Genomic DNA, 113,834 nt, shown 5'->3' on the forward strand with positions numbered 1-113,834 from the left:
ATTATTTTACTCCACAGTAAGATGTGAAAAACTGCAAATGTTGACAGTTGATAGGAATTGAAAGAGGATTACCAAAATCTATGATGCAACACACCCCAAAATCCCAGATAAATATGGCTTCATCTGCTTGCATAAAATATTATTCTTAGAAGATGGTAGATTGTTGGGCTTGTTTTTCCTCTGCTTTGTTCTCCACTTGTCTTAACGAAAAATAGGTTTTCCTTACATATTCTTATATTTTTATTACATCTTATGTTTTTATTTTTGATACCACAACAATGCAAAAATCATTCAAATGTAAAAAAAAAAAAAAACTGGAAAGAATCTGATGAAACACATTTGGTTATTGCAAATGATGGTCTTCCTCTTTGTTGGTCATACTACAAGCTGTGGCTCTTGTCTGAATAGGCTTGGAAGTTAGTGTCACAGAATGCTCTCTGCATAAACGCTGTTCCTCAGTTAAAGAAAATCCAACTAATTCTGCAGCACCTCAAAAATAATTATCACCAGAGAACCAGTGAGAATGCACCAGCTGTACAAAATTGTGTATGAAAGCAAGGCTGCAGCTTCCTTTACCAATACAGAAGCATTTCATTTTCCAGCTTGCTTTGCTAAATGAAGGCATCACTATGGCTAATTATTTTTGAAAAACTGGCAGATGATCTTTTCTGTCAAACTTTGTTTTCCTCCCAGATATCCAGATTGGTATTAATATTAAATATTCAAATATACCAGCAGTCAGTGAGCTGGTATACTGGCTGATGACTGGATATATAGAGTTTCTTATTCTTCATGTATTGTCACATCACCAGCATAAACTTCAATATATTTCATTGGTATTTTATGTGACGGACCAGCTAAATGTTCTGCAAAGTTGAAATCTTTGGGGAATGGGGGAGGGCTAATTAAACATCAGAACAGTGTGAGATATTTATTCTGCCCCCAACTTGAGCAAATTCAAAATCAAATTTGAATATTTATCAGATAATTCCAGAATAAGGCAAAAATACAGATCAGAGCTGGGTCCAGGATGAAATAGCATATATGCACATTATTTTTTGAGAATTTTCTCAATGCTTTCAAAATACTCTGGGAAAATCCCTTTTTTGTTCTTTTTTTTCATTTTTCTTTTTACTTAAAATGACTTTAAAGAAAATGAGTTGAAAGCAATGTAGCTTTTCATCAGCAGACAATCGGAAGACGTACAAATGAAAATTCTATCATTATGTACCTTTATCACCAGCGCAGTTCAATGACTGATTTAGAAAGAAAAGAAAGCAATAATCCTGCCTCTGGGTGCACGAGGCAACCTGTCACAATATCTGCTGTTAAAAGATGTGCCAAACATCCATTGTGTCCTTGAATAGGAAATTACGTTGGAGTGTTTCATGATGCAACATGCAGTTGCAGTCACTATCATTTTCTCCACAATGGAGAGCAAAACAAGCCAGCAGAACAAAACAAAGGCAAAGCACCTCTTGGCGAAGCAGTCACAAGACTTTGAAGTTATCTAACATTTCTTCAGAGAGACCGACTTTGATGTTCAGAAAACTCCTCTTGAACAGTAACATATTCCCCTGGAAATAATTGTCAAAAATGTTCGTGAGCACCCTGACTGCCCTGAAGGCAGTATAGATTTGAACTGTTGTTATTCTTTGTTCAAAATGTTCTGCCCCCCTTTAAGCTCTTGTTTGGAATTATAAGGTTTTTATAGGCTTGTTGAGTTGAGAAATTCATATTTTAAAAAAAAAAAGAAAAAATAAAACTCTCATCTGTGATCAGAAACAAACATCTTTGTAGTTTTGTTATTTTGTTCAAGTGAATAAATCAGGAACAATCTTTTGGTGGACCAAAATGATGTGGATCATGCATGTCGACAGAAACTGTCGACAGAAACATGTACGAGACTTTCCAGGTGTTAAACAATTTTTAACACTTGGTCCAGTATATATACATATATATATATATATATATATATATATATATATATATATATATATATATATATATATATATATATATGACAAACACGTTTTGATATGGCATTTTTTTGCTGTGCACAGACACCTCATGCTGTGATAGTAACATAATAATTGATGTATTTGGTATTTTTTATTTTTTGTTTGTTTTTGTGGCACTATTGGCCTTTATTCATTAGTCTCTGGACATGAAGCAATAAAAGACCCACGGATGGGAAAACAAAACTGTAGACTCTGCATATGGTGTACCTGCTCTAGCACTGAGCAATGTGGCGCCCCCCATGAACTAATTTCAAACTATCCTAAGTATGAAAAAAGGTCAAAAGTACCAAAGGTTACAATAGAACTCAAAGATTGTTCTTTGTTTCATTTTACTAAAACATATTTAGTTCCTATGTTGTTATGGGAGTAACGCGTTTCAGAACAACAACATGTTGACTTTGCTGCCAATATCTCCAGCAGTGCTCTTAACTAAAGCTAACTGTTGAATGGAGGTCCTTCTAAAATTTTATAACAATTAGAGCAATGTTTTGGTGAGTAAAAACTTTGAGGAGTTGATTAACAAGTTGTTTATTGAATTATTACTCAGTTTACCATATATAAATGTGGACTAAGCCTGTTATCCAAATCAATTCAGAGAAAACACACATGCTTGTTTTTTTTTGCACAAAGGGAACTGATCACTTGACATCCATCCATCCCCTATACCTGAGTGTTCATGGTTACATTTTATCTGTTCATATCTCATATGTCTTTGCACTGTTTGTGCTGAAACACTGTGGGAGTGGTACATAGGGTATTGACAGTCGATTGCTCTTTCCTGCATCAGTGACAAGGGAGAGCACAGGGACGATCTAGTTAAGTGTTTATTAAAGCGGCACTTGCAGTTGGCTCAAAAAATTGGCAGGTCATTTTGAAATTGCTATGTTTTAAGGGGCAAAGCTAGGATTTGTCTAAGTGTACTTTGCATTCTTGATCAAAAGTAATCTCCTATTTATTAGCGAACCAATGACAGCGACATTCAATAAAAAGCACCGTGTGGGTATCACACTGGAAAAGTTCCAGCCCACTAAATATTAACGTGACAGAGTTTGACCAAGCCACATGGCATTTGGGTTTGAAGTTTTTCTTCTTTTCCTTTTTCATTTATAAGTAAATAAGCAGAAACTAGCTCTTGTTTGTAGTACTAAGAATTCACTTTTAGGGGTTTCTGTTTGAAACAAAGAATAACTTCATCTAATCATTTTGGCTATTACATAACTTTATAAAAGTCTTGTGTGTGTTTAACAACAAAATCTGTTTGAAATACCACTAAATGAAACCCAAGTGTCAATACTGGTACCTTTAGCACAGCTTAAGAACCATTGCTCCTTTGCAGTTCTTGTTATGTTATTGAGTATACAACAGTGACATTATTAAGACACTCAGAAAAGGGTTTATGTTTCATCAGTTTTTGAATTAGCATTCATATAACACTGTTTTGCCACCTGGCTGGAGGACAGGCTGAGGAGCCTCTGCCTTCTCCTTCTGATTGACTGTGTAACAACCTGTTTGGCCGTAATGTGGTAAAGTGAAACATAATACCTTTGTAGCAGCCTAAGATCAATGACTCACGCAATATTTGCTGTGCAGCGTCTTCTCAGCATGCATGGCCTGTTGTAGCTGTTTTTACTTTTCCATTATGCATGCTGGTTGGTGCTGCGGGACATGTTTTTTCTCCTTCGTTTTCGGCCGCTCTTTGACTCATCATGTTGCACAGAATTGCGTGAGCCAACTTTGACCCTTGATATTTTTTTAAAAGAGCCCACAAAAAAAAAAGAATAAAAAGCTTTTTCTCCAGTCTTCTGTACTTTATTTCTGTGTGTGTATTTTTTTCCAAGTGCGTTGTAATGACCAGTCTGGACCAGATCGGCTTGATCTAATACACCAGAGTCGTGCCCTGGCAGTCAAACTTCCTTTCTGCGTAAAGCTTTTTCTATACCATTTGTGTGTGTGCAAGCAGTCTAGAGCAGCATTGCAGCATTGCTGACAAAATAGTTACCTGTCTCACCCCAGAACGCGCCGACACAGACACACGTTTCCTTTCTTTTTGTGGATTCCAAGCCAGTCTTCTCTGGCTCCTTTGTTCCCTACTCTAGGCTGGGCTCACATCCTCTCTGCTCTCTGTAAGCCTGCTCCGCTCTGTCATCAGGATTACAGGCTGTGCTGTAGCAGATTAATGACTGACATCTCTACACTCCTCTCAGCATTGCAAGGCACACACGGAGTTACCAGGACACAGCAGCCTGTGCTGCGATGGAGAGAGGAACAACTGCGGGGGAGATAATGCATTGTGTTGGTCTGGGAACAATATGTTAGCAGTGAGATTCGACCCAATTTTGTGTGGGCGTGCGCGTGTGTGTGCACGTGTGCCCTATTGTGTTGCTTATTTTGAAGCCGCGGTACGTGCAGCTAGAGCTTTCCAACCTCCACACCTTGGTGCAGCACAGCAGGTTAGAGTTAAGTAGGTGAACCAGGCCTTTGTTGAGACAAGCTTAGATTGATGCATGGGTGTGTGGGTGTGTGTGTGTGTGGGGGGGGGGGGGGGGGGGGGGTGCGTATATTCACATGTGTGGTCACGCAGGGATGTGTACTCCAGCCTTGTGAGCCCTGAAAAATGACAAACAAGAAACTTATAAGTCCCAGGATCACAAACTTCTGCCTTAAATGCACGCCTGAAACCTCTTTCCTGTCCAATAGCTTTTTTTTTTTTTTTGCCAAGACAGAACATTTAGCTTTTTATCTATTTGTTTAAGTCAGGGAGAAAAAGTGACAGCAGTGCAAGCAGGCAAACAAACCGAAAGCGAGCGCTTTGCAAAGTTTTGAATTAAATTAGGATTTCATACCACCTCAGAGCCTTTGAGAAGCAGCTTATGTGTGTCATGAATTACTAAGTAGCAATATTTGGGGCTTCTCACTGCCATCAAACAGCTGAGGCTTAATTTCCTGAGATTTGCCCTGGAGTGTCCATGAAAGTGGGCTGTCTGAGCTGCAATCTGAGGAATGAAAAGCCTCTTTCGCTTAAATTATGTCAAGAAATCTTCCTGGAAATCATAATTAGACTTAAAATTAATAAGTATGATCAAACATACATTTATATTTCAATGGGTTGTACTTAAATGAGGACTAAAAAGGAGATATGATGAATGACTAATGTCTCACAAACCATTCAAGTGTTTTAGAAAAGAATAATCTGAGCCTTTGCTCGTGTAAGCAGTTAGCTACAATGGAACAAGAGGTCATATTTGACTTTAAGTAACACATCACTTGTTCTCATGTTCTTATAAAACACTTTGTGTTGTTATCAGAATCTTTCATTAAATGACTTTGCTACCAACTAAAGACGAAGGTGCAAGAAAGTGAACAGGTGAAACCATGGGAACCCCTCAAGACTCTTTTCATCGGTTCATTCAATGCTTTCTGAGTATGATCTGATATTTACAACCAATGTAGGGTGTAGAATTTGACATAGACATAACTGTCTGTTTTTCTTCCCTAAATTTAAGAATCGACAGACCATATGGGGACGGAAATGTAATGCTCCATCAGTACCTCCAAATGGAGCAAAATTAATCAAAAAGTAGGTCAGGCTGCCAATAATTGAAACATTCAAAATTTGAGTATGAGTGAATCTTTGTCAGTGCATTTCCATGCCTTACTATATGGTATAATGTTATTGGATAATTGTCGTTTGAGGAAAACTTGAATCAGTTCTGTAGCTCTGGGGCACATCTGTGATTTATATGACAGCTTATATGACATAAAGCTGTTGACATGTTTAAAAAAAACCTGCAGCTGATAATGAAACAACAGTGTCAAATGTGTAATAGACCATTGCAACAACTTGACTGACCAAAAGCGCAAGTGAGATAAAAGTTGAAGATAAGAAAGTCAGCTTTATCTAATTTCTAATCTGATAAATTATTTATTAAAGTAGGTTTTATTTATGACAAGAAAACTTTATGTTCCATGTTGTAAAATATGTGCACTGTGCAGGATAAAAGAAAAAAAAAATACATGTTTAAAGACAAAAAACAAGACTTGATGTCCTCAAAAAAGTCTCCTACATTGCTTTAAGCAAAAACAAATGTTTGTGTAAAACACCAGCATATATGGCAGCTTAAAAGTTAACATACATGACAGCATGTAATCAAGTTCACAGTGCAATTATTTGAATCAGTTTAGGTGAGCTTATGACAAGATGATGTGTTGTATCCTCTCAGAGTATATCAAGTTTTTCAGCTATTGATTATTAGAAAGTGATACGTGTGTTTATCTGAAGCGTGCCGCTGTTCCTATCATGATATTTAGGACTTTAGTTTTGTATTTTGCTGCATTTTAGTATTTTAAATGTACTTATATTCTGCTCTTTGTTCCCTTTGTCTTCTGTCAGACATTTCTTCTTTCTCCTCCGTTCAAATTCACTTACTTGTGTTCGCTCATAGCTGCACTCACTTTCTAATCAGCCACCTGCTCCTTGTTTAATCAACTCTTCAACCTAAATACCTCTGTTAGTCAGCTCTTGGTAAGATCTTCCTTTTATTCCAAGATTCCTCCTTGTATCTTTAATTTGAACATCTGTTTTTAGTAAAGTTGCTTATTTTCACCTGCATTCCTCCTCTGCATTTTTATGCCAGTAAATGACAGTTCTGTTTAAACCTTGATTTTGGATTAAAATGATGTATATTCATACTGTTCATCTACGGTATTTATGAGTGGAGGCTGCTGATCATTGTGGCCTTCCAATTCTAAAAACTCTCTATACAGATTTGCTTAAATACGTTAGTAGCATTTAACTTAGTTCAGAAGCCATTACACAAATTGCTGAAAAATATTTTTCATTAAAGTAGCTGTTTTTCAATGGTTAAAATAAAAATAAAAACATGATTTGTTTTAAAGCAGTAAACATTTTGGTTATTTTCACTTTTGTCATTAACTTTCATGTTTTCCTTGTTTGTTTGTTTTTTCTGAGTGAATGACCACACATCCACCAAGCAGCTGTGGTAAAATACTTTTATAGAGCATTAATCCATATCTGAAATAAAGCATCCAAGCAGCTCTGATACATACAGAACTCAATTCACCATTTTTATCAATTCACATATACTTTCTTTGTAAGTATGTGGGATTTTGTTTTTGTATGTACATGTAGACACATGTAATATTTCATCAGTTACAGTATAATGAAAGTTTTAAATCGGGTCATAATAATTTCTTTTAAATGTCACTTGATATAAAAGCTGGTGTGCTGACCCTCATTAGTCCATAAAAGAAAAATATCAGTCTCTTTCTCCCCTTCCCCATAAATTCTACTAATTTAATCTTTAATAAATATGCTCTCTTATCTGCTGTATTGCCCCTTTCTCCCCATACCTGGATAGTATATATTCTCTTTATGTCGCCTAATAGCTTCCTGACAATGAGTTATATGGCAGACTAAACTTTTGCATTTCCTTGAGTTCAGCATTTTTTCCCATCCTGCACCTGGATCAAATTTGTAAGTGCTGAAGATGCATTAAAAAAACAACATGTGCAGTCTAGTGAAATCATTTCCATCATGTCTAACAGAAAAAGATTAAAAACTGTTTCTCCCTCATAGTGATTTGTTTGCATCTTAATCCTCCTGGTAGTTTCACAGTTTTCTTTACCCCCCCCCCCAAATTTTTTTACTTATTTATTTTTTGTAAAGAAGCGTGTGCAGTGCATTACAGTAACAAAATGTCTTTTTTGTTTCTTTTTTCCCCCCATCCCCTGACGCTCAGAGGAACCAAAAGCACTTCTTCCGGTTCTTCTTGGTGGAGGCAGGGGGTCGCATTAGTTGTGGAGAGTCTTGCTGTTGAGGTGTTGTGGCCTGGGAGGTGGGAGTCTGTGGTGAGCCCTCTGGAGGGTCACCCACCTTCCAAGTTCTTACCACCTGCCCTTCTTGCAGACGGAAATCGTGCTCCACACTGAAAAGAGGATTTAAAAAAAAAAAAGAGTTAAATATCAGCATTTCTCTCTGTTGGTCACATGAAGCCGATAGAAAAAAAATAAATAAAAACATTAAAATAATCTTCTATAAACTTCCCCAGGATCAATTATACCTTAGAATTACAATTTTATATGGAAATGTGTTTCAAAAAATGCATACAGACAATGAAAAAAATTACATTGTTACTCAATGTCGCATATTTAGAAAACACTTATCCAAGAAAATTAAAATCCCTCTCTGAGTCTCTCCCTTTGGGGTTGATGCACTTTTCTATGCTTCCAATTTGTGTGAAAATATCTCTCTTCAAAAATAACTTACAGTACTGTAGAAGCATGTGTTTACAGCAATAGTTTATTATACACTATATTTCTCATGGGTTTTTGTGTTCAATCTCTAAAGGATTCATAGCTTGGTGCAGATTTTTTAATACATCTCATTTTTTGTCCTTGCGAACATTTCTCCAAGTCTTGTTTCTGTTTTGTATAGCTCTTTGAAATGAACCTCTGCTTGAAAAACAACACTTAAGTAATTCTGAGTGGTGCTGAGTCATGATGCACAATGGAAAGTTTTTGTATTAGTGAGGTTCACCATAATCAGGAAACTACTTCTGAAGAAGAGTTGGGAAGAGTAAAATCTTTCAGGTTGCCTTTCGGTGTACATACAATACACATCCATTGGCACCAGTGGTAAAGATGTGTACAAATTCGAAAACAAATCCTTTTATCGAAGTAACAATCTGTCATTGAAAAAAAAAAGTGAAAATATAACCTTAACTTTAAGTGCATTTATTCAGTGTGTAAAAAGAAACCAGGTTTAATTTTTAATTAAAAATAATAATAAAATTTAAAGGCACCATTGCCACAATTAGTGGGACCCCTATTGTCACCAATCCCCTTTTTGGATAGTTCTTAGTCATCTCATGCAACATTTCACAAGGCTGTAGAGAACAGAAGGATCTTTGACCATTTCTCCTAGTTGAGCCTTTCTTGATCCTTACCACCTCTTCTAAATTAGTGGATGAGACTGACATGGCCATGACAGGTTTTATGTTTAAGCCATTTCTGTGTAGATTTGGCCGTATATTTCGGATTAATATTCTAACAATGTAATAACTCCTCATTTCCATTTCTTTTAAAATTAAAACATTCTTGGTTTCTCTGGATTGATATTTAAAATAAATCTCATGTAGTTACAAACATGCTATGCCGTGATCTAACAGGTTTCTAGAGATCTGTGGAAGAGAAATAGTCAAACAGCATCCCACCTAGCAGTATAAACCTTTTTGTTGTAAACAAGAATCTAGTGATCTTTTGGAATAATGAATGAAGTTGGTGACACATCTCGACGGGGGACAACAAGCTAATGTAGCGCCCTATCAATAACTTACTCACTGTTGACGATAAAGCAACAGCGATAAACATCAATCTCAAACTCCAGGGGGTCTTTGTCTGTGTGTCTAGGTGAGGTGGTTTTAGTTACTGAAAAGCTAAAACTTTTCAATCTCATTTGACTAAGTTAGAATATCGGTACCTACCATCATAACTTTAGATTTGTAATGGTAAGGCAGAAATAACTTTCCACCTGCATGCATTCCAGACTTTGTGAGCCCAAAGTCCCAATCTATAGGATAGCTCACCAACACTAATCTTTGTTTTATTTTTCTGTAATTTTTTTTTTAACCGGAAAAAGATTTTTTTATGGACACTGTGATGTCAAGATGCCACACTTATGCATTTCTCTAAAAGAAGAAATTTTTTTTCTCTCTACTTTGCCACTTAACAGTTTTTGGTGGATAGAAAAATGTGGATCATCCTCCAGTCATGTTTGACCAAGTTTCACTTTTAAAAAACACCTTAATAATTTTTCAAATTTGAAATATTGACAGGTTTTAGACAGTGGCCTCATCCTCGTAGTTATTTTCTGATTTATGAAAATCAACAAAATCTCTTCCAATGTAGAACTGTGCATGAAGTGAATATGAGTGTCTGGTCTGACTATGTTGTACTGTGTTTCTCATGCATGGCATGTCAAATCACCTTGTAACTCACAGAAACAAGCATTTCTTCATGTGTGATTTTACAATGTTAAAAATGAAATGTGAGTCTTTTCATACATCTAGTCAAAACAAACAAAATATCATGAAATAATAATGAAATCTATAAAATGTATTAATGACAATGCATGCAAGTTTCCCAAGATTGCATACTCTGCAAGTTTTTTCTTCACAGGCACAAAAAAAACAGCACATAAAGAGAGACCGCTGTGACATTCAGAAGTGTCTGGCACAATTTCACCTACTTTCAAGGTGTAAGGAGTGGGACACCTTGGATATCTACTTGAAACAAAAGCCTTTTTTGAAAATCTAATTGAATCCGGATTCACCCCACCTCTAACCCTGCTTGCAAAATTCAGAAGACATGCTGGGTATCCTGAGGAAACCCGTTCGCTCTTTAAAATTGGGTGATGAGTCCCGCCCGTAGCTATGGTTGGGACACAACTCCAAATTGCTTTGATGTAAAGAGCAGATACTCGTTTAGAGAAAGGGAACAGAAATTAGGTTATTTTAATGTTTTCCAAGTCATGCGGGGCTGAAAACAAAAGTAAAAAGAACATAGCCCATAACCAAACATCTTCTCAAAGAGGAGTAACAAAAGCTTATAAAAAAAAAAAACCTGAAGTGCATAGAAAAACCTTTGGGATCAACCAATAACCATTGGGTAAACGTCTTATATTTAATGCATTCTGCCCCAATCCTAGTTTGTTAAAGTGCATTTCATATTTTCCTTATATTTCCTCAGTTCTGTGAGGTTTTTTTTAGAAATAAAGCACAAAAATGTGTCTACATGAAGCAGTTCCTAACTGATGTAAAGCTGACTGTTCAGCCGTATATCTTTCAATTGTAAGATAAACTGATATGTTTTAAAACCATATTGGTTTAAAAAGGAACCAAAACAATTTCCACTGCTGGTTCAAAAAAAGATTGAACTCATTTTTGCCCAGAATCACATCTATTTATTCTAAGAATCTGGAATTGCAAATAGATGAGTGAGGTTACTGCTTTAAAACCTTTTTCGACATCAAGTTCTCAGAAGGGTTGAAATCTGGACTCTTCAATACATGAATGAAAATGAAGTGTATTATACTCCCAGCAGTCTTCATTTACAGTTTAGGGCTGATCATTTCTGCGTAAAACACATTTATATTGGTCAAATCTTGGAAAATACAAAAGGAAGACATTGATTTCTGAATAATTTAGAGCGTTTTAAAACCTTGCTTTTTTTTCCCCAACTGCATTTCTATTTCGTAACACTTTTTGAAACTTATGTCTGCTTGAAAAACAACACAAATAATTGTGAGTGGAGCCGAGTCATGCTGGACAATGGAGAGTTCTCATATTAGAAAAGTTCACCTTGATCAAGAAGCCTATTCTGAAGAAGATGTGGAAAAGAGCATGGAGTCATGTCATAGCTGAGATGCATGAGTGTTGCTTTTTCCGTATGTTCCTTATAACGTGTGTGTTTGTGTGTATTGGAATATAATTCCAAGTTTTTCTAATTTTTTCCGATGAAGGAAATGTATGTGTTTATACTGAAGTGCACCAAATGTTGTTTGTTAGAAAGTTTGCTGCTTTTCAATAGAAACAGTTTCATTTGTCACTATCCCAGTTTATTTGCTTAATTTACTGTTTGGTCCTTTTAAAAGAAAACACACTTTCTTTACGTCTCTTTTTTAAATTAAATAATTGAGGTCACAAGAGCAGTCAACTTTATTTTAATTTTTTAGGAAATGGATTTTTGCCGAACCTAAAGGGAAACAATCATTCTTTGTCTAGTCTGAAAAGTTTGAGATCCACTGTTTTAGGAAAACAATTTTTTTTCAATCTTGATCTGAGGTTAAATATTGATCTTTTAATTGGATTGTTTTAGGATTTTAAAGCTGTCTAATCTAGTTTTTTTGTTCTTCTGGCTAATGATTACTACGCTACGTCACCTCTTTATTTATTTTTTTGTTCTGCATCAGGCAATTAGTGAGTATTTAACTCATTATTGATAGTTGCATGTTTGCTTGACAAAGACAAATTTTGCAATCCATTCAATACTGAGTTGCATCACTTTTCAAAGGGTGAGATGGATCCTCAAGTGGGGAAAACCAGTGAAAGACACTGATGAATCCACATCTGGTACCTTCTACAGTCCATAATAAAGACTTTGAAGAAGAAAATCAAGTGGAGAGAGGCTGAATATCATCGACTAGTTCCAACAGCAGAGATTCTGGGGTTGCAGTCGACGCAGACACCAAAAGAACAAGTCAGCAAGGTGCACTGATAGTCACGTGGCACCATAGCTTTGGGGCTTCACTGACAAAATGAGATGTGAGCTCTGATGCGCTGCCTTGGAAGCCATCAGTAAAAGGTAAGCAATAATAAACGAATGCATCTGCAACACAGGAAGAGAAAAATATCAGCTTGCTGACTTAGTTTTGCCAGCAGTTACATGTTTAGTAAGCATTCCCCCTATTAATGGATTCTTCTTTCCTCTTTTCCTTTTTTATTCACTTTTCTTCCCTGCTATTTTTGCTTATTATGCAGTGGCCTAGTTAGCTGGTGTTTCTCATCACAGCGCAGATGCTGGAAATAAAGAGGACTCCCTCGGCAACGATACAAGGGAAAAAATGTTGCAGAGGAAGCAACGAGGACGGAGCTCAGAAGTAGGAACTGAAGTTTTTAAAGCTAGAACAATGAGGACGTTCACATTCACATCCATCTCGCTCCACAACTCCCACACCCGCAGTCACTCAACCACTTTACTACGGATGCCCACTGCTACTCTAATGCACAGCAAACCTAATGAAACCTCGAACTTCAGAGAGCGGCACGATACGAGCAGAGTGGATGTGGACAAAGTAAACAGTGGGAAAGTGTGTGGGTTCAAAGAGCAGTGGAGAGGATTTCTTCCCTTTGCAATATTTACAGCAGGTGAGGGGAGTGGGGGGCAGGGAGGAGAGACGTTCAGCTAAACTCCAGTCTGGCAGTCAGGACTCCTTCACAGTGGAAAAAATAAAAAATCCTCCAAAGCTGTGTCAAACGAGGGAACAGTGTGTGGGAAAACAAGTCATGGAAGTTATCTGTGGGGTTGTGCTGCAATGAAATAACCCAAATAAATAAAATATACCATTCTGTCATCTTCACTGCCACTCTATATGTGCCTCTACACACCCCGGCTCCCTGAAGATCTCCTCTGTGACTCGTCCCCAGCCTCTACTGTGTTCTCTCTTTGTGAAAATGAATAGCCTCGGACCATGGTAATGTGTGATCAAGGCACAGGGGCTCCGCGGGGTCTGAGGGTGTGGGGGTGCTTCCTACCCTCAGCCAGAACTATCTACTCACTGAGTTCACAAACTGTGGCAGGCAGGAAGCTGTGAACCTTACATAGGTCTCCCCACTGCTCCTCTTTAGAGCGCTGCTCACATCTCTGATTTTTTTGCTCCGGGCTTTCCACAAACTCAAGTCCTGCCTGCGGGCAAGTTAGCTGTGCAAATCATGCAACCTGGTATTTTAGATGCAGACGTACCATGATCCAAAACATAAACAGCATTCATCCAAAGGGCATATAACAGTAATGTTTAACATTAATGAATGAAACAAAGGAATTTTTTTAAATGAATTTCTTTTTCAGTATATATATATATATATATATATATATATATATATATATATATACACTGGAATATACTTTTTTCTTTCTTTTTTAAGAATTAAACATTTAATGGGACGTCTTAATACTTTCACATGACTAGAGATTGCTCAGCCAAAATGTAAATAATTTATATTTGAGATTAACTTAGATAGATCATGAGAATGAATGGTTTATGAGTCTTAATCTCTCTCTTTAACAGCTTAGTGTTGCTGCACATTCAAGATCTTTGGCAAACAGAATATGTCACCAGCTTTTAGCTCCTGATTGGTTAGACCGACCTTTCATCAGTGTTTGGTAATACTCAACACTGTTATGTAAGCTAGCTTCTTATTTTTCGTTTGTAAAGCTAGCTCAAATGGGAGGATTATGCAAGATTCAAGGTAAAGAACACAGAAAAAAAAATGCAACATTACATGTGAATCTCAGAATCCATCTTTTTTTAGTTGAAAGAAACTTCCTTTTATATGCTCTAGAGGTTGCATAACCCTGAATAAATTAAAAATAAAATGTTCTTTATGGATATATTATCAGGAGTTATATGTTTGTTTTTTTTGTTTTTTTAAAACATGTAACTTATATTTGGATTTTGGCATTTAGGCACACCAGCTGGAACAGATGAACATAAGTAGTTGGAATAAATCTGATCAAACATAATCAACACCAAACATTATACTTTAAAGTGCTTCATTGGACTTGAGTTAATTAACTTTTCCAAGACACCTTCTCTCTAATATTCATAAATATGCCACTTGAGTTATAATATTATCTCATTATTCTGGCTGTTTTTCAGACCTTAAAAAAACTGTGTGGGAGATTTAGCCATAAAATTTAGCCATAAAACTTTCTGACTTAGTTTGTTTTTTTCTTTCTTCACTTCTCTGGTCATTATATCTTTACTCAATCATTAACATGGAAGCAAATTCACCCACATCCTGGATCATTTGTGACTTCCTGTGTGCTGGTATATTTCTCTTCACAAACCTAATAATAATCTCATTTATTCTCATGCCCTTGCTCCTTCGTCTATCAACTCCTCTGCTATTCTGCAATTCCTGGGGATGTGCACACCTCCAACCAAGCTGTCAATTTGGCAAACTATTTTTCAATTTTTTTTTTTTTTACAAGCCTCAATGAATTAAAATCAGCTTTAAGAGAAGTTGTGCACAGAGACTCTGAGCGAAATACATGAAATGTGATGGTAATGATTGTGGTTGCAACAACAGTTTTGTCAATTCATTGTTTTTCATGGTTCGTAAAATGATAAGTTGTAATTAGAAATTTTACTAACTGGTAATTGGGATAGAAAAGGTTCAATCTTTGCATTATCCCTCAGTCACTTTCCTAAACTCAAGTAAATGCTGCCAATTCATCAAATGTATTAAGAGGTTGTTTGGCTGAAAACATGTAGACTCCATACATGAATATTGGTCACGCAAGGACTTGCTCTATTGTTTCTGTGCTCTGACACAAATCTGCATTTGAGTATAAAAATTAAAGTGAGTCCAAAGTCAACCCTCATTAGCTGAAGTTTGTTGCTATTCAAGTCAATGGCATGCTACCTTTTTCCTACCGAGTGTCCTTACCTTGTTCATTTTAGTCTATCCTTGGAGATTTAAAACACAAGCCTCGATCTGGTTGCAGTTGTTCAGTTTGGGAGACAGTGACCTTGCCCAGGAGCTTTACAGCGGCACATCTCAACAGGGGCTTGAATCAGCAGATTTGTGGCTATGCCACACTATGAAATTCAAGGTTGTTTGTTTATTGTCATTCAGTTAATTAAAGGTAAACAAACAAGCGAGAGAATTAGCTTCACCGTTTGAGATGAACAACTTTACGTTAGCGGTTGAATTTGTATCGGCGAAGCTGCTGCTTGTGTTGGTTTGTCACTGTGCAGCCGGCAGAAAATATACGATACCTGCAGCACACTGCACTTTGTGTAAATTAGGATGTTAGAAAAAGTCAGAATGGATTTGGGCTACTGTTTGACTAGATGAAAATGATATTTTAAAACTGTATTTCAGACACAGTAACCGGGCAGGGCCTCATCTCTTTTTTATACTTCCATCCATAAAACATTCATTCAGCGGCACCAGCAGGAGATCATCATTTCTCCTCCGTCTCTCATTCTATGAAGAGAGAGTTTCAGCTGAAACATAGTAGGGCAGAGGCAATCAACATGAAATATCTTTCCAATTTTCTCTTCCACCATATAGGCTGAACATCCTTGGGGAAAAAAGAGCTTTGCATCTCCTCAGAAGAGCTTTCAGTCTCTGTTAGGATCCGTGACTGTAGATCATGACATGTTTTTACTCTCTGAAATTCCATACCCTGCTTACATCCTAACACTCAAATTATTTGTTCCCTCCTCATACTTTTGCATTAGAAAACTAGCCACAGAAAACAAAGTTGAAGCGTTAGGGTTTAATAATGAGTTATTCGCCAGTGATGGAGTCTCCTTGAGCAAGATGCAAGAGTCAGACTGCTTCTAATTCGCTTATCAGATTGTACTGACTTAAAGAATGCATTGGATAAAATGAGGAAATGTATTCTACTGGAGCAAATCGTCACCAAACAGGCTGAGATTCTCTCTAACTGATGTCCTTTCCCTGGCCTTATTTTTCCACATTTAATCTCTTTGCTGATATTCTGCAATTTAAAATCACAACGTTCCAAGGTGGAATTGTCTTTGGCGTTGCATGTAAACTTATTTTATTTAATTTATTTTTTCAGGCAAACCTTGTAGAAAGATTCCCGCATAATCACATCCTAACATATTCCAAAATCATCTCTCTATAAGTTTGGAAGGCATCCTTACCACATCCCCAATCCACAACAACTTGCTTCTTTCAATCCAAAGCAACTCTGAATCTACCAGTGTTTTTTTTTTGGTTTGAGGCATTCAGTTTCTCCCAGGATACCTTTTTATTTTCTAAAAGGTCATGCATGTTTCTGCTTTGCTCTATTAAAGGCTAACACAGATAAAGACAAAAAAGAATTTCAGAAAGGCTAATTGAAAGAAAATAATTAACTTGACATGCATGTTTCTGACCGATAGAGAAAGTTGGGAGTGTGAATGGTGAGGCCGTGGTGCAATGCTTATTTCCTTCATACTCTCCCAACTCTCTTTCTTGTTTCTGCGGATGAGCTGCTTCCTGACAGGCAGCGAGTAAGATGATAAAAATCATTTCTGACATGAGGTCAGTAATCCCCAGTTCTCCAAATGGAGGCATCTTCTGTTTACTGCTCTTCTACCTCTATATCACCCACCATATGTCTACTGACCCAGCTGTCACACTTCTGAAATTTACCTGCATTTATCCAAATGACAACAAGTCTACATGGGGCTGTAAGCTCAACCTGAAGGTAAATTTACTGCAGGTATATTTGCTGGAGACTTTTGGGACAGTAGTAACTCTCTATAGGAACGCATTTACTACGAACTCCTTCATGTCCAGCAGCAGCCAAGCCACCAAATTTAGCGTCCAGGGTAAAGTCTTTAAATGTGAAGTGAGAGTCTAACATCAACTCTAAACTCAAACAAAGGATTTGCTTCTAACAGAGAAAGCGTGGCCTACCACAAGAGCTTTTAATTTAGACATTGTAAAATGCAGTGATTAAATCATTCGCACATCCATTATGGTCTCGTTTGGAACAGCAACGCAGCAAGACTGAAAGACACTGCCGCGTATTTAAAGGAGAGCTTTATCTATGCAGAAAAAAAGCATAGAAGGCAGGAAAAATCATTGATGACCTCCAACATGCAGGATTCAAATGTTCATGGCAGTTTCCAATATGACAGGAATATAACTTTTTTAACATGTTAAAAAATGTCGATAGTCTACAAAAGCAACTGGAATGATATTTTCACCAGGTGTCTGTAACATCCCCAGAAATCTGCATGTGCAGAGATACCAAAACTAATAGGTCCATAAATTAGGACATGCTAAATACAGTGGAACAATAAAGAGAAGAGGAAAATAATCATAAGGGTTCTCTAAAATTCATGAACTACTCACAGGAAGAGAAAGAGGTGGAATTAGCAAGTGCTATTGTTTCAAAGTAAATAAATGTGTTCAGCCATGCCATGTGTGCATGGTCACCACAAAGGACATTACTGCAGAAGAAGAAGAAGCCAGGTGAAACTTGTTTAAAGTTTCCTCTGAAACATTTGGGCCAGCCAATGAATTGGTAGTTATTGAATAAAACAATATCAGGCAGGCTTTAGCATTTAAACACCGAATTTAAATCACAGGAATAGCCTGCTGAGGACTGACTTCATCCGATTATCCACTGGATCCTGACTGAAGATGGACGGACGAACGGACGCACGGATGTGATGAAATACATCTCGTGATGACAGCCTCAAGAAGCTAATATAAACTTTCGTTAATTAAGTTGTTATCCTGAAGAATTACATCACATCTAAAGATCATGAGATAATTAAAGCAGCATCTCAAACATGACACCCAGTCAGCATAACAAAGTTTTGTTGAAACACCATCAATCCCTGTGTACCCACCGAGTTATCAGATGAGTTTTCATCGAGCTCAAAGGGCCGTAATTTATCAAGCTCAAAGGGCCCAGAAAGAAATCTAATTAAACATCTGAAGATAGAGGACTTCACAAACATGATAGTGGACTCCGGCAAGTAGCACCAGAGATGGATTTCCATGATAGACTGAGAACAGCTTGGCTGGAAGACACCGTGGAGCTGAGGTTGATTTCATTACATTTCTTCTCATCCGTACGAGTAAATGACGCAAACCGCTGTTTGCTTAAAAAGACGAGACGAAGGACCTGAAAGGTTTGAGATCAAAGAAAATCCCCCGCTTTGTAAATAAGCAGGTCAAGAAAGGAATGCTAAGGAAGCCGAGCATAAGGACTGAGGAAGAAAAGGCAGATGTAGGCCAGCAGCTTACAGCCCATTCAGAGTACCTGCACTGGCTGGAGGACCGACCTGCTCCTGCATTTCAGCGCTCAGTCTCTTGTGTCATCTGGAGAGCTCACATGACGAAAAAAAGGAAACGGGTGGAGGAGGGGTGTACAAAGTGCATAAATGAGACAAGATTGCATACTCTGAACAAGAAGCCAGGGGGGAGCCTCGCAGTCGTGAGCATCCAGGGTCTGTTGAAAGGGATAAAAAAAGCCTGTTTGCTATGAATTCCCTTTCATGACTTGTTTACTTTAGGAGGTGGCTGAGCTCACATGCTGCTATTGTCTAAATGCCTTTGTCGGGGGCTGCTGTGTGCATCTGATTATCTAACGTGGCGTTTTAGTAGAAACAGTAGCTGAGACAGATATGCAAGGACAATGTCACGCTCTTGTAAGAGTTACCATGAGCTTGTTCAAATATTTTTCTCATTTTCTTTGGATGTGCCTGCATGTGCATCACCTGTCAGAATCATGGTCTGCTCACATTCTGGCTTACTTTCAATCCCGACTGCCTCAGATAAAGGCAGCTAGTGACACTTGAGATTTAGAGAACAAATCTCAGTTCAGTCTAGTCTTGTTTGCCATAAAAGTGCAACAAATTTATTGATGGAACCTGATTTAATGTCGTGTTTTGACTGTTGATTCTATGTTGCATTGTGTTTCTGTGTTTGATATGATGTAAAGCACTTTGAAATGCTTTGCTGCTGAAATGTGCTCTACAAATAAAATTTGATTGATTGATTGATTAATTGATTGATTGAACAAACCTGCAAGAAAGAAAACTGAATCTGGAAGACTGAAAACTATTCTAGTGAAAAACGCATTGAATGGTCGGTGTGACTTGACAAAAAACTATACAAATTTAATTTATTTACCACTTCAGTCTTTAATTAATAATGATGAGGGGGAAAAATAAGTTATTTAAATATAAAGTGACTTTTTAATGCAACATAAACTATTGATTTATTGGTTTTTAAATGCCACTTGAAACATAAAGTGCTGACTTCCATCTGTGATTTATTAGCGAATACTTTGAGAAGGGGCGCTTTAACAGTAAATCTTTTCCATGTCCACAGTTTGCAGACACAGCACTGTTTCTGGACTGCTGAGCAGGAAACTTTGAACCAGGATGGTTAATCAAGCCTTCTTTTGTGTGTGAAGAATCCCAGCACAAGTAATTTTGTTACAGTTGTGTTTGGTGTAAATCTCAAAACTACCACACGGTATTTTCAGTGCAGGAGAGAAAAAAAAAAGTGTGGATTTTTGTTGACTTTTAATGAGAAAAACATTTACTTTTGAGCTCCTCTGGGGCTGCTGCAACCCAAATTTAGCTCAGCATATGTGTCGAGGTGTGCTTCCCCAGTCTGTCCCAACATTCTAGCCAGGATTTTCCCTCGGCAACCGCCCACAATCGATATTCACCCAGAGCTCAGCAATCGGGCAAAACAAAAGAACTGCACACCTTCCCTGTTTATTGCAAAAGTTGATTCACTGTATATTGTTTTTTTTTTGTTTTTGTTTTTTTAGAATATTGCGATGTCGAAGCAAAGGAGCAGCAAGTCAGCTGAAGTGAATTAGAAAAAAAAAAGCAAAAGGTGCTGGCTGGCTGCACACAGCGAGGTATTGAGTGATGGCTGCTGGAGCGGAAGGCTCTGACGGATGAGTGGCTGTTGAGGAGATGTGACAGAAAGAGGTGTGATGGCATGATGGCAGTTTGCCACCTGAAAAAAAAAAAACAACTACAAGATAGCATCAATCATTCCCATTTCCTTCTAGGACCACTGATGAGCATAGACTAACACACTGGGGCTCTCCTCACTGTTTTCTGTGAATGAGTATGTGTGCCACAAAGTTAAAGGGCTACTGTGAGTTAGGTTACCAGGGAGCCACTGCATAGGTATGGAAGGAGTGAGGGTTTTAGGAACCTGATTTCAAGTCTGTTACATGCAATATTTACTCTAGATATTATGATGCATCTTATGAAAATCCCGCAAAACTATAAGCAAGCTGCAACAACAAAGCTGACCTTTTTAAACCCACAAGAGACGGAATTTTGAGACGCACTGATAATATATGAGAGTCAGGAGCAAATACATATTATAGGGTAAAATTAGAGATCCGTGTTATGATGCTTTATATAAGCAACTAGCAAAGCTCTGGAGATGATAAAGACTTCATAATACCATGAAAAGATTTCTTTAAACAACCAGCACCTGCCTTTCTTAAGGCCTGGGAACTCATAATGTCCAGCTGCTGAACTGGACAATGTGCAATGATACTTACTATAGTCTAAACTAAAAGCAGTGCCAAAATATATATTCTACTCTAAGATTTTTAAAATTAATGAAATAAAAAACTGTATTTTAACTTTGTACTGGTTAATGATTCCAAAGTCGGAGAAAAAAACAAGCTGGTTTCAGATTTGGATAAAAATCCCAACTCAAATATAGCGTTGTAACTCTCAACACCTAAACTTTGATGATGTTTACCCAGACCAATGAAAGGGCTACTACAGTTTAAGTAACATTCACCCATTCTCCAGGACAGGCAATCTGTAAGAAATGTAGAGTTCTGTGTTTTGCCCAAAGACACTTCAACACGAGGCAGGAAGTGACTTTCCAAACAAAAACTTCATGCCTTCATGAAATGCTGGTGCATTTCTTTGAAAACAATTTCATTTCACTGCAAAATAAAATGGGACGAAGAAGTATGCACTTTTACTGCTACTTAATCGACAGAAGCACTACTCAAATGTTTCAGCAATAACATTACTTAATTTTATTCCATGCTATGCAGAAAATCAATCTCTAATGAAGAATTATTTAACACTGATACACTTATTGATGAGGATTCTTCAGGTTGGTTGAAAACAATGTACTGTGAGTTACTTTCTGATCAATTCGGCTCAAGTTTATTCAGCCACTCATTGAGTGTGTACATTAAATTGAACATTAATCTCCCCATAATTAAGTACATCAAAATCAATATGACATATTCTGCCCTGATGCAGTACAGTCCAGAATTTTACACCCCTTTATCTTACTGCACAGACACTATTAAACTACGGCACATCAAAGCACCATATGCTCTATTGTATTAGAGCACAATATGTGCTCTAATACAGGACAAAATAAGAAACAATGCAACACAAGCTATGTTGGGTTATACTAGAACAGTAGTTCCCAAAGATTTCCTGGGACCCCTACGGATTACAATAAAATCCCCCCCAAAAAAGAAAAAAAAATCAACTGGGCACACACATCGTTCCACCAGACATAAACCTATACACATATTTTGTTTTCAAACTCCACTGAAGTTTATTTCACACTTCAGGTTGCAACAAAACAAACTACAAACCATGTTTGCAGTGAAACACTTTTGTGTAACTGTTTTTTTTTGGGGGGGGGGGTTTCATTCGTCCATACCGCTGCCTGTGCCCCCCCTGCAATGGTACTGTGCCTCCCCTAGGGAGCGCGCCCCACACTTTGGGAACCACTGTACTAGAAGAAGATATGCAAGGCAGTAAAAAGGATTTCAAAAGTAGATTCTTTCTAGAAACCTACTCTGTATTGATTTCGTTTTACTTCCCGGAAATTCAAAAGTGTTAACTGGCCTGGGACGCATTACTTACTGATGCATTATTCCTTAATAAATTCAGGAGCCCTCAGTTTTTGGACCTCTATTGCAGCGTAAGGCAGCAGACGCTATTAGTAAGTTGAAAAGAAATCTCAGGTTCGGATTCAGCATTTAATATCCCATTTATTGATCGCCTCTGATAATGACAGAGGCTCAGCGCCAAGCAGGAGGAGATTGAGAGTGGCTGCATGGTGAATGAGCTTCGGGGATCTAATTTAGCCGTGAATGTGATTCGAGTGTGATTAGTATTTATATGACACATCATCCACATTAGGCACTGCTTTCCTGTTCCACATGCCACTCTTGATCTTCCTCTCCCCTCCCTGTTCAGAAGACAAGGCACAACCGTGATAGGAACCATCTGGCTCTCCGCTGCTGGCACGAGTTCGGCTCAGTGATTATTGCCAAACAGCATGAACAAGGGTTTTCACTCTCCCTCGCTCCTTGGTGTGTCTCCCTCTTCTTCTGTTTCACACCCAGCACTATTTCTCTCGTCGCCTAAGCAAAAACAAACTCACGTGTCGATGAACACAAATTTGTGGGGACGTACAATAATTTAGTGGTTACCCATCTCCGCTAAAGCATCTTGTTTTTAATGTATGAACGGCCTAGGCTGTTTTCTTCCTTGCAGTTACTGAGTCAGGAAAAGTACGACCCGAATAATCCTCTTTAGTTCTTCTTTCTTATTTTCTTGCCATGGAAATCTATTGCTGCTGCTGGCTGATCCTTTCCTCTCTGTAGTTTCATATGAATAGGAGTGATGCCTACAATGTACTTTCTGCTCTTCCCCTGCGAGACGCCTGTTGCTCCACGGCTCAGCCCTGTAGTAAAGATGGATTACTCCACAAGAACTGCGTGCCCTGCCCTTTACGTATTTCTCACACACCAGTTCTCCATTATCAGCTTCATCCGCAGGGGGAAGCAAGGAGAGGGGAGAAATGTGCATGCACAGACACATGGGTACACGCATGGAAGCTGCAACACTCGAATCCACACAGGTCTGAAAGCTTTGACAGGGTTGTTAACAGAGGGTCGGAGTCACGAATCTGACAAATCTTTTTTTTTTTTCCAGGGAGGCATAGATCTCTTGAATCCAGCTAAAGTGAAAACACAATGGCAATTATTTTTCTTTGTCTGTCTTGTCGTTAGTCTGTATTTAACTCCATCCTTCTCTGCTAATATGTGGATAAAGAAAAAAAAACTGCATATCGATTTGTCAGTTAAGGACAACCTTGGTTAGAAAGCATTTATGAAAAACATTTTGAAATCCAGGCAGTAAAGAAAAAAAAAATGTCTGACAGAAAAGAACTAAAGGGACTTGACCTCAGATTTCAGTAGATTTATTAAATTGTAACTGAGTTGTTTTTTTGCTGCTACCAGCATCAAAGATGCACACTGGAATACATTAAACATTTAGCACAATAATTTGGTAGCAATTTAAAACTAAGTGGTGAGCAGAAAGCAGTGGGATAGCTGTTTCTAGACAGCTATTTAACAATTAATTAATACAATGTAATTAATTTAGAAATCTAGGTGTGGTAACCATACTGAAATGCTTGCCAAAAAATAATTAAAGAGGAAAACTCAAAGACAAAATAAGAAAAATGAAAGGAGGAAGAAAAACTATTCTCTTGTACTATTGCAATGGTTGCGTAACATTTTGGAACAGGTAACCTGCCTGGCAATTATAAAATGGCCTATTTAGTGCAGCATTTTTGGAAGAAAACTGGTAAAATGATACAGTGGGGGAAAAATATATATTATTGGACTTGTAAATGGGTCTTTCGTGGGGTTTTCCACATGAATTTCACACCAAATATTGGAACCAAGCAAAGTATTCCACATAAACAAGCAAATAAGTTCATACAGTATGTGTAATGAATAAGCTGACAGAGAAATAGGACTGGTCAATCTTGATAAAATCTATATTTTTAAGAAAAGCCTTTGTTGCTAATGCCGGCTTCAAGACATTTCTTGTGTGAAGAAATTTGACTCATGTAATGCTCAGGCCCACTGGGCCATTTTTCAAGGTGCTGAGAGTCACTTCATTGTACTGTAATATCCAGCTAATTCCATAGATTTTCAATTGCATTTAAGTTGGGTGATTGACTGGGTCGTGGTAGCAATTTAATTTTTGATCTCAGACATTTTCTGGGGCTCTGTGCTTGCTATCATGTAAGTTATGAAAAGTCCCGCCTTGTTTCCTCTGCAATAGATGAGGACAATGTTGAGAAATGTTCTTTGAGATTTCTCCATTCATGTTTCCTTCAGCCATGAGGCCTGTCAGTGCTGTGTCTTGAAAGAGAGTACTTGCACAGTGCCGGTCCTCTTTGAAATTTGGTACGTGCAATGAAACACACTGAAGAGATTACTTTTGGTCCCAACCCAGCTAGGTTGTATCTTCCTAGCATTTCGTTGGCTTGTCCAATAATTCTGAAACAAACCTTAAGCAAGGTTTAACATGCCTTTTCTTCTGCAGTGGAGTGTTGTGTAGTGAATAGCTATAGATCCCATGGTGGGTGATGCTAGTAGTTTTTTGCAGATCTTTGTGAGCACTCTTTGGCTTTTGGACAACACTTCTGAATATTCCTCTGTGACAAATATTGTGACAAGCTCCTGGATGTCACCACTTCACAATAACCTGATTTTCTTTTCACTTTTGAATTACGGGGCCCAACGAGGCTCGCTGGAATGTTCAAATGTTTGAAAATATTCCTGTAACCACAGCTATCTGTGTTGCAGCAACTTGTTTGCAAAGGTCTTGAGAGAGACATTTTCTTTTATCCAATATGAGATGCTTCTTGTGCAATAGCTTGGTAATGAGAAACCTTTTCATACACCATTAATGAGTACTAAAGTAGCTGAAAATAATTACTGATGGGTACAAGGCTTGCTTTATACATGTTGGGAGATTTTAAGTGGTTTGTCTTGATTTATTTGTAAGAATTAATTTACCTACTTATGATGTTAATTGCCCTGCGACAGACTGGCGACCTGTCCAGGGTGTACCCCGCCTCTCGCCCGGAACGTAGCTGGAGATGGGCACCAGCAACCCTCCCGACCCCATTAGGGACAAGGGTGAACAGAAAATGGATGGATGGATGGATGGATGATGTTAATTTTATCTCAAAAGGCTCATTAGGAATATATTTACTTAGAAAAAACATTGAAGTCTTCAATCCTTATTTTTCTGTAGTAAATATTATTATTTAAAAGTCATAATGCTAAACTGAATGTAGCTTGCAGAGGTCAATTATTAGTCCTGGCAGAGGTCAAAACTAATAAGTATTATATAATAGTACTGAGACATTCCTACTGTTCAAAGGTGATGTTTTGGAAATGTGATATTTGTTAATTTGACCAGTCACAGGTCTGTGATTATACATTAAGGCTACAAAGAAAAGACCCTGCTGAATTTATAAATAATAAAACAGATTACTAACCAAACATGCTTCTTTGTATTAAGAAGTCTAAAAATAATCCGAGAATACAAGTATGTAGATACACCACAGGTAAAATTAGACACTTCAACAATTTTCTCAGTTAAAATGTTGGACTATAATTCACCCCAGATGTCAGCAACAACCTAAGTAATGTACGCATACAGAAGTAAGAAATTAAATTTATTTACAAATGAAGCTATATTTAAAAATTCTAAATGACATGGAGAAAACACTGAACACATGAGGAAAACGGCGTGCAAAAGACACGGAAAGCCAAGAAACCAGCTGAAATATGTCACTATTTAGAAATAATTTCTGGTGCTATCTACAAATTAATATTGGTTAGTTTGGTATTAACTAATGATCTATTTAAAGGTTTCTAATTAGAAAAGTATTGCACACAGTAGCAGGTGCAATACTACTGTGCATCGGTAAAAGCAAAGAGACCTTCACTAAGAAGTGTTGCTAAACATATTAACATCAATTGACGCCCAAAGTTACAATAATACTGCAACTTACTCCAAAAACCTTAAGCTAAAAGTCCCTCTTACAGCATATGATGGAGGGAGGCTTCTTGTCAGCACAGGATGAATGAGTAGAGAAATACAACAGGAAATTCTTGATAAAGATCCAAAGATGAAACAAAGTGAAGACAATAGTCTGAAACACACAGCCAAGGAGACTCTTAATTGGTTTCAGAGAAGGAACATGAAACTGCCAAAACAGCCCATTTCATCCCTTGAATAAAACCCATGAAAATATGTGCAAAGGACTAGAGATCTGAGTGCACAGTAAAAAAAAAAAAAAGGAAAATCTTTAAGATTTAACAACCATTTGTAGAAGGTATACCTAAGCAGTGCATGTGCCAAATTTCTCCATATAGGATACATTTTGACATTGCCACAACAAAAGGTATGCTTCTTCACAAAGTATTTAGGAGGTTTATTTGAAAGTGTTCAAATATTTATTCCTTGTCAATCCCTTTTTACCCACATTTGAATAAAACATGACCCTATATCTCGCTTTGAATGAAATGACTGACTGATATTGTCATTCTGCCGATTCTTATACAATCAGAAATTATAATATAAAAGAGGAGTAACAATTTTGTGACTCCAATTAATAGTTGTTCCATATTGTTGTCTAAAAGTAACATACTGTCAAAACCTTGAAACACTAATACCTCCACCATACGTAATTTTCCTTTTTCATAATATCTGAATAGTTTTAGTGTATTAAAGTATTTTGTTTCACCAGGTAGCAAAAAAAGCTTTTTTAACATGGCTATAGACTCTTCTGAACAAAATCAACACAATTCCGAACAAGATCATAAACTGATTCAGCATGCTTGCGATTTTTATGCAACAGAGTCATGGCAAAATGAGGTAGAAGTGAATAAAACATTAAGACAGACATTAAAAATATCTAAAAGTTACATTGTTCCGGTGGTTTCCATTGCTAAAAGCAGAGAGGAGCTGCACAGCTAATGTCACTCCACTGTATCTCAGTTTTTGTTTCTGCAAAACTGCCACTGCCGCACACAAAACTAAGTTTTCTAAATGTCCACTTTACAGCCTTTTACAGCAGTTTTATGTGAACTCATAAAAACTTGAAGTGTACAATTGTTTCAGTCCAGATGGACACAATGTGCATAACCCAGCATGGCCTTTAAATTACTGCTCAGTCGAAGCAATGATTTGCCAACACCAAAACAAAAGAGACACACACACTTCCTACATTTGTCAGACATTGTGTGTATGTTAAGGCCTTTTTTATATTCCTAGGTACAAGGTTTAATCATTCTGCCAATATATCATCAGGTTACTAAGCAGCAATGGCTGAAATACCGAGATAAATCGAGAAGAGAAACACGTACATTTGACAGTTTTTAACTAAGCTTCATCAGATTTAGAATTACGTTCAGAGGAGTTTTGTGGTTGTGTGGTCCAATTAAAAATACAACATCAAATACAACAGACTAACCCAACTCAAAACTAACCACAAATCAACACATCCATATTCAGATGTTAGAATAATTGCTTAAAATCTTGTCTAACCTAATCACTGCTTATATCATTGCAAATCATACATATTAAATTCATGCAATGTTAACATAAAGCCATAACACAATTTCAGAAATTATGAAAGGATGGTTTTGAAAGGTGCACAAAGTCACAGCTGGTTTTTGGTCTTGGATTGTAAATGTTCATGAACTTGAGAGGATGCAGGCAAGGGGATTTTTTCCAATGCATTGCTGAGCATGCACAACGGTTTTAACACGGCTCAGCTATCTGTGGGGAGTGCAATCAGAGGGAATCTAAAATCTGTGAGGGTTTGTGTTTCCTCCTCAGTCCCTCTTCATATAAAAGTACTAAGCTTGGAATTCTCCTTGACAACGGATAGAGTGCATTTTGAATTTAAATTGGACTAGAGCTTGGAGAGCACACACTTCTTAATCTCCCAGCACCCAGTGTGTGCACAATTTGGGGGGGTGTCTATGTGTTAAAGCTAGGTATTTAACAAAGTAGTCACATCTGTTTGCAATAAGCATAATAATAATGTGTTTCTTTATTTTATGCTCTTTCTTTTTTATGTATGGAGAACATCAATCTCCAAACAAGCGAGAAAGAATGGGTTTCCTTGTTAGATGAAACTTACAAATACTTTTTGCACTTTTTTGCCCACTACAAAAGCGGGCAAAAAAAAGGAAAATTTTCTGTTTTTTTAAGGAGCAAATAGAAAGCACTGTACTTGTGATTTCAGACACCGAATGCAGAAATAGAGCTGCCATATTCTAAGAGGTCTTTTTGTAAATCACTTCCGCTCTTTTACACAAACACTTAAGCGCTGTCACTGAAAAAATGCTACATTATTTTCACAATGCCATGCCCATTTTATGCCTTTGCTTCTCACATACTGATGCACTCTTTCCCTTTCATTTTTAAGAACTGTGTATAAGAGTTCATTTGATATTCTCTTCAGCTGGGTTCTCTTTCTTCTCTTATGATAATGCATGAGAATTGTCAATGTTTAATGAAAGACTGGAGGCTAGATACCGGCTGAAGAAATATCCTCACTATGGAACACGAGAGGTTCAATCTATAATTTTCTTACAAATTATAGATGAAAAATTTCAGAGAGCTCAGATAAATGTGCTCACAGTGAGGCCTAATTTATTTTTTTGAGCGATTTCTACTCATTTGAATACTAGCTGTCAAGAGTAAACAGCAGAGAAACATACTGGGTGAAGAAAGGCAACCAGAACCGTGAGCGACTGCCAAAGCAAACTTTTCCCGCTCACCTCCACATTCACCCCTCTTTTCCTGCTGCTTCCATACGCAGCCTAAAGCTGCTAGTTTGCACCATTTCTCCTCATCCCCATTTAGGCGTGAAATGTATTTCTATTCACAGCAGTGAAAAAAGAGAGAAGAGGAGGGAGAGCAAAGGAAGTGACACAAGCAATCTAATGGAAAAACCGCCTCTGTCTGATGTCTGTAAAATTGCATATTCCTCTGGATAAAAACCAGGACAACAAGAAGCTGTCTGTGGCTACGGGACAGTCTTAGAACCATGTGGGGAATACTTGAATTAGACTTCTGTGCACTTATGGGCCATGTGAGAAAAGAGGAATCAGAACTGGTGAACCCTGAGTTGAAGGATGTGTCATTACTTGCCTTAAATAACGACAACAAAAATAACAAAGTCTTATTTAAAGGAGGTGATAAATGCATGGTTATGTTTAAACAAAACCAGAAAAAGCTGATGTTATTGGTCAAACTAAAAAAAATAATCTGAAAATTTAGAGAATATTTAAGGCATGCTTTGGACAAAAAGTTAAATTATATTAAAATAATATCCAATAAAGAGCACTGTGTAATAATGATTATGTCAATCAGCTGTCAACATCATTATTTGTTATAGGATATATCCAAATAGAAATGTTCAAATCTTTACATAAAGTCACGTTTTACACCTACATCATCCTCCAAAGTCATCAAGACATCAGAGAGTGAGAAAAATCCCCCAACTCCACACTGAGAAAATTTTGTACTTAACCAAATCAACGTTTGGGTTGACTGAATTGATCAACTGCAAAAAGAAAAAAGAAAAGGAAAAGATTTTGCCTTCACTAATTTCTTTTGTTTTGGATGCTTTTTGTTACAAACCCATTAAGACAAGAATAAAAGTAATTGCAAACAAAAATACAAATAAATTATTAAGGGAAGTAGCACTCCAAACAAACCTGGTCCAATATGAAAAGTAAGTACAATGTAAATATGATAAGTGGTTGTTTAGTGGCAACAAAAGCCATCAAGCTCTTGTTTCAATGGTCGGTGTTTTATATCGATTTGGGGGTACTTAATTCTCTTCTTTGCTGAATTGTTTTAATTTATCTTCAAAGGATTTTTTGAGTATGAACATCCTGATTAAGATCATAGCCTCTTGATTGGACTCAAGTTCGGTCTTGGACAAGGCAGCACTTTTGAGATGTTTGAGATGTTCAGAGGTCGATTTGATGGGATGTTTTGGATTGTTGTCCTGGTGCACACCACACATATTCCTGACTTCAAGGTTACAGACTAATAGTCATATATTCTTCTTAAGGATTTTTTGCTGGAGAGCATAATTCAAAGTTTCATTAATTAGGGGAAGTTGTCCAAGTCTTGGAGCAGCAAAACAGCCCCAGATCACCACACTTTCACCACCATTTATTACACAGTGGGTGAGATGTTCTTTATATAAAATGTTACTTTTTCACCTGATGGTGTAACTTTCCAAAAATGTCAACTTTTGTCTTGTGATTCGAGAGAATAGTTTTCCAAATGTCAGTGGAATCATCAAGATCTTTTTTTTTTTTGTTTTTGTTTGATGACCTAAAATATTCAAGTGTGAAGAAAAAAAATAAAAACAAAAATTGTTTGTCGTACAGCATAAAGCAATGATGCTTCCGATTATAAGGTAAGTCTTTTTAATCATTAAGATAAATTAAAAACCGCTTAAGAGAAAAAGAAAGACATTTTAGCACTTCTACCTAAATTTATTCTGTAGCACGTTCACACATTTTGTCAGAGCAGAATCGTTCATCACTCAGAATAAAAAGCAAACATTTGCAAACGAAGACACCAGGGACTGAGGTGCAGAACATGGAAGGTCTACTTGGAGAGGATTCAAGAAAGTTTGAATCAGACAAAAACCAGAACACAGATCATCCCACAGTCAAAAGGAATATACTTCATTAATTGAAAAAATAAATAAATACTATAATTGTTCAGTAATTTCATCTCAGTAACATTGAGACAGTTTCTCATTTGGAGCAGCACAAATCTAATTCCTTTTCTTTCTCAGAACATGTCCTTCCACCTCTATGACTACATTTTGTAGCTCAATCCCCATCAGACTTCTAAGAGCAGCTGAGGAATACATGCTGATTTTTCACTAAAAACTACACTGCAGCTCCCCTCTGTGTCACAAAGGAAGACATCGCTGCATCACGGTCTCAGTACACTACAGTGCAGAAACATGTCTTCTAAATTTTGCAGAGAAAGTTGTCTGCCAATATCTCTAAACATAAACTTTGGTCTTCTCTGTATTTTTTTATAGTTTAACTTTAAAGAAACTGAGGATGTTCTAATGTAAATTTTGCCACACTCTGAACGGCACACAGTCAAAGTAAACACCCAAAGGTTGGGTGTTCAATTCCAGTGTCGTACAGCACATTTTATATATCCTTGGAAAATGCATCCATCCTCTCTGTACTGTTGTGTGAATGCGTAAAACTTGAAAATTGCTTTTCAGAGGCTTCTCAGAGCCTGAGAAAGCAATATCAGTCAGATTTTCAAAGCTGGTGGAGACACACTTTAAAATATTTGCAGCAAAAGGTTTTTATTCAGTTCTATTTGTTGATGTAGTTCAATTTACAACAAATGTCATCTCAAGGCACTTTACCAATAGAAGTAAATTCAATCCAATTACACTGACAGAATCCAAATCAGTTACGCATATTACAAATTATGAAACAATGCAGGCAACGTGAGAGTGGGATTCAAGTTGGTTAAAAGTTTTCCTACAGCAATCATTCGTCCTGGACGACCTTGTTGTGACGGTGGACTGTAGCGTACATGATATCTTTGACTTTGAAGCAGTCTCCCAGACTGAGAATGCATGTAGCGACGTGTGGAAAAAAAGGTGTTTTAAAAAGTGCTGACTGAGTGGGGCTGAATGCAGAATAACACGAAGACATGTTTGCACTTCTGAAGGTTTTGAAAATATAAATTATTTCCCTTCCGTTTTGCAGTTATTCCACTATGTCTTGTTCCATTACATAAAGTCTCAATAAAATGGACTGAGGTTATGGCTCAGAAAACGTGGAAACGTTCAAGTAGTCTGAATTTCGTTGAAACGCATTGTTTTACAACAGAATGAGGCTATAAAGAGGAGCTCATGTTTAATATAATGAATCTAAGGAGGTAGATGTCAAAACACAAATTTTATGAGGTTATTATGGTTGCCTGGATTACAACTGGGGTGTCATTGGCAGGATGGACGGACGGACAGATGGACGGAATACACGGATGGAATATTTTGTACCGGAGAGTGTGATAGCGTAAAAGTTTGAACAATACATGTGGACCATCCTACTTTTCCTTTGCATGACGCTTTGGGATAGCACCTTTTAATGTAGAATATGAATCTTAAATACCATCTGAAAGACGTTTTTACAGTGTCTGTGTAATCATCCAAAGATTCCTGCTTAATGATTGTAATCTATCAAGAAATGTCAAAGAGTGAACCTTCATCCACACAGAGCCTAGAAAGACATGTCTCCAGTTCATCTTCAACACCATTATTACTTTTTAAAATCTTTTAAAGCCACAGCAATTCATTTTTAATGTGAATGAATATTTCACAGAGCTCTAGAGTTACAAAAGGACAGAGTGGGAGACTCCAGATGATATAAGAGATGTGTGCTACAGACACAGAAAGCTATAGCACTGAGTCCAATGTCTGTTCTTATATCCAGTTTGCAGCGTTACCACCTTACACTATGGTCTTAAATGCTACGCCGTGTCAGTAAGGATAAGAGCTATGAAGCACTCATAATTAGTTTGTGAAGAACTGTAATTTCTGCCCCAAAGTGTTATTTTAAATCTCTCCAACTGGATCTATCTAAAGCTTTCATTCTAAAGGTGTTAAGAGACTCCAGCTGCAATCACCCACCTGCACTGCATCAATGCACCTGACGTGCTGTACATATAGGTATCACTGATGCAACGAGGAATAAAAATGAAAAGAATAAAGAGAAAACAGTATTAGCGGGAAATGAGGCCACAGATAACAGTCAGTAAGCAGGGATGAGGGAAGAATGCTTCCTCAGCAGCCTTTTTTTTCTCTTTTCCTCAATTATCTGCTGCTCACTGAAGACGATGATGGATCGCATTTGAAGGGGGTGTGCGGAGGGGAACTCTTAGTGGACTTGAAGCTTAGCTGAAACCGTATGGTCAAGAGAGCCATTAATCCATCTCAGAGTGGCGACCCATCGAACTCCGCCGGCAAAATGCGTGATCGAGCTATAGACGGAGCAGTTGCACAGATAAAGCAGCAGAGTACAGATCTGATTAGGCTCCTGTCTCTGCACACTCCACGGGGATTAAACACAACAGCTCCTTGTTAGACCTCCCCACTTTGTTCCGTATGCTACGTTTGCTGTAAGTGAAAAAATATACCAGGGAGTACAAATCATCATTCCCCTCACTACTTCACACCCCTGCATGGACTCAGAATGTGATTCACATATTAATATGCAGCTAATTTACTATTGGTGCTAGTTAAATAACACTGGATACATTATGTATTATTCCTCCTTTAGCATCAGAACTTGATACCAATAAAACACTTATTTATAAGTCCTGGTTAGGTACAAACTGTTACACTCTTGCTGGTATCTGCATTTGCATGCCTAAAGTGTCATTTGCATTTTTACATAAGCTTTGCCCAGAACAATGTCCTGAGTAATAGAGAACAAAGCTCTGTGTGCAATCCCACAGTGGCACAGCATCAGTTCTTATTTAATATTCAACGATTGGAATTTATATTTAAAAGAAAAAAAGGCGTATTCTTTACTAAATGAAGCAGACATTTGATGTTTGAACTTATCAATCTCTCACAGTGATGTGAGGGAGTTTTGGGCCACTCTGCTAAACAGACATTTGTTTAAGCACACCTCTCTTAAGATTGCTGTGCAGCATCTCAGCCTTTTGAAGCTATTTTGCCTTAGAATTGCTGCCGTATTTGGGATTGTTATGTTCATAACCTGGTTTGGGATGCGGTTAAGCTGTAATGCTGTTGGCCTTGTATGTGACTCTGCACTGCTTAACAGCAAAGTAAGTTTGGTCAAACATGTCGCTGTGTGTGATCCACACACAGCGACAAGTCCTGTTAGCCATTCAGGATAAAAACACAGGAGTGGGGGCTTTTTCAAAGAAGGACATGTAACTGAACTTGACATGTAAACTAACAAGGCACCTTCCTCACAATAAAGCACAGTGTTGGGAGTAGAATGGAATGGAGATGGTATTCTTCAAAAGGAAAATAAGATGGACTAATTTAAATACATGGCCCTGAAAGAAATAATGGACGTCTGAGTTGAGACAGAAGAGTTAAGACAATGACTTTAAACTCACAGCCAGAGCTAGAATTCATGTGTTACAGTCCTCTTAAGGCCAGACCTAAATTCAATCCAGAATCTTTGGCAAGAGTTCACAAACACTCTCCATCCAGTGTGATGGAATTGCAACACACATAGTTGTGCAATTATACATTACTATGTGTTGATCTATGAAATAAAATCACCTTGCAGTTTAAAGTTGTAAAATAACAAAACATGAAACAGTTCAAGCAGTATCAGTACTTCAACTGATACTGCTTGCAGCAAATAGTGTCTAAAGCTTTGCTGTTTGTCATGGAAGTTAGATTTCAAAGAGCCTTTTAATTGATAGAATCTGCCTTGTCAGATTCTCAGGCATTACCATCAGTCATTCTTACCAGGCTACACCTTATCTCCAGATATTCCTCTCCAGCTGTCCGATTCTGTCTTTTTTTTCTTAACTAAACTGAACTCAAATCCCTGCGAGGCTGTGGAGGAAGAGTATATCGTTTTCTCTCTCGAAACAGGAAAGCCCTTCACTCAAACACAAGTGAAATGTGTTGACATGATTGAGAGATAATACTGCTTTTGACCACAAAAGAATCTGACTTAAAAAGTTGTGCAGTTTAAGAATGAGTACCAAAAAAGCCTCTTTTGGGAGGGAAAAAAAATGGGTAAAGTAAGCACACATGCTTATCTTTCAAAAAAGTAATATTCAGACATATCAACATGAATTTGTATTTAGATTCTCAATAAATCGCTCCCTTATGAGGCTCCCCTCCCCCGGCTTTCTTTTTGTCTCATTCCCTTTCAAAACTTCTGATCTTTTTTCCCCAGATCTTTTGAGCCATTTATATATTTTCCCACTTTTCCACTCTTATTCTCAGACACCTTCTTTCTTGTCTTCTGCCACTCTTCCTTTCGTCATGTCTTATTTGAGGATTGTTTTCAAACACAGTGAAAATAAATTACAGAGAATAAAGACTAATATATTACTTTAACTGAATCATTTATGTGGTGTACTATAACCAAACTTCAGCGGAAATTTCGGGCATTTTTTGTTGGTTTTTTTTAGGTTGAAGATATTTTGTAGCTATGGGGAAAGCCTTCTTAGCTGTGCATAATAATGAATAATACATTTGTGATTATCTGAGCACACAGTCTAAAGTGTGTACTTGTCATTTTTCTCAACAGCAGTGCACCATTACAAAGACAGATGATTAGTGTTGACTTGATAATTGAGATATGCTTTTCAGATTTATGAGATAACCAACACCTCAAAGCTGTTTACATCATAGTTTTAATAATCAGAGAAGTGCTTTGTTGTTGCATCTCAATAAGTTAAAAATATTTAAGAAGGAATATAATTACATCTTTAAAAATGAAACAACATGCATTACAGATTATGTCTCAGAATAAAACTGTATCGCAATAACAGCAAGACAGATAAAAGTATTTTTATTATAGACAATAGATCTTTAAAGGGGTGTTTGGTATTTTTGACAATGTGTGCAGGTGCAGAGAGTCCTGTTCACAAAGGAAGTCTCTCTTTGTATAGCGTGTGCATGAAAAAGGTTTCAATATTTGAACTGAGTTACTGAAATGAATTAGCTTTGCTGTGATGTTCTATTTATTAGGAGATATCTGTACCAACAAGTTTCGCCACTCTCCTGTTGAAATATCTATTTATTCCATCAGATTTTTTTTTTCCTTTCAACTACTCACATCTAAAAGTTTTCCGTTTCAAAGCTTTTCACAGTTTTCATTTGCCCTTTTTATGGCCTTGTGCAAAGTGCTGTTTAAATGTGGGGAGCAGAATGATTTATACAACTGTGTCAGAATGTGTGTGTGCGTATATTTGATACGTTGTAAGGCCCATGTTTACGACAAACACTAGGACCCATTGTTTATGGGATCCAAAGCCTGGGCCCCATACAAAGAAGTGATGTTTTGGGGTTAGGGCTTATGACTAAGGTGTGAAATGAGTTTAGGTAGAAATGGTTAGATATCATAAATGTAGGGGTTACACTATAGAAATGAATGAAAAATGAATGGAAGTCAAAGTTCCTGTGAAGATAGAAAATATGCGTGCAGGCCTGGGTGTGTGTGTGTATGCAAGAAAGGAAATGAAATGGGGGGGAAAAAATATGTATTTGCTGTTGTTCAGCTAATTAAATTTAAGCCATGAGGATGTTAGCTATATGTTATAATGTATAGATGCAGCAAAGTTTTGGTGACAAGTGGCCATTCTTGTGAGAGCTGCACCCAGCTGTGCTGTCACACGGTGAAGAACAACAATCCTCCCAAGCCATAAAACAACCTCTAGATCTGATGTGATTCAAAATGACAGCATGATGCACGCATAAATGTGCACTGAGAGAAACTCTGTGCTCTCAGCATTTAGAAGAAGAAGGAAAGACAATGATAAAGCTGAGGAAATTCACACATGCTCAGGTCAAACATACCTGTAGATGATGCAGGCGCAGTCTCTGCAGGTCCCACAGTTCTCAATGTCCTGCCCCGTTCTGTAGGAATGTCTTCTGTTGAAAAGCACACAGATGACATATCAGGGGTACCAGGGGCATGTGTTGCTGCATGTTTATTTGTGTAACCCTTCTGATACGTCAAGTTACCTCACTGAGCAGCATTTCTGGCACAAGGATCTCAGAGTACGCCAGTCTTCTTCCTGAAATCATCCCTGATCATTTTTTAATGAACTACACCCCCTCCAACAAGCTCCCTCAGTTATGTAAACCATGACTCGCAGTGTCACTCAGGGCATAAAATAATGCTTAGAAGGTGAAAGTCAAGTTTGCATGCATACAAACTAGAGTGGAGTTCTAATACTAGAATGGGCAAAATGAGACAAAGGAGCTGTCAGTCACATGCCTGGAAGTACAATCTCTGCATTAAAGTTGACATAATATTGTGGGATATTCTGTCTGGATGCAGTTTTAGCCAGATATTTACATACAATGTTTGAAAAACCCTTTTCATTTCTCATGGTCTGACATTACACTGTTTTGAGTCAGTTGGGATTGCTGATATTATTTCTATTTACTCAATCCTAGAAGAAAAAGAAATCATTTTTTAATATTATTTATTTACTTAGTCAAAATTCTGAAATTGACATAAACTTCTGTTTTTTTGTCTATTTCGTAGAGTGATATTTTAAACTGTATGACTCGCACACACCTTTTCAGCTTTCCCTACAAATGTTTCTATTACATTGAGATTTGGACTTTCTGATAGCCTTCCCCAAACATTCAACTTCTTGTCTTTACGCCATTCTCAGACCTATTTGATAGTTCATTGTCCATTTAGAAAACATACGTGCCTAAGCTTGAGAATCCTAATTGATGTCTTGAGGTGTTGCTTGTAATGTCCACTCTGTTTTTTGCTTGTGATTCTATCGATATTGTAAACTGCACCAGGCTCTCCTGCAACAAAACACCCAATACTGTCACCCCCATACGTCTCAACCGAGATGGTGTCCTGAGGCCTACACGTTTCTCCCTTTGCAACAAGCGTCATTATGGCCAAACACTTCACTTTTAGTATCATCAGACCACAGGACATGTCTTAAAAATTAAACATCTTTATCACTGTGTCGAGTTCTAAACTGTGATCTGTCGCTTTTGTTGATTTTTGGGGTAATGGCTTCTTTTTAATCTCTGCAAACATTCCTGAGCAGTATGATGAACAGTTTGATCAAGTCTTCAGGAAAAGGGACACATCTAAACGTTGCAGGACTGTGGCCCTCGAGGACTGGAGTTTGAGACAACTAAATTAACCAATTAGAAGTCTACAAAGCCTTTGCATCATCATCTGGACTTTCCAAAACAGTTAGAGGTCAAATAGTCTTGGTATATGTAAATCCCTGATTTTAATTAAAGTTATGAGCAATTCCCTAAAATGTATGGCATCTATCATATAGAGATAATTTAGGAAAGCCAAACTGACTTAAGAAATAACAGACTTACAATGATTTAATGTCAGATTGCAAGACATAAAATGTGGTTTTTTATATATATAGGACATGTAAGCATCTGATTTCAGCTGTACCACTAAAAACTTTCTATGGATTCATAGACCAGCACCCATTTCCATATCGTTTCCTGTCCAAGAATGTTCCCACATCATATACTTACTATTTTGGTGCGATAAAGCGAGAGAAATTACTAAGCTGCTTACAACGCAGGAAGCAGATTAATTAAGTCTTGATGGGAACAGTAAAGGGTTTACACTAAGAGGCTTGGAACATCTGAAACCACCAACATGACGGCAGCTAAATGTTGATTTCTATCAAACCTTGCATGCTGCACACATGCATGAAGCTGCTTCAAATAGATGCAACTGAGCCCCCTAGACATTTCCTGTAGTCTGACGTGACATAAATTCTTTGACATGCAGATAATTTAAGCTTGAATGGCTGATATGAGACATCATAAAAATAGCTACACATTAGTATTCAATGTGGTATTTCTTCATCACTTTTCTTCACAAACCTAGATGTTTTACCTTGCTGTATTTCTCTTTCTAAACAAACTTACATTGTGTTCCATCCACTTATTCTTGTACTCACAATGGGTACAGCATAGAAATGAAATATAAATAGGGGAATTGTATCCCAGAAAACCATCAATTTGTAAGAGTTACCTCACATGACGCAGGAAGTTTATTACTGCCGACTTGTGTATGTACTTTTTGGTGAAGTATATTTTGCCTTCAAAGAACCACTTTTTGCACCAGTAGATAATACATGAGATAACAAGCCAATGCCTTAGTGTAAAGTTAAGCATACATTACTTTCCTTCGTGGAGTCTGAACTTTGAAAAGAAATATATTGTTTTATTAAAACTATGAACTCCTAGGCTAGAATCTGACATTTACCTTTAAAGTCATACTTTCTACTATCATACCACTTCTTTTTTAGGACACCATCTTTTCTTTGGGTCAAAGGGAATTCTGGATGGTATAGAGTAGAAGATGGCCTTTTTACACCACTCTTGGCCCTGAGCTAAGATGTCGAGCCAGGGCAACATTTACAGCTCTGTTGGCCTGAGGGTTTCAGTCATTATGTATTTACGGCTTCAAATTCTGGATCACTCCCTTTCTGGCCCAGGGCTTTTATGTTGCTTTAAAAGTCAAACGAGTTCATTTCTCATGCCTTAATTTAACCCTGGGTGACAGGGTTGAACTATCACTAACACCTGTGGATTATTCAGCACCTGAAGCATGCCGTTATAACCACTCCTATTTCTGAGAACTCAAGAAAATGTAGGCCACAGAAGTAAAGTTTCGACCTCCCAGACTTAGAATTGTTCAGTCCAAATCATGAACATTGATATCACAAACATTAGAATTTTGGGGTAAAAATAGGACAAAGGGGAACACATATCGAGAATACCACAGTGCATCTCTTTAAATGAGAGGTGTCAGCTGTGTTTTTTATAATATGTAGAAGCCCCAATGCACCATGTAGAAGCAACCAATGTGGGTAGCTTAATAGAAAAATAATACACATAATTTTTTTTGTGGGTTTTCTTATGCCACAGATGAGAGTTGCCCCTTATAGTAACTTCACAGTATTGCATTGTCCTACTCACCCATCTCTCTCTGCTTCCTTTTTCTCAAGGTCTTGAATGACATCCAGCAGGACCTTAATCGTATTCTGGCTTGTCTCCAGGACGCCCTCCAGACTGTGAAGCTGGTTCTGCAAGCTACGAATATCATGCAGGGGTCCATTGGGACTCAGGAGCTTTTCCGTCACCCGTGATGGGTCCAGTTTACACCTGGCCCCAGACATCAACCCTCCAAGAATTTCCTGAACCTGTCTTAAAGTGTCAGCTTTTGTGGGACTCAGCGGCCCAGTTGCAGGCTGACCCCCAGAGGCAGAGCAGCCCCTGGCACCAGAGCAGCCCTGCTGGTTAGGTGGCAGCGAGTGTTGGCTGTTTGGTGTGTTGGGCCTGACGCTGGCTCCTGAGCAGAGCATTTTGTGTAGCACCCCAAGCTGAGCCTGGGCTGAGCTAAGACAGCTGGGCTTAAAACAGGCCTTGGCAGGGGAGGAGGTAGAGGAGCGCCTCTCTCCCTTCATCACAGCAACTGGCGGAGTTTGAGCTCTGTGCTTCAGAGAACTGGGTCTCCCACAGAACTTGGGTGAGTCTGTACACTTCATATCCATTGTATCCTCCTTTTTCTCTTCCCTCTCAATACCTTTTTCATTGGCCTTGCTCTCTGTCCTAAGCATGGGTGTTAGGGCTGTGGCAACTGCAGGTTCACTTCCTTTTTTCCGTGGTGTGTAGGGAGGAGGTGGTGGAGGAGGAGGTGGAAGTCGAATGCCCCTCTTATCCTGAGCATTATAGGGGGCTTGAGAAGGGGGAGTGTATGGTGGTGCAGCACGAAATTTTGAAGAGTACAAAGGAACAGCTTTAGTTGGAGTCCCACAAGCTTGAGCATTCTGAAGAGTGGACACATATGCTTTCACAATTGGAGGTGGAGAAGTGCACGATTCAAGTCTAGGGACAGGGGAGGGATAAAGGGTTATCCCAGTGCTGGCAGGGGGGTTGTTTTGCACTGTTTGGTACGGTATGTTACAATGAGATACTGTTTGTATAACAGTGGTGTAAGAAGGTGATGTTTGATTAATCTGGGGTGTGTGGGGTCCACCTGGATGAGTACTGGTGTAATATGATATGGATGTGCAAGACAGGGCAGTCTGAGTCACAATTGTACAGGGTGTGAGGTTTGTGAGTGATACATTATTTGTTGGACCTGATGGTGGTTGTTGATGTCTTACATTTGGGACAGCATTGGGCTGTTTGTTAGGTTCACAAGATGTTAAAATGGTGCTTACATTTGGAGTAGGGGTGGAACAGGTTAAGGAAGAGGATGATATTGATACTGGGGATATGCAGTTATATGATGAGGACTGAGGGGCAGTAAAGGAAGGACTAGAGCAAGCAGCAGTTTTGCTGGGTGGTGTTGGTGGAGACAAAACAGTATAATAAGGAATAGGGCTTTGGGCAGCAGAAGGTGCAGGAGTGGAGGAAAAAGGTAGGATGTTTGGTGGAGGATTAGTGACACTTTCTGGCTTAGTAGGAGATGAAGAAGCTGCCTTATAGCCTTTTTCAGTGATTTGTAGTGGTGCATTTGCCGGTGTTGGAGGAGAAGTACAGTAAGGCACAGTAGAAATTTTGGTGGTGGGAGGGTTTTCAGCTCCAGAAGCAGACACTTGTATGTCAGAATGTAAGCTGGGTGATGCAACTAAAGGTGGAGAGGCAACAGAGCTACAAGTTGGCAATTGTGTAGTGCAAGGTTTATGATTTGGGGAAGATGGACATGGAGAGTTTGCTTGTTTTTGAGGGGTACACTGCTCAACATTTTGAGGTAGGGTTTGACAAGAATTAGTGGTTTGAATTTGTGTTGAGCAGTGTTCGTCACTCAAATTTAGAGACTGATGTTTACGTTCATTTTGACTTTGGGTGGTGCAATGCTTTGAAGCTGGAGGTGAAGATGGACCCTCAGTTTGAACTTCAGTTGTACACAGTTTGGTATTTGTAGGAGGAGGCGATCGAGGGGGGCTTTCAGTTTGTGTGGGAGTGGTGCAGAAGTGCACTTCTTTTCCAGGATCACTTGTTGTCCGGCTTAGGCGCTTTCTCCTCCTTACTACTGAAGGAGTGCTACTTCCCTGGCGCTTGGGACCATCTCGGCAAGATACTGAAGAACTGTGACACAGATCACTATTGTGAAGAACTGAAGGTGGACAGCTGTGTCTGGATGGTTTTACCATAACACCTGACTTAATTTCTGTCTTTGATACTTTAGATCTTCGTTCTACCACAGTTTTATCCCCACAGCTCAGAGGTCTAATCTGATCTTTGGACCCAAGCAGCACATGGTTGTGGCTAAGGTACTCATCTTGAGAGTCATGCTCATCATCTCCATCCACACCAACTGAGTCCCCAGTGCTTTGGCTACGTGCATGGGTGGATGAGAGAGACTGAGGTTTTTTGAGGCATGGTGAAGTCTGAATGGCTGTGCTGGTGCTTGTACTGGGTCTTCGTGTCATTGGTAAAGTTAGAGAGTTAGACTGTGGTGGCACCCAACATCTGCGTGTAGGACCAGGTGTTAGTGGATGAGGTGGGGCTCGTGCTAAAAAAGCAGCCACCTTTTCTATTGTACTTGCCATATCCCCACGCACAGCCCCCACCACAGAGGTTTGACCAAGTAGGCCCTCAGTGTGTGGTCTGTCTGTCCATGGCTGAGTGGACATGGTGTTGTGTTTCCGGAGAGGATGTGGGCTGTCACGGTCCTTGGCAGTCCGTTGACGGGTGTTATTTTCCCCTGTTGCACTGTTGCCACTACTGCTACTGCCATCCTCAAGGTCTTTGAAGCGAACCTGATGGGTGCGGTTGCGACGGCGCTTGAGGCGACTTTCAATATCTGGTGAGTCTCGATTAAGCAGCACAGAGCGTACAGTCATTGTTCCAGGCAGTTTGTCCGCCAAGGTGCTCTTGCCGTTGCTTTGGCCTGTGAGCAAGTGATTAGGCTCCTTGCTCACCATTTCTCTGGCCACTCTGTTTCTTCCCCAACATTCACAGGCAGTTTGCCGTTTTAAAGGCCTTTTTGTTCATGTGTCAACAAGGAAAGTACGTTTTTCATTACTGTTTTGCTATAGTATTAAATGCATGTGAGAGCTATGTACTTTATTGATGAGTCCCATTTTCCTCATAAAACCGAACAAAGTTCGGTCAACTCCTGCAAAGCTTAGTCCATTTGTAGAATAATTGTCCTTAAGAAGAATTACTACAATGTCCACAGGTAAAGGTAAACCAACATCATAGACAGTAAAAAGGGTGTGTCAGATCACTGTGACCAATGCTAAGTTCTACAGCAACTGTGATATTTTACCTTCACTTCTACAAAAATATGACATATTAAGATAAATTAGAGAAAAGCAGCATCAAATTTTGTTAAAGTGAACATGTCCATGCTTTTATATGTCCTTTAAATATGTGCACATTTTCCTTTACTCCCATTTCTCCTAATTTCCCCTTGCAAATATCATGATGAGGCCAAAAAGGCTTGCAATGCCAATGGGCAGAGAGTCAGGGAATATAGCCTGTTCATCCTTAGGTTTGCATACTTGGCAGTCCCTTCTTGTACTCATGTTTTGTCCCCAGTAGCCTATGTATGGGATGGTCTTCGGAGGGTCTTCCCATAACGAGCTGCCTTTTGAAACTTATGTCGTCAAGACTGCTTTGTCTGTTTCGTTGATTTCACTTTCTGTATTTTAGTTGTGGAGTCAAAGTGTCATTCTCCCATGGCTGAAGATGGTGCTAGCTCCTACAGAAAAGTACACAAAAAGGGGAAAAAAGAAGAGACTGTAGTTGTTTACAAATGCATATCTGTTTAAGCAGTTGTTTGAGATAGGATGACATAAGGTATGCAGCTATTTTGAAATGAATAAGGGTACAGTCCACACAGTGGGAGGAAGAAGAATACATTAGTTAGGAGAAACGACTGAAGAGTTGGAGGTGGACGACTACAAGCAGCAGAGAAATAAACGCCCCAAACAAGTGAAAAGGGATTGTAATTAAGGCCTATTCATATTGGCTGAAGGGGATACTTATATTTTATGTCTATTTGATTTTCTCTGTATCATTAGAAATTGTTAAACATGGCGTTGCTGTAGAAGCAATAAAAAGTGTTTTTTTCCAGCTCTTGGGAACACAGAATGACTGTTATCATATTTCCCATGTGCATGTGTCTTACAGATTTTTCTTTTCCTCTATGTTTTAACAGTCTGCAGCTCTGTTATCAGTTCTTGATGATCTGCCACAATGACAACCTCTCTGATTCATCTGATCACTCTGTGGCAGTCTGTCTACCATGCTGTGGTTAGTAGTATGTTCTTGTCTCTCTGATGCTGCGGCATGTCTGTGACACACATACTATATATATATATATATATATATATATATATATATATATATATATATATATATATATATGCTGTATATCACTTCCACTGCTTGTCCGTGTTGCTAGCAGTTAGGCGTGATGCTGTCGTCTGCCTTACAGGATCTATGGATTTCTTCCTTGTTATCTCCTCATGATAGCCCCTGACACTGACAGGCCCACGCGCTAATTCTGGGTGCGAGTGTGACTGTCCGTACTCTTATCTTCTGTGGGAGGGGTAATTAGTGACTCCTTCACAGCTCCCAGGTTATTTAGGGAGTGTGATACCCGAGGCCCTGCCACATTTATTTATGTCCACCATTTTTTTTTCTTGCTTTCTCTCTCTCTTTTTGTTGCTCTGAGGAGAGGGATCTTTGTCACAGCCGCACCCTTCCGTCAACCTCTTTAAAAACATGGTTATTAGGATTAATTATGATTACAGTCACACAGACAAAGCCTTAAGGAAAATAACAACCATAGTGAATTATTAAACATACCACAAAGTTCTGATTCTTTTTACTTTCTTATCACTTCTATGTGTAAAGATTAGCTAAATCACCAAGACCACATCTCTCTTCGAAATGATAAATATTCTTATGCATGGATAATCTATTTTTCTGCTACAGAGGCTTAAAATACAAAAACAAGGATTTATCTTTAGCTCAATAAGGTGCCTTGCAAAACTATTCATACCTCTTAAAGGGGGCGTTATGCAAAATCAACCTTTGGGCTTTATGTCATAATGTTATGCCCTCATCAAAAACATACCAAGAGTGCTGTTTTGATTCATTCATGCATGTTTTGAGGGATCATTGAATCTCCTGTGGCAACCAATTGAGGTGCCCTAACACGTTCTGCAATGTACCGCCTAATTCCCCAAAGTTTTGCCTTAGAGCTGCAGTCTCCAGCAAAGCACCCTCTCCTTGCACTTCCCCAGCACATCTCCACCAGACTAGCAGCAGTCAAAGTTAGCAAACATCTGGTGGAACTGTGCATCTGCTGAGCTTATCATACAAACTACAATATTTCTAATAACGGTTGTACAATGGACAGCATGAGAAGCATTGTTGTGTTGACATCCCTGAAGGGTGAGTGTTGGAAAGGGTAGGAGGTTTTTGATGAATGGAGACCAATTTTTCTGTCTGATGTAAAGTCACAATGTTTTTAAGTTGTTTTTGACATGATACAGCATTTTCATAAGAAATGGAGGCAACATGCTTGATTGGGTTATAAAATGGCACTCTGTGCCTGGCAAGCACATAATACCCAGTCTTAAAACATCTTCAGCTTTTATTACTTTATAACCACAAATATCAGTTTGCTATAAAAGGATTTTATGTGCAGTAAAACAATTTGAATTCCATGTATCATTTTCCACTTTGCAATTTTTCATTACTTTGTCTTTTTTGACTGTTAGTCTATCACTCAAAATCCCCCAAAATGACCCAAGGTTTGTGGTTGTAATTAGACTTGTGTGAAAGTTTGAGTAGTATATACAAATTTTGTTCTTTGTATTTGATATTTATATTATTTCACAACTCTACCAGGATAAAATTCTCTTTAGACTATCCAGTTTCATCCATACACCGCCAAAGGAGCATTACCCTCTCTTATACTATGGGCTGTCATCCTGAGTGTGCTCTCATTCTATCTTACTTGAAACCAGGCCTATTTTTCTCATTTTCACCCATCACTTGTATCTTCCTCTCCACCTTTACGACACTGCTGAAAATCTCCCGTCCTGTTAAGAACCACATCCAAATTCTTCGCTCTCAGCCTGCAAACTAGCCTTGGGTCAAAATTTATGCCGACAGTTTAATGAATCCATACCCTCTTAATGCTGCATGAGCTCACTCCAGGGGCTGAGGCCAGCCATTTACCCACATGTGACATTTCCATGTTAAGCTTTTATTGGCAGACAAGAAATAAATCATCAGGCAAGAGGATGAACGTGTGCAACGGCATAACGCCAACAGGGGTCATAACTCTCTATCGTTATTATTTAAGATTTACTCTAGCCCTCTTGCTTCCTGCTAGCGTCTGCGAGAAGGCTTTACTCCAAGTACAGGCATCTATCACCTCATGTGGGGTGACAATAATGCCTGCATCGCATCCAACTCTTCTTTTCTAAACCACGGTTACTCAGAGGAGCACAGATCTCATGGACTCAAGAATCAAGAACATCCTGGATGTGCAAATCTGATTGTAATTTTCTGAGCCTGGAGTCCTACAGGAGTGGTGAGAATTACATCCATGACAATAATAAACCTTTGGCTCTCCCTGTGCCAGGGAGGTAGGGGGGTTCTGTGGTTTGAATTGTTATGTAAAGTCATGTCAGATCAGATTGTCTAAGCATGCCTAAATTTGTCAGACAGGACTAAGAGGAGGTGCGACAGACTGGCGACCTGTCCGGGGTGTACCCCGCCTCTCGCCTGGAACGTAGCTGGAGATAGGCACCAGCAACCCTCCCGACCCCATTAGGGACAAGGGTGAACAGAAAATGGATGGATGGATGGATGGACTAAGAGGAGGAGGAGGCAGGAAGAGGAAGGAGAAGAGATAGACATGCTTAGTTATATTTAGAGATGCTATGAGACACACAGTGAACTGTGAGGAGTGGGATTCTGAATAAGTAAGAGGGAGATGGGGCGGAGGGAAAAAGCAGGGATGGTGGAGGGAGGGGTGGCGGGGGTGTGGGGAGAGTTGGGTTGGCAGGCCGCAAAGCAGGAGGGAACAACCCCTGGCAGCAGAGGAAATGTCATGGTTAGGGTTCAGTGAAGTGGTAAATCGGGAGCATCAGCGCGTCAGGGCATTTAAGGGTTTACTGAAGAGGAACTAAGAAAAGCTATATGATCAGTCATTGGCCCTGTGAACACAAAGAGGCTCCTGGTTTATACCTGTGCTCTGTCACAGGAATTAACAATGCTCTCATGGCTCTCACAGTAGATGCAACCCGCATCAGCCGTTGCAGTTCTCCTGCGGTCTTGTCAAAAGGGATCACCAATTCAAGAACAGCTCCCTGGGAGTTGCTACTAGATGCCTATTTTGTCAGGTAAGCACTGTGTTCAGCAAAGCGCAGCAAAGTCTCACGCAAGCGGGTGTTTCAGTTTATTTGATACAATACAAGCAGCGAGTGAATTAAAAATTGCAAATGTACAACTTTGTGGTGACAAAGATTTCTCTGTAAACACAAGCACATGCATATGTAAGCAATCTTAAACCACACACTCCCGGAAATTATACGGATGCCTTTTGGAAATAAGGGAGTAAACAACTTTGACCTGAAGCAGCTATAATAAGCAGTTTTTTTTTTTTTTTTTTTTGCTATTTAGGAAAATAACACATTCTCAGTAAGATGAGCATCCTTGGATTGTCCTGTGAAGGAGACAGAAGAGCTTTAAACCAGTTCATTTGCATTTAACATCCTTCACTCGACTTCCCCTAAATAAAATCCACTGCTGCATAAATGGCAGATTGAAGTTGACAAGGCTATTGTTGGACATGAGGAGTCATATTTTATGAAAAACATGTTTGAGTGTCCTGATAACGTGCTACATAAGTCTGATGCCATTTCATTTGTGGTTTGTCACAAGCCTACAAGTAGAACAGGTAGATGGCAGCAACTCAATTTTAGGATGTTTTTTTTTCAGTAGGGTCTGGGCTTGTCAGAGTTGATTACAAAATGTATAGATGTAAATACAGTGTAATATGTATTTTACATATAAAAATACATTGGAAAGTCAACATTTCCAATGGAATGTTGACTTTCCAATGTCAACATTGGAACGTTTCTGTTAAAAAAAACAAAGATTTTTAACCATTTTTCCCCCTTTTCCACACTGTGGGCCCAAAATGGGTTCCAGAGTAAAAATGTTGTCTATTTGAGTGGACAATGAAATGCATCTTTTGTGAAAAAGGAGACGTATTAGCACAAACATGAACCTGACCTATAATCTGAAATGCATCATATGTGTCATACAAAAACAACAACAACAACAACGGTGGATTACATGTTTATAATGGCCCTGCAGCTGCTGCAGCACCTCATTAAAGGTAAAAAAGTTCCACAAAAGTCTGGTGAACGTTGTTCACCATTCTTGTTTTCTTGTTGTGTTTACCTCTAATCTCTTGTGGCGGTGTTATGCACAGGTCCAATACTTGATATTTAACGCCACTTACAGGTCTGGAGGAGTAAAAACAACATCTTGTTTTTGTGTAGATGAAAACATTTCTGAAAACAGTCCCATGTGGACACGTGTATTTTTGAAACTGGGGCCAGAAGACAACCTGTAAGAGGCTCTCGTAGACTTGAGACTAGAGTAGACGTTCAACCCACAGCAGGACAATAACAGTAAACATACAGCTGGAATCCAATTGAGAATCTGTGGCAAAAGATTTGAGATGCACTCTATACAAATACAAGTTTCTGAGTATTATTTGACATGAATGTTCAAACAGTTCAGATTTTTTCTTCCACTTCACCGTTATGCACTACTTGTTGAGGGTCTATCACAAAAAATCCAAATAATCTACACTGATATTTGTGGTAATAACAATGACAAAAAGTGAAAAACATGCAGCATGAGTACTTTTGCAAACACTAGCTGGAAACACTGTTTGGTGTTGATGCATTTGACTGATCTCATCAATTCAACCAATCCAAGCAGCAAATCAAATCATGCAAAGAAAATTTTCGTATGAAATGCACTGCATGGGAACTCAGTGAGTACAACCATTATGATTGTGTTCAGACGCTGTTGTAATAGCCTGTTTGTCTAAAACGATCTCCGTGTGGCCTTTTAAAAACCAACGAGAGACACAATTCATGAGCCGAAGTGAAAGCATTGTACAAAACATGCCCACAAAATTACTTTTGTAAATAAATATACACTTATGACTTAAATCACTTAAGATAACGACGGAGCATTAAACCATCTGGTTCATTGTTGTCTGAATGTGTTCTAGATACAAACCTAAGCTGTTAGTGTGGCAGTGCAGCCGGACGTGGCTTTTCTTGTGTCAGCCTGACCTATTTGTTTTTTCTTGCAGATTTTTACTGAAAGAAAATAGGTATTGGAGTGTTACTCCTTAAAGCTGTACATTTTTGTGTGACACTAAAATGCAATCCAGACACACTAGTTGCAAATAATGAGCCTCAATCATTAACATTTGAAACAGCTTATATGATTCTATGAGCTCTATTTGCCATTTAGGTGGGCAATCTAATATTTACAACTTGTCCTAGCTACCATGTAATGGTTTACTAAAGCACATGCTGCTTGTTTTGAGATGGAACATATTCTTATGTAGCTTTTTCTTTGTATTTGATGAAGAAACATCAAGCTGTCAAATAAGTCTCCTGGTTGTTGCTTAATATCTAGACATAACTCTGATCATAAATTGAAAATGTTTTATGCAAATTAACTTCTGCTGCCATTAATTATAATTTACATTAACATAAATGTTTGCAGAGTCATTGGTTCAGCTCTTCATGAGGAAGATGGATCACAACTGTTTGAGTTTTCCTTCCAGAATGTGTTTGCCAATAATGATTTGTTCCATCTGTCCTCCTCTGACCAAAATCCTTTGCCTAATTTGAAATTCCTATTTGTAGGCCAGTGAATTGGAGCAAGCATACTCAAGCAACTGTGTGCAAATTTGAGAATGTCTGCCTATCACAAGAAGATTGAGCAAACATTGCTTTCTCATTAGATAATTTATTATTTGGGTTCTGCATCCATCATTGCAAAAAAGTTTTACTGAAGTTTAAAGATAATATTTTGTCAGAAACAAAGCAGAACAGACTAGCACGCTCATAGATTCTCTGCTTAGCTGAAGAAAAGCCGTGTCACTTCTTTACAAATCAACAAGTACATAATAGTGCATTGCCTCTAAAGCCAAGTCAATGTCAGCTTTATGAAAACAGCTGGCCAGCAGACAGAAAAGCTCTCCAAGTGTTGAGAAACTGAATGACAGAAAAATGGAGATTGGTAAATACTTAGCCGATGGGAAAAGAAAGACAACTGAAATTGATTCTCTATACATGTATGTAACGTATGCTTATTATGCTGACCTGCTGACAGATAATATGTTAAATAAGAAAGAAAAAAAAGTATTTCTACTCATTATCTACTTCAAAATTCCACACTTCATTTTCCAGATGCTAATTTTTAAACACATTTTGGACTAAACCCAAAGTTAGTAATGGCAGATGGCAACTAAAATTAAGCCTGGTTTTACTGCAGGACTCGTCCTGTTAAAAACAACAAAAAAAAAAACATCTTCAGGTTCAGAATCTTGCCCAAGCATGTGGCCAAGAGAAGCCAAAATCTAACTCATGATCTTTCAATTGAATGACAGTTCTTCTTACTGAGCCCTCTAAAAAAGAAAAAAAAAAAATCAAGGTTAAGTGAGAAGTAGACTATTCTCTGGAAGCTCCTAGTCCATCACAGGGTAGCATAGACACACACCACAATATAAACCAAGGTCATTTAAAATTGAAAATCAACCTTACAGCACGCATGGAAACCAACATGTCCACATTAGTTCACAATGTTTTACCCATTCATACATGGTTACGACAGGATCCAACTCTCCGTTTCCTTCCATAGTCTCAAAATAACCAAATTAAGTTAATTGTGCAAGAGTAGATGTCTGTCCTGTGCATCTCTGTGTAGGCCCTGTGATGGACTGGAAACCTGGACATGATCACTTCTTCTTGCCCAGTGACACCACCAGCTAACACACTCAAAATAGAATAAAGAGCAGGATATTACCATTAGGAGTAGCTTTAGGTTTTCTTGTCAAATCATTGGAGGTCTGGTTCTATATCAAAGGTGGTCGTCACTAACCCTGATCTTCAGGGGTCTCTGTCCTACATGGTTTAGATGTATTATTTTCACCACACATCTAATTTAAATCAATCTGTCAGGTTTCTATATATCCTGAAGGCAGCATAGACATTGAAATAGAAGAAAACATTGCCTTTCACCTGAACAATGTGAAAATATGGTTGAATAGTGAAAACACGCTTGAAAGGTTATTGAGATTGATCAAAATGGTAAAATACGCCTGAGTTTCTTCAGGCTCAATTTGGATAAAACATCTTGGCTTCAATTTTAAACACATTTCTCTGGGCTTCTATGGAGGTTCATGGTTTGGAGATCCAGAAGTGATGGACCAATTACACATCTAACACATGCAGATGTGTAATCGGTCCCTTGAGGACTGGGGTTGAAGACTAGCAACCTCCGTAAAGAATTAGCCATGCGGAATTATGCTATTAAATATTGTAATCAGAAGGGGGGAATATCTGAAAGAAGAACTGTAATTAACTATGAAAACAGTCAACTCTAATGGCATTTCCAAACCCTGAAAACTGACATTATGCTTAGGTTACTTACTTTTGCGTGCTGTTTCGTGGTATAACTGCACTAATTAATGTAACTAGTGAAGTGAAGCAGCTCATTTGATAAAAAGTTTTATTTTTAGAATAGGCTTTGTGTTTTTGAAGAATTGACTGTATGCAGTGGAAGATTTAAAGCCAAAGAGACTTAGGGATTTTTTAAGCCCTTTCATTGTTATTGCAATAAATATTCTGACAAAATGTGGTAAAATTTAAGTCTACTTCCCATCCCTAAAGAGCAAAACGTGTGTGGGGGTTTTCAAGTAACAGTTAAATTATACTGATGGCTGAAACTTTAATCATCAAGCAAAATGTTGTGACTATGCACATTATTTATATACAATATATTCAGTCTGAAATGTTCTCAGCATTTGTTTTAACAATTATTCCAGTAAATAGATTATAAAACCAATGCTTGAAAATCAATAAATCAACTTTCTTTTTTCCAAGCTCTTCCGGAATGTCAAAATCCTCACGTTTCTATCGGAATCCTGCAGGAATGTGAGGGAGAAACCTGTGCGACTTCCCTTTACAAAGGTGTGTGTAAGGGAATTTGTGTGTACATGAAAATGTAGAAATTGCTGTGACTAGGTGACTAATGCTACACCAACATACACTAGACTTTTCTTAGAAACACACACAGGTCTGTACAAAAGGAATTCCCTCTGTCAATACCGCCTCCTCTGGAAACTTACACCAAACACCACACACACACACGGCCTGAGTCATGACAAATGTGCAGAGAAGGAACACAGCTAGATTCCGCAAAGCTACATCAAGTGCTTTAACAATCTGAGCTCCTGGCTGTTTAAATCTTCTCACGGAGCAGCGCAAACTCGGAAAATAACTCCCACACCTGCAGTAGAGCAAATCCCTGTATCCAAATAAGCAAAATCCATTTCCCCAAGATTTCATTCTCTCTCTCTCACACACACGCACGAAGGCTAAGGTGCACAGCGGGTCCAGGAACACACCTCCATTGTCAGTAGAAATAAGTGCACACGGACTCAGCTGCCTAAAACACATAAACAAAATTGGAGAATGCACGTGTACTCACGCATGCGAGGACGCGCTGCACTCTGCTTCTCTCCTTTTTGCAGAATTCAACAGAATGCAAAGAGAAACAAACAAGAAGTGCGACGCTACTAAATAAGAAGAGGCGCTCGAGTTGTTTCTGAAATCTGTCCTCATCTTTGCTTCTTCTCACTTTGCCATCGCTATGGTGATGCTGAGAGGAGGCTGCTGGGTAGATTGCTGTACTATCTGCCATCAGGACACAAAACTGAGTCACACATACCACATCTACAACATCCCTCTTCCTGTTGCCCTCTGCGCTGACACACACATACACACACACGCTCCTCTTCTGTTATTCCTTCACGTTGCTTCCTCCCCATTCTTCCATCCCTCGTGTTTGCTTTTAATCCTCACCTCTCTGTCACCGCTGCATGGTGAGCTTCACGTTGCATCCTTTCCTTTGGTCCACCTGCTCCTCAACTCTCCTCTTCACCCCCTTTATCAGGTTGTCTTTTATCTCACCCTCCTCTTCTCCCGTGGATTCAAGCCTTTCTTTCACGTGGGAACCCTGCTCTCCATCCCTCACAGCTCTGCGCTGTGCCTACCTAGTTGTCTGAGTGTTTGTGCTGTGAGTGGAAGTGAAAGGACAGGAGGGGGAGCAAGAAGACAAGAGTGAGCAAACAGGCAGTTACACTCTCAGATGCTCCTCTCCGTTCTCCCTTCCTCCTCTCCCCCGCTTCTTTCTCTCCGCATCTCTCCATCATGACCTCCTCTCCCCAACGCCATGCGAGCCCCCCGCGTATCCTTGTAAGCAAAAAAAAAAAAAAAAAAAAACGGGGGGCGGGGAGGGAGTGAGAGGGAAAGTAAGGGGCTGGATGGAGCGTAGAGGAGGCAGAGGGAGGTGGAGCTATGCCGAGTCGGTCTAATTAAAAAGCAGAGTATGTACAGCTGCAGAGAGCAAAGAAGGAGACAGCAGGAGGAGGAGAGAGGAGAGGCAAGTGATCCAGGGGGCGTAACCGAGGGGACACACAGAGAGAGTGGAGGCAATCAGCGGGGGCTGGGAACGAAGGGGGCACGGGGTAGTTGGAGGAGAATGTGATGGAGAGCAAAGAGTGGTGTGAGAAAGGGAAAAGGGAAGAACTAAAAGGACACCAAGGTCAGCTGGTGGGGGATGCAGAAAGGTCAGGCTTGGAGAGGGGGGAAGCTGGAGAAGGAAGGAGAGGGCGATAGAAACAGACAGGTAGAATTATTCTACAGATATCTCCCATATGAGCGGAGGGCATAGCCGAAGAACCGTGACCAGCAGGATAATAGAGACACATGGACAATGGCTTTCTAAAGAAGAGCCACAGCCGTACAGTCACCGAAGGTTAAGCCGCTCTACTGTTTTCAGGCCGCTCTTGATTAACATGCATGAGTGTTGTGCATGCAAATTAAAGGGCAAATCACCAGTATGTATTAAATTAATCACAGGTCTTTGCTTGGTTGGGCTCCAGTTCAAGGCTCCGAACACGAGGGAAAACTGATTTCCTCCATTGTTCTGGCTCTTGTGCATTGACCCCGTCATCACTGTAATGACTGTTGTCACCCCCGGCTGTACAGTAAGTAGCAGAAACCACTCTGAGATTGAGGAATAAAATAGTCTACACCTACATGCCTGGAGGGCTGAGACATCTCATCCCATTTTTATCAGCCATGATCACTCATTTCTCAGTATCACCTTGCTCTCCATCAGATTTGCATTAAAGTGTTTCATGTAGTTATAGTTCTCTACACTTTCAGAGCCAAATAATAGGAAATGAAAGGATTTCAAATATAATTTCATTGAAGGAGAACACCTCCCCCCTAACTGAATTTAGAGTAAGAGCTCAATGGACAGGCTATCCAGTGCACCACTGACTCATAATAGGTTATACAGTAATGTTCTGTAATACAGGATGACAGATTTGAATATATTTTTCAGCACAACCTAGCACAATGTGCACAGGCATTTCATGAGGGTTGTGTATTGCAACTCCGCATTTCAAAACTGTGAATATGTGCACATCTAACAAGAACATATTCAAACTTGAACATCTTCATTATAATTGTTAACGATCTGCAATATCACCATAATAATTAAATATTTAGATGCCAAAAGTATTTATACCTCGTAAAGTCTTTTTTTTCCAGATATTTCCACTTTACAACCGCAAACTTCAATGTAGTGGTCAGAACTAATGAGGGGATGGGTGAAGAGATTCTCACAGAAAAACGTATTAGAGGTTGCAAAGCACTTGGACAATAGATCACCTGACAGATGGGACAATAAAATTATTTAGATCAAAGCAACTTCATTTTAGGATAGCTCAGTTAAAGTCCAGACCGAAATCCAGTCGAGATTACGTGGCAAGACTCGGAGATTGAGGTCTACAGGTGCTCTCCCGCTAATCTGATTTGACTATTTAGCAAAGAAACTTGTTATCACAGTGTATTTTGAATAAACCAAAAAGTTTGAATAAAGAGCTATACGTTTACATCCTGCTTTCTAAAAGTATTAGTGGGGTCATTCGCATAAACTAATGAGATGGTAAAATTAACAGAGAGAAAACAGCAACTTACCAAAAAACAATGCAGACGTAACAAAAATGGGGGTTGTTGCAAAATACATTGCTGTTTAATTATTTACCAATTACAATTTAAGGTCCTCAGTAACATAAGCATTTACCATCATTATTTCCACCGTGGACCTTTTGTACACATAGAACAATATGCCAAACATGTCAGGAGGATTGAGTTCCACATGTAAAATTAACAAGCCAATTTGTAAATATGAGGGTTTCACTTCAAGATTAGAGCGGAATCAACCTTTTGTTTTCTACGTTTCAGGAATAGTGTAACTAAGAGGAGCCCATGATTTGTACCTTCAACTCGACTGACGCTTAGTGACACATTGTCCAAATGAGGGTGTTCAGGGTCTTTAGCTGAATAGGGAGTTTCACTTTGCGCGACTGCAGCAACTTTGATGTCTGCGAGAGCTCTGAACGACTACTGATGTAAGAAGTAACTGTGGCTGGTGGAGACTGTCGGCTCGGTGAAGCGGCAGATGGAACGGCGGCGGATAATTAGAAGAGGACAGACTCCATGAGCCGTCTAAACAGGCGGAGAAGCCTGCTGGCTACAGAGAGGACCTTGAGTTTACAGACAACAAAGCGTGTCTGCTGGCGCTGTTCTGGGCGGGTTTTTCAGTAGATTGTCCATTATGTTTAGACGTTTGAAGCTCTCTGCCGTCTCAGCTGCTCCACTGGGGCTCCTAGTGAAGTTGTGTGAGGGTCAGGCCATTTTTAGTGACCTAAAAACTGTTTTCTGCTACAGATTCAGCAGTCATATGTGAAAGGGGTCGGAAATTGTCATGTCGTATTGATATTGTTTAGAGCTGTTCCATCTTTCTATTGTTAAACGGCGCAACATGGTACACTGGAATTAGAAAGACACCGACGTTAAAAAGTAAAACATAAAATTAAAGTTCTACATTTTAAAATTAGCCAATTGAAAGCCAGCTAAGATTTTCAGTGAAAAGGGAAATGGTTACAAAAACATTCAAAACTTTTACTTGTATTTTGTGTGCATTTACTAGCTTTAGATTTTGAGTTAATCTTTTGGAATCATTTTAAATATAAACTAATCTAATCCAAAGCCTCCTTACATGCAATAACAAGAACACTCAGGATTTTGTAAGCGGGACTATGCTAAAAGCTTATAAGCAATTGATATCTTATCTGCAGTAGCTAGCCCTCCTGGCTTCTTCAAACAGTATAAATCCATTAGCTGGTCCCAGAGGCTTAAGCCAAAGACTGGTTTAAAAGGGGCCAAGATCGAAGCAGGCTTCTTGAAACAACTCCAATCTCCAACACATCAATGATTTTCAGGCAAATACTATTCCATGAACCTTTAGTCTGTCATCACATTAGCATTGGAAATTATATACATAAGGACTTATAATTATTCATGCAGGAATTAGAGGTAGGAGGCGGTGCACCATCAATGATCCTTCTATATGGACTGAGAATGGAACATGAAAAGTGTTTTCTGTCATAGTTACCATATGGTATAAAATTAAAGAAGAGTAAATATCCTAAATTTAAGTTAAGTGAAGGTTTAATTTGACACTATCTTGTTACTTGAACCAGAAATGCTTCGTGTGAAAGTAACGGCCCAATCCAAACATGGCAACCGTTTAAAGGGTTGGGAATTTAAAGGGTTTTAAATAGCATTTACTATGATCCAGAGCAGTCCTAGTAACAGTCAGTCCTCTTCATTTAGTATTTCCACCTTTTTAAGTCTCTAGTTTGTACGCTGCTACCCCAACACAAGACTCCCTACAACAGAATTATGAAAGATCTGAAAACTCTTACTGCAAACACTGAAGAACCTGAAGCTCAACAGGATTTAAAGCCTGTAGATCCTGCCCTGTCCCTTATTGTAAACATACCCATGTTGCGACCCTGACTCATAGAAAGTCTGAGGTGTATCAAGTGAAGAGGAATGATGAGAGTTCTCTGCAGTGCTCCAGTGCTGCGCCACAAAACCTGCAACACATTTTCAGTAGTTCTGAAAAACTCTTTAAACATCCCTTCTAAATAAACTTTTTTTTGTTTCAGACACTGTCATAAAGGGAACACTGAACCTTCCCCCGACTCTCATTATCTAGCCTCTGCGTCTTCCTTGCAGCAAACAAAAAGCTTATATTTACACAGACCCTGAAAACTACCTTCAGATCAGGTCATCAATCATCACCTAATACAATGTTCCACGGGGAGGAGGACACATCTCAACTGAGAAATCCCTCTGTAGCCATTACCTAAAAAGGGTTTTATTGTTTTGATGTCTTAGTTTCAAGCATGATGGATGAACGAGGCCAGTCAGTCATTTGCAGGACCTGAGTAAAGGTGGCATCTCCCTCTTTGATCTGAGCCATGCCATGGACATTGTCGTAGATCTTAGGCTCCTTTTGATAGATGAGGGAACTTTTCCTGCTTTGTTTCCAAGCTGAATAATGACTTTCTGCGTCTATCCTCTTGTCTTGCAAAAAAAAAAAAAAAAAAATTGAGGCTGAAGGTCAGAAAAGAAAAGCTGCTTGGCAACATAATAAATGAGAGACAGGATTTACTGTGAAAATAGAAAGATATCTGGCTGCTGTTATCTGCAGTAAAGGGCATTAATACATCGGACGAATCTTAATGCTTCCTTTTCTTGTCTGCCCCCACAATAAGTCTTTTTAAGGTGAGTTTAGATGGTTTAAATCGGCTGCACTTTAATTAAATTAGATATGCGCAGCATGTGGCAGATCTGGTCGTAGAGTTCGTGGATAAAATTGCCTCAAAGTGTGATGCCTTGTAATGGCTGTTTCCACCAGGTGGTGATGTTGTTCATAAAGTGATGGGTAATGTTGCATGACAAAACACTTTTTAAATGATTCAGTAGAAGAACAGAACATTTTTTTTTTTCTTACTTGGATGCAGGCAACTTGTCTAAATCTAAAAGGATGTTTGTTTATTGAACTGTTAATTATTACCGAGTTAAGAATAAAGGGGCAAACAGGCGGATGATAATGAGCTGTGCTTCTGCAGAGAGCGGTGCGTGTGTGCGCCTCTGTTTTATGTCTCCTTTTGCTCCGGGCTGCATGAGTGAAATCCAGCGCTGTGTCCTGCTGATGTCATGGATAGTGGATTTCTTAAAGAAATGCCACGAAAAGAAATTAATCACTGGCCAGGGGCGTCATGGTAGGGGGACAAAAACATAAAAAATACGAAAGATGCTGCTTATCTAATGCACGAAAGAAAACAGGTCTTACGAGTTTCAGGTACATGACACTGATAAAGTGTCGATGCAGCAACCATGAATGTCCCAATTTGTTTTAGTCTGTTTCATTTGATGTCTTTAAGGAAAACATCTAAGAGTTTCCTCAGCTGCATGTCTGGGATTTAAATTTTTTTCATAAAGTTTTGCTGTGACCTTGTCGAGAAAATACATTGTCAAAGATCTTTTGCTCTTTTAGTCACGTTTCAGTTCATGAAACGATTCTGACATCATACACATATAACCTGAGAAAACACGAGTTTTCAAAATAAAATAAAAAATTGGAAACATATTCTTCAAAAATATAATTTAATTGCGTTAAAAATATGTTTATGTGACTCAATTCATCAAGCCACACCCAGGCTTTATCACAACCTTGTTAAATTAAGGAATCCCTTAAACAGAACTTTTCTGTCAACATGATGTCAGCATCATGCCCCAAATCTAGGACATTCAAGAAAAGATTTTAAAAAGTCATTACAGCTTTGGGATCTCAGTGAGATGTTACAAAATAACCAAGAAAACCAAAGTAATCCATGTCTCCCCAGTTAATGTCAATGTTGATAATTCAACAGTAAGAGAAAATGGGCCAGAAATAAGCATTTCACACTGCTATTTATATTCAATCTGGATATCTTCGTTTGACATTAAACAAAATCTGATGACCAGAAACATTTAAGTGTGACAAATTAGGAGGAAAATACGCTTCCCCTGCGCTATGGGAAACTACTGTATGTCTGTTTCATTGTAAGAGGTGTTGTTGCTGGTCTTTTAAGTTCATTAGACTATATTCAGAAATTCCTACAGAATGTATGAAAAAATATAAGCATATAGAAGGAAATTAATCATCAGCCAGGGACACCTCTATGGGGTTGATGAATTAAAATGGAAAAAAGAAAACATTTATATAGTGCTTTCCCAGTCATACTGATCATTCAAAGTGCTTTAAACTGAATCGGTATTCAAGTTGGGGTCAAGTGCCCAGGGGTACATTGACATGCGACAAAGGAGGATGCTGGATTCAAGACAATTACTCTTCTCATTGAGCCACAGTCACCCTGACAATGCCCCACTGACCCCTCGCTTAAGATGTTTCCCTATGTGTTGTCAAATCAATTGTAGACCTTAAAACAAACATTTTTTTCTCATGAGGACAATTGCATTATTCTTTTCTCTGATTCGTGTCATTCATCCCTTATTGTCAAAACTCTCCCTGGCAAACTTTTCACCCACTCTACTCTCATTGCAATGAGAACAATTATAGTGTGGGCATATGATCTTGTCTGTTTCATTTGTATTTCTCCTTTTCTCTCCTCTAACTCCTTAAAATTGAGCTAAAGATATTTAAAAAAAAAACTAACTAAATACTGATATGATGCTGAACCACTCCAGTTTATTCTGTTCGTGTCACGGTCAGCTGTAACAAATTGTAGGCACTCATAAGCGGTTATTATTATTATTATTATTATTATTATTATTATTATTATTCACAGTGAATAATGTACATGTAGGGCTTAAAGAGAGTCCTAAAAAGCTCAATTCTTGTTTTTGATAGATTTTCTTAAATCACCATCTTGTCACTGTAACATGTTTGAAGATGTAATTTTAGAAAACCCAAAGAAAGCCTGACTTACAAGACTTGGTAATTTTGATCTAAATTACTAGTTTTGTTAATAATTCCCCTCAACAACTATTTAGTTATTTATAGCCTAATTGAACGTATTCTTGCACAACATCTAAACATTTTGCCGCTCTGCAGAGTCCAATATCAGTGGGTTAGTTGGGATTTTATGTGACCAGACCAATACAATGTAGCACATAATTGTCAGGTGCAAGGAAAATGTTACATAGTGTAGACATGTTATAGATTATATTGTATCGAAATATGTTTACATTGCTAATCGGCACTGCAAAGTTTTGTCCATCAACGTAACTCGTAATCCATAATTCTTAGGGAATGTTGTGTTTACTTGTGTTACTTTCATTTTGTTTACTTTTTTGTTTGTATCAAAGCCATCAACCTAAACCCACAAAGATATGATTAATCAGAGAAGCCTCCAGGACACCATGGTAACTTTGAAGGAGCTGCAGATCCACAACTCAGCTGGGAAAGCCTCTGGACAAAACAATTATTAGCTATAAACTCAAATTTGCCACAACCGATGTAGGAGAAACATCTTATTAGAAAGTTGCCTTGTCAGATGAGACCAAATTTTCAAAGAGGAAACGAACACTGCATTTAATCCCAAACATTTTCTTTCCACAAAATATGGTGACGGCAACATCATGCTGTGGAAGCACTTTTCTTCAGCGGGTGAAGTTAGATGCTCAGAGTTGTTTGTGTTGAGCTATAACATAAAATCCCACCCAACTTCAAGAGTGAATACTTTTGAGAAAGTTTCAATATCTGAAGCATACAATGCACTAAAATATTTTTGTGATAATTCATATTATAGCATTGCTTTTATTCTTAATCCTATTTAAAATCATTCCTCCTTCCATTAGCGCTCTTGCATTGCAACAACTACTTAGGTTTGGTGCATTATGAAATTAGATTTTTAAATGTTTGCGCAGCTTTATACAAAATTAAAACCATTAATTTCCGTACTGAATATGAACACCTTGTCTCCAGTGATGAGGGCAGAACAATGAATGTCAAGACAGGATAATGTCGGTGAGTTTTTTTTAACCTGCTGAGATTACGGGTTGTTTTGTTTACCTCTGTCCTTGTGACACGTGGAAGAAACGGGTGGAGGCGGGTGAAGCCGAAGAGAGTCCGGGCAGGGAGGGGAGGGAAGCGGATTAGAGCGGCGATAGTCCCCGGTGTCCACAGCGTTGGTCCAAACACAGGGTGACCGAAGGAGACTGGTACAGGACAGGCTCTCTTTTTCACCTGTTTGTCTTCTCCCGGTCTGCCAGCGTCCCTCCGAGCTCTTTTCCCAACCTCTACCCGGCAAGAATGTCTCAGTCCGACACAGAGACACCAGAGGACGGACTTTACGGTAAGTGATGCTGTGGCGTGAACCAGGCCACAGCTCGTCCTGCTGTATCATAACAGATACACGTTTGTCTTTCACAGCGGTAAGGCTGTTAGCTGTCCTAAGAAGAAACTACTTACTGTGTGGACGCAGGGCTTTGTTTCATTGTTGTTATAGAGCATGTCCATTTAAATTGAATAAACGCATTTAGTAATTCAGTTAGAATACGTGTAGGTTTGATCAAAACAAATGTGTCATGTGTCAGAATAAGGAACTGCCACCTTTTTAGTTGTTATTGTTGTTGCCACTGCCTCGGTCATTGTGTAAACGGATTCCCTGACTCACCTTTTTGCATCTCTGTAAGCCAATTAAGCTGCGGAGATTTCCTGACACTTATAGCTCCTCTGTGCGGGCAGCACATTGCTTGTCACAAAGGATGCTGGGTAAAACATGTCGATCAGCGGAAGGAGGGGCCAAACATTGTGTTCATGTTTTGGAAAAATAAACTTGAGTGTTTGTTATAAATCCAAGACTGGAGCTGATTATTTCAGCACTATAAACTGTAAGCATTTTTTTTTCTTTTTTTATAAAGGTAATAGTTTGAAAGCAGAAAATTAAGACATTTGCAAATCCCCAAATATATTATCAGGCTTTTCTTAAATGCAAAATATTCACATTTAATGTTGCTGGTAGATATATCTACAAACTGAAAATAGTGGGAGTTCTCAGTTTGATATAATTATATATGCACCAAACATGTCTGTGGTTTGTGTGTGAAGGTGTTAAGGGGTCTTAAATTTTGGTCAATAGCAAATTTCTCAAAAAATATAATGGACTAAAACCATGCCATGCATCAAAATAAAAAACATTAAAATTAATTCAAATTTGAAGCCCGAAAAGTTATTCCATTATTCTTTCTCTATTTTCATCACTTATAAAGTGATGTTGCTGCTGCTATGATGTCTTTTAAAAATTCTATGTTCTTGTTTAATCAGTCAAAAATACTATATGGTTTTGGTGATAACTCTCTTTCCTGTGGATGCTACAACTGAATGAAGAAAACTCAAATGTAAATATTTTCAATTTCAGTAAAATGTTTCATTTATGTCAGACAAAACACAAAGACTTTATTTCTAATGACCTGTGCAAACATGTTTGTGGTTTACTATGAAAGAGAACAATGCTTTAAGCAGAAAACAACAAGGTTCAATCAAAGTTCAATCAAAGTTCAGAAGTGTTGAGCTTTTAATCCCCATCTGTTATAGAATATCCAGGATTTGGAAATGCTGGTAAAACTTTGTAGATCTCAGAGTTATGGTAAGCACCTTTATTCTGTAAGGAGATACAAGGATTCCTGTTTTGGTCCTGCTAATTATGCTAATAGCTAATCTAAGAGGCTAAAGCCAATTTGAAAAGTTATTATCTCAGTTAATAAAGTAAATATTTTTGTATTTGGAATAGTAAGGACCTGTTTTGCAATGACTTATCTGTCATACATATCTTCTGGTCTTAATATTAAAAAGTTTAACTGCATTTTTTTTTTATTTGATAGTTCTTAAGAAAAAATCAGAATTGGCTTAGATTTGTATCAGCAGGGCGCAGTGGCCTTGCAGTAAAAAGGTCCTGCATTTGAATTCCTGCCTGGGGTCTTTCTGTGTGAAGTCTGCAGGTTCTCCCAATGTGTGCATGGGTTCTCTCTGGGTACTCTGGCCTCCTCTCACAGTCAAAAACCATTTACTGATCTCTCTACATTTCCCTTAGGTGTTGTTGTTCGTAGTGTGTTGCCTTGTGATAGACTGGGGACATGTACCCCGCCTCTTGCCCAATGGCTGATGGAGACAGGCACCAGCTCCCCCTGCAAGAACAAGCGAGGATAGACAACGGACAGATTGTGTCAGTAATCACGGCTCACAATAAACAGAGATCGGATGAAAAGAGGAGATCGGCCACAAAATTCTGATTTGCTCATCTCTAAATATTTGAGTTGGACTCTGACTGGATGATTCACTCTGCACTGCAATTTTAATGAGTCAGTTACAAAAATTATAATGATAAGAAAGATAAATCCAAACTCTCAGTCTGCTTCTGCAAATTCAGATTCTCTGATGACACATCATTAAATTGCTATAGCAGATGGGGTTGAGATGACATAATTTTAACTGGAGCATTATGCTCCGTCTCCCCACCAACTTTCCTTGGAAGTGGCTTGGTGATTTCTTTGCAGGAAAAAAAAGGTAGCACTGAGGCTTAATGACACATTAAAGAATGAGATGTGGCAAATGTGATAAAATTTATTCTTATTAGTTAAAAGTGATTTAATAATTCCCCCATCCATCCATTGTCTACACCCTCTTATCCTTGAAGGGTTGCTGGAGGTTGGTGCTTATCTTGGGCATTGGTCATTTGGCAATACCTTGGACAGGTTACCAGTCACTGAGTATTTCACAAATTTAAATAAAATAAAATAAAACAAAGAGTTTTTTTAAACATAAATTGATGTAAAAAAATCAACACTACAATTTTTGTCCTTTATTTTCAAAGGCACACACACAAAACCTTTTGTTTTTGTTTTTTGCTGTTGTTTTTGTTGTATTGCAAACCGTGAATTTTAGTAAGGAGAAACCTTCCCTTCCCTTCCGAAAATCCTTTAAGGTGTCACCTTTGCACCTTAACATTTTTCTAAACACGCATTTACAACCCAGGAAACCAATCATGAATGTGTTGTGCTGTAACTCATTGACTCTTTCAGCATCCAGCTCTGGTCCACATTACATAAAGCCGATTTGGCAGCTGCATGGATGACTGTGTATGGGACTGCATATAGAAACTGATCCAGAATGGCTACAGATAAGTCAGGCAGTGGCGCAGTTATGTCATGCCAACCCCTCTGTAGCAAAATAACTAGGGCAATGGCACAGTTCCCTCTGCCCTCCCACCCCTATCCCACAGCAAAACATCCACTTGTGCTTCTGCCCCCTCAGCTGTTGTTTGTGTAGTTACACAGAATTGTAAGGTGAAGGAATGATGTATACATTTTTAGGACGATTCGGTGAGATGTTTTGAAAATGTTGTCTATGTCAAAGAGAGAAACGGCATCGCTGGAGAAAAACAAGAGAGAGGACGTGAAAGGATGAATGGCTAATCTGAAACAGAAATAAGATCTTATGTAAGCCAGCACGCTGTCAGCCTGAGTTAGCCGTGCCCTACTGTTTAGCTGTGGGCCTGTGCACGCCATACACACCAGCGTGCGTGCCTAAATCCTTCCTGCTCTTGCATTCAATAAGCCGCCGCATCCATTCATTCATGCATTCTGCAGTGGACATTTTCTGAAGTCACCGACAAAAACCACGTGTAAGATTTCGCTGTTTTGGTCTTTGGCTCGTTCTGTTCGCACAAATGTGTCCAGTGCATTTGTTTTACCCAGCAGGTTTCCATTTAGCACAGTCTTGTAGGTCTTATAAGGTCACATCAGGATACTTGAGACATCTATGAGTCATCGTACGTCAGTGCACAACATGAACACGTTTAATCAGCCTCCACTTAACACTGAGGCGTTTGAAAGGGAACAAAGAGACCCTTTCTTCCACCTGACCTTTCTCTGTAACATGTTTGACACGAATATTGCAACATTAAATTTGAATCTACAAAAATATTAAGTCAATATATCTAATCAGTAAACTGAAGGGTTTAATTTTACTCAACTCAGCTGGCATTAGTAAATGATTCAAAATATGTTACAAAAGCAAAAAAGCAACAGAGTAAAATAAAACTGAAGGCTGAAAAATTATTATATTTCTATAATAAATACATTCATGTTATTCACATAAAATAAAATAGAGTAGATTAGATTTCTGTTATTTACCAACATTTTTTCTGACTCATTTGAGTTTGAAGGACTTGTTATTGCAATGAAGTAGTTTCCCCCCTAGGTGGAACTGCTCTGTTAAAGACAAAGTTTTTTATGATTTCATTTCCTAATACGTTTTGAATAATTGTCCTGTACACGTGTTGTGAAATATTTGTTAAAATACGTAGATATTTCACTGAGATTATTCTGAAATATTTGCAGTTTTGGATGTGTTGTAGACAAGGTATGTTTTTTAGCTTTTTTGCACTTTTAAAATCATACTTATTTTTGCTTATCTACCCATTCTTTGGTAAAAACACCACTGATTCATTTTTTTTTTAGAATGTTTTCATATAATTATTTTCAGATATATATTGGAAAAGGTGAACCCTTTTTTAATATTACAGGGCTTCCGCTCTGTTGTAATTTTTTTTAAAAAGCGTTATGCTTGCAAAATATCATGTTTTGTTTGGAAAAACAAATTCATCAGCATTTTCAGTTTAATTGCTGAAATTCTTATTCCTAGTTTCAAAACTCTTTCCTCTCTATATTTTTTGTGTTCCAATTTAAGACAAATTGTCTCTTCTTCTGTTTGCAATCTTCTCCTTGTGCTCAAGGTTCTTCTCTGTGGATGAAAAAACTGTCCACTTAGATCTCTGACCTCTTTACTCCCAGCTTCTGTTTGCTCTCTCGTGGACCAAGGTGGTAACTCTGCCTAGTAACAGCTTCAGCCAATAGAATGAGGTCACTATCTTCTTTAGCGTGTGCTCTTTTTAGAACGAATTTAATTCCAGATGATTACTGGAATTAACCACGAGTTTCACTGCTGACTGTTTCAAACGCACTCATTTCAGCAGTTTTTTGTGTCTAATACACGTGCTTCGAAACTTGCACATGCACACAGCTTTACTGAAATTGTTTGTTGTTTTACTTTCTTGCACCTGCCATTAGAGGGCACTGTAGGTTGTTGCATGAGTTGCAACATTTAAGACTAAATATATGGGTCCCTGTAAAAGATAGCCCATTCAGATTGTCATAAAATTTCTCTTTTTCACTGTGATGTTTGCTGTTCCTCTTCAGGTTCATGGGTTGAGCTGGAGGAGCTGATTGCAGCTGTGAGCCGAAGGGAAAGTTTGACAGGACCTCAGGACAGCATCTCCTCTGCCTTGCAGGGGGAGCTAGAGAGAATCCTCCTTGAGGCGCAGCTGGAGTGTGAGAGGAGTAGAGACAGGTGAGGGACTTCAAGGCTTTATTTTGGTTGTTTCTTTTATAGATCTGCTCAACACAAGGAGAGACTTCAGCAATAATTCGCCTTTTCAAGTGTCCACATTTTTATAATTTTGGCAACATTTACTTTTCACACTGCTGTTGGTTCCTTACTTGGTTCACTGCAACATTGTGCTCTCTGTAGTCCTCCACAGGTGGTAACGCCACGATCCACTAGTTCTCCAACTAGACCCACTAGTGAGCAGGACAGTGACTGTGTCCCTATACAGGTATTCATCCGTCAACCTCACACAACATAAAGTCCCCATGACAGAACTGTGCAACAAATAAATATATTTAAAATCATGATCATTTAAAGGACATATGAATTTTGCATGGTATTGGACAGTGTTTTCCTTTTTTATATACTGTATGTTTTGTTAAATGCCGTTGGAGATATTCTGTAATAATTAATCTTGTTAAACCCTGTTTTACACATGAACCTTTGTTTGTGTTTTATTGGTATTATATCTGACTGTGATTTGATTGTTTTTGAATCATGCAGGAGGAAGCAGAGCGGCGGGTGGACACAGACTGGGTGTGGGATTGGTCCAGTAGACCTGAAAATATGCCACCAAAGTAAGACTATGATTGTTAAAGTAACAGTAACCTCAGGCGACAGAGGCATCAAAGATTTTCACAGAAGCATAGTCACATTATGCAAACATACAAAAAATGTTTCTTTTTTGAAAGATATGAGGTTAGACAACAGTTATAACCTCTGAAAAAATAATCATTTTTACATAATAAAAAGCAAGATTCAAGGAATTATAAATATATTATGATGTTTTGTTTTTAGTTGGAAATTCAGATCTGTTTCACTCACAAATCCCAACAAGCGATTTAAAATTCACTTTGCTTCGTGTGTTTGTTTGGGTTAACTTCAACAGAAAAACACGCTTTTGTCTTTATTTATGAATTATACCTTTGAGGAACTTGAATCCCCCTAATTTTTATTTACTCTGCCACATTAAATCTCCTCCACTATAATAAGCTTATTTGACAGGTAGCAGTTCTGACAGCTCTCAGATTGCCTGCATCGTTCCTCTTCGCAGTCCTCTCTTGTGCTCTCATTATCTCCGTTTTTTTTTTTTTTTTCCTTTTTGGGTCTTTCATCCTAGTGCATCTTTTATATCTGACTTCTCGCTCTTCTATCTGCAGAGAGTTTGTGTTCCAGCACCCGAAACAGCCAGGCTCCCTCAGTGTTAGGAAGACAGAGGTGATGAAAAGAGGAATTTTCTCCTCCGACGTTCTCCTCATCCTTGTTCCCTCCCTGCTGGCTTCACATCTGCTCACACTCGGAGTCGGGTGAGACATATTAACAAGACCTCACCTTCTGTCACTTTATGTTTTGAGGTGTGAAAGTCGTACATGAGACTGGCAAATGAATACATGTCTACCTGATCTTGTAATCCCTTCGCTTTCCGACAGATTTAGAACTTGTGCCGCTATCTGTGTTTGTTATATTTAGCTGCTGAATTGAAAGAAATGAGTTGTCGCAAAAGAAAATCTGAATCAGACAAAATCTACTTTGGAACTGGAACTAATCTAACTAATAGTAAGTCTCCATTGAGAATCAGCGTCTCATTTTCCCAGCTGAGGTCATTGAGACCAATATGTATCAACCTTGATTCTCAGGGCTGACTGTCCTGCATGTTTTAGCTGTTTCCCCTTCAGCCAAACACCTGACTGAAATGAATAGGTGATTTACAGGCTACTGCAGCACTTTGTGGCCAAGGAGGTAGTGCAGTCCTTTCAATGAAGTGTGCAGGAGCAGAAACACCTCTAAAGCATGAATGACTGTGGGGCCTGGGGGTCAGTGATGGCAAACTCTGCTTGGACAGTTTTTTTTTTTTTTTGTTTCTGCCAGTAAGATGCTAATAATTAATAACGTCAATGAAACCCAAATAAAAAAAAATTGAAACTTTCTATTGATCCGTTTGCTGAAATATACTGGTAGAGTAATTAATTGAACATTTATTATGTGTAAAAAAAAACCACAACATCTCGGAAAAGTTTATTTACAACAAAAGTGGGGGGTTTTTTATTTACATTGTTTAAAGTTAAAAGAGAATAGGAAATACTACATTCACAGTACTGAATAATGCAGACATAGTGACACTTTAGAAAATGTAGATTGTTAATGTGAAATGCAACAGTTTTGGATATTTTTCCTTCATTTCATGTAAAATCATATTTTCCATGCAAAGAAAAGCATCATGTGATGGTTTTCTTACAATTTTGACTAATAGTTTACCCATTCCTTCTTGTTTCTTTTTTGTTTTGGGTTTTTTTCAGCAATTTTGAATTAGACTTTTGCGTCAACAAATATATTCTGGATGAAGGAAAGAGGTACGATTCAACTTGACTGTGCCATTCAGAGATATAAAAATACATCTAAATATTAAAAGCATCTCAACTGAGCACTTAGTGCAAGAGCACACTTTGGTGGAGCTTTTTCTTTTTTTTTTCATTTCCACTTCCACTAAAAGTTTCCACTTGTGGTTAAACACTGGTAAACTTCGAGGAAGTGTTTAGTTTGGATGAATCATTAAAATCTATCTTTCTTTTTTTCTCTCTTTTCAGTATCTACATCGGGAAACGTCTGGCCACATCCTCAGCTAGCACACTGTGACGTTGGCTGTAAGATCATGTTACCGTTCAGTCTGTTCAGTTACAGTCTGGTCAATAAGGTCACAGTCCGCCCTTTCTCCCGCACTAATTTGCCTCGTTCCTTTGTCACGGGGCAAATGTAAGACCTGCCTCTATGTACCTCTATCCAGCAGCACGCTCTCTCTTTGTTTTTATCAGCATTTTTTTTTCGTCTATATGTACATGTGGTGGGGCCCAAGGAGCGGAAGGATGCTGACCAATGAGTCAGACTGCGACCACTATTACACTCCAGCAGTGTAACACTGATCTCAACCCCGTAAAACAGAATCAGAGGAAAGGGATCGCCAAGACACAAGAGGAGAGAGCAGGGGAACAATGCATCCTTTTGATCAGGGGAGATGAAAATGGTTTGATGGGAACAGTGTTCTGATGAAATGAGGTAGATAATACGTGCTAGCTATTCTCCCAGTCCAGTTAGAGATGTCTGTCATTTGTCAAAAGTAATGACCCTCTGTATGCCTGAGCTGCTTAAAAGGGGTCCTTGCTTGTTTTCTTTGTCCGTCCTAATGTTGAGTCTAACATAGAGACTTTTAGTTGGCTGAGTGAATGTAGAAATGGTCCTGATTGTGCTTTTTGTTCCAGAAAGCAATTAAATATGTTTGACTTATGACAAAGACAGTCACGATCCCATTAAACTTCACTCCTTTAAACCTTAATGCAACTCTGGCCTCTTCTCTGTCTTTCTTCAGCCCTAAGCACGGAAGTTTTTGGTGCACACATGTTCGTCTCATTTAGCAAATGCACCGAACGCATTTTTAGCCGAAGCACAAAGGTTTGCTGAAGTAAGCCTTGGCGGCGGTACAACAAGTATTTTTAGTTTCTGGGTTTGGTTGTCTGGAGGTTATTTGCATGCCGTGCCGGATGGCTGGAATGAACCATTTTCACAACCAACTGTGCTGTTAACAACTTGTAAATGAACCACAGCATCTGTTGCAACTTTATATCTGTTTCCACGTCAGGTAAATCACAGCAAATAACAGATTATATTCTGATAAAACCCTTCAGTGAAGGTGCGTGGGCCTGTGTGTTTCCCAGGTGTTGTTTTTATCTTCCCTCCAGCCCTGAGGACTCTTGTCTAACAAAATCAGAGTAAAAATGCCATGACATCATACTAGCACGGTTCACTTCATCTGCATTTGTCATTATTTACCACATAGACAATTTTCCTTTTTTAATTATTTTTTTTTACAAGCTGCTGCTTTAGCTCATCCTGGATTTGATATTTTATTGCCTATTTCCATAAACATGACATCTAATGTTTCTGGACAACCATATTAAAATATTAGGACTGGGAAGCACACCAAGTTTTTTACTGGTTGCATATTGGGTGTAAGCAGTGCGCGTTTGTGGTCCGGATTGACCAAGCCCAATGAGTTTATCAGCCATTAGCAACTTGTTTGATGTCAGGCTTCCTGTTGAGCTTGTTAAGCCACTTGTAGACACCAAGCTGACAACACAGCAATAAGACCAAACAAAAACAAGCACAGAGCACCTGGTTTCCATTCAGACATCCGCATGGAACTCACCAAAGAAACGCAACAACATTCTGTGCCGAGTTGCCAGAGCATTCAGAGTGGTGTAAAGGAATTTGCCCCCTTACAGATTTCTTTGGTTTTTCTTGTTTTTGTCAAACTAACATGCTTCAGAGAGACAAACACGTCTTAAATTCAGGCAAAGATAATAGGTGTAAATCTAAAAAGGTGTTTTTAAATTATTCATTAATTGAAGGTGAAAATTTATCCACACCAACTTGGTCCTGGTTGTTCAATCATTCCAACAAGCATCTAAGATTACTGGGGGGTTTTCATAGCTGTGTGGAAATATTTCTAACATTCCTCTTTGCTGAATTGTTCTAATTTCCTCATATTGGAATCCGTTTAAACGAGACCAGCTTGTTTAAGCTCATGATATAAGATCTTAATTGGATTTTAATCCAGACCTTCACCTCGTCACTCCAAGCTTTTTTTGCTTGTTTATTTGCATCTTTGTTCCAGGGAGGGCTTGTTGGTATGCTTTGCATTACTGTCCTACTTTATAACTCAAGTGTGTTTCAACCAGACCATCACACTACCATGTTTAACTGGCACTAAGATGTTATTTGGTCTCTAATTTGTTAGAAATACAACCATAATGAACTAAACTACCAATGCATCAAATGTACAGTAAGACCAAAGCACTCACATGTTAAAAAAGGTCCCAATTTTCAGTCCTGCTTTTTGAGTTTAGATCCAGATTCAAACAGATCTTAGTCCTGGTCCATGGAAACAAAAACATTTCAAATACTCTACACCGAACTATTAATAGTGCTGCTGCATCTGTGTTTATGCATCTTTCTCGTGTTTGCAGATGTTCCTAAATATCAAATGTAAAGTGATTAAGGCCTGGAGACATCTCAACCAAGAGCAGCATATTTACTGCCTGTCAAGCACTCAGTGAATGGGTTTCATTTTTGTACCCACTGCAGAACTCAATAACCATATCTTATGATCCTCTATTCTCAAACTTTAATAAAGACACTGAAAACCAGAAAAGCTCTTAGAGAGAGCGAGCTCCTGCCAAGAATAATACCTTACTTTGCAAATTTAAGCAAAGTGATACAAATCTCAACCAATATCAAACTGATGGTATATTTCCCTAAACAAAATCCAGCCTTGTGATAGGATTATTTTGCTAACAGACAAGTAAAAGGGTGGAAAAAAATGGCCATATATTTTGACATAAAAGTACTCTCTGCTTGCCAGCCCCTTGAGCCATTTATCCTCGGCTAAAGACAAACAGACAGCCACAGGTGGAACAGACCGGTGTAAATCATCATGTTCTTAAAGTTATATCCCCCTTCACTGTGATCTTTTGTGACATCTTCTCTGTAGGGAGGAGCCTGTAAAAATCTGTCGACCCCTTTAATATCCTCCCTGAAAGATGGGGACAATTACTACAGAGAGCTGCCTTTAACACCATCTGTGATTTTCCATACATGTGTCGGAATAGGCTTTGGGAGTTGTGTGGAAAGAGGTGATAAAAGAGAGCTTGAGCACTTGCAGTTATGAAAGAAAATTGTAATCCTGTTCTTGAAAGTCGCCAAAGCTCCAACAGGACTTGAAAGAAGTCTGTTCATTTCCTGGACTCCACATCTGTCTCTCTGGGAAACGCATTATCTTCCCACTTCCATGCTGCTAGACAGGAAATCGCGAGTTCAGTTTCAAAGAATTTGGATGTAACAAAAGAATATAGTTAAACTTGCACAACGTCTGCGCTTTGACATTAAAACATCGTCACTTATTTGATTCGACGTCTCAAGGAACTCGACTTTACCATGTGTGCCAGTGGGCTGTTTCCCTTTCCTGAAAGACTTATTTTGAAAGATACTGAGTTATTGTTCTGCAGAATATGCCCACCGCTTCTCACTCAAAAATTAGACATACAGGCTACAGCAGACATATAATTCAAACCAGATGTTTACACGCACTGTACAAAAAGACAAATAGCCTTTTTTTTCACTGTCTTGATATTAAATCAGACAAAATATTTCCTGTTGTAGATCAGCTAGAATGACCAAAAGTATTTCAATTTGCTTGAAAAATAACAAAATATTGAAGCTGGTGGTGATTTTTTATTACTTGCCTATAATGAGTAACCATATGCTCCTGAAATACTGTACGATACTATTGTATTTATATAGCATTTCATTAATACAAATAGCATCCTTGAATAACCTTCTTATAAAATCTTGCTAGTATTTTGACCCATTTCTTTGAGCAGAATTGATGCAATTGAATCAGATTTGTAAGCTGTGCTGAAGTGCACTTGTCCCTCATACAGGAAAAAACCTTTACACCATGATGCTGTCTCCCCTGTACTTTACACTTGGGGGTGTTGTGGTTCTCCCTTTTTCTACCAAATGTAAAGATGTTAGTTATGACCACTTCAGCTTTAGTTTCATCAGAACATCTCTCCAAAATCAACATGTTTGTTCCTCTGTGCATTTGTAACTGTAATTTGACTTCTTTTTTTTTAAATTGAGTAATGATTTCTGCCCTGCTGAGTGGCCTTTTATTGTATGTCTGACTAGACTTGTTTTTCACACAGCTCTCTTTTGGATGTTGTCTTTCACTTTTCTTTTACTTTGATGTCATAGAAAAAAGCAGTGTGTTCAGGTGGTGCTTCTGATTAACCTCTCAGGAACTTATCAAATAGTATCAATGCAGTGTATTGTTCGTCTATGTAAAAATCTGACTTTGATTTAGCACAAAAAAAAAGAGAATGTGCTTTAAACAATGAATAGAAACATTTGGTTTCAACTGTGCAACCAAGCAGTTTCATTTTTACACACTTTTTGTTATTATTTTGTACACCTAACTACTTCAAAATAGTACAAATGACTATTAAGTTGATATTTACCTAAATACATTCCAAATTACCAAAGCTTTCTGCAAATCTCTGGCTCTTTCAATACCCATTTGTATCATTAAATATGACCTAGCACACAAGGTTGAATTGGATGGCTTGAAATTTTTTTTTTTTTGCTAAACATGTGCTTGTCATCTTGTATCTGCTGCACGTAATTATACACTAGGAAGGGAAAATAATTGCTTCCACATGCGGCTGTAGGTATACAGCTCTTTTCTCCTTCCAGCAGTCAGTCATGCAGGGTGAAGGTGGCCTGGGCATGAACATGAACTGCACTGTGTCTGAAGAAATGACACAGTGTGTTCCCCTTTCCTCTTTTCAGTTTCTCTCTGCACTGCAGACCTTTGTAACTCAGACACGGTCGGTCTCGGTGTGCCAGGAGTCCGACTGACTAATAAGAGCACATGGAATAAGACTCAGTGAAGCACAATGCACTGCTGTCTGCGCTTGTGTAAACAAGCGGCTCAGGATCGCGTAGGTGTTTTTCGTCACTTCCTGAAAATGGTTCCACTCGTGTTTTGCTTTTGAGCAACGTTTATGAAAAATGTAGTGAAAATGAAACTGAGTGAGATGAAATTTGTGACTAATAAAGGGCCCTACTTTATTAGTAGGGGCCTTAACTAAACCATCCACTAAACCATCTACACCGTTTTTGCACCTTTTATGTCAGAAATATTCTGTAGAATTTAACAGGAAAACAGGGCAACAACATGTTTAAGTATAGGTATGCTGTTCTTTAGGGGATGCTTAGTGTTGCTGTTATTATGCCAAACATATATCTTGACTTTGTGGCGCAAAAGTTTAGCTAGTTATAGCAAATTCTCCCATGAGCCTCTGTCTGCTTGCCCTACTCCTGACAGCAGATTTACGTCGAAGGCAGTAATTTGTTGCCACATGTAAAACACAATTACATGATTTGTTGGAAATTTCTGCAGCTCATTCCCTCTAAATGCCGTTCTCCAACAGCCTCCATGACCAATTTCGTTTTTGTGTCTCACTCAGTTCCTGAAAAAAAAACATTCAGTTTTTGTCAGATGTCAGAATCTTCTCATGAGTTCTAATGGAAACAGATGAAGAAGAGTCAGATGGATTTATACGATCTATTTTCTGAAGAGTTCCTCGCACGATATCCATTAGCAGTTGCAAAGTGGAGTCTCTAAAAGAAAATATGAAAGACAGCAGTAAAAAAAGTGCCGATAGTTTACACAGGGTGCTCTTGTGCAAAGCAAAGATGTATGTGCTGAGCCGTGTGACTGACTTAGTGTCAAGTATCGATGGAGGTGATTTATAACTGTGTCTCTCTACACTTTGAGGTGTCTGGGTGTCTGGGAAACAATCACTGAGGTGAAACGAATAAGTAATCTGAAGCAGCTGCTGTGAATGACTGAAAGAGCAGCTGTAACTTATGAAATTATCTGAAACTGAACTCATAGTTTAGACTTGGAGAAGTTATCAGTCAGACAGTGGGTTTGCGGGGGCTTTTATCGAGTACCCTTGCATAATACCAAGTAACTTCCTAAGATGCTTAAATCACACTGTTGTTTTGGAAATTATGTGTTCGTTCCCTGCACTTTATTCTCAGAAAACGTTTTCCACCATTAATCCTTCATCTTAATAGCCACAGTTTTCTAAGACGTGCAGCTTTATGTTACTGTGTCCACAACGCAAATGCTCCTGAGTGATTTTGGAGAGAATTATGGTGAAGTGATTCAGTAAGGTGAAAGGGATTTTTTTTTTTTAAAACTACAGCAATGATTTTCTGCTACTTCCAAAGAAATGGTACAACAAATTCCAATGAGCATGTAGCATTCACTCCAGCTCACAGAAACACATAAGAGGACATGGGATATAAGTGTTAAAATAACAAACCCAAAGCACAGTTCTTCTTAGAATAAATTTTGACTTTGAGCCAGAAACATTTGATGGCTGGTTTATATTCATTCCCTCTACTCTGTGTTATTCAATTCCAGGAAATTCAAGTGTTTCATCCACCATGAAATGCCAATTTGGCTGAAGAGCATAGAGACTAAATATGGTACAGGATGTGGGTCATTTCATGAATCCATTGCCTTAGGTTCAGAACTACTCAAATATATATACACATTTTAAAAATCAGGCTACTTAATGCTGCAATTTCAAGTTTTGGAGCACGTCCCATCTTTGGGCTGGTGTAAGATTTTGATAGATGCAAAAGATTTAATGAGGTGTTGGATCAGAGCCCTCTGATGTGCTGATGGACCGCTGTTACATAACCTCATCGGGTTAGACAGATCACAGCTTGTGACACTCTGAGTCCCACAGCGTAATGAGCACTTGAGGACTGAGCAAAAGGAGCAAGATGTACTCATCATGGTCACCTCCAGCTGTTGCTGTAAAATCCTGGGTCCATCCCGCAAACACGAGATTTCAAAAAGTTTCTGATGCAAGTTTTAATGTATAAATATTCTCGGTGCGATACTGTAATTTCTGAATCTTGCAAAGTTTCCGGGAAACTTGCCTCAATCTCCAAGGGTGAATGGAAAATAAGTGGAGAGCTCTCTGGGCAATTTGCCTGTCCATCACAGGGCAACACGGGAAGATGCAAGATAAACAGTAATTCTCACTCTGACATATGCCTAAAAGCATGATTTATTCAGCTAGCAGTCATTTTATCACTCAAGGGCATTAGTAGTCTTCAAGCATTGAACTCTCAGAAAATTTGCTTGTTGCTTGTTCTGAGATCCAACAGCAGAGAAACAAGAAAAAGCCATAGTAGAGGTTAGAGTGTTTAAAATACAAGTTCATTTGTGACCAATAGATGGAAAAAACTGAATCCCATTAAAGATTTGACGAAGGAAGAAGTAAATTAGGAAAGTTGGTATTTTGGTAGGTTTGAAGATTTTTCTACTTGGTTCTTGTGGATAGTATTTGTTACTATCCACAAGTAGGTATCTAAAGTAGGTTCTTTAGAATGAATTGCCTTCTGTTTTATATTTTTGCTGTGTTTTGGGGGGATTGTTGGAGGGCGCACAGACAGGTAATAATTCCTGTAGCTGACCAGAACAACATGTGGAATCAGACTGACAAAACCTTTGCAGTAGTCACTCTGTGCAGCTCGTCCTCAACATCTTCTGCTAGACTCTAGGGGGCAGTGTAGGGCTCCTACAGCAATATGGCGTCCATAAACTGTGATGCATCTTTCTTGTTATTGCCCTTTTAGGTTTTGGAAGGAGTTTAGCAGATTAATTTATAACGGCTTGTATAAATTGGATATATATTTATATGTATGCAGTGCATTTGGAAATCTTTAGGTCCAATTTCATATTCACACATGTAAATTTCCTAAAAGCACACTTTCTTCATTTTCTTATGGCCATGGTAAATCAGTAGCAGACTCTACCAACCAAAAGGTTCTCAATGCAGTTTTTATATGGGAATTTTTGTGTGTGTTTGTATAATTAGCACACTAATTAGACAATTTAGTGTGCTGTGTTCACATTTGAATTCAAATTAAAAAAATACTTTATTAATCCCAAAGGGAAATTAAATGTTGTTGTAACTCATTAATTTAGATTCTTCAAACAATTATTGAAGATACTGATGGCTGTACCTTCAATTATTTGTTGTATTCCTGCCAATACGGGTGCCAAGTGGACCTCGCGGATCCGTCAATCAGAAATTTAGCTGAAAGGACCTAACAAACCAGCAAAGTTTTCCTGGAGTCACAATGTTTTAACCTCAAGGTTGATGATGTCTGATGGGCAACATTGCTTCTCATCAGCATGAAGGGCTGATGGCTCCAACTCACACCACTTGCAAAGAAGACAATTCACAGAAGGGAAAGAATAAATGCACCCGAGAGGACAAGTGGAGATAATTAACTTGTATATATTATAAAAGTTAAATATATATTTAGCCTTTGCAATGAAATGTAAACTGAGGAAACCAGGCATTTCAACAAAATATTTTTTTCAAAACAGTTCAACGTGTTATTTGACGGTATTTGACAGAGGGTTAAACACTGTTAGCTTTTCATTTTTCGAACAGTTTGTCATCTTGACCTTCATCACAAGGCTGTTAATTTTTAGCCTTGTCTGGGGAGAACAAAAAGAACTCATTGCCGTGAAAATGTTCTTCTTGGTTTGGCTATAGCTTGTACTGACTCATTGAGTTACATCCATACTACTCTCTTTAATGTGATTTACAACTGTACAGTACAAGAAATAAAGCTCAGACCGTGTGTAAGGGTCCTAGGATTTGCTCATATCAGTATTACAAATAAAAATAGTCAAGGGATGCTGTCAGACACATTTGAGGTCTGGTTTTATCTCATCGCCAGCTGCACTGTTCACTGTCTGACCTCATCCACCGCACCGTGATGTGAGTCAGCCCTGCTTCTCCAGAAAACTGATGTGGTTTGTTGGGATCTTGGCTACAGCTCCCAGCCATGCACCGGGAGTCTGTGGGGGCCCTCTTTAAAGGATCATTTTGAAAATCCACCCGAGTGACCGGGATGGAGTGCACGTCAATGTACAACAAAGAACTACCAGACGCAGAATAACCTCTAGATGTATGGAAACTATGAGTCACTTGCTGCTGTTTGTTGCTATAGACACTAGTGTTTGTGTTTGTTTGTAAAACCATGTGGTGACCCAGAAGACTTTCAAGAATGAAAGTTTCAAACATTTTCTGACAAATATTGTTTAATTTTTGGGGCTCAAAAGCAGCAGACAACCAACTGGCTTACACTTTTATGACATAAAAGTGACATACAAACGTCATACAAAGGATGAATTAGGAAGAATTTGGTAATTAATTAGGTAAGAATTTAGTCTCATCACCTTCCCCAGACATGCCGACGACCTGGCCGCCTTGTGAGCCAGCCACTTGTCTGAAGCTGGTTAGCACGGCTTGTTAAGGTGTGAGTTCTGGAGCCCTCATTTCCTGCAAGAGCCCAACTATAGGAGAGGAAATCTGGGACATTTGGAAAAGGTGTTACATCTAATCCTCTGGAAGGGAGGTTAAAGAATTTCCCCAGTTCTTCACACTGTCTGAATATAGAAATCACATTTTCAGAGAATCCCCTCAAGCGTGACCCCATATTTCTAAATATACCCTTTGCTCGGTTTGGTTTGACTTTTTGCTCGTTAACTTGGGATTCCGTGAATTAGGAGCTGCTCGTGATCGGGGGAATTGTGAAATAGCCTTGAGGAATCAGCAGCTCCCGCTAGGAGCCAAGAGTTTCCCCTGGTCACTCCTTCTCTGCATGGGGCAGTCTGAGGAAGGTTTAAAAGCAGGTTCAAGCCCCAATGCTCCTCCCTTAGCATCACTCCTACGATCTCCCCCGTCTTTCTTATTCACAAACCAGATACATACACACAAAATAGTCAACAGTTTAAGAAAGACTGGACATGTCGAGCTTGGCTGACTTCTAATCAAAAAAAAAGGAAACCAGTGCAAGATAAGCTTCTGCAGAGAACCTCCAGGTCTGACTCTGAAATGATTTTGTGGACATTCTTCATTCTGCTCTCGCAGCTGTTATTAAACCTGTGCTTACATGCAGAGGCCCAGGCTTTGGGTGAGTGTTATCATTTTATTTTGTGTTTCATTGGTATTGTCAATAACAGCTTAAATAGCTGGAGTAAATGCTTCCTTTGTAAAGCTTGTTTTTAAACATGCTTAGTCTGAATTTCAACCCACAGAAACAAATAAAATACAAGCATCCTTTTTATTTGGAAGTTTTTAAATTCACTGTTATTGTGCAATTTTCCTTAATATGTCAGAGAAGATTTAATGGCTCCACCACTCACTGCTTCACCACACATTTGTTAGATTTAATGGGATAATGGTGAAGCAGACACTGTGAAAGCGAATATCATTTGCAGCCCCTGAGAACATAAAGGCTCAGACGTTCTGAGTGACACTCACAGAGATGTGAGAAAAATGCTAAATATTCCTGTCAAGTGTTGAGAAGATGAGGTGGTCAAATAATTCTTTGTGTTTCTGACAGGAAGTGGAAAACGAATGAAGGCAGATGAAAGTTTTCAAAACCGTCCTATTGAAATCCTGCGAGCCAGAACTGTTTGATTAGTTCAGCTTTGAGGAGTTTCAGCTTTCTGGCTTGCGTTTATTTAAATGAATTCCTAGCTTGGTCAAACACGCAGGAATAATCAGGGATGATCATTTTCTGAACTCCACACTCTCCACTCTCTCTTTGTCTGACACGCACTCAAAATCCAACATGCGTACATCACCAAAGTCCCACACCAAAACAGAGCTGCTGACCATGAAATGTTTGCATTTCTTAGCTTTGTACTGATCACACCAGGTGATTGATGGCTCACCTTTCAAGCACTCATTAATCCCCCACAATTCCATGGTGCCTGGCGTTACATATACAACCGGTCCAAATTAATCAGCTGTCATTTCCCTTGCAAATTGCAGCTTGCTTGACTGGAATTCACTGAGTGGTACCAATTTGAAACTATTACTCCAGTTTGAATTTAATAGGAATGATCGGTGCAATGGCTTTGCTGATTGCTGAAGTTGGTGAGTTTTGAAATTCCTCAGGAGGTACAAAGAATCTCTGATGAAAAATAAATAAATGATGTAATGAGAAGGGAGAAGGAGTCCTTCTTGCAGTGAAAGTATTTCCTTTGTTTAGTTAGGTAGCATGATTAAAAAATATGGTTTTAGGATTGAATAGTAATCTGGGCCTAAGCTGTTGTTTGAATGATTTGATATTGTTAAACAGTTTGATTGAGAAGAAAGGATTTAAGGCTAGCCAGATATAGCAACTAACCAGTAACTTTAGCTAACCAGCAGCAAAAAAACGCTGTCTTTTAAAATAAGATGAGCAAATGAACGAAAATCTTCTAAATATTGTTGACATACAACCATTACAGACAAAAAAAAATCTGTGACTAACTCACCACTTGTTGTTCCTGCTGACTTCCTGCTGACTTACAAGCTAGCATTGTCACTTTAACACAGCTAGCTAGATGCTACAGGAAGTGAGTCTTGTACCTGGCCCTGTCAGCACTGGAACAGATATTTAAAGAAACTTTGAAATAAGATTTTCTTTCCATTTGTACCACATAAAAACTGAATGCCAATAATAATTGCCAATATTGTTTTATTTTTAATTAGCTGCTTAGATTGTCCTTAGGACTCAGTAGTCTTAAGAAATCGCTACGAAATGTTAGCGAGTTCTAGCTAACATGATAAAAGCTCCTTCTGCAACAAGTTTCTACTGCCAGTTTTGTTGTGAAAAAAGAACACCAAAGATTTTATAGGAAAATGCCTAATTATCATCATATTCATCCATTAGAACATCTTTGCTGAGCTCAATAATTTAACCAGCAATAAATAAATAAATAAATTAGACTAAAACCGCTTTTCCAAAAGTGACATTGCTTTTTCAATGTTTGTTTTTAATTTTACAGGAGTGGAAACATGAAATACATAACATGAAAAGCACACATACAAAATATAAAAATAAATAATAAGTGGTAATTGGCCTCTACTTGTGTAGCACTTTTGTCTGCTTCGACGATTTCAAACGCTTTACACTTTAATCAGTCATTCACCCATTCATGCACACATTCACACACTGATTGTGTCAAGTTGCATTGTAGATATAGTAGATAAGCGATGCTAATGAATTAAAATCATTTAAAAAAAATATGCTGCAACATGTGAGAGTATTACCCACTAATATCCATAAAAGTACTTTTACCCTGACTTCACATTTTGCTTTCAAGCCTTGAGTTTTATATCAGTTCATTTTCATTAGCCAGCATAGTAATTGCCTAATGAGATGTCAGACAGTTTATGTAAAGTGTATTCCAATGCTGATGATTTATTTCTTCCATTACACATACAGTTTGACATCATTTAAAAACAAAACAGTGAAATTATTTTTTTTACACAAAAGCTCAAATGCAGAGAATTAGGTAAGCAGTAAACCAAAGTATGTTTTTACCATTTGCTTCCTTAATAGTAAACTAACCGTATCTGATTTATAAGGGTAGGACATATCTCTGGATTGCTTTGTAGCTTTGAACTGATCTTGTTTTATGGAGCTTGAAATTTGAGGTTAATCAGGAGGGTGAAATGAGGTACTTTCTCTGGGTATCTTGTGAACGATACCATTGACCCTTAAACGCCTTCAGTGTGGAAGACTCATGAATAACATATCTTTGAATGAGGTGTATATGTTTATAGTGTAGAGATACTCTAAGGGCCTAGATGTTTCTTTGTTATTTTGTTTTGTGAGCTTCATCTGGTTTGATCATAAACACAGCTGCTGCACTTTTTTTCATACAAAAAGTAGCATAGTTAAAAGAAAAATCATACATTTAGCAACTCGGTCCCATTTGATCGCTTACATGTCTGTCCCGTGAATTAGAAATATATGTTTCAAAGTAAAATAAAGGAGAAATTTCATCTGAGGGAGTCTTGCAAAAAAAATTGGCTAGACTTTGAAATCATTTGGGAGTAATTTTGCCCCGTCTCTACGGATGCCCTTGCTGACTGCTTTATGGTACTTGTGCATTCACAGTGTTTGCAGATGGTGGACTAAAGAATCAATGCCAATCCTTCTGTGGTCGTAACAACTCCCAAGTTACTTCATTAAAGGGAAATTCTAACCATGAAAATTAGTGGGGGTGGCGGTTTGTAATATTTTGTTCCTCTTCTGCATTTGCCTTCCAAATTCTGCCATGCTTCTGACCATACATGTACTCAAAGAAACATTCCAGATCTCAGTCACTTTTATTAAAACTAAGGTTTGAGTCCACAACTTTGATTTACTTCAAGCCCTATTTTTATGTGGTTCTTCTGATCCTGCCAAGTTTGCACAGAAATCTCCAAGAACAACAAACACTCGGTCATCATCAACCCATTCTTGTCGACTCAAAGTGTGTTTACACTCGAGTGTGGTTGCAGGTAGCAAAATATTCATTCCTCATCATTCACTGCTTGTGTGCTTCATTTCTCTTTCCCTGTCAGCAGTCTACAATCTGCTCACCTCGCCTGACTGCTTGCCAGACCTGCTGCAGGGAGGTTTGGCAGAACAAGGGGTGAACGAGGCTTTCATCTTAACCACCTTCAAGCTGCAGCCCAAGACTGGAACCACACTGTTTGGCCTGTTCAACCCAAGGGACAACAGCAAGTATTTTGAGTTCACCGTAATGGGGAAGCTCAACCGGGGTAAGTGGACAAGAAACAGGAGCTGGTACTGCAAAGCTTTGCCGATCAATATTTTTGTATAAATATTTACATTTTTTAGGAATTCTTCACCATCAGCAATTCTCAATATTTTTATCTTTTGACCCGCATTTTTTAACAGTGCAACTCTCAGTTGAATGCTATTTGACAACTGTTCAAATACAACATGGAGTAAATGCAAGACAAAAACAATCAACAGTCAATATTGTGTTCACAGAAAAGAAATTGTGTTACTTTGTTTGGTATGTGAAGAGATTCTCAAGACGCTACACTTTTTATATTTACATCTAAAAGACATTAACCTTCTGTCAAAATAACTTTAATTTTAACCTGCACTTGGCAAAAGGAGCATATTTTGATCATTTTTTAGCATAAATAAAGTGGAAGAATATAGGAAACATTAACAACCTAACATAATTTACATGTTGGCATGTAACTGTGATATTGTGAAAGTAAATGCTCTTATATTTTCCCTCTTTTTCCTGTCTCCTACATGGCTGTAACTTCCCGAAGCTGTGTTACGTTACTTGCGGACTGACAAGAGAATGAGCTCTGTTAGCTTCAACAACCTTGTGCTGGCGGACGGCCAGCAGCACCGGCTGTTGTTCCACCTGAAGGGTCTGCAGCAGCAGGGGCCAGGCGGGGTGGAGCTACATCTGGACTGCAGGCTGGTTGAGACGGTCCGGGATCTTCCTGCCGTCTTCCAGGGTTTGCCAGCAGGGTACGGCATGGTGGAGCTAAAGACAATGCAAGCCAGGGATCAGGTAACACGTTCCTTACAATAACTCCATACTAAAGGCCCAACTTTCTGTCTCTAACATGTTCAAAGACAGACACACAAAGCATAACCTTTTGTGTTGCTCTAACAGGAGAGCTTAGACGAGCTGAAACTGGTGGTTGGGGACTCGTTTGAGAATGTTGCATCATTGCAAGACTGTCATTTTCAGCAAAGAGATTCGGTTCAAACTTTAGGTAAGAATCTATTTGGTGAGTAATTGCTCATTGAGAAGGCTAAATACGTCCCCTGACAACATCCCTAGTCATAAAAACAACATCCAGAATCCAGTTAATGAGGATATCCCCCACTATTGTTCCGGTTAAGCAACATAACATTCCCTTTCTTGTAGGGGTCAACACAAAGCAGCTGTCAAATCAAATGCTGGAGTTAACAAAGGTGATAAACGAGCTTAAAGACGTTCTCATCCAGCAGGTAACTTACTTCAAACAGTTTCTCTGAGTCTTCTCCATCTCTTCCTCTTCGGCACTGACCTTCTGACCGGACAATCTCTTTCAGGTTAAGGAAACATCTTTTCTCCGAAACACTATTTCAGAGTGTCAGGCTTGTGGTAAGAACATTTTCTTGTTTCAGTTTCATTCACCAACAACAAACATGATGGGAAACCACTGTGTTTTGATTGCGATTTCAAGGTCTGGGTGGAACAGAGGTGGTGAAACCGAGATGTGCTCCTGGTGTCTGTTTCCGCGATGATATGTGCATTGAGACAGCAAATGGCGTGGAGTGTGCACCCTGTCCTGATGGGTACACTGGAGATGGCTTCAACTGTGATGATGTTGATGAGGTGAAGTTTAACTCAATGGTTTGTTTGTCCTTCTTCCTACATATAAATCAGTTAAGTAACAATAAATGTTGGCCATATGTATCAGGAGGGACATATTATTTTAGCTGCCATAGGCACACCTGTTATTTTTTGGTTCTGATCATGTTACACACAGTAGCTTTAGATTTCTGTTAAATTCCTTAATTCTGTTAAACTAGGATTGTTACACCACTCAGCATACTATATAGTGTCTTCCTTTCATTTTGATGGTGTAGATAAAATGACATAGGAAAACAACATTTATGCATACTTTTCTAAGCATTAGACATTATAATAAAGACAGCATATATAAGCTGCCACAATGTTTTTGCACGACAGAAGTTTTTGCTGCATGAACACTGCAACTCACAACAAGTTTATGTATCTAAGGTTTACCACTGCTTTCAAATTGTCACAACTATTACTTCTGTACACATAAAGCTGAGGGTGAAACTGACTGGATGATCTACTTTTTGATCAACTGGACAGTCAGATGTCAGATCACTACAGGATACTCATAAAGTCCTGAAAATCCATATCCTGTCAGTCACAAGATCCTGAAGTATGAAAAAGAAATGAATAAAAACCAGATGGTGTTGTCACTACTTATGTGACAACACAGTGAATTCCACACCGCTGATTCCTATTCAGAAAGGAAAACCACTAACAGGGATGTCCATTAAATCAAAGCAAACACATTGGTCTTGCAGAATATTGTTGTTTTTTTAATCGCTGTTTTCTTGCATCATGAGTGATTTCCCAAACGTCTTAGAATTCATTATAACTTTTTTGGCCATATTGGGGAACTTTTAGAAGCAGGTGCAAACAGAAACTGTCAGAGGGGCCATCAATAAGAGGCATAGGGTCTGATGACACTTCAAGGGCCCAGACATGGCATAGAGGTAAAAGTGCTGGAAAGAGATAGCAGTTCGTAAATCTTCTGAACATAAGTACAAGAAGGTGTGTGTGTTTCTCTGTTTGTACTGGCCCATTTCAGAGGGCTGGCCCCTTCAGCCTCTTTTTTTCCTCCTCCCTTTCATTAGCAAAAAGGTCACCAGGTCCAGAAACTTTTAGAGAGAAGCCCTGTGAGGAACACGTACATTTCTGCTGCTTCAGCAGAGCTCATGTCCTCCTTTTCTGCAGTGCCAGTTTAACCCCTGCTTCCCTGGAGTGAAGTGCGTTAACACTGCCCCTGGCTTCCGCTGCGACGCCTGCCCGCTGGGTTACGTCGGCCTGCCAGTGGAGGGTGTGGGCATTTTGTTCGCTCAAACCAACAAACAGGTATGAGTTAAACATGAAGGAAGCAGCACAATTTAACAATCACTTTGTTTTGAGTGATACTTTTTCTTTTTTTTTAGTGAATCAAAACGAAAACCTGAAATCGATCTACTGCTTTGTGTGATGTTTTTATTTTTTATTTATTATGCTTGCAACATTTGGTTTACTTTCTGTTTTCACAAGACTGAAAGTTTCACTCTAAGCTAAAATCACTAAACATAAATTTCCAAATCTTCACTTTGTCTCCATCAAACAAACATGAAGTACATTCAAAGTTAAAACGCATCTTCACAATAAATGAATCTTGTGATTTCCCAAGAGAAATAGCTGACTAAAAGCCGGTTCTCATAAAAGCAGGTACAAATTAAAAATTAGAAAATGTCCCAAAATGTGGGGAAAAAAGCTAGGTTGATTGAAGAGGACTTTTCAGTAGGATAAAAAAAAGAGAAAACAGCATGTTGGATTCATGAGAACAAGATGAGACAAGATTTTAACAATGAAAAACAAAAGATCCTTTTTTTCTGTTTGTTATTCATTTTCTAAACAAGTGTACAATATGTAATCAGGGTAGAACGTTGTACTTTGTAATGCATTTGTATATACTCGCTAACTACTTGAACAGTAAAATACTGACTTGAAATTCTAAAACAATTTCAAGTAGCCGTCATCACTTACCCAGTGACAGCATGGGCACAGAGTTTACAATTCTTTCATCATATTTCCTGTCCTTGTTTCTTAATATGCTCTTGAATCACTGCCAGATAAACAACGTAAAAGTAGTACAAGCTTTTGTAAATGAATGCTGTGAGCCAATCCAAAGAGAAGTCTTTGCTCTATCAAGACAACGTAAGAACTATTTCTTTGTTAATTTGAAATCTCAGATTATGTTCTGCACACAGTTAAAGCCCTATTGATGGTACTCAGATTCACATATGGGACAGTTATTTAACAGACAATGTCATGCTGTCAACAACTAGGTAGCACATGCAAGGTGGCTTTCTCTAAGATGAGAAACAATGTGACATTTTAATATCACAAGGTCTCGTGCCATTAGAACTCATTACATATCTGTTTCTCAGTTTGGAAACTTTCAGAAAGGTATTACATTTACAGTCAAACATTTGATGAGTACCTTCAATTTTAATGTGACTAAAACCGAACCCAACTGGAAACCTAATAATAAAACCCAAAGTTTTATTAATTACAATATAAACCATATTTTCTGGTTGACAATCTAAGACCTAAAGTAATGTCTGCTGCATATGCATAGATGAACTGTACAAAAGATGGACAATGGTTGTTTTATAATCACACATACTGTAGTTGAGAGCTCATTTCTTGCATTTTTGCGTGCAAAAATAATTACTTTAGTCTTTCCTGCATTGAGTTAAAAACCCTTGACTTACCCACTCATACCTTGGATACACAGACTATGACATGGTGATTACACCAAAATATAAATGTTAACACCATAGATCCTGAGAATCTTGTAGTAGTTCACAAAGCCACTGAAGATGGCTGAGAAAAAAGTGAGCTGAGAGTGGTTCCTTGAGGAACCCCTTACGCAATCTTTGTTTGGTCAGATTTTAAGTTGAAAGCCAACACAGTATGAGACAATTGCCCTCTTTCAAATCTGTTTATAAAAATTTTATGATCAATTGAGTCAAATCAGTGTTAAGTCACGACTCATTTAAAACTTATTCCACAGGCCTGTAATTTCTTTTATTTTTGAGGCATTGAGGTTAAAAAATGTTTAAAAGATGATCAATCATTGTGAGAGTTTGTAGAAGATTTTGCACACAACAACAAGCAAACTTCTTGTAATTTTATGTGATACCAGTTTAAAACAATATGTCTTTATAACACAGAAAAAAATAATTTTTGTATTAGCCATGTGTCAGTTTAAGACTGAACCTCTACCTGATTAGTGCATATTATTTGCAGCTAATGTGATGGTTTCCAGTGTAAGGTCAGACTGTTATAAATCAAGTCTTGAAGGACTGCCAAGCGGCGTTGTTTTTAATTGAATTTTAAATGCAGCCATAATGTAATATACATGTGGAGTTCAAATATTTACAATATTCTACGTTTTAATTATTAACTCTGTAATTTGTTATTCACCGACTCCACATAAGGGAATGCTTTTCGCTGTCGGGGGCATTTTTAAACAGATTCATTACTGAAACAATGCATTTTGTAGAATTTGTCACAAAGCCAAACACTGTAATTCATTTTGGACTCATTTGCTCCTTTCTACCCATTTCAGGTCTGCGATGACATTGATGAATGCAAAGGACCCGACAATGGTGGCTGTACTGCAAACTCAATCTGTCACAACTCTGTGGTAAGAATACACTCCAACCAACACATGCAGATCATGCTGGGTATATTCTTCTCATTTTAATTTATATTGCTGTTCCAAGTCATCCACTGCTGCTCTGATTTCTCCCACAGGGCTCATTTTACTGTGGCAGCTGTAAGACTGGGTTCACAGGAGATCAGGTGAGGGGCTGTGAGCCAGAGCTCAGCTGTGGAAACAGCCTGACCAACCCCTGCGACATCAACGCCGAGTGCATTCGAGAAAGAGACGGCACTATTTCTTGTCAGGTAGGATTTAAGCCCACATTTCTGCACTCCGGTGTCTGACTTGGTGGCATATTTGGTGCTCTTTCTGAAAGGTGTTTGATTTGCTTTCTCAGTGTAGAATTGGGTGGGCGGGCAACGGATACCTGTGTGGGAAAGACACGGACATTGATGGATACCCGGATGAAAAACTCAAGTGCAAGGACGCAAACTGTAGAAAGGTACGCAAAGTGGATGTCTGTCAAAGGTGACATGAAGGAACTCTATCTAACTTTCTTGTCTCTGCAGGATAATTGCATCTTTGTTCCTAACTCTGGTCAAGAGGACGCTGACAGGGATGGCCAGGGAGACGCCTGTGATGACGATGCAGATGGTGACGGTATTCCCAATGAGCAGGTCAGTCAAACTCTGACTGGAAGTTCATCAGTATTTTTTTTTTTTAATTCATTAATAAAGTGTCTTGCAAAAGTGTTTTGCATTTTGTTACTTTACAATCAGAAATGTCAAAGGCATGTGCTAATCTAAAGTAGCTCTTACGTCAAATAAAACAGTAACAGGATTTATTCTTAAAGGTTAGACATTAGAATGTGGCTCAGAATGGCCAAGTCAAAGTAAAGTTCCAAATCTTTCAAGTGTGTGTTCACAGAAGTCCTCCACCCAGCACTGACTAAGACTGTGCCATTTCTCAAAGACTTAAATGTAAAGAAGATCAAAATTGATAAAGACATACATCATCTGACTTACAACACACACCACAATTTTAAAGTTGTGTTGTTTTTATAGTCCAACAGAAACTTTATATTGTTCAATTTCATAAAATCCCAACACAATAAAATCCTCGTGGCTGTAACCTGCAAAATGTGAACATTTTCAAGGGGTGGAAATTCTTTTGAGAGGCACTTTGGATCAGACGTCCATGTCTCCTGCATGTCTTAGGACAACTGCCGGTTGAAGCCCAACGTGGATCAGAGGAACAGTGATGCAGACAGCCATGGCGATGCCTGTGACAACTGTCGTATGGTGAGCAATCCCGACCAGCGGGACACTGACGGAGACGGCAAAGGAGATGCCTGCGACGATGACATGGACGGAGACGGTATGAAGAGAAATTACATCACCAACACTGACGTTTGCGTTATATAACCAACATCACTGAAGGCTCTTAAAGTTATCTGCGCTGTTTTCCATGTTTCCACATAAATGTTTTTACGTTAATTTATGAAGAGAAAAAAAGGAGACAAGCAGATGAGGTTGTCCCACATCCCTCTAAATCACGTTGTCTCAATGCATCACCGGAGACTACTGTGATAGGATTCACAAGCAAGCAGAAGCGGAAGAGGACTGAAAATGGGGGGGGGGAATAAGTCAAACCCAATCTCAGGCTGACCCAAGAGCAAAAATACGCTTTGATCATTCACTGGTATGATTACACCTCAAAAAAACCCTGCAGGACAGAAGATAGCTTGTCTTCCTCCACTGCTGTTTGAGCTGCTTGACCTTTCTAGGTTTGTGGTGCAGCTACTGCCTCCATGCGATGAATAGAAATACAATCAGGGCGCAAACTGAATGAACGCGTACAGCAAGTACAACAGTGCCCCCAAGTGGTCGATGTACAAAGAACAGGGTATGAACAGTTTAGAACATGAATTAATTTTAGTCGTCTGTCCATTTTTCTCTTTGACTCATCAATATGGCTTTCCACCTTAATAACTGCATTAGTGAAATCCGTTAAATCCATAAATTATTGCATTTTTGTGCTAAAGTTGATTTTTTTTTTTTTCTTTTAACATATTTATGACAAGAATTCATCTATCCACTGTGTGTGTTGTGTGAATAGGTGTGAGAAATTTCCTGGACAACTGCCAGCGTGTCCAGAACAGAGACCAGCTGGACAGGGATGGAGACGGCGTGGGAGATGCTTGCGACAGCTGCCCTGACATACCCAACCCAAACCAGGTTGAGCAAAGTCAGATAGACATAACCCATAGAGCAACTAATTCTTCACATATACACACACACACACACACACAAATGCCTGTAATGTCAAGGTCATCTCATAAAAGCATAGCATATGTTATAGTACAACCTTGCACTTTAATATATTTTATAAGTATTTTATGTGATAGACCATCAGAAGGTAATAGTGGAATAAAAATTATATATGATTTACAACATTTTTAGGTTAGTGCAGATAAACTGAGCGCCTGTCTCTCTGAAAATCCAGTGCAACCAATTTATTTCAGATATCACCCAGTTAGTTATGTATTCCACTAACTGGGTATAATAATCTCAGTACAAATACAATTTTTATGTGATGACCTCTACTGTAAATGCACAATACTGATGAAAATATACCCCAAAAGATTTGCAACTATCACTGCTGTCAAAGTTTTTCCACAACTTTTTCTGCAAAGGATTGGCTTAGAATGGCTGATACAAATTCATGCCACAATTTGCTAATTATTAATTGTAAAAACATTGTCAAACGTGTGAAATCATACATCATTTCCCTGCCACTTCACTGCTGCGCACCACTTCATGTTGGTCTGTCTCATTAAGTCCTGGCGAAATGCATGAAAAGGTATTTTGTGACGTGTTGAATTAAACGCCTTCCTTTTCCCTTTCAGTCTGATGTTGATAATGACCTGGTTGGAGACTCGTGCGACACAAACCAAGACAGGTAAAAACCCCCGTCACCATGTGTGCTTCTGTGAGGTTTATTATTGTTAATGCCATGTTTCTGTGTCACTTCCCCTGTAGCGATGGCGATGGTCACCAGGATACCAAGGACAATTGTCCACTAGTGATTAACAGCTCACAGCAGGACACTGACAAAGACGGGCTGGGAGACGAATGTGACGATGATGATGACAATGACGGGATCCCAGATATTCTACCGCCAGGACCAGACAACTGCAGGCTGGTGCCCAACCCCGACCAGATCGATGACAACAGTGAGTTTAAGCAGATGAGAATTATCTGCACCTCGCAGTAAAATTTGTGCAATCACTAAATTGTTCTGGAGTGCTAAGACCTGCATTTCTGTTCAAGACAAATTTAACTCAGTGTGCATATCCTCCATGAAATGTAGCTGGCTGCCATTTTTTTTTTTGTTCCTTCCTCTGTGCTCCAGTTTTACACCCACACAGATCAAGAGCTGGCAGCCTCGAGCAGATTAAGCTGCGATTTAGGGGGGAGTAAGAGCACACTTTTTGCGCCTGAAATATTTGCCAATTTCATAAGTCGCTGTGACATTAGTCTCGTTAAATGGCCTTCGAGAGAGACTGAGTGTCTGTTAAAATTAAGTGGGTCGACAATGTTTTGATGGGAAAGTTCAAAAGTGCATCGCAGACAGAAACTTTCAAGATGTTTTGCAGGGTCTGATGATGACTTTTATTTGATTCACCAGCTGACCCTAGCATTTTAGCTTTTAGTTCTTTGCTTGTTTTTTACCAGCTTTTGTCTCACCAACAAACACTTTGGGAAGTGCTGAACATTTTTAATTGTTTTGGTGTCAGAGCAACTGCATCAACAATGCTTTTCTTCTTTTTTCTATTAATGCCCGTTGAGCTTTTTCATATTTTGTCTCATTAGAGACACAAAATTCAGTGTCTTTTATTATGATTTTAAAGCAATGATGAACATGAAAAAGAGCTTAATTGTTGAGTTGAAGGAAACAAGTGATCAGAAGACACTCACAAAAAGTTAACTGTTTTGTGAAGTACTTTTTTGCAGGGCTTTGCATCCTTTGCTCAGTTAACACCAGTCAAATATGAACAAATTCCCAGAGCAAAGAAAGTAATGGCCAAACTCACCCTGTGGATGGTGAAGAAAAAGGTTGTGGTCACTTTAGCTTCATTTCCTTCCCCTCTGATGTTCATCAGATGATGGCGTTGGAGATATCTGCGAGTCCGACTTTGACCAGGACAAAGTGATTGACCGGATTGACAATTGCCCTGAGAACGCAGAGGTCACCCTGACAGACTTCAGGGCCTACCAGACAGTGGTGCTGGACCCAGAGGGAGATGCACAGATCGACCCCAACTGGGTTGTCCTCAACCAGGTTAGATTATTGCCTTCTGAGAGTCTTAATGTGGTCTAAGTTAAAGCATGATTATGGTTAGATATATTAATAAATATGTGGATATGGAAGGGAATGCATTGTAGTGAAGGATTTGCAAAATGTTGACAGCTCTATTTTTTATGTTCTTTCTTTTACACTTTTGACTTCTTTATTTGAAATTTCATAATCTTTTCTGTCTACAAAAATGGCCCCAAAACAGCTCTATCTATCAGCTCAGCTACTGAAATATAAACTAAGGATTCGGGAGTTTTGTTATGATCTGGTGATGCCAAACCTAAATTCCAAAAAGAAATACAAACAAGTGTTTACTAAAAATCTGAAGATTTTTTTTTATCACTAAGAGTAAAAATAATATTGTAATATAAACAAAAAAATGACAATCAGAAGAGCATTTAAGTTTTGGTTAAATCCAGAATTAAATCAGACACCAAACATGGTTGTGGTGCAGAGATGTTCTCTTAGTCTGACAAGTTTTGCTCGATGAGGTGGAAAAATATTGCCAAGTCAATTATGCGGGATGCTGACAGACAGAAAAATTAATGCTTAATCTGAGACCAATGGTCCTCTAACAAAATATTAGTAAAAGGGTTTGTAGACTAATGCAGGTGGGTTTTTCTACCGTTATTTTTCAATATTTTTCCCTGTGACAGTTTTGTTTGTTTTTGTCTAATTGCACATGATAAATGTCACAAAAGGCTTACAGAGTTATTGGGTGTCTATAGCCTACACTTAATATATATTTTGTATATGGTCTTATGATTCCTTATAACATTACTGTACATTAAAATGAAGCTCAACTGACCACATAAATCAAAATATATTCAGTTTCATTGCTGAGTTTTTTTAATTACATGATTTTAGATTTTTAAAAAACAACCCTTATTATTAAGACATGTAAAACTCCCAAAGTGTCTAATCATCATATGTGCCTTGTTTCTGAACAGGGAATGGAAATAGTTCAGACCATGAACAGTGACCCTGGACTTGCTGTTGGTAGGATCCACATTCCTTAGTCAATGGCAAGTCAGCTTTTCTGAACAAAATCCCATCTGAACATGCATGTTCTTGTGTCAGGATACACTGCTTTCAGTGGAGTCGACTTTGAGGGGACTTTTCACGTGAACACGGTTACCGACGACGACTATGCCGGCTTCATCTTTGGCTACCAGGACTCCTCGTCCTTCTATGTGGTGATGTGGAAGCAGACTGAGCAGACTTACTGGCAGGCAACCCCTTTCAGAGCTGTGGCCGAGCCAGGCATCCAGCTTAAGGTGAAAGCAGGAGGGATTTTCCATAGCAGCAGTAGAGCATTGCCACTGTCAGCTTGTCTAAAATGTGTTTCTGGTGCTTTTATCATTTTGGTTTTTCTGTGTTTTAGGCTGTAAAGTCCAGGTCAGGCCCTGGGGAACACTTGAGAAACTCACTGTGGCACACAGGAGACACCAACGACCAGGTCCGTCTGCTGTGGAAGGACCCGAGGAACGTTGGCTGGAAGGACAAAGTTTCCTACCGCTGGTATTTGCAGCACCGTCCACAGGTCGGATACATCAGGTATGATGAGCACTTTCTGGTTTTGTGAAAGAAGTCTTTAAAATGTTACTTCTTACTAAGTGAAACAAAAGAATACTCTGCACATGATAAAGCTCTTTTCATATCCAAGCAGGAGAAGTAATGTCATGTTGCGAGTTGTCTGAACAGAAATTTAAATGGAGTTCTCATGTTGACTTGGCAGTCAACATGAGAGAAATTTCATCAAAGAGAGTAGCGACAACGTTTCCCTTTTTCTCTTGCTCAGAGTGAGGTTTTACGAGGGAACTCAGCTGGTTGCAGATTCTGGTGTGACTATCGACACAACCATGAGAGGAGGACGACTCGGCGTGTTCTGCTTCTCACAAGAAAACATCATCTGGTCCAATCTGAAATATCGCTGCAACGGTACAAAAATACAAACACACTTCTACATTGTTGCTTTCTGTAAGTTTATGTAATAATACACCCACGGTTACTATGCAATCTGGAAATGTATAAAATTATCTCTTTAAAAAATGCATTAAAAAGGCACTTATGGGGCTTAATTTAGCTTCCAGACTTTTTTAATGTCCAAATATATTTTTTGAAATACCTAAATAGAAAATATTCAAGGTGGTATTTACATTCAATAAATATGTAGTTACATATGTACACACAGCTTAAATTCTTGTCAAGTTGATTAGATTTGTGAGTTATTGACTGAGAAGCTCCAGGTAATTAGCTATTCATCAAATAGTAAAAAGCAATTAGGCCACTGCTTTTTTTATTTCAATAATATATCACACTTAAATGTCAGATTTTATACAGTAGATAATATGAAATAGTCACACTTAGTACACAATGTCAGCTGTTGTACAAAGCTTCCTAAGGAAGCCCGGCAGATTCCAACGAGGCGTTAACTTTCAATGGTTGAACTGCATAGTTTTTTTTATTTTCTACGTGGTTTCATAACGAGCGCTGACACTTCACTCATCAGTCTCAGCATACACTTTCCTGTGAGCTGTGTCTGAGAAAGTGTTTTGTCTGATCTTGTTGCAAAAAGACTATTTTCAGCCCCCCCTCATGATCTGTGCTCTAACACTTCCCACAGACACCATCCCAGAGGATTTCCAGGAGTTCAGCGCTCAACACACCGTTGACTCAATCTAAAGTCAAGACTTTTAGATGACTCCAGATCCACAAGGAGGGGCGTCTCTGTGTGGGTGCATCTGTATGCATGTGAGCGTGGTGACTTGTGTGTGTCTGTCGTTTTTTGTGTGCGGGTGTGTGTGTGTGTTTGTATGTTTTTTAACTGTGTTACAGATACAGAAACATATATGACTACAATTTTGTGCTGTATGATTTATTGCTGTGCCCTTTTATTCAAATGTGGTCTCTCTAATCCTCTTTGTAAAGGCCTCAGTTAAGCAAAGATAAATGTTGTTTATGTTTTTAAGTATAATGAAGTTTACACTTAATGCAACAAATATCAGAAGGACAGAAACACGCTCCAGATAATACTTAAAGCTGTACTTTTTGGGTGGAAATGTAAAATAAGCAGTTGAACCACATGAGCAACCTGCATCGTTTGATTAAAAAATATGTATCAACCATTTTCAACCACAAACATCCTGTATGTTTTTCAAATATATATTTCAAATATATCTTTGTCTCCAGCGGACGGCACGTGTAAATTGTGGCTGTGCAGGAATTTCCCATATAATAAACTATTTTTTCTTTGGTCTCTCTTATCAAAATGTCAAAATTTTAACTGACACTCAGCAATCTGCGAGTTCCTCCACAAAAAAAGGGAAAAAAAGTGTCTAGGGGGAAAAGGTCAATCTCTCAATAAAATACCTTGTTTTAAGAAGATGGTGTTCACTTTTCTGCTTCTGTAAAATAAAAAACAAAATCTTGTGTGCATTTGTTGTTCCCCTGATTATTCTATGCTGCACTTTGTTCATTCTGAAATGACTGCTGTCTTCTTTGTCCTTTACTCAGACGTTCACACATCCAAATCAACGACACACAAGAAAATGTTACCTGAAATCAGCGGGAACCTGAAATGAACAAAGACTCTGTAAAACAACACATACCATTTTTTCTCAATTAATGCCATTAAAACCCATTAAAGTTTTTGTGATTAGGTTGTTAGGATTAACAAAATAGTATCTAACCAGGTTAGTTCTATTAATTTGCTGTTTTGCCTTAATGATCAGTAGAACATTTAAAGGAAAAATGCTGAAATTGTACGCCTGACACCGCCATCAGTCAAACAAACCAACAATCCAGCCACATTGGAATTATGCAATGTGGCTGGATTGTGCACATTATAACAAGTTTTGGTCAGTAGCTTCTGTATTATATACTCTAAATATTAACTACATAATGTATATGTTGAACAATTTTAGAGCTAGCAATTTAGTGAAACAACTTGTTTGGATCTTTCTTCCTCCAAAGAATAAGTTTACTCAAACCAAAGGGTATTTTATTTCTAATATTTTCAGTGTTTTCTATAACTTTTTATACTTCTTCACCATGAAACTAGGTTACTGACCAGTTAATAAAAAACTTTACTTCATAGAGCAGATCTTTATTCCCAGTAGGACTGTGGAAACAATAACCACTGCACTGCTTAGTCAGGAAATCCTTTTTATAGCTGATCATCAGCAGCATGGGGCCAGCTTTGTTCTCAGGAATCTTACAGAAAACAAGCAACAACACAGCATCTCAAATTTAGCTGAGAAAGCTGAAAGATCTGCATTTTCATCGTTAACACAGAAAAGGTAAGAAAATTGTCTAATCTGGTTTTTGACACGACACTAACAGATCTCAGATGCACGTTCTTTCTCCTGATATAAAGGTTTAGTTGCAAATAACACAAACTACTTATAGTACTGTGAAAAATATTTCCCCTCCTAAGTAGGAACAAATTTATTTTACTTAGTATTTTTTGTTTTGTTTTGTTAAAACTTGAATGTTTCAGATTACTATGAAAATGTTGTCATTAGGATTTTATTTATTGAGAGGAAAGAAGCCTTTAAAAACAGTAAGATCTGCGTGAAAAAGTAACTGAACACTTTGCAATAACACTTTTGTAGAAATGTTTTATTTCAACCCCGTTTTGGAGGGTTTTTGAGCACAAACTGCATCTCAGTCAGGATATAAGAGCCGATTTTGACTCCAAATGCTGCTTTTTTGTAATTATTTGAGTCATTCAGAAGTGGTTTAATGTCAATAAACTGATAACTAGAAATTCTCCTTACCATACCTGAACATAAATATATGCAAACACTAATAGCTTCACAGTCTCAATTTAATAGTAGAACTATCTGATATGTTGCTTGTTAGATAACAGTCTGTCAGAGCGACTTATGGTCATAGCAGTTTTATCATCTTTCAGTTTTGTTGTTCAGAGAGTTCTGTTGAAAAGCTGCTATATTTGTTGACTCTGGATGTTTTGTCACAGAACAAAAGAGTTGCACATCAAGAGGTTCACTGCTCCCTGAACAGCAACAATAATAAAAAAAATAAAAAGAAAAGAAAAGTTTTTTATGTAGAGATCCGTGGCTGAGGATGTAGCAGAGGGAAGCTTCCTCACAAAACCGCTTTGATTGTTCCTTCAAAATAAATCAAAAGATAAATTAAAAACCAAAAATAGGACAGAAGGGACTGAAGGAAATCAATGCAGCAGACGGGGGAGGGGGCACAGGTTCAGATCCCAGTTCTCTCTTTTCTGCTGGAGTTATTTCTACTTCAGGGAGCAAAAAAGGGAATCAACTTCACACAGATTCGGTTTGTGTGCACCGAGGTGTTGACTTGTCAGCAATTTGCAGGATGCATGGCACAGATTAGAGAGTTTGAAAAACTGCTGGATATCTATCTGTCAGTCTCTGTCTATCTATCTGCATGCCTTAATCTCTTCCTTTCTTTAACCATTTGCACTTCTGTTAACCCAATTACTGATTTTATTTGGATGTTTATAGAAGACTTGAGGTCCACAGCTTAAGAGATACCAGAGGGAGTCCTATTCACAGTTTACCACAAGGAGACACAGTAAACACGTGGGATACTGTGCTGAACCTTTTGATCAATTTCTTGACCAGCAGGGACAGGAAATCTGGTCAGATGGAAGTAAAGCTGTTAGAGACTTAATATTGAAGTGGAGATTCAGGAAGTCTATGACCCTAAACATAGATGAAAGCATTACGATTAAAAGCCTCAAAGGGGATTCTGCAAATTATGGACTTGAACTTACTGTAGCTCTGTATCTGTGTTATTTGTCATTTTAAAGAGAAATGCTGACAAGCACGGGACCCAACAACCAGCTTTCAGCAGAGCCTTCGGGTCGTTGCCTCAGAGCTGTCAGGTTTTTCACAGGAGACATGCGACAGTGTGGAGAGTGGGTGAAAAGTAGGTGGCATTCAGTCTGATTTTAATATTTTTTAATTCTGCTTAATATTTTAATCAAAAGAAGTTTTGACTTTCTTGTCTGACAGGGCAGGTTCTGATAATCCAGCTGCTGGACGGTATTTTACGAGGCACGGCTCAGGTCATGTTCGTCAGTAACCCTGTCAGCGGACTTCTCATTTTGACTGGCCTGTTCCTGCAGAACCCCTGGTGGGTTCTAAACTCTCTGCTGGGAACTTTTGTCTCCACTGTGTCGGCGATACTCCTCAGACAAAACAGGTCAGATGGCTTAATTTTTTCCTTTTCAACAAAAAGGGGGAAAAAAGTCCCAAAAAGATTCATGCTATTCTACAGAAAGATTGTGTTTCTCCTCTAGTTAGCTTCAGATTCAGTGAGATTTTATTTCTCATCTAACTGCTTTATACTCATGTTGGCTTCATGTTTACACCTCACCTCAGGGAAGCGATTTTTGCAGGGCTTCATGGATACAACGGGACTTTGGTTGGTATGCTGATGGCCGCGTTCTCCTCCAAGGGAAACTGGTACTGGTGGCTTCTGTTCCCAAATGTGTTCATGTCCATGTTGTGGTGAGTCAAAAAAAAAAGAAAAAGATTTTCTGCAGATTAAAAATGGAAAGTGGATAAAGTAAGAAGGAGCAACTTCGCACATTGTTTCTGCCGTTGAGATTTTTACATAAAGTTCCATCTTGAAACAACATCCTTCACACTTTTTAAAGACAAGTAGAAATGTTGTAAAAGAAAATACATTTTTATTTTAGAAGCACAATCTCACACATAAACAATTAAAACTATTGAAGAGGGGAGAAAAAAACCTTCAAAGAATATTAAATTTTAATCAAATCCAGTGTCGTCCCTTGGCAAATTAATGTAACTTTCTTTTTAAAGTTGACCATGTCTTCCGGTAACCTTTTCCAGTTTTTCCTGAGGCACAGCTTTGTAGCTCAGTTTCTTTCAGTCACATTTTAAAACAGGGAAGGAAAAAGAAATATTACATTAAAATATGGTATGTTGTCTGTTGATCTTCAAAAATCTGAATATTTTTTAAGGGAACAGCTACTCACCTAAACATTTCAGTACATAGTCTCAGCATCAGCTTGAGCTGTCATGAATAAGACTGACAAAAAAAAATGAGCTCAATGTGAGAGAACCACAGCAAAGTGAGAAAAACTTGCTGTAATCAGGTCTCCATGGCAACCATTAGATGCCATCTACATGCCGACCGCTTGATTGGGCTTGCAAGACAAAACAACGCTTTTTTAGTCATACCGTCATATCCCAATCCATCTCAAATCGGAATATTTGGGTTTTGTAAAAAAAAAAAGAAGAAAATCTTCTGCATGTTTGACACAAATTCTGACTGTGAGATCAGACTGAGGTTGAGTTTTTCAGCAACAAACATTCCAGTGGCGCGGAGGCGTGAAACCATATCTGGAAAAGATCTGAATGCTCAGTGTTAAGCATGGTGGAGGTTCTCCGATGCTGTGGGCCAGTTTTTATTCCAAACAGAAGCTTTGTAGTTCAGTTCTTTAAAATACTTTTAAAAATAAAATCTTGTTGCCAAAGATAAGTTGTTGTTTTTTTAGCTGTACCATGATCCAAAACATGTGGCAAAATCGACACAGAAATAATTCGCCATGCTTCTTCCTTCGCCACCTCACTATAAAGACCTACAACCTATGATAGACCTGTGGGGAGCCCACAAGTCTGGCAGGAATAATTTCATTAATACAAATATTTAATCGCAGTATATCCCCAATAAATTTGTGCACACAATTTTACTTCTTCAATATGAAATTATACTACTGCAAAACAATGCTAGCGTCTTTAAGCCTTTTAAAAATCTATCCACGATCCCAGTACTGACAGAGCTTGATAAACAACCATTTAATGTTTTGATCGCTTTTCATTTTTCTGCCTTTAACATGTTTATTTGTTTCTCTGTTAACAGCCCTGTAATCTCCAGTGCTTTGTCCTCCATTATGAGCAAATGGGATCTCCCAATTTTCACTTTGCCTTTCAACATCCTGACTTGCTTACACATAGCAGCAACAGGAACCACTCACCCATATTTTCCAGAGGCATGTATTAAGTCTCACTTTACACATACATTTGAATTTTCTCAGGTGGTTTGTATTATAAGAAAAAGTGAAACTATTTTTTGCACCTTCAGGTGAAAATTCAGCCCAAAGTACATCTGCACCATAGCGACTCTCTTGCAAACCTCAGTATACCACAGGTGGATGAATACCTGCACATAATCAAAATCCCTGCAGAACATTTTGACACGCCACTCAGATGCAGCGCTTTTTTTTTTTTTCGCAGCTATTCTTGTCGGTGCCAGTTGGCGTTGGCCAGGTGTTTGGCTGCGACAGTCCCTGGACGTCGTGTCTCGTCCTTCTGGCCCTGCTGCTGTGCTCGCCAGCTATCTGCATACATGCCTTGTTGGGCTCCACTGCTGGCCTGTGCACTAGTAAATAGACACTGAGTTATTTGCAGAAGGAATGGTGGAAAGCTAGATGCGTTAAAATGTGCCAAAACCTGTTTCCTCGAACACAAATATGTATTCTGCATACTTATTTGGTAAAAAAAAAAAAAAAGTAACCAAAATGTGCATACTTTACATGGACGACAAAAATGCCTCGCAAAAGTTGTCATTTCTCTTCAACTTTTTCTTGTCTTTGCATTAAAAGTGGAACATTTCCAGTTTATTTGTATTTAAGTTGAATTTTAGAGATAGACCAAAACAAAGTAGTTGCGAATGAAAAAGCATGCATGATTTTCTAAATGTGTTACACATAATCCCTTGGAAAGAGTTGTGTCCTGACCTGAGTCCCAGTGAGTCAATACCCCATAGAACCAACTATTGTTGCAATTTAAGTCTTTTTAGTGGTCTTTACCAGCTTCGTACATAAACATTAACATTTCTCCCCATTCTTCTTTGCAAAATAGCTGAAGCCTAGTCTAAGAATGGCCCTAGGAAGGCACATTTGTGAATATTAATGTTCAGTCTTGAACTGGAGTTTGATCAGGACTTTAACTGGAGAACTACAGAACATGAAATTGTTTAGCTAGAAGCTTATCCTTTGTCCCATTTTAAAGGAGTTGTTGCTTAGTAACAGATTTTTCTTCCATTGTTGCCTTGCATTTAGCTCCATCCATTTCATGCTGAGCTGAAGAAAAGCATCCCAACAGCATGATACTATGACCACAATGTTTTCCAATGGGCATGTTGTGTAAATATGGATGTGTTGTTTTTTTCCCCCATCCATGGTCTTTTGCATGTAAACCAACAAGTTCCTTTGTCTGACCAGAGCAGCTTTAAAAGGGTTAACAGTTTTACTTAAAAATGTCTCCACTTTTTAGATTTCTATTTATTAAAAATAGATAGAATCACCCAAAAGAAAATGTTGTGAGTTCTGCAAAAAGAGATTGCACTGAGTTTTCCTTCAGGAGTGCTGAGTACATTTACGTAACATGCTTTTCAAACATGCACTGTTTCATGTTAGGCTGTCACATAAAATCGCAACAAAATGCTTTGAAGCCTTTGGCTGCACCTGATATGACCACTTGTTCAAGGTTCTTTGAAATTTGGTGCAGGACTTGCATTAGCTGCACCTCTCGAAGACGTCTACGCAGGACTTTGGGGATATAACAGTGTGCTGTCCTGCATTGCTATTGGAGGGTTCTTTTATGGTTTAACATGGCAGACACACATACTGTCTCTAATATGTGGTAAGACTGAAAACCGAATTTATTACTCTTCATCAGAGGTAGAAAACCGCATAATAAAAGGTGTTTTGATGTCTTTTTCAGCACTTTTCTGTGCATACGTGACCTCAGCGACGTCAAAACTCATGTCTGTGGTAAGTTCGAAAGCTTCTTACTTTTGGAGGCTAATCATAGACAACGTGTCATGCTCTCCCACTTCTGTACCATCCCCTATCAGTTCGCGTTACCGGCCTGCACGTGGCCATTTTGCCTGTCGATTCTCATCTTCCTCCTACTTTCCTCGGAGAACCCGGCCATCTGCAGGCTGCCCCTGTCCGCTGTGTCCTACCCTGAGGAAAACCGTCACTACCTGAGACAATTAAGGATGTCAGAAAAGGCTCTGAGCAGCTGCAAGGGAGAGCAGACTCCGGACAGAATGGAGGGATGAATTCTTAGCCAGAAATGTGAAAAGCAGTTACGATGGGTCCGTAAGAGAGATGTTATTTTGCATCAGTTTGAATGTGGCTGTTGTGATGTTCATGTTTTCTGCTTATATAACCAGATCAGTTACATAAAAATGAGTGTTTTCTGGATGAAAAATGTTTTGCTCACACGCAGTACATCTTGCGATCTGCAGGTGGCGACACACAACCACAAAAAACATAAAGCCAGACCGGATAGAAAATCAGGAAGATGTAAAAATGCACCTGCACTTTTAGTTGCAAGTTGTTGTGAGTTATTTCATTAAAAACATAAAGTAGTTTCTACCATGTGTGAAATCATTTAGAGCTCCCATAGGGAGAGGGGATGTGAGCATTCTACTGCTCATCATAGCTCAGTTTTGGTGGGTGCTTGTGGAAGATTTAATATTCATCAGTCTTTCATCAATGCAGACAGTAAGCTGCGGGATATTTTCCAAATTGTTCCCCCTGCAAAACCCTTTCTCACTGAAAGCCATAATCCATCACTACATTCCAATCTGTCCTCTTGTTTTTCAATCATTTCTCTTTGCTTCTCCCTCGATTCAACCACTTTTTATGAACCGGTTGTGTCACTTATCTTTTGTTTTTCTCTTCATCCGTTATCCGTCTTCTCTTCGTCTCTCGGATGATAACAGCCAATCTCGCCCCTTTCAAACAGAGCAAGAATATTTCAGTCGTTTTGAAAAGAAGATGACAGGCTGCACACCAGGAGTTCTGTCTGGGTCGATGTTTGCCTGTGCATCTTAATATGTCTGTGCCGCCATTTGGCTGTCTGTCTGTGCATCTGGTGCACTGAAGTCTGGCCAGAGTGAAAAATCAGAGCCAGTCACACTTACAGAAATGTGTGGGAGATGCAGACCAGGGCGGTGGGGGGAGAGAAGGTGTGAGACATGACAGGGGGGGATGGAGTTGAGATTTTTTTTTATAGTACATGTTGTTTCTCTTTGTGTTGTTTTAAACTATGTTGATTCATCTGCTGCCCTTTGAAGGGCAGGGTGAGGGTTGGGAGCAGAATGATGGGGGATGAGGTTGGTGTCACATACTCTGTGCCGGTGCTGTGTGCTCACAGCAGGATGAATCATTTTTTTGTTTTTTTTCCCTGAGTCCCTTGCAGGAAGCACTCGCCAGTTCCATAAAACTTAGCAACAAGGGATGACAGCAGGCTGCAGGGATGAACTTTCCTCATCTATAAAGTCTCTCACATAATAGCAGCTACAAGATCTGATGGTTCCTCATAGAGTTTGTGTATAAAAAAAGCCATTTTAACTTTAAAGGGCAAAACAGTTTTTACGTTGTCAGGGTCACATGTAACATTGAATCTGTCTTTTTTCTTATTGGTTGATCTCTAACTGTCCAATCGGTATCAGGGTTAAAGACAGAGAGATACTTTGATTTTTGCTGTTTCAGAAACACACATAGGTTTTTGTTTGTTTGTTTGTTTTGGGGTTTTTTTTTCAACATCTACAAGGAATGATGAACATGAAACGAGTGTGGACATTTCTGCAAGACGATTCCAAAGCCAGAGCCAAGGAAGCTCTCACCTGGCCTTGCAGAAAGAAAATAAAGCAGCTTGACTGGACCAGCCAGTCTCCTGACTTGAATCCTGTTGAAAATCTCTGGAAAGAACTAAACATCAGAGTTCATTGAAGAGGCAGGAGCTTCCAGATTTAAAGATAATGTAGAAGAATGGGACAAAATGACACCTGAGCCATGCCTGCCAGTAGTTTCTCCAAACAGGAGGCATCTTCAAGAGGTCATTACCAAAGTATATAATAAATATCAGTAAACGTGTTCAATACTTCTTCCCTATGTCGTTTCACATTATCACACATAACTTAATTCCTGAACTTATTTGTTTTGGTTTCTTTCTATGTATGGATTACTTGGCTTGTTACCCACACCTGGTAAACATTTTATGCCAATAGCAACTTTAGAAATACATTTACCATGAAAAATTGTGATGTGTTCAATATTTTTTATCCGCTGTATAATTGTCACAGTTCAGGTTAAAAAGAAAAAAAAATGCTAATTTAGTCTGGAAATGTGGTCAAAACAATCTGATAGGCGTTCTTAAGTTTAGTTGACAATAAAATAAATACTACTTGATACAATTTGTCTAATAAGTTTTTTTTGGGGGGGGAGGGGTTGCTAGGTAAAAGAAGAAAATAAAGTGATTTACTGAATGATGTTTTAATTTATGCGGGGCATAAATTAAACAGATCAGATGCCATTAGAAACATTACAGCTACTGTATGTTCTCTGCAATAAGAAAGTGGAAGCTCCAACAAACAAAGGGATCAGAGACTGTCAGTGCTGCGAAAACCAAATGTGTGAGAACAGCAAACATGATGAGAACAAGATGCATGTGAGCCTTCTCGCCAACCAACAATTACAGTGTCACTCCTGCTTGATGCTTTAAATGGCGTTCATTCCTGTGAGACTGACAGGACACTTTGTGTTTCTGCGAGAAAGAGAGCGAGATTGTGTGAACGTGTTAAAAGGAAGGAAAAAAAAGACAACAAAAAAAAACAGGCCAAATGCAGCCAAACTGTTCCTGTGGGCTGGGAGAATGAATGTCGCCTGTTGTGATTCACTCCATCCTGCTCGATCTGTGAATAGTATCCAAGAGCTGCTATCTGGCGCATGACGCTCCGGGGTGATCATGTTCAAACCAAATTTGTCTGCTGCTTCCTGTAAGACGACAGGAGAATCCCCAGGAAACTCCATCTTCCATTGGAGGAAGCTTCTACAGAGGAGGAGGAAGTATTGCCATTTATGTACGCTCCCTGAGACTATGCCGCACCGATCCATGACTATGGTACAGTGTGTGTCGTAATCCTGTAGTGTGTGTAGCGTTGCCTCAAATAGAAACGGCAGACTTCAATGGAAGGAAAATGGCAATAAGGTAGATGCTGCATTTTAGCAATGTGTGACCTTCATCTGCTGGCAATTTTATATTCATAATAAAATGTTCTATTCTCTATGAATTAGTTGAATTGCAATTTTTACTTAAGCTTAAGCTACCACTATGATCACATTTTGTATAGTTTTCCCATGTGTGAATGAATGGAAGAGCAAGAATAAAATTCCTATTCATCAGACAGATTCCAAATTATGGAGGTAAATAAGACCTCTTTATTTTCTGTTACCATGAATTATGGGGTCCCTCAGGGTTCTATGTTAGGTCCGACTCTCTACAGTCGAACTAAATTGAATAGGCATGAGAGGTACAGAGGTGTCTGAAACAAGAAACCTTCTTGCTAGAGGTACAAACACTTCTGTGGGTTAGAGCTTTTTATGTCAAATGGTTCAAAAATAAAAATAAAAACAAGATGGTGAGACCCCAACAACATGTTTGTGGGCAAGTCAACACATACGCAAAATAGAATAAGATATGTAACTTCAGAATTGTTTACATTTTCATTACAACATGTAATATATAATATTCAACAAAAAAACTAATAAATCTGTGTAAAAAAAAAAAAAACTAAAATAAAGCAACTTACTTGATTCAGTTCCAGTGTTGAGTCTTCTTGGGTAGACTAAACACCTTGCATCAATTATGATCTGATAAACCTGATAAAGAAGAAATAAGGTTCAGTGATCCCAGAAGGATTTTCTTGAGATTTGATTCTTTAACTGAAGCCACTGTTTTGCAGACCGGCTACAAAGGATCAAAATTTCACTGTGCAAAGGTAACAATCAGGACAAGTACACAAAGAATCCATAGTATTGCATGCAAACCGTGGCAACATAGCAAGTCGTTGGCAAGAAGTGAAAATATTAACAGCAATGCCATTACTGAAGTTGGTCATTTCTCAAATACTGGTTAAAATTTCACGGCAGAAATAAGTCACCGGTGTCTGAATAATTTGCTAAATTTGTACTGGAAAATTGTGTTCTGAAGCTGTCCTGGACGAGATCTGATAAAAAGGTATGAACTCTTATGCAACAAGATTGTCGCAGCTTTTTACATTTTTTTTATGCTTTTCACTCTAACAAATGTGCTTGTTAAATGTCACAAATTGGATGAGACATTTTGAGATGATTCATCAGGGTCTCAATTTTTTTACTCCTCCAAATCTTGACATTTTTTTGTCCATTGTGCTCAGCTTTCCTTAGTTGTAAACCCCCCGCCCCCACTTATATAAGCCGCTAATATTCAGTTAAGTGATTCTGTGAAAGTTATCCCATAAGATATCAAATGTTCCACCAAGTCCTGTGATTGATGAGAGTTTATTAATTGTGCTGACTTGCCCATCTGCTCTTCCTCCTCCCTGACAGTATTAATATCTTCTCATTTTACCCTCCACCAGAAGCAGACACATTTAGGCTCTGTTTCTGCCATTCTTTTCTTATTTTTATTTATTTTTTGCTACTCTAACTTGAACTAAAATTGACATATATGTCTTCTTATCTTCAAAATCTTCCCATTATCACGTCTGGAAAGCATTTAAATCAGATGGCATCAAACTTGACAGCGTCTCAAAATTTCACACATCACAAAATGTCCACAGTGGCACTGCAGGCCAGGTTCTTTTTTTTTTTTAACACATTGGGTTACATAACATCAGACTGGCTTTTTACTCCCACAGCTGCCTGTTGTCAAGTGGCCCATGTGCGTTGCTTTGCCTTCATTTTCATCCAGTAGCACCATTTTTTTTTTTTTTTGCTGGCTCTCGTAGGCGGTGCATTTATATAAACCCCTGCTTCATCCATTGCTTTCTACACTCACCTGCAAACTTCAATAGCTAATTTGAGGTGCAGAAAATAGCCTTTCATTGTTGGTCACTGGAACATTCTAACATTAGAATTCAATTGTGTTCTTTTTTTTTCTTTGTGTGTCATGAAGTCCAAGGGATAATATTAGATGCGGTCTGAACTAGAAAGTTCAAGACTTTTCTAACATATTTTGTAAAATAAAAATTTTATAAGGATTGTTGTATTATCTCTCTCTTTTTTTTTTTACATCTACTGCTGCACACCTGGCTTAAAATGAATGCTCTGTCCTGATGTTATGCTTCAGTAGTTTGTCTAGCAAATGCCTATTTTTTTTTTTTTACTTTACTAAAACTATTTCATTTATCAATTTTAAGACAGGAGCCTTTGACCAATAGTCTTGTGTGTCTAGCAATCATTTCTATTATCATTCAGACAAGAAGAAAAAAGAAATTATTGCTTTATCTTACACTTTTTTCTTGTGTTTTTCTGCTTGTATAAATGGTGGGCAAAGTACTAGAAATACTGCCTAGATAAAAATTTTAAAAAAGATTTTCCAAGAATATTAAAAAAAATCTAGAAGTAATGATCTGGTGTCATATTGGATAGATCGTGTATGTTTTTGGTTTGTAGTTTGATTACTTATGCAATGTCTTGCAAAGGTATTTATTCTCCTTTTTAGGGTATATATTTTGACCAACTTCAGATATCCAGAGAACAGCGATTTTGCTAGTGATTCTTTAGAAAATTGCTTAAATTTGGGAAGAAAGAATCTGCAAACAGCCATTAACAAGTCCTTCTATATGCCATATGTAACTTGTCACACCAATGAGGCATGTGATGAACTACAAAGGAGATATTTACAGTGGTTTTCAATAGTGACTTGCTTTTTGATATTTTTCCTCATGAGGCAGGTTTTCCTGTGGCCAGATTCTCCCACCAGATTGATCCAGTCAATCTCTCCAGCTCTTCCACAGTTACCATGAGCCTCTTAGTAGTTTCTCTGATTAACGCTCTCCTCGTCTTAGGTGCCGACGATGTCTTGGCTGGCTTGAATATGGATTGTTTAAAGTTAGAAAGTTTTAACAGCCTAACCTGCTTCATGCTTATCTCCTGCATTTCTCTGTCTTCATGTTGCTGTTTGTTTATGAATATCTTCAGCTGAAATTATACACAAACTCTATTAACTAATTTAATTACGTCTCACTGCAGCTGGTTGCATTTGGTTTTTAAAGGGATATCTAAGCAAATAGCCCAGCATGTAAATGCACATTACTTGTTTTCAAATGTTATAAAACATATTGAAAATCATACCTGCATACTTTGTAACTTCCTGACTGTGGTTGTGATGTTGTGACTAAACGTGAAAAAGGTGCAAGTGTGCATTATTTTTGCAATAATATAATAAATAATAAGTATATTATTATTTATTAATAATATATTTAACAAATCTATTATTAAATATATTTATTAAATAAATATATTTTATTTAATAAATAAAATATATTAATTTTTTATTTTAGTATCATCTTGTGTTAGATGGTACTAAATTGCCATCTAACAAAAGGCAATTTAGTACTGCGATGAACTTGCTTGCTTGACAAATATATTTGTAAATATTAATAAGAATCTCAGCGGAGGGATTCCATCGTCCAGAGTTGTCTGTGCAGACATAGTTTTTCCTCTCTTTTTTTTTTCTCTCCAGTCTGTTCTATTCAAGGAAAGAGGACTCAGTGTACCCAGTCGTGACAGTCTGCTCCGGTCTGTCTTCTAGAACTCCGGAAACAAGCCTCGAGATGGAAAAGGAGGCTGCAACATCCGCGTGATCATCGCTCGGGCACCAATGGCCTTTCACCGGGTGCGCTGAGCACACCGGCATCCCGTGAGGAAATGGGCGGTCCCGGGAAAGCTCGACCGGGGTGCGTGGGCGGCGAAGAGGAGGGACGGTGAAAAACGGAGCTGCGGCGGCGGTATTTAAGAGAGCCGAGCAGAGATCTCAGACAAGACGGAGCTTAGAGAGCCCGGAGCAAAAGCGGAGCGATTTCAGCACCACACATCCAGTGGACAGCGACTTAAAACAGCTCTTAAAACAAACGGACCAAAAAAACCTTCAGATCATGGTTCTCATCTGGACCCAGTTCGGAGTGAAGCAAAAGAATGGAAATGTCAAGTGTAAAGTGCGAGTCATGCACAGGGGTGACAGCTCCGGATCATCATCGTCAGCTGTAAGTACAGTTTTTTTATTGGCTTTTTTTTTTTTTACTAAGGTTTTTCTATGTATTTTAAAGTTACACGGCATTCCTTGCCCGCGTTTGTACTCCGCCGGCATCTGTAGGAGATGCCGTCATTTTATTCATTCACATGCTAGAAACGCGGATTCCCTATCAGCCAATCGCTGCGGAGATTCTCAGTTGTTGGGGGGGAAAGTCTTTTCACGATCCCTTCACATGGTTTACCACCCCCCTCTCTCTCACGTTGGGTTGAGATCAGCCTATAAAATGTATGCATCTCCTCAGCAGCACAGATAAGGGTATTTCCCCTTAGGGAATTACAGCTGAAGGTGATTTCTATATTTGCGGATAGAAATCAATCATTTCTATCTTTGTAGCTCATACACTGCAGTTTTCATCAGCGATTCTGTTTGGAATTGCACTTTGTGGATAGATATATAATCGACAACTGGTGTTAAATTAAATGTCACAACATATGTGTCAGCATATAGAAAGTATGACAAAGTGATCTAAAAATCTAAATCGTTGTGTTCCTTCAGGAGAGCACCAAGTCTGAGCAGGACACGCCCTGCCTCTCCATCAAACCCACAGGCAAGGACTTCTACAAGGTCCTGGGCGTCTTGCCTGAGTCCAATGAAGATGAGATCAAGAAGGCCTACAGGAAGATGGCCCTCAAGTTCCACCCAGACAAGAACAGTGACCCCGATGCGGAGGAGAAGTTCAAAGAGATCGCAGAAGCTTATGAGATCCTGACCGACCCCCAGAAGAGAAGCATTTATGACCAGTTTGGAGAAGAAGGTGAGCAGATGTGACTTCATGTATAAACTTTGAATTGCTTCAATCAAAGCTCTCATGCACAACATTTGCATAGCGACAACTCAAATCTGTCAGGAAATATGTTTTTTGTTTTTTTTTAACAATTTGTCTATTCTCTTTTTAAGGTCTTAAAAATGGAATTTCAGCAGGCCAAGGCAACATTTTCCGCCAAAATTTCCAAAACGACCCCCACGCCACCTTCTCCTCCTTCTTCCACAACTCTGACAACTTCGACATCTTCTTCGGCAGCGACCCCGATGCCGACGAAGACCTTTTCAACCCCTTCCGGCGATCCACCTTCACTCACCTGGGTGGCTTCGCCGGTTACGAGGCCGGCCTGCGGAAGGGCGCACGGCACCTGTCTGGTGAGGCCGTGGTGCACGACCTGCCGGTGACCTTGGACGAGGTGATGCATGGCTGCACAAAGCAAATGAAGATCACACGCAGCCGCCTCAACCCCGACGGCCGAAGCCTGCGAACCGAGGAGAAGGTGCTGAACGTTGTGGTGAAGAAAGGCTGGAAGGCCGGGACCAGGATCACCTTCCCCAGGGAGGGGGATGAGACCCTCAACAGCCCTCCTGCAGACATCACCTTCATTCTCAGGGATCAAGACCACCCAGAGTACAAGAGAGACGGGTCCAACATTGTCTACACAGCCCAGATCACCCTTAAAGAGGTGAGTTTCTTGTTAGTTAGTGTCCACCTGAACCACATTCTAAGACAATCACCAACTCACTCTTTGTTCTAGAAATTCACCAGACAAACTATACATATTCTTAATTCAGTCTTTTAACAGAAAGCTTTGTGCCGATATGGGCAAAAGCCTACCACTTACAGTCGCCTGACAGACCCCCACAAACCAAATGGCAGCAGTCTGCCAACACCTCCATTACCTCAGCAGCCCCTGCAGAGGGAGAGAGAGAGAGAAAAAAAAGAGGCTAAATTTAGCCTTGCCTGCTGACTGCACCCACGAATCGCACTTCAGCCTCCCTCTTAGCCACTAGACTCACTGCAGCCTCAACAGGCCAGGCAGAGAAAGACAGAAAGAGACAGTCCTGCTGGTTCGCTCTGTCTCAGCCTCTCAGTTCCTCCAGCCCACGCACAGATTAGCAGAGCAGCAGTCACAGAGACTGACATTTCAAATAGCTCCTCCGTCCTCGTTTGGCTCCCTATCAGTCACAGAAACACTTGACTCCCACACACAGGAGCGAAATAGAACGCCGGTTATAACATCTGTACCACTGTTGCATAACTCAGAAAATCTTTTCACAAGAACGCACACATAACATTTAGCAGTTACACAACTGTTCATGCTCCACTTTCCTTCATTGATTTTGAAGCCAATATTGACAACAGGCATCCATGACTAACTTTACCTCCCTCTTGATTTGTCTCCAGGCTCTCTGTGGATGCACAGTCAATGTCCCAACACTGGACAACCGCATGATGCCTTTACCGTGCAGCGACATCATCAAGCCAGGCGAAGTCCGGAGGTTGAGGGGCGAGGGTCTCCCACTGCCCAAGAGCCCGTCCCAGCGGGGCGACTTGGTGGTGGAGTTCCAGGTGCTCTTCCCCGACAGGATCCCGCCACAGTCCCGTGAGATCATCAAGCACAGCCTGGGACAGTGCTAGCCTGCGCCACTTCTACTGGACACAGCATCACCATGTGTCTTTCTCTATTCTGAAACACATCCTTGCCTATGGTGCTAATGTCACAACCAATCACAACCTCTTATTGTGCTTGGAAAAGGCAAGCAGAGCTGAGTTGGAAGTCAAAATGGACTTTAGAGAGGAGACTTTCTGAACTAGTACAATGCACAACAGCTTTTGGTGCCATGTGAGTGGTAGCTGTTGGACTAATGGAAGGTTTCTTAGCTGTCTGAGGCAAGCATTCACTCAACAGCCTTCTCCTAGACGAAAAGGTGTACATGTACTGTTATACTTGCAAGCTTATGGCAGGATATCAGTGTGCTATTTAAGTCTGTACAGACTTACTTAAACCTGAGTGGTAGAAACAAGCGAAGAAAAAAAAAACACCACCTTACTTCTTTTCTTCTTATTATTATTATTCTTATGGTTATATGGTGCTCATATGACTGATCTTTTGCATTGTTTTTTTACAATAGCAAAAACTACTTGTGTGCAAAGGTCTACTTTGTGTGCAAAATGAAAAAATGTTGTCTCTAAAAGAGATTCACTTGTCAAATGTTCTATTGAATGACTAGAAAAGTTTGTATATGATCTACAAAAAGAACTGCTGATGTGTTCCTACTTTATTCTACGGCATGAAAATGAAAATAAAATAATAATGAAAAAAAACACAAACTTGACTGCGGTTTTCTATTGATGTATATGTACAAGAACCTCAATTTATAGACATAATTAAGTCATTAGGTCTATAAACAAATGAATAAGCACATCTCCTTCTCTGTTCACCAAAACACATTTGGTAGTCAATGTTATCAATGATTATGGATTTATAATACAAATATACAGAATCAGTTTTATTGCATTAACATAAAAAGCAGAAATACTATTTAGAAGTTACTCAAATTAAAATGTAGAGTGCTTTTTTTCTAGAGCTCCAATGTATTTGAACAAATATTTTATAAATAAACTTTATAAAATTTAGAAATTTATTATAGATATTTTAACAGAAATTATCTACAAATGCAGTAAATGTGATTTCTTGGTTTTCTATTTTTAATTTGCAAAGTGCTCACATAGTTTCTCCATCTTATCATAACGGGGTTATTTAACCCGTGTTAAATAACCCTAGAATTTTGAGGAAAGAGGATAAATTCAATACAATTTGGAATAAAGCTGAAACATAACAAAATGTGGAAAAAGTTCATTGCCGCATACTTACTGGATGCAATGTAGATGAGCAAACTGTAATGTGTCAGACAAATAAGAACACACCGTCCCCACAATTAAGTGCGTTGGTGGAGCTATCTATACTGTGGGGATGCTATTTTATGGAGGGACAGGAAATCCTACCGAGGTACAAAAAGGGAGATGGATGAAGCTCGACATTTGAAAGCTATTAGGGGAAAAAAAACATGTCGGAAACTGCAAAAAAACTTGAGACTGGGTTGAAGGTTCACCTTCCAGTAGGACACTAACACTGAAAATACTGTACAGCCAGAGCTACAGTATAGCTTAATGGTTAATACCTGCTGTGCCCACAGTCAGTCCTCAAGCAAAAGTGTTGATTTGACTCCACTTTGAATCAAAATGATTCCTGGCCTCTGTTGAGGGGTTCATTCAGTTATTTTGAATTAGATATATTGAAGCAAGAACACAGCTAAAACACAGGGCATGCATAGTTAAGCTCAAAGTCGAGCTTGATTTATGTCATGGGATCATTTTGTTATTTAATTATTTATTCAGCCATCACAATCTTTCACTTGAGTCATAGACAATTTCTAAATTAAAAACCACATTGTTTT

At 38.7% G+C, this 113,834-nt stretch overlaps 5 protein-coding genes across 10 annotated transcripts; 4 read left to right on the forward strand and 1 right to left on the reverse strand.

The window, feature by feature from the left end:
* Positions 1-7,017: 7,017 nt before the first annotated feature.
* On the reverse strand, positions 7,018-61,389 carry LOC114149298 (nascent polypeptide-associated complex subunit alpha, muscle-specific form). 6 transcript variants are annotated; one of them, XR_003596484.1, is made up of 5 exons: positions 53,140-53,553; positions 39,950-43,688; positions 36,974-37,026; positions 36,806-36,880; positions 7,948-7,966 (listed from the first exon to the last, which is right to left on the reverse strand). XR_003596484.1 is itself a non-coding variant. In XM_028025041.1 (4 exons), exons 2-4 carry the CDS (start codon positions 42,904-42,906, stop codon positions 7,777-7,779), a joined length of 3,222 nt encoding a protein of 1,073 aa, XP_027880842.1. In that variant the 5' UTR covers positions 42,907-43,688; positions 61,283-61,389; the 3' UTR covers positions 7,018-7,776. The 6 variants fall into 6 exon arrangements, 4 of the variants coding, with proteins under 4 accessions (XP_027880842.1, XP_027880844.1, XP_027880841.1 ...); XM_028025041.1 differs by lacking the exons at positions 36,974-37,026; positions 53,140-53,553 and adding an exon at positions 61,283-61,389 and having other exon boundaries at positions 7,018-7,966; XM_028025043.1 differs by lacking the exon at positions 36,974-37,026 and having other exon boundaries at positions 7,018-7,966; positions 36,806-36,877; positions 53,140-53,530.
* On the forward strand, positions 61,363-69,983 carry LOC114149301 (BCL2/adenovirus E1B 19 kDa protein-interacting protein 3). The gene is made up of 6 exons (XM_028025047.1): positions 61,363-61,565; positions 66,469-66,619; positions 66,800-66,884; positions 67,160-67,233; positions 67,816-67,962; positions 69,241-69,983. Exons 1-6 carry the CDS (start codon positions 61,523-61,525, stop codon positions 69,287-69,289), a joined length of 549 nt encoding a protein of 182 aa, XP_027880848.1. The 5' UTR covers positions 61,363-61,522; the 3' UTR covers positions 69,290-69,983.
* Positions 69,984-79,019: 9,036 nt separating this feature from the next.
* Positions 79,020-95,919, forward strand: thbs4b (thrombospondin 4b). The gene is made up of 22 exons (XM_028026243.1): positions 79,020-79,291; positions 82,726-82,926; positions 83,458-83,708; positions 83,814-83,916; positions 84,072-84,154; positions 84,239-84,290; positions 84,373-84,524; positions 85,686-85,823; positions 88,087-88,164; positions 88,275-88,427; positions 88,520-88,624; positions 88,692-88,799; positions 89,340-89,499; positions 90,241-90,359; positions 91,031-91,083; positions 91,164-91,357; positions 92,288-92,466; positions 93,432-93,480; positions 93,562-93,758; positions 93,866-94,038; positions 94,283-94,422; positions 95,108-95,919. Exons 1-22 carry the CDS (start codon positions 79,213-79,215, stop codon positions 95,164-95,166), a joined length of 2,826 nt encoding a protein of 941 aa, XP_027882044.1. The 5' UTR covers positions 79,020-79,212; the 3' UTR covers positions 95,167-95,919.
* Positions 95,920-96,580: 661 nt separating this feature from the next.
* LOC114149090 (urea transporter 2-like) lies at positions 96,581-105,542 on the forward strand. The gene is made up of 9 exons (XM_028024660.1): positions 96,581-96,782; positions 98,291-98,409; positions 98,496-98,685; positions 98,865-98,993; positions 100,375-100,549; positions 100,749-100,896; positions 102,024-102,158; positions 102,240-102,289; positions 102,373-105,542. Exons 2-9 carry the CDS (start codon positions 98,295-98,297, stop codon positions 102,580-102,582), a joined length of 1,152 nt encoding a protein of 383 aa, XP_027880461.1. The 5' UTR covers positions 96,581-96,782; positions 98,291-98,294; the 3' UTR covers positions 102,583-105,542.
* A 3,771-nt stretch (positions 105,543-109,313) lies between these two features.
* On the forward strand, positions 109,314-112,707 carry LOC114150166 (dnaJ homolog subfamily B member 5). The gene is made up of 4 exons (XM_028026448.1): positions 109,314-109,560; positions 110,106-110,364; positions 110,508-111,058; positions 111,781-112,707. The coding sequence occupies exons 1-4, from the start codon at positions 109,453-109,455 to the stop codon at positions 112,012-112,014; spliced, it is 1,152 nt and encodes a 383-aa protein (XP_027882249.1). The 5' UTR covers positions 109,314-109,452; the 3' UTR covers positions 112,015-112,707.
* The last annotated feature ends 1,127 nt before the right edge of the window (positions 112,708-113,834 follow it).

Source organism: Xiphophorus couchianus, chromosome 8 (genome assembly GCF_001444195.1).
Source record: "Xiphophorus couchianus chromosome 8, X_couchianus-1.0, whole genome shotgun sequence".
Lineage (NCBI taxonomy): Eukaryota > Metazoa > Chordata > Actinopteri > Cyprinodontiformes > Poeciliidae > Xiphophorus > Xiphophorus couchianus.

Coding starts and splice junctions, on each gene's coding strand:
- LOC114149298 (XM_028025041.1), bottom strand. CDS start 42,906: ATGGTGAGCAAGGAGCCTAATCACTTGCTCACAGGCCAAAGCAACGGC. Junction 36,881..39,949: donor AAGGAAGCAGAGAGAGATGG/GTGAGTAGGACA, acceptor GCTTTTCAACAG/AAGACATTCCTACAGAACGG. Junction 7,967..36,805: donor TGCGCCTGCATCATCTACAG/GTATGTTTGACC, acceptor TCCTCTTTTCAG/TGTGGAGCACGATTTCCGTC.
- LOC114149301 (XM_028025047.1), top strand. CDS start 61,523: ATGTCTCAGTCCGACACAGAGACACCAGAGGACGGACTTTACG. Junction 66,620..66,799: donor TGTGAGAGGAGTAGAGACAG/GTGAGGGACTTC, acceptor TGCTCTCTGTAG/TCCTCCACAGGTGGTAACGC. Junction 66,885..67,159: donor GTGACTGTGTCCCTATACAG/GTATTCATCCGT, acceptor TGAATCATGCAG/GAGGAAGCAGAGCGGCGGGT.
- thbs4b (XM_028026243.1), top strand. CDS start 79,213: ATGATTTTGTGGACATTCTTCATTCTGCTCTCGCAGCTGTTATTAAAC. Junction 84,155..84,238: donor AAGACGTTCTCATCCAGCAG/GTAACTTACTTC, acceptor AATCTCTTTCAG/GTTAAGGAAACATCTTTTCT. Junction 85,824..88,086: donor TCGCTCAAACCAACAAACAG/GTATGAGTTAAA, acceptor TACCCATTTCAG/GTCTGCGATGACATTGATGA.
- LOC114149090 (XM_028024660.1), top strand. CDS start 98,295: ATGCTGACAAGCACGGGACCCAACAACCAGCTTTCAGCAGAGCCTTCG. Junction 98,994..100,374: donor GTGTTCATGTCCATGTTGTG/GTGAGTCAAAAA, acceptor CTCTGTTAACAG/CCCTGTAATCTCCAGTGCTT. Junction 102,290..102,372: donor CGTCAAAACTCATGTCTGTG/GTAAGTTCGAAA, acceptor ATCCCCTATCAG/TTCGCGTTACCGGCCTGCAC.
- LOC114150166 (XM_028026448.1), top strand. CDS start 109,453: ATGGTTCTCATCTGGACCCAGTTCGGAGTGAAGCAAAAGAATGGAAAT. Junction 109,561..110,105: donor CCGGATCATCATCGTCAGCT/GTAAGTACAGTT, acceptor GTGTTCCTTCAG/GAGAGCACCAAGTCTGAGCA. Junction 111,059..111,780: donor CCCAGATCACCCTTAAAGAG/GTGAGTTTCTTG, acceptor ATTTGTCTCCAG/GCTCTCTGTGGATGCACAGT.